The sequence below is a fragment of the Amblyomma americanum genome, chromosome 1, assembly GCF_052857255.1.
Source record: "Amblyomma americanum isolate KBUSLIRL-KWMA chromosome 1, ASM5285725v1, whole genome shotgun sequence".
Classification (NCBI taxonomy): Eukaryota; Metazoa; Arthropoda; class Arachnida; order Ixodida; family Ixodidae; genus Amblyomma; species Amblyomma americanum.
Genome location: NC_135497.1, coordinates 485,328,084 through 485,472,262, shown reverse-complemented (window position 1 = coordinate 485,472,262; position 144,179 = coordinate 485,328,084). Strand labels below are relative to the sequence as shown.

At 47.2% G+C, this 144,179-nt stretch overlaps 1 pseudogene; it reads right to left on the bottom strand.

The window, feature by feature from the left end:
• Positions 1–63,135: 63,135 nt before the first annotated feature.
• On the bottom strand, positions 63,136–127,811 carry LOC144127325 (acetylcholinesterase-like; annotated as a pseudogene).
• Between the last annotated feature and the right edge of the window lie 16,368 nt (positions 127,812–144,179).

The following is a 144,179-nucleotide window of genomic DNA, read 5'->3' as shown; positions in this document are numbered from 1 at the left end:
TAAACACTAGTGTTCTTTCCAAGGTGTTCTTTTCAACCGCTCAGTGAGTTCAATTTGTTTTTCTCTTGAATGACTTCTTCAAGGAAGCAAAGGGCAGCACCATCATTTCATGGTGATTCTCGCATCCGCGCATTGAGGAGCGCGGCTGCAGTGGTTTTTTGTTCGCATCTCCAGTTACCACGAGGGTTGACTTGATTCTTCTGCTACGCGGCCACTTAATTTTTATTTTTTTAACCGTGCCCCTGAGTAGATCTCTGTACTCCAGAAGCTGAAAGAATTCAAACCCAGCACAGCACCTGCAGCACTGCTTATACTTGCATTTGCAGTTGGCTCCAGCATGCACTGCACTGAGGAGTATGCCCGAAGCAATACCACAGTAGAACATTGGTGCTGAACTTGCAAAATTCGGCTTTTTTAGAACAAAAATTACTCGAATTAAACTTGTGGTAATAAATGCGACTGAATGGTATTGTTCAGCTTACTACCTTTTATATGTTTACCACGGGCACTTCGTTATGCAACTGACAGCTGAATATGCCACAGAAAACAAATTTTCTACAATTTGGAATTTTTTCTTGCACGGCTTAGGTTTTCTCATCGCTGAAACATTATATAGGCTGCTTCGCCATCCATACAACTTCTGTGAGACCATAAAATTTGGTAAAGAATTTCAAAATCCGTTAGGTTTGCACCTTTTCCTGTTCAAAAATAAAGGAAAATTAAACAAATTAATTTCAAATTTTTGTATGTGAAAGCACAATGTCTAGAATAAAAAAATGGTAGTCATGCGTTCTTTATTCAGGCGGATGAAAAGTGATAGTGCATGCATGTGGTACTTCATTTATTTTAGCACATTCGCCTTACCACTGTGCTGAAAACATGGAAGACCATGCACCTGCATAATGCTTCACATGTTTATGATGTGTGTGAGTGCGCGTCTGCGTAACGGCGTATTAAAAATAAAAAAAAACAGTTAGAAATTTCATAATGCCCACAGCCAGTCTAAAGTAGTTGATTCGATGGTTGAATTGAGAAAGAAGCGGCTTCACCAGCCGCATACCAAGCCCACACAGCATGAATGCAGTTGTGAGCTTTGCGGTTCTGATCTTGCTGTGTGCAATGGCTACACACAACCAGAGTGCACAGAATGTCCAGCAAAAGCTTCAGCGCTGGTGTTTGCAGCTAACCTTTTTTTCAGTCATCTCTTTTGCGCTTTTTTAAGTAAGAGACCCTTCGCACTGTTGGCTAGGCTCGCCATGCTGCCTTCTTCGCATTTCGATGGTAATGGCGCCACATGGCGAAATAGCGTTCCTCCAGAAAGCTCACGAGTACGCCGCTCGCTGTCATGATTCAAATCTTGAATGGGCGTTACGTTCCTTGCTTTTCTTACACTTATATCTATAAGTGTTATTTTCTGGTAAAATGACATATGCGCTTTCAGGTGATCCCACCCTACCAGCCTAGCCTTAGTGCCCCTTTAAGATGGAGCCACAGCAGAATTTGTTTGGCAAAAATGGCTGGGATAATGATTCTTATAGTAAGAGAATAAACTATATGTATTTTTAAAGGAAATCGAAGATGGTCGAGAAAAATCTGGGTCAGATGTCTTGGAACGACTCACTTTCAAGTTTATAAACTAAAATTTACCATCACAAAGAATATTCAGTCTTGCCACATGTCAGCTGCACAAAAAACATGCACAGAGGCCTCATCAACCGGTGTCTGTTGAGATTGCTACTTTTTGTTGTGTGCCCAGATATCTTTCATCCAATCCACTAGACACATCACAATACTTATGTGAACACAATTATTAGTTTTGGCATAGTCTGCACCTTTCCCGCAGAATGACGAATGAAGTCTTCAGCATACTCTTCTGTGAATACATCAGAGTGAAGGAATAAGGAAAGGCAGCTGCTCTACTAACACAATATTACATATATGATCATGCACCACAGGTCTTTTCTCCTCCAACTGCATCTATAAACCAAAATGTCATTAAAAAATTTAGCTTCTCTTTGGATGACACGAGAAAGTTTTACTGGCTGAAATGAAAAAAAGTTTTTAGTATTAGTGTGGCCGCACCTGAATGAGCAGGCAAGCATGTAGTCGAGGGTTCGACGGCATACCGTCTGGTCAGGAATCATGGCTTGATGAGGTTCACTGGTCACTGACCAAGTTCAACAAAAAATGACGTTTCGTAGCGCTCCCGAAACGTCATTTTTTGTTGACCTTGGTCAGTGACCAGTGAACCTCATAAAGTGCAGGTAAGCAGTCAGACCTCATGATACGGCACAGCTGTGCAACAAGCAGGCAGTGATATTCTTGCTCTCTGCAGCAAAAAAATGAGATAAGAACATCGTAATCAGAAGCATTCGAAGCAAATAAAAACTACAGACACTATAGCACATACAAAATGATTTTTCGGGTGGTTGGTTCAGCATTTTCAAAAACAGCGCTCGAAGAGACGGACAGAAGGATGAGATACACCACACATATTGCACTGAATTAACAATTCTATTTTATTCGTTAAGTATTGGAGTATTCACAGTGTGCAGATAAAAGAGTCAACAATCAGTCCCGTCACATGCTCCATCATTATTCTCACCTTTTCCCTTCTAGAAATACCCTTTCTTTCACTAGAAGCGGTAGGAATGCGCTGCTCACGCATGTGTCTTTGTAATCAAAGATTATATGTAATACTGTGATAGATGACTGAAACCGAGACAAAAAGCGCAGAAAATTATTGAGCGTAAAACAATGCTTGATTATAAAGACACATGCATAAGCAGCACCTCCCTATCACTACTAGCAGAAGAGGGAAAATGAGGGTAACGATGGAACGTGACAGGACTGATTGTTAACTTATCTGAATTTAACATATAGAAATGCTTCATGAATAAAATTTAGTTGCCGCTTCAACGCAGCGTGTGCTTGTGCGTCATTTTTCTGTCCACATCTTCCATCACTGCTCAGAATAATATATACAAAAGCTGAAGTATATCCAGCACGCAAGCTTTTCCTCTTAGGATGGCCCATGCAAAAACTGTAGCTTTTTTTTGCTTTTCATCACAACATTCGACACACTGACCGCACTTGCTACGCCAGATAGCCAGAAGACTATCTTTAACATTTTATAAGGTTCAAGCTGTATGCATGTCTCACCATGGCCGGTCTCGAGGGGAACGTGTGCCCTATTTCTTACGGCCTTTTCAAATGGGTGTGTTTCTGCCTCCTGCCACATCAAGGTGCGGTCGCCACTGCCCCAACGCTGCATCCGCCATTCACGCTCGGTCTCAGTTTGGCCCGCATTATTGGTAACCTTCAGGCCCTTTTGTTTCATCCTTTGCACTGTATGCAAAGACTGTGAATCAGGCGCACCTCCTTTGTTTTGCCATGTAAGAAATCTTAAACAAAGGATTAGTGCCTGTGCATGCTCGCCTTCAGTACGACTGCGCATGATAGCATTTATTCTTTGAGCACCAATGTAAAACATTCTACCCCTTAAATTTTACTAAAAACTAAGACTATCAGCCTTTGTAGTTCGTCTTCTGGTAGGTCTGCATCAGTGTGCAGAATCATGTGCCACGTGGAGCATTACCTTGGCAAGTTAGAAAGAGTAAATAATTCTGCAGCATTAATATAACTCCTGAAATTTCAAGCAATGCTGCTATAGCTTTGCACAACAGTGGCATTAGCAAGAGTTTATGCTGCACCCCAGCAAAGTGCATAATATAATTCGCGAATGGAATGGGCCAAAACTGGCCACAGGAGCGCGGTGCGATGACCGCACGTTCCACGCACATAACGTCTAAGAGGCATAGATCTGCTCCTCTTGGAAAGGCATTTTGAAGTTTGCCGGTGTCTCACGACCGTCCATTCCGGAACTGCGCTTTGAATAAAATCGGCCTTCACTAGCGAACAGACTTATCTCAGAGGCAATGAAAGCCAGGGTTACACAGTGTATTCTCCTGCGTTTGTACAGCCTCATCATCGATTTTGATAAACCTCCCAAGAACATGAACTTTCCTCATATCATTCAGAAAACGAAGAAACAACCCCAAAATCTTATTTTTCTCAACCTACCATAGGCAAATTAAAGTACACTGCAATGCTTTATGCTAGTTGGCTTAGTTTATTATGTAAGGAGCTGAAAATTAAGGTTTGCGATGCTGACATGTTAATAAGAGTTCCTGAATATAAAAAAAACTAGAGGGCATTGAACACTGAACCGTGCACACGGCTGGCCATAATCTGAGCCCTTCTTTTATAAAAATATTTTAATGAAATATTTTATTGGTAGCTTCTTCAGGATATGCCGCAAGGTAAATGTATACCTCGACAGCAAAAAAGGGCGCTCTTTATGATAGCTTAAGCCATTCATCGGACATAATTTCTGAAATAGGAATACTCAGTACGCATCACTGTCTGTGCCAGCACACACAACTTGTACTGTTGCTTCCTGGTGACGTTAGGCGGCAGACCAGAATGCCTACAAGCAAACTTGCGCTCAACTAGAAAACTGCTATTGGAAAAAACTCGCCCTCGAACAGCTAGCAGTTCGGCGGCTGCAATAACAGCAACATTACAGTTTTTCCTGATACCTGCTAAGACATTAGTCATTAGTAATCTTTCGAGGTATCAATATAGGCCTGTCATTTAAGGAAGTTGGAAAGTATATGAGGGGTAAAATAATTCAGGACACGTGAAAAGTTATATCAGCGTAAATGGCCCCACAATATTTATTTGACAGTCAAATGTTAGTGTATACTACAAGTATCGTCTCAAACCTGCAGCCAATAATGGCGGTAGAGGATTTACAACTTGCATGTTGCGGACACTTTTGTCCCCGATGTTACATTATTATGGGGTCAGCTCCAAACTTTCACTATCTGAGTTTTCCTTCTCTTCCCCTTAGCATTAAGTGTCGTTTAATCATGGACCATGAGACATGCAAGAAAATCATCAGAGTACTTCCTTCTGGATGAGGAATGAAAGAGTGATTCATGTTTTAAATATTTTCACCGAGCACATTTTGTGATGAATCTGTGCGCATGCGGGCTGCACTGAGGACATGCAGGCTCAGCATTTTTTGTTTTTTTTTTTAATTTTGGTGCTGCGCTCACCATAAACCAGCGGCTGACAGCGCGGACCAGGTGAATGCCACCCACCATGCAGACTGGTAGTAAGCGGTGGAGTCTTCACGCCTCTTACGGCAGCAGACGGAGTAGCTTCTGCAGAAAACTCGCATTGCTTCTGCGGTAATTGTAAAGGCCATAGGAAAGAGCGAAGCGGTCCCCTCGACACCAGCTTGGCCTGATATGCATACAAAAGGTAAAAGTGCATCCCGAATGGTTCTGGAAATCCAATGACATCATTTTCAAGCCGTTGTGACCCCACATTTTGTAGAAGAATGGTGAACAGATTTGCACCAATGACCCCGTTTGTTTAAAAAGACATCAAATGCTGTGCCTATGTTTATCGACCTACAGGAACATTATCGACTTAATAGAACAACCAATCGAGCGAGGGAAAGCTCTTTCGGACTGATCACAAAAAAACCTGTCGCGGCAGATTCGGGTCGAACTGGCATTGTTTCTAGAGTAAGTTTTTGTTGTTTGTTCTTAATTGAATGTAGTGCACCTTGCTGACATACCGAGTGTTTCAGCGAACACCTTCAATATATCCTTGAAAAACACTTGGAACAGAAAAAACGTATTGAAAGATAAGAGAAACTGCCAAATTGGGGGCAATTATAAAAACGGATTAATTTTTTACTTCAAGGAATGGTTCTCTGAGAAACCTGTCAAGCTTTGTAATGTAGTCGGATGGCTGTGTTGGGGTAAATAATAAGAATTTTTCGTTAATAAGAAAGCTAATTTCCGGTACAAACTCTCACTCTTGGCGAGTATAATTTATTCTTAAAACGTTTCTCTGGTCACATAGGCAGTAACTGAGCCTCACTAATTAGTCTATATTGGAGGGGTCAGTGGTGTGGTCAGATCAGATTTCGAAGCTACGAAAACTCATTTAGTTAGCGATAAGCTCGGTGGGAACGTGACCCCCGTTATTGCTTGTTACAGTAACAATGGCATCCATCCGAACAATATTTGCTATTTTGCAATGTCATGCGCATTATTTTAGTGCAATGAATACGACACTCATAGCTAACTACGTACTTGGTATTTTTGTGCGAACCAACAAAAGAAGATGAATGATATAATCAAACTGAGTAGATAAAATTTAGTGCTCTAGTCACCGCAACCAGGCATCAGCAGACACGGCATATCCACCTATATTTCTGTACACTTATCGCGTTAAGTTTAGGTTTTGTGCCGGAAAAAGCTTTGCGTTACTCTGCGATAGCGTATTAAGGATCACTTTTTTCTCCTTGTACACTCGTACAAACTCCCCATTGGCACCGGCCAACCTATTTTGTTGCTTTATTTGTTAACTATTCAATCTGAAGTAACTGGAAATAAATATAGTTTGAATAAAGGTTGCAGTATGTTGAACACCGCGGCTCAGAAAATGTACTAAAATAGTTTTTCTGTTTTGAATAATATTTCTAGCAATTTTCAAAAATAGTCGATGGAACATTTTCCTGAATTATAAGGGTACCGCACAACTTAATACAGAATTTAAAAATGCACTACTGCTCTGTAAGAAGCCAAAAATTAGGAAACATGGTAGAACATTTGCAGGGCAAGTGAGCGATTTTTAATCCACAACTGGTTTCAGAAATGATGAGTTAAGCAAGTTACAATGCATTGGGAAGGCAATGATGCAATATTTCTTTTTCACATTTTGCTGTCCGTCGATTCATGGTGAAAAAGCTAACCCATGTTGTGAGCTGATATAATTTACCCTGATCCTATATCTTAACCAAAATTTGCATAAGTGGCACATGCAGATGTTTCATAACTGCAACATTTCCTGTTTACTATGGCAAAGGCTAGAAAGAAGTGCCTCGTTGCTTATAACTGCCGCATTATTTTCGTCCTAGTGGACATAATCTTATTACTAGTGGGAACAAAGCTGAAATGCGCTCAATGTACAAAGCTCTTGATGATGCTGTTGAATCAAAATATTCACTTTTGTGGCATGAGCTTTTAAAAGGCTGACAGCCAACTTTGGATACAGAGAATCATACTTATGCAAGTACACTTCGACGCAGCTGATTTGTAAAGCAAGGTGAGGCTGGTTCTCAATGAGACCCACTGTTTATACTGTCATTTCATATACTAATATGCCTTCGCAATTTAGGTCTGCCTCATAGGCTCTTGATGTCAGAGGTGCTGTCTTCAATTCCAGTTGACAAATGTGAGACTGTCTGCTAGGCTCTATTTTTACTTACAGAATATTACTCCTGTACTCAACACAGAGTCAGTGATATTAGTCGCTATCATTGATATTCGCCAGTTAGTACCACATAAAATTTTCCTTCCATTAGCCAATCAACACGAATGGTCTATATACTGATATGTATTGGCTACTTGCAATTTTATTAAGGTGTTAAAAATGCATGACTGTCAAGGTTGTCGACACCTCTCTGCAGTAATAAAAAATGTGTCTATAATTCTCAAAGGCCATTCATAAGGAGGCTGTCAGTAGCGCGAAAAGTGCAGAAGCAGAGGAGGAAGAAAAATGCAGCACTAGCGGCTGATTGTATGCCTTGTCCAGCGGTCAAAAAGAGAATGCTGTTGCCGAGGTAGAGGTTAGCTTAAGTACACAATTTTGATTCCATATAATTAGGCACATGTACGTCATATTTGTTTCTTATCGTGACGTGCTTCAGGCCTTGAGATCTGTAAACCTGAGTACAGTGGCACTCGACGCAGAAAGAATACGAGGCCTGCTTCAAATAACGCCCGAGGACCATTGTAAACGCCATGATGATCCCTTGCCCCAGTATTTCTTGCTAGAAAATATTGTAAGGGAACGTTGCAAGAATACAAGAACTGAGCATCGCGTTATAGTCGAGTACTGTACTCGACCCCTTACCTCCGCTTACAGAAACATGACGAAGGTTGCTTGGCGGTTTTAATCTGCAAAATTTTCAAGAGCGCCCTGGACCTCCCAATCCCCATTTCCAAAGCCCGACTACTCGTGTTGCGGGTGGTGAACACCTATCGGGAACCTCGCGAGGCGCTTCTTGTTAACCAACACATGCGTATCGCCCACACGGTGTCCCGTTGCCGCCTCTTGGACCGGCTACATATAAACATGGCCACCATACGACGGAACTGGTTCCAGTACCCGAACTGTGGAGACGCGCCCTCTACGTTCGACCCCTTCCGACTAAGATGGACAAAAAGAACCATAATTGTCGGCGCCAGGCGCAGGCGGATGCCCTGCAACTCCACTACGGCTCAAAGAAACACGTCTTCTACATCGACATTGCAGGCCCCGACCACTCCATGGGGAAATGGTATACGGCTTCAGTCATACAAGAGGGAAAACAGGTGGACGGCCTCTGGTTTAGAGCGCCCAGGTAAACTCATGCGGAGGAGGTAGCGATCAACCTCGCAGCCTCTCATCCCGACTCTAAATTCATCCTCACAGACTCTTGCAGAGCCTGTCGTAACGTTCGGCTCGGTTGGATCACTCCACGTGCTCACAAGATTTTTCGCCACAGTACGTGCGACTGCGATAAACTCATCACTCAATCATAGGGTCCCCGGCCACCAAGGCATGCCAGGTAACGAAGCCGCCCATGAGGCAGCCCGCGCAGTCATTTACCGGGCACCAGGTGTTCCTTGAGAGGACCTTAACCCAGATCACAGCCCTCATTTTTCTTTTAACGATATTACTGAGCACAATCGTGCCAAAAGCGGGCGCTACCCGGTTCCTATGAAGGGACTGGGTAAAGCTGGCGAACGAACTCTCCTTAGGCTGTTTACAAACACCCTGCTGTGCCCTGCGGTTCTCAAGCATTTTGATTTTGTTTTGACGGCCACTGCTCATTCTGTGGGGAGGTGGCTACACCTTTCACGTGGTTTGGGCATGCAAGCAAAACCCTTCTCTCTGCCCCTCCTCTCCATCACCACTTCCTCTACCTGAGAGGACTGGGAGGCGGCTCTGCTCGGCTGCCAGAACTAGTTCGGCGAACCTGCGCAGCGGTGAGGACATACGGGGTCCCGGAATGAGCGACTCCGCCTTGTATTGTAAGGGGGCGAGACCCACTAGGGTCCTCTCCCCGAGCACCTCTGTGTATATATCGCTAAATAAATGCTTTTAACCACCACCACCGCCCTGACTACGTTTGTTGTCGAGCGACTGGCGGTCTCCACGGCAGCCGTCGCATCGACCACACCTAGCGGCAGACTCAACGCATTAAAGTGCACCGGCGTTTTATGCAGAACCCACTTTGACGCCCTGCGCATGCGATTCCTGCAGACGCTTTCCCGCTACCCCCCGGTCAAGGTGTGCCATGTCACGGAGGTAGTATGCAGCACACCTGGGATGCCTCCTTTCCTTCTATTTGCAACGCGGTGACCGAGCGCACATCTCTCTTCACGGCAGGCGTCGCATCGATCACACCTAGCGCTCAGCTGAACGCATCAAAGTGCATCTTCGCTTTATGAAGAACCCACTTTCATGAGCTGCCCGTGCGATGGCGGCAAACGCTTTCCCGCTCGACCGAAGGTTATAGACGAAAGGTCGAAGGTCAAATGTCAGAGGTCAAAGTCGAGATAGTTGGTGTAAAAGCCGCTGGTGTCGCTGCTGTTGATGACGTCATGTGTCGAACCTCACTACCACCAGTTATGCCATGGTTTGACCTCTAGCTACATTCAATGTGAACCTTGCGGCCGCGCTCACATTTAGCAACAACGAAGGTCAAACTTGCGTCCCGGCTGATGGCTCGAAAAGCTAGCGCAGTGAATTTTTTCGCTTGAAGATTTTATTTACATATACATATGTCCACATGCCAAGGTTACTGAACACATTGAGATTCACAAGCAGACATGACGGTAAGCATCTATGGCGACCGAATTAAATCTGACTGAAAAAAATATATATACATGAATACACATTCCAAGGTTACCGTAGACATGAAGCTAAGCGTGTAACGCGAGCCAATTAATGTGTTACCATAAGCATCTTTAAGCAAGTAACAGGAATTGCTTGTGAGCGATTGAAGACGGGGTAGCATACCTATTCACAGAAGAGTGAAACAGCAATAATCAGACACGGAAAAATATGAAAAACAAATACCTTAGCGCCAGTTTGGTCTAAAGTCCAGAACAAGACGATCGTTATTAATTGAAATCAATGGGCACGACCACTGTTGTTGGAACTCTTTCTCTCCAAAGAAAAAGAGCTCCTCTGACAAGAAACTGACCAGCTCCCTTCGAAGACGGCCAAGTATTGGCCGCACAGCGCGACGTCGAAAGCCACCAGCGACCGCAGTGCCTCGATTGCACCATAAACTATAAATACCCACAGCAATTAACAGGCGAGCTAAACGGCCGCTGGGGAAGCGGCCGAGGGAGACATAGCTCGAAATGCCCTGCCCACGGAATCCCGCATGAACCGCGCGCCAAAAGACATACGCTACCACGCAGGTGACTGTAGCGTGGCGATTAGATTCCGGAAGCGGGCAACTCGGACAGGTACTCGAACGTAAAACACCCCACCGCTCTAGCCGATCAGAAGTAGGGAGCACTTCCCAACCAAGTTTCCAAAAAAAGTCACACAAATGCTTTGGGAGAGGCGTCGACGCTATGCGCGCCCAATGAACGCGGCGCATCGGTGAGCGACTAGCCACCGGCACAACAGGCAACAACAGCGAGCCCATAATGTCCACCACACGGTCTGCAACGATGTTGATATCAGGTGCTACTGCGCTTACATATCTGGTAAAGGCACTGACGTAGCATAAAAAGCGATAGGCTGCTCTGATTGAGGTCCATGAGGAACAGGGGTCGAGGAATTCAAAAAGCGCAAAGAAGGGCATCTCTGCGGGCATACACGTGGCCACACAGTTTTCACACATGGGAGCCGGTCGAGGCGAGTGCTGATTCTGTCGTAGACAACTGTCGTACAGCTTGATGCTCGAGCCTTCTGCCACAAATGCTTAAAATATCCGAGAACTGTACGCATGCATCTCCTCACGTTTGGCTCATTGAAGAGATAAAAATAATTTCCCAGCGTGGATCATATCATGCCTGCACACGCGGTACGCGAGGCAACGACACACAAGGCCGGATTGTAGCGTCTTTCATTCAAGTCCCAGTCACCTGCGTTGAAGTTGTAGCATTACAGATACGATACGCAGCTAAATTTGTACAGTACACCTGCTTGTTCTAGCTAGATGAACGTTCAATCAGCTGATTGCTTTTTTGGAGATTATGCACGCATTCATTGCCGGCAGCAAAAGCTGGCGGCCGACCAACATGAGTTGAACGGACCGTATCCTGATCCGGTAAATCGAAGAGGCTCAGTGTGGGCAGTGCCTTGCTCTGCGGTGAAGAGGCGTTAAGACGCAACTTGCGGCGTGGGAGTTCAACTTCAAAAAATTTTTTCGCACTTTAAACAAAAATTACCGGGATAAAAAGTTCAGAAATGAAAGGAAATAAACTGTTGTGCACATGCAGTTATGGCTATAATTTTTTCTTGGGTCACCTCAGGGTGAAATTAATGAGCGTTATTGGCTCAAAACACACTTTTTGCAACTCAAGTATTTTTTTACTTTGATGTACGCAGTTTCATCACCTGTAACATTGATCATAGGTACTAGACATCCAGAAAAGCAAAATGGCTATTTCCGAATTTCCGAGAGCAAGTTGATATTTAAAGCAAAAAAATGGCACAAATGGTACACTTTCACATTTGCTTTCGATTTTAAAAAAAAAATATTTATATCATATAAAGCTGCATGCTTAGAATTATATCGAAATCCAGAATCTGCAAATGTGAATAAAAATATTTTGAAGTGTTGTCTAAAAAATTTGAATTTTTTATTAATTGTTCAGAAGTGTCCGATTTCTTGAAAACGCCATTACTAATTATTCAAACTACACTTACCACACGAATAAGTATTTTTCGGCAAAAATATTTTAGGCTCTGAATTCGCCCGTTAGAATAAGTTTTCGGGAATTTTTTTTACAAATTTGAGATGGTCGAGCACAGTCTCTGGGGCATTTGGCGTGGAATGACCCTAATATATTCAACCTCGGGCCTGAGTAGCATATCACGTTGTTCCCCTCGCACCTCCGGCAGGCATGACGGTGATTGTAATGTCTCCGCATGTCATTCAAGGAAGAGTGCAGTTGTGTAGTTTCGTTTTTGGAGCTTCGTCTGCCAGTGATCCGAGCCTAATTAGTGCTGTTTACAATGCTGATAAATTTGTCATATATGTTTTTGAAGGTGCCTTGCCATTCGGTTGCCAGTGCTCATTTTCTATGTGTTTGTCCCCGTGATGTTTCCATTCTTTGAGTTCGGAAGTGCGAGTTTTTCGAACGGGAATGAGGAGTTAACACATTGTACATCATAACCGAATGATGCAGCCACGGTCGTACGTTGTATCTGAGGCACAGTGTCATTGCTCTTACACGACTTATGGTTGCACCACCCTTGTTTACAATAAGCAAGTGTTTGTTTTAACTGCGGCCATTATTTATGGGCTTGACTAATTAAAATTGCTTTCATAAGCGAATATGGTGCGATGGCTTACGTGTAATAATCTCAGCAAAAAAACATGCAAGTGACATTTAGTGGCTATACTCTAATCTATATTTTTTACCAGTTACGCATTCAACAGGTTTTTTGAGACAAATGAAGAAGTATATAAATTTGTTATCTCTCTTTGAGACTACTTTTCCAAGCATGTGGCGCCGCATCCGGCCCCAGCACCACCACCGGAAGCGAGAGTCGCTGCTGTGCGGAATTATTTGTGCAGCTTCATCGTGGAAGCAGGCCGCCATGGCAAGCGCGCAAGGAAGAAGGAAATAGAGGGATCTGCAATCCCAGAATAAAGAGCAACTCAATATCGACGTTTTTTTAAGCACTTATTTGCAGTAGATACCAGCTACACACAACGTTCAGATTGCCAAAAATAATCAATTAATGCTACCATTCTAAGATTCCCGTCACTTTTCGTGGCTGTCAGCAACACCAATGTGTACAGGCTTAGCATTCGAACATCCAGCGTGGCGACACCAACCGTTTTCTCTGTCCCATATAATTTATTTACTATGCTTTTGTTCCCAACAGTGTCCGATCATCCCAACATGTCCAATCATCCCACCATGCCCGAACATGTCCAATCATCCCGCCATGCCCGATCATCCCGTATGCCCGATCATCCCAATGTGCTCAATCATCCCACCATCCAGCGTGCCCAGTGCTCCCAGCGTGTTTTCCATTACCGTAATCCACCAAGACGTTGGATGTGGTTTCCAATATTCCCATCGTTCCCTTTTTCCAATAGGAAAAGAGTGTGGCCACCCAGACCACACTGACTCGGAAGCTTTTTTTTTTTAAAACATATGCAGAAATGCAGTGTGGAAACAGCTTGCGCAGTGTAGTCGGTAAAATGAAAATTGGTTTTTGGGGAAAGGAATTGGCGCAGTACCTGTCTCACATATCGGCGGACACCTGAACCGCGCTGCAAGGGAAGGGATAAAGAGAGTGAAGAAGAAAGGAAGAAAGAGATGCCGTAGTGGAGGGCTCCTGAATAATTTCGAGCGCCTGGGTATCTTTAACGTGCATTCACATCGCACAGCACACGGACGGCTTAGCGTTTCGCCTCCATCGAAACGCAGCCGCCGCGGTCGGGTTCAAACACGGGAATTCCGGATCAGTAGCCGAGCGCCCCAACCACTGAGCCACCGGCTCAATTGTGCTTTTGAGGTACGTGGCGGTGGTGAGAGAGAGATGTGGGCTGCATGCATTAGCGCTGACAACGTTGTGGCAGACACGCAGCACTGCAACAATAGACAGCAGCGTTCATTTGGTGACCAACCTCTCGCTATCAATCAATAATGTAACTGCCACCTACAAGAGTGCCAGGGTGGGCGCACCGCCTATCCAGTGCGCGGAACGCACTCAACGTTACCGATGCCGAGCCGCGTCTAATTTCTGACGCACCACAGCTTTCGTTCCCTAACTAGGTTTAGCAGTAGTTGAACCGAAGCTAATTTTTTCTTTCTGTTCTCGTGTTTTCGTTTTGTCCAGCACTTCGCGACATTTTGCGACTGACAAATTCAGATCATAGGTTTCATTTTTGAATCAAAAAGCTTCACGGAGCCAGCTTTTCGAGCCGTCGGCGGGACCGCTAGTTTGACCTTGAATGCAGCTAGAGATCAAAGAAGGAAATGACGCCTTACGTAACTCGGTGGACACCCGAACCGCGCACGTAAGGGAAAGAAAAAGAAATGAAAATTGGTTTTAAGGAGAGTAAATTACGCCTGTCTCACATATCTCGGTGGACACCCGAACCACGCCGTAAGCGAAGGGAAATGAAAGTTCGTTTTAGGAAACGGAAATCATGCCCCACATTGGGCCATTTCTATTTCCAAAAACAATTTATTTTTCAATTTTAGCTTTCTTAAATTATTTGCATTGTTTGCGCGTGGTTTGGAACCGGATTTCGTTCCATATCTCCGCATTCAACGAGCTATAATACAGTTGTAAATATCACCGAAGCTATATTAGATATATGCTTTCTTGTGTGAGCGCCTTTAATGTCGTTTCGAAGAAAGCGAGATGTTTAATAAATAAAAAAAATCCTAAAGCCTACTACTGTGTGTGTGCCAGCATGGCTATCTATGGAAACCGCCAGTCGCTCGACCACAAACGTAGCCACAGAGATGCCGCTTTTGCTTTCTACCAGGGTTAACCACAGCTAAACCACAAGCAATTTTTTTAGCTTTCTTGCTGCAATCGACTGCGCTTCGCTGTATACATGTGTTTCCTTCTTGCCCGTGTTTTCCTTTTTTGCGGATCTAGAAGCATGCACATAAGACTCAGCAAACATTCGATACTAGATCAGTTCCTTTGCATTCCTCGTCGCAAGTAGTGCCATCGGGTGGGGTGCGTGGTCTTAAAACAAACCCGTACACGTCGAAACACCTCTCAGACACTGTCTGAACGCCTCTGTGGGGCTTAAAAGAGCTTTAAGTATAGGCGTGACAGTTTTTTATAGCGCTAATTCCTAGACGAAAGTTCCCGCGGTTTTGCGTTTTCTGCGTCTGCACTGGGGAGTCCGGAATCACCTGGCCTCCATCACAGGTGGTTGCAGCAGAGAAATGAGCTGCAGAAGAGTGCGGAAGGGAGCCGCAGTTGAAGACAGCACAGCGAATCGGACGCACATAACATGTCCTGTCGGCCGAGCACAAACGTTTGGAAGCTGCTCTGAGTCGCGCGTCGTGCGCAATTGATCGACGCCTCCGTACGAATACTCAGAGCACCGACGTGGCACATCTGTTCCAGCGACTGCAGGTACCACGGACGAGTCGGAACAGCGCCGGGAAGCAGAAGTCCATGCCCTGGGCGCGGAGCTTCAGCGACAAGAGCGCGCTCGGAAACGTGTTGCGTCTGGAGACCAAAAGGAAGAGCTTAGGTCACCAGACGTTTAAAAGCGTGTAACGGAATAACGGGAAGCTGCTCGAGAACCTCTGGCTCAACACGCAACTGAGCTGTGGCTATCTGTACTAACAGAACTAAGACGTGACCTTCAGCTGCAGGTTAGGACACGGAGCACGAACGTGTTGTGCGTGCTCGGAAAGGCGATCAGCAACCAGCACAGCTCTCCGATTCGACGCTTCAGGGGGGTGAGCCCACGGAGGTTTTTTAAAGTGATAGCTTCACTACACCTTGTGAAGCTGATTTCGCCGGCCCTGTACTCCGTTTCAGCAGTCAACGCTGCCGAAGTTACGAAATTAGTCCGCTGCAAAAACAAACAAAGTGTATTCGTCCGCCTCGCGTCGTGGCGGCGTGGTGCACACTAAACACGAATGACACGAGATGGGAGGTTTATTCGTGTTCGTCCGCTTTAAAACACCGCATCGCCAGACGAGAACACCGGTAAAACGGTGTACATGATATCATAAACACCGAAGCAACACCAGCTAGAACTGACGGTGTGCTAACGAGGTCCGCAATCGTTCATCAGCCGTCTCTAACGGAGTGGTTGTCGCCGTTCGGAACCTTCCGAACGGTGTAGAAAAAAAACACCGTACGACAACTGAGACGGAGCGAGGTCGAATTCCTGCTGCTGTTCAAAAGAACGCGCCAGTGGAACTGTGTACTTTTATCTGTTTCGCTTAGTTCCGGAACGAAGCATTCAGTTTTGGTTTCGGTCGAGATGCAATCGACAGCAGGCGGCGCAAAGGATCAGAAGACGGCGATAGAGTCGTGACTCCTGAGTGCGGACGCTGTGACCGAAGCGGCGTAGGCGCTAGCAGTGATGCCACGGCTACTGATTTATCAGTAGATCTACTGATTTTTAAAATTTTCTGCTGATTCAGTGATAAAGCGCTTCAATCTACTGATTTTCTTGCTTTTCTACTGAAACGAAAGCAAAAGCTGCTACTTTTTCAGTACAGAACTTGTATTAATGTGATGCCACCTAGCGAGCGAAAAAAAAAATGCGGTTGGCTCAGAGGTTAACATACATTCTTGCGTTTCCAGACTCTCAAACGTGGCGCTGCCTCTGTCTTTGAGCAAAGTGGGGAAAAGGTGAGGCGGTGAATTTGTGAAAGTGGGTGCACTACCGTAATCCACAACTATGAAACCAAAACTATCGGACCAGAACCAATGGCGCTTCGAGCGCCTACTCCGTTCTACAGGAGAATAGGACCCCACTCACTTACAGTTCTGAATAGTCCAGTCAAGTTGTCGGTTGCTGCTTGTGTACCGCAGTACCTACATACCGCGTGTGGCAGGTCACGCATCAAGTTCAGCGTGCGCGCTTCATTACGAGCTCACCAGGTAAGTAATATCTGTATGTCTTGAGTTCTCGATATGTTAGTACTAATAATTTAGTGATTCACCCGTCGAGGTTAGTTATTGGATTTGGCGTTGAGCTTTAAAGTGCGTGATTTCGAAACCATATCCCGGCCGCGGCGGCCGCATTTCGATGGGGGCGAAATGCAAAGGCGCTTGTGTACTGTGCATTTGGTGCACGTTAAAGAACCGCAGGTGGTCGAAATTAACCCGCAGTCCCCCACTACAGAATTCCTCATAATCATATCGTGGTTTTGACATGCAAAACTTCAGAATTGTTACTGTAGTGCTTTATTCCCGGTTGTCTCGGCGCCAGATTATGGGCCGACGCTGAAAACAAGGCGGCGCGCATTATAATTAAGCGTCGACAAGCTGCATAGGACTGGTATTGCTTGCGTATTGCTGATGACTGACATGCTGCGCTTTCAATTATCACGCTTCAACCGTAAAGAAAGCATATGTATGTAAGAATAAGAAATTGTTGCTTACTCGGCCGACATTGTTTTAGCTTCTATGAAGTGAGGTGATGCCAGTAGACATAGTGGAATGGTGCAGCCGGTGAATGAATTCGGCGATCGCGCTTGCTGTGCCGCCGAGCTCTCTTCACTTTTTACACCTAGCACAGGTTAAATTGGTTACAGTTTATTGTTCAAGTTCGTCAACCTGTCTGACTGCATGCCTTCATACCATCACAGATAGGCGACAGCGCGTTGTGACATTGCTTGTGGCAGTAGCCAGTCATACTTATGTCATTTATCTGCCCCTCATTAAGTGCATTGGTACTTGCATTACAGGTGTTTTGGAAGCTTCAGCATAATGACAAGTGGAAGTGACACTAGTTCAGAGTCTTCAGACCGGAAGAAGAGCAGTCCAAAACCGAAAAAAAGAAAATACCAGCAAAAGTACAAGCAAGCTTGGGAGCATGAGAAAGCGTTTCAAAGTTGGCTGCAACCAAGCAAGAAGAGCAACCGTTATGCGTACTGCAAAACATGCGACATGAACCTAATTGCCGGCAAGAAACTGTTGGAACGGCACATGAAATCTGCGAAACATGAAGAAAATACAAGAAAGCTTATGTCCCAGCCAACGCTGATGCAAGCAATGCCTAGCATTGCTATCTCTTCACAGGTAAAAGAAGCTGAAGTAAGATTGGCTTTGTTTGTCGCCGAGCATAACGTGCCATTTACAGTCATGGACCATCTGCCAAAGCTGGTGAAAAAAATTTGCCCGGACTCCGATATTGCAAAGCAGATTGCCTGCAGCAGAACAAAAACATCAGTGATAACAAAGGTTGTGACAGGCGAGGAGAGCAAATCGCGGCTGTGTAGGCTACTTCGAGAGAAGAAATTTTCAGTCATGGTTGACGAGTCAGCGGACGTCAGCTGCACCAAGCACTTGTGTGTTGTTACAAGGGTTTTCGAAAAAGATAGTGTGACTGATGCCTTCTTTGATCTCATCCCTGTGACGGATGTGAGTGCTAATGGCCTTTATAGTGCCCTTACAAGTACTTTTCAGAGAGCGGGTATTCCTTATAAAGAAAATTTAGTCGGCTTTGCTGCAGACGGCGCAAGTGTCATGATGGGTAGTAAACATTCTGTGATGGTACTGCTGAAGATGGAGATTCCCGGCTTGTTCATTCTTAAGTGCACGTGTCATTCTTTTCACTTGTGCGCATCGTACGCTTGTTCGAAACTTCCACGCGTTGTTGAAGATCTCGTGCGGGACGTCTACAGTTACTTCAACTCAAGTCCGAAAAGAGAGGGCACGTTGAAGAAATTTCAGGCTCTTCTTGAACTAAAGCCGCACAAACTTCTTCATCCAAGTCAAACAAGGTGGCTCTCATTGCTTGCTGCAGTCGACCGCTTTCTAGAGCAGTATGATGCCCTAGAGGCATACTTTGCATCTGCGGTTTCCACAGACAGGCTTTTGGCAACGGAAACAATCTACCGGAGGCTACAGGATCCTCTGAACAAGTTGTTTTTGATGTTCCTCAGCTTCGTTCTGCCTCTCTTTAACAATTTGAACAAACAAATGCAAAGTGATGCTCCACAGTTGCACAAGCTCTTGAGAAGTGCAGAAGCCTGCGTGAGGACAATTATGGATTGTTATCTCAAGCGATCCTGCACTCAGGGAGTTGAGGTGGCAAAAGTTGAATTCAAGAACCCCAAATGCTTTGTGTCTTTGGAAGACATGTACGTCGGCGGTCAAGCAACTGCATTCTTGTCATCCGGAGAATGTTCAGTTACCACTGAGCAACGTCAATTCTTCCGCTTAAGGTGCCTTGATTTTTACATTGAGAGTGTCGACCAAATTCTGAAGCGTATCCCTTTTCAAGATCCGGTTTTAAAACATCTCGAACTCCTAGATCCTACTGTGTCCGTGACGGGGAAGGCAGCGTCAATTGCACCACTGGCGCAAGCCTTTCCGAATTTAGTCTCCGGCAAAGGCTTGCAATCTTTGGATACCGAATGGCGATACTTAAGAAACGCTGATATCCCTACAAGCGAAGATACCTCGTTGCACGAGTTCTGGGGAGTCGTGTTTTCTCAAAAACATTGTGATGGAAGCGCCGCTTTTCCTGCATTGACCGAGTTTGTGACGGCTATACTGTGCTTACCGCATTCCAGTGCAGCAGTTGAGCGGGTATTTTCTGCTGTAAACAACCTGAAGACAAAACTCCGGAACAAGCTTTGCACGGAGACTATCTGTGGCCTTCTGCACACGAAACGCCTGATGACGTCTTCAGCATGTCACAGCTTCAACATTGACAGGCCACTGATAAGGAGAATGGACGACTGGCACAAGGTTAAGCATGAGAGTATTTAATGCGGCTTTGCTGGCACAGCCACTTGTGGAATTTCACAGCATATCTAGTCATATACATGGCCGTTTTGAAGTTGCCTGTTCACGCGCAATAAAGTTTATTTGCGTAAGCTATAAGGGACTCATGTTTTCTTATTTCTGGATCGTCGTCATCGTGATCAACCTATATTTATGTCCACTGCAGCACGGAGGCCTCGCCCAGCGATCTCCCAATCACCCCTGTCTGGAAGATACTATACTCTAAAGATTTCAGGTACTAACTACCATCTAACGCCTTTGAATATGCCATCAGAGGGCTTCACTGTTTTTCACTTCGTGCTTGACAATGGCTCTCTGGATCCCCGGGTTTTTCAAAAGTATTGCCAAGAATCTCGTGGCCAATTTTTGTACTATTTCTTAGAAGCTACAATACAACAGCAGAGTACTAATATAAGCGCTGAATTCGTGGGCTCATAAACTGAGTACAAAAATTTAAATTAAAAATCTACTGATTTCTACTGATTTTTCGCGAAAAAATCTACTACTATTTTTTTATGTGTCGTGGCAACACTGGGCGCTAGGCCTAGCAGCGACAGCGGGGCCGTCTCGAATTGCGTCGCAGAATTCAGCGCGGCGGGTTGTCTGGAGCCTCTCTTGGAACGGATACCGTGAGCGGCGACTGTGCGCTTGCCGCTGCTGCTTTTCGATGCGCGACGGAGAAAGGAAAGATGGATGCTTAACCGAGTTCACCGAAGTGGATATCGTAAACGACGGCTGAGCTTGCCCCTCGCTCTGGTTTGCGAATGGCGTTATGGCGCCGTTGTGAGCAAATTGAGACAAGCGCTGGCTTTGCCGCGCCCTTGGCCAGCGGGAGAGAAATTTCTACCTCGACACTGTTGCCCGGAAGGATATTTCTGAATACCTGCCGTCTCACATCCGTCTCGCCGTCATGGTAAGTGATTTTGCGTCTTAAATATCGTACCGCAGCGGTGGCTCAGTGGTTAGGGCGCTCGACTACTGATCCGGAGTTCCCGGGTTCGAACCCGACCGCGGCGGCTGCGTTTTTATGGAGGAAAAACGCTAAGGCGCCCGTGTGCTGAGCGATGTCAGCGCACGTTAAAGATCCCCAGGTGGTCGAAATTATTCCGGAGCCCTCCACTACGGCACCTCTCTCCCTTTGTTCTTTCACTCCCTCATTTACCCCTTCCCTTACGGCGCGGTTCAGGTGTCCAACGATATATGAGACAGATACTGCGCCATTTCCTTTCCCCCAAAAACCCATTATTATTATTAATAAATATCGTTGTACGATAAAGACGTGAGCAGGCTTGTGTGGAGCGCTGAAGCACTGTGCTCCGGAATGGAGCAAAACATTAGCGCAGTTTTCTTAACGACGCGCTGCCAGTGTATGGGTTGTTTTATATGACTATGCGCCAGCGCTTGAGCACCTGCATTGTCAGTCAATTCCACTGAGTGCGTTATAAGTTCGCCTTCATTCAGCAAAGCGCCGCACGAGCTCTCTGTAGTACAAGTCTGCTTGCGTCTGTACTGAAGTACACCTTGCAAGCGGCTATATGTTTTCGGCATTGTTATTTTAGTGCCCTTTGAAGCATTTGTGTCATTTTAGTTTGGATATGTGCGGCATTTTTGGCCACTCTTAATTTCATGCATGTTCGCAGAACGAGGTATGCGGCATCGCTATTAACATACAAAAAAATCAGGTCGCTTTTTCTAAAATGCCATGGTTCCCCACAAAAAACATAATTTTGCTTATCGTGCGCACCCCGCCGCGGTGGCTCAGTGGTTAGGGCGCTCGACTACTGAGCCGGAGTTCCCGGGTTCGAACCCGACCGCGGAGGCTGCGTTTTTATGGAGGAGAAACGCTATGGCGCCCGTGTGCTGTGCGATGTCAGTGCACGTTAAAGATCCCCAGGTGGTCGAAATTAATCCGGAGCCCTCCACTACGGCACCTATTTCTTCCTTTCTTCTTTCACTCCGCCCCGCCGCGGTGGCTCAGTGGTTAGGGCGCTCGACTACTGATCCGGAGTTCCCGGGTTCGAACCCGACCGTGGCGGCTGCGTTTTTATGAAGGAAGAACGCTAAGGCGCCCGTGTGCTGTGCGATGTCAGTGGACGTTAAAGATCCCCAGGTGGTCGAAATTATTCCGGAGCCCTCCACTACGGCACCTCTTCCTTCTTTCACTCCCTCCTTTATCCCTTCCCTTACGGCGCTGTTCAGGCGTCCAATGATATATGAGACAGATACTGCGCCATTTCCTTTCCCCCAGAACAAAATTATTATTATTATTATTTCACTCCCTCCCTTATCCCTTCCCATACGGCGCGGTTCAGGTGTCCAACTATATATGAGACAGATACTGCGCCATTTCCTTTCCCCCAAAAAACCAATTATTATTATCGTGCGCGTCGCAGCAAATTTATGAATGTGCTCAAAGCTTCTGAAGTGCATCCTTGTATTCTGCCGTCATAGATTCGCCCGCCACATTTAGAATTCCAATCTGATTATTTGTTGCTTTCAGTCAATGGCGCAATCTCTTTGTCTCTGGAACACGAGTGAAAGCGAGAAAGCAACGGCTGTCAGTTCTTGTCTTATATTCTGCGGTTCGTTGCGGCATAACTTCGATGGGTGCAGTATAAACGTGCTGTCACTATTTGTGAAAATATAACAGCTGCTTTAATTTCAAAGCATCACATACTTCATTGCCTTGCTCACCTGTCATTATTGGAGTCAGTAATTCGAACGACATATATTTTATTCATAATGATTTGTTTGGTATCAAACCTGACTGGACATTGTTCAATACAGGTTCTAATCTATGAAGAACTCCAAGGTTGCATCAGTTTATTCTACAAGCAGTACCAAACAGTTCAGATTTAAGTCGCAAAGAAAGATGCCCCCTGCAACATATGTAGGTATTTTTGTGCAAATTATTGGTGGACATAGGCAGGAACTGAAATTTTTGTACGACAATAGCAGCTCAGTATTTATCTGAGCATCTGATGACTACCTTTTAGGCACAGAATTTACTCAAATGTAGTCATTGATGTCACGAGCCTTAGCAAAGCTTGGGTTTTGTGATTATTTATTTTAGAATGGGGCTGGCACAAAGCCCTGTTGTTTCGTTATCTTGCAAAGAGTCGGGATGCAAACAATGACAGTAAGGAGCTGCTGACCCCCAAGGGATTTTCGTTAAAATTCAGGGATAGTTACTTGTGCAATTAAAAAAAGGCAATAGTAGGAATAAGGAGCCGGTGTAACTGCTGCAACTATGCTCAGTTCTGAAAATTGAGTAATTTCATGACTAAACCAGATACAGCGTACTGACAAGCTGCTATTTTGTGATTTGCATTGCTACTGTCTCATTTTCACGCGTGTTCACTACCGCTCTTTTCAACTAACCAATAATCCAATGTTGAGACGGTTGTGGTTTTTTTAGACTTGCACGAAATTATGGAGAGGCGATCACTATTATTTGCTTTTGCGACTGTGTTTTTTTTTCCATTTTATTGACAAATGCTAATGAGGTCTGGATACGGTGCAGCTATTTTTTATTTTCAGTTGGAAAAGAGTGTTTTGTGTTGTAGTCTTCGATGGCAACCATTCACTGTGGAGTGCTACTTCACAAGCTGTGTATAACTGCGATATACACTTTGAACAACACCATACCGGTTTTGTATTTTTAGGTCTTCATTATACACACGCAAATATGATTCATGGGGAGTACAGATTGTTGCATCCCGGGCTGTTATAGGTGCGAAAATGTGATTCTCTAGAGAACATTTACTTCTTTGATGCTCAGCAAAAATTCCTGTAGTCGCCATATGTATCAAATGCCACGGATAAAGCAAGAGTGGTAGATTTCGTGTGCAGCTGTACCTTTCGAATACGCACTTTGTATCACGCTCCCTTATGAGCAGTGGCTCATCATTGTTTCTTTAGCCTCTAGTTCGATTACCGTTAGGCTGTTGCTGCGCTGGTTACAATTAAATGAGATTGAGCAGCTCAGCTGTCTTATAGCTAGAATATGGTTTTCAAATCTTTGACAGGGAGGCCATCGCAGCATTTTGTTTAACTTTTGCATAGTTGTGGTGGCCCACTAAATGTTATCATTGCTCTACTGGACAAATCATATGTACAGTTGCACCTCTGCAATATGGACACTTTTGTTTCCGAGCAAAATTCTCGCAAAGTGATTCATCCATACCAACGAATCATGAATGAAAAAGTTTTGATACAAAACTTGTCACCAAGGTCTCCTGCACATAGTAGTGGGCAATGAAGTTCAAGCTAGACAGTGTTGATAGCTCCAAGTACATTAGCCTGGTTACCAATATCTTTAAAAATCGGTCAGTGACATATTTGTACCTCGCATTTCTTTGACTTTATTCTTGAAAAAATTGGGTCGAGCATGGTTTTTCTATGTAAAATTTCTCACTTTGAGGAGGGGAGACCACCCCCTCATGAATTCATCCCTAGGATAGTGTAGTCATAATGTGCATTATGCTGAAATGCGGCAGTATTTTTTGCACTTCTACATGTGTTAGAAATGTCAGTGAAATTTCGTTTTTAATTTTGCAGGACTAAGCACTTACAGCATGCCTCCTCACCTATCAAGGCGCAGTTTTCCTGTTCATTGGCCATCACCCTGTAGTGAAAACCTTATCGCTTCCGTGGGGATTCTGCTATTTGCAGCCTTCTGGGTGTTCTGTTTGGAAAATCTAAAGAAGGCACTCTGTCTGCTGACCTTTCTTGAGAGTGCTTTTAGATATTTGGCTTAAAATAAACCACAATTCGATGGTTTTGAGCTCATCAGTTTTTAAAAACCACTTCGTGTTTCCTTCACACCTGCCTCTTCTATCTGCCTGTACGTGTTTTACATGTCTAGTTTTTTAGTACTGTTTGGAATACTGGTAGTGGAACACAAACTGTGTTGCTATAACTTATCAATGTTAACATGATACAGTTGGCCAGAGTGAAGAAAAAGGAAAACAATATCAGCATGAATCTGTGAGAAAACTGATGTATAGCCTTTGTCAAAAAGTACAGAGTAAAAGGGTTCGGCTTCTAAGCCATGTAAGAAGGCCTGAGTATCCATGAATGTCCAACATTCACGGTGGTCAGGGCAAGATTTTCTGTACCTTCAAGACATCTGGAATGCTAGCGATGCACAACAAGGCTTAGAAGCGAATTCCTTGGGCTCTAAACTTCGACAAATGCTGTACTCGCATTATGTGGCAGCATGGAAAGACATGACAAATAGGAACAGCAACATTTCGTTGCCCCTAAGAATCATCACCCCACTCGTTTCTTGTCCCTGCATGGGCTAGCCATGGATTTTATCGTTTTTAATCTAGCTCGGACAGCTTCCTGGGAGCACTGTCAGCATTTTGTGATTTTTTTGTTTCTTAATAGACCCCGTTCTGCCACATGACATATTTGCTAGCATTTATACATATCCTTTAATTAGAAAAAAATAATGGTGATAATGGATTTGGTGAACAATTATGTTTTCAAGCAAATATGTGCTTAGACACAGGTCTTCAGAAATTCAGTTACTTATTTAATCACAAAGTTACTAGTCCTTAGTCTGATCAGTTGCCATGGGAACTTTTCTGGAATTTTTCTTCACTTCGTCCTAAAGTGAAGGTGATGAATGCCTTTCTCGCAATCAAAGAGAATGCCTGTGTCTTGAGCGCTTTGACCTTAGCCCATGTGTTTTTGCTTTGCTTGTAGTGCACACAGTCATGTAATACCAGGTTGATTAATTCCTTAGGTTTCAGCATTAGTCATTACTTGTTAGCTAGATTGAAAAGCATGTGTGCATGTGCTTCTGTATTCTAATTTTTTTCCATAAAAGGTATGAGGGCTGCATTTTATTTCTGACAGGCTCCTTCAAATGGGTGGCTAACATATCTTTCGGGGCACATAAACTTTCTCTAGAGCATAGGCCTCCATATACTGAGTGTAAAGTTTTGTTTTGGCGTTCTTTTTTATGTGATTGTGTTAAATTGAATGTATTGTATACGTTTTCTAATGTTATGTTCATCCCATGTGTTTCTCAAAAACAAACACAAACATTAGATGTTGGATACCTGTGATATTTTACTGTAGATTTAGTGGGCTGCTTTAGGATGTCTGTTTAGTATTTCTTTTACTGTAGTTTGTAATCTGCATCTTGAAGTTAGCCACTTGGAATTAGCCATTGGGAATTGTCTGGTGCATAACATTTTTTTAGCTAATCTTATCTGATAGCACCAGTTAGCCTAAAGTGTAGCGAAGAAGTTCAAAAGTCAATTCGGCATTGTTTTTCAAGATTTGCTATTGTATCGTTTTGATTATACTTTTAGGTGCTTATTTCAAGTTAGTCGCTATCTCTAATACCTGTCCAAAAATTGTGGTTTCAAATGTTGTTTATTGTCTTCCATTTAAAAAAATAAAATTGTAATCTACAGGTCTTTGTGACCTTTTCTTTACTTTACACAGGCTCTTCAATTTCTTTTCAATTGAATAAGGTTGACATGTTAAGCAGCCTTTTAATGCTGCTGGTGTTAATATTTCAGATATGTGTAGGTTAGTAACTGACATTTGTGATAATCCAGTGCTATTTGTAGCGGTGGTGTGTGTACTTTAGTATTTTCGAACATCCAATGGAATGAATGTAAGTCGCATGAAAAAGTTAAATTGCGAACAGTGTTTTGAGGACGTGCTAGTAACAATGTTCTGTAAAGTGCTTAAAACTGCAGTCTCGAAAAAAAAATTTCTAACAAACTTACACAGCTCCCTTGCACTATGAAGGTAAAATCCAAGGACTATATTTTTGTTCGAAAATAAGACCACGGAGCACAAGCTATATGCAATGTTTTTGTGTAATCCTTACTGCGAATCCTGCTTTTATCGACTTTGAGGACATTTAGATTGGATGAAAATAGTGCTCGAAAAATATTTTCAATGCGCGAGTGGAGCACGGAATTCAAAATTTTCTTTAAAAAGGTCCATTATGGACTGCAAAAAATAAGTAACAGTAATGAACGGATTTTAAGGATACAATATACAAATGCATTCTTTTAAAAAACTTCTAAAGGCAGAGAGATGGTAAACATTATTTGTGCAATGTGGAGCTGCCCGCAAATGGCTTGTGCACCATTCAGGTTCTTTAACTTCAGTGATTCGGTTTTGAGACCACAGTGAAGAGATGGTATACTTTTACGAGAAAAAAATGTGTTGCAGGAATTTGGCACGTAGATCCGTTACCACGGTCTTGTTTTCAGTATCATTGCCTGTCGTCTCCCCAACTCTGCATTTCTTGCCCATTGCGAACCACCCCGTCAAGATACTTTCGGCTAGCGCCGGAGCCATGGTTTGTGTATTTTTTACAGAAGTGCAGTATACTCAGCGGAGTCAGATTAAAGACGTTTCCTTGCCGCCACCGCTGGTCACGTTTTGTTTCCGCAATGTACGGCAGTAGGCTGCGACGTGACTGGGACGTCGTGCGTATGCATGGCGCCACGATCGTGCAACGCAGGCATCCAGGAGGAGGTGAAGACAGCGGTCCGATGGACTTTGTATCCAGCGTTCTTGCCCTGTTCATTTCAGTACTACTTCGTAACGGCATGGACGGAACGGGGCTGGTTATTATATCTCAAAATTGAAGTTCGATTGGGCTTTGTTCATGATTAAAAAGCGCATTCGAACCTGATTATTGGGATTAACTAACTAGCACCGTTCCGCCTATATAGTTAGCAGTTCTAGTAGCCCTGTAAGAAAAAGCAAAAATTCAATATAGAAAAATGGACCGCTGTCATCACCTCCTCCTAGATGCCGGCGTTGCAAAATCGGCGCCTGCATAAACACGACACCGCAGCCACCGCTCAGCGTATCGCCGCGGTTGAAACCTCCCATTGCAAACCGGAAGTGCATCGTATTTTTTGGTGTAAAAATCTACGGCAAATATGCTCCCATTGTCAACGGCAAGTGCTTCGTATTTTTTGGTGTCAAAATTTACACCCAATCTGCTCCCCTCGCCTCCCGTAAGTCCTCCGTATTTTTTGGTGCTGAAATTTACCCGAAGTCTAACGGTGTATATCGAACCTCGATTTGGGAGGACGCTAGAGGACAAGCCAAAAACACCCATCTGGGTTGATTTGTGTGTACTGTGTGGGAAGCGCGCGCATGTCTCTTCATTTTATTATTGCAAAATTTAGACTCCCCGCCTGGTTATTTTTTAAATTTTTTTATTTTTCATAGAAGAATTACTAGGTAGAAAGTAGAAATGCGAGCTATATATAACTGGCCATTTTTCATCAAACTGCAATGCCTACTTGGAAAAACATGGCGCTGTTTACTTGCTTCGAAGGGAAAAGGCAGTGTAGAGTATTGGCGACGGACGTGATTGCGAAGGACTGTTCTCGGGCGTTCAGTGACTTTTTTGCATGCGGCACACAATGAACCATTAATTGTGTGGATTCGGTGTGCTATGGGTGTGAGCTAGTGCGGCGAGACGGGCATTGTTGAAAGCTGTGCATTTAGGCCCTGAGCAGAGATTCCGCTGCGCAGGCCATCGAACGCAACAAATGGTGTCGCACTTGCCGCTGTGAGATACCGGCGCCGCCTGGCTACGATGCTGGATCGTTCGATGAGTACTACAATTCGCTTTCGTTTTTCTAACTTGAAGCCGATATCCTTCAGTAATTACCACAAGGTAGCCTTGCTCATGTCCGGAAAATCGGCATATACTTTCACTTCCTCCAGGATATTGTTCAAAGCAGGTATTTCGCGTTCGCATACATACGATGCAACTTTAGTCAGATGGCGTTGAGTGTATACAGGTCACACTTTGCACTGCGAGAGCTGGATATTCTCACCTTGCAAGGTCGTTTTTGCGGTGATTTTATTCCAGCAGAGAGACTGTCTTTCTTGAACCTTGAACCTCGCAACTGTCCAGAGGGCTCACCCTGGTCATCTCGCCCACAGTTGCAACCACTTCACGCACAGTCTTCAGAGGAAAGCGTTATCTTATGCTAGCGTACACGTTGACAATCACGCCCTTGCAATCTTTCGAAATCTTCGAAGACTTCAGCTTGGAAAACAGGCGAGCAAGAAATGTTTTTGAAGTCGCAGTGGGCGAAGAAAACAGGTGAGTGGGAGAGAGCGGCGTCATTTTCACAGACTCAAAAACCAAAGGACCAAAGTTACAGTGGACCAAAGCGAACCAAAGCAGGCAATTAACCGGCCGGTATAGCTCCGAAAACTTGATACAGGAGTAGCCGGAAAAAACCATAAAACTAAGGCGCTCTGCTTTGGAGAACATAAAAGAAAAGCTAATATTTTTGCAAACTAAAACATTTTTATCATTATAATACAATATCGACCAACATTTACTTTATTTCAAGTTCATTACTAATTTTACTTTCGACGCAATACATTACAATGCGGACGAGGAGCACGAACAGGCTCCGGATCCTTGGCTGCGTTGACTGCTATGCATGAAACGGAGTATAGCACAGCCCTCTACTGCGCAAGCACTGTGCCACAGTGCAGGTGCGCCGCGCCTGACGTCACAGGTGCGTTGCCGCAGGCTCCATCGCCGTGCGTGACGTCACAGCCGCGTATGCGCAGTAGAACACGCACCGCGCGCCGTTGCTCGGCTGCATACAAACAGGGGGTGTGAAGCGCTTCCTAGTCGAAGAGAGTGGCTTCCTGGCGTTGCGGGGCTGGGATCTAGGGCCTCTAACACATTAGGCGAGGGCTCCTTGAAAGGGGGGGTATCTGTTGCTAAACCAGCGCCTCCTCTATTTTTACAATGCCAGCCGCATCGACCGCTTTGCAATGGTAGCCACCGGTAGCGGCGGTACGCCTCACTTCACTTAGTTACCGTGCTGCGGCGCTACGCAGATGGTTGGATTGCTTGAGTCATGCTTTCCAAAGGTCACGCGGTGCTGCGTTATCTGTGCCACTGCTATACTGCAGAGCTACACAACGCGTCTGTCAGATTCCTGCTTCGTACCCCTTCTTGCATAGCTCTCGATTCATCCGCGGCGCAAGGCTTTTTCCAACGACAATCGGCTGGAGCAGCCGCTTTTCTCGCCGTTTGCAGAAACTGGCTGAGGCATTCGCTCCGCCTATCACTTGAGGATGCTGTTCCTTGCCAGAAGAATAAAGTGTTGTAAGTTGTTACGCTTGTTAATAACTTGGCACCATGATTAAAGAAAATTGTTTTGTGCGGGTAAATGCGGTGGTCCGCCTCGCTGATCAGGTGTCTTCGCAGCAGCACTAAAATGGCCGCAGTTAATTATGGCAAGAGCGGTTACAATAATTAGTATTTTTGAGGAAAGAAAATGGCTCAGCATCTGTATCATATATTGTTGGACACCTGAACCTTGCCGCAAGGGAAGGGATAAAGGAGGGAGTGAAATAAGACAGAAAGAGGTGCCGTAGTGGAGGGCTCCGGAGTAATTTCGACCACCTGGGGATCTTTAGCGCGTAGTGACATTCGCACAGCACACGGGCGCCTTAGCGTTTTGCCTCCATAAAAACGCAGCTGTCAAGGTCGGGTTCGAACCAGGAAACTCCGGATCAGTAGCCGAGCGCCCTAACCACTGAGCCACCGCGGCGGCTAAAGCAATTATTAAGGCGCTCGGCTACTGACCCAGAGTTCCCGGGCTGCTGCTTTCACGGCTGCTGCCTTGCAGCAGCACACTGCTGCTTTCAGTTTTGTGCTAAGTGTTGGAAATTTTAAGTTCGTTTGTAGAAAAGAAGGCGACGTTCACGTGCATTTTTTTACATATATTTAGAACTCTTTACAGCAATACCATATACAATACTTTGCATGTGTCTGCTGCTGTATACATTACAACTCAGTTTTTATAGCCATTTACATTTGTCGAATTTGTGTATTTGCTTGCATTGACACTTATTCACCGACATAAGAAATATTCATTGCAGCGCAACCACATGTGTACGCTTGAGGAGGACAAAGCATCTCGTGTGCGAGCGGAACATAACAACAGTCAACGAAACAAAACGCACCTAAAGCCCGTCTGGACAACCAGTTCGTACGCCCTGGTGTGTTTTATTGCCCTTTCCTGCGGCCTGAAGCGACAATGACGGTAGAATAAACGCTGATGCTGCGCTGAAGAAACGCTGCCTTGTGGTTCGGCCTTTACGGTGACTGCGCATGAAGACGTGCTCAAGCGGACTTGATTTCGGTTTTATCTGCCTTCTTTCCTTTAGTTTTTTAGTTTTGCAGCGTTTTATTAGCAGCTGGTTATAGTCAAGACTAAGCAGAACGTCCGAAATGCTTCGGCAACAGCTGCTGCTCCGTGCATTTGCGACACAAGTTCTTTTCGCTTCTTAAAACAGTCGTAGCTGCAGTCTGCCACACACAGAGGAAAATGTTCATCTAGTTGCCGTCAAGATGACTGCTTAGCCTGCAAAAAGTTGACCTACGACTTGAAAGCTAATGCTACTTGGCAGTTTCGAAAAATGCCTTTTCGGGAAGATATATACTTCCTTCTTTACTTCATTCTCCCATTTTCCTTATAATAAACTGCACATCTCCAACCACAACTTTTACTTTAACGCAACGTTTCGAAGCCGACTCGGCTCCTTCATCAGGGGTGACTGAGGGCAGTAGCTAGCGTCTTTTAAGTATGGAGGGAAGGGGGGGGGGGTGAAAAGAACGACAGCTGTGTCGCGAAAGGCGCGGGGGAGGGGGCGGAGGGTTTAGGCTGTTAGTCCCGCTGGCGCACTGCAGGGAGGTGCTGAATGGCGACTTTTTTTCGTTGCGTTGAAGAGCGAAGTCCCTGGGCATATACTGGGGGCTGGTTTCCTTTTGTGCGGTATATTGTTCGGGGTGGTTTGGATATGCCAGGATTCCAGAAGGAGCCTCTTGTGGTAATTTGTTTCGGTTCCGAGGTTGCGGGTTTCTTCAAAGTTGATTCTATGGTCGGAGTTCTCGTAATGTTCGGCTACTGGAATGCGCTGTCTTGCGAATTTGCGGACGTCGTTCTTATGCTGCCGAATTCTTTCTTTGAAATTTTTGGTTTCGCCGATGTAGCTTGCGTCGCAGTCGGCGCATGGAATTTGGTAGACAATGCCTTGGGCTCTTTCTCTCGGCGGCCGGTCTTTGGGAACAGGTAGACAAAGCGCAACAGTGTTTGTGGTCTTGTGCGCAACCTGGAGACCCGATTTTTTCAGGATTCCGACGATTGTTTCGCTGACACTTCTGACATAAGGTAAAGTGACGTATTTTGGTGCTAGCGTTGATCTTTGTGCGTTTATTTCTTGACGAATGTGTTGTTTTTGACGTCGAATGGTTTTTTAAATAAAGTATTTTGGGTAGCCGTTGATGATGAGTTCTTTGAATATCGTGCGTCGTTCCTTTCTTTTCTGTCAAGTTCTGTGCTGCAGTGTGTCTCAGCTCTTCTGAACAGCGTCTTCACCATTGATGCTGTTCAACATGATTGAATGGCAAATCAATAGTAAAACGTATTACTAACTACCTTTACCCTCTGATTTCATATTTCTGCGAAGCAGTTTCAGTACCTCTCCCGGAATGTTTCAGCATTCTAGCTAAAAGACACACATGATTCGATGAAGTCGCCACAGCCTTTCGTTACAATGCCAACGCCGCTGCACCGCACTCTCTGTGGCTCCTTTTAAAAACAGCGCCTGCAGCGGCTCCACGGTGAGCAGCGCCACGAACGGCGCGCTCTATGACGCGTCAATACTTGACAGGCAGCCTGATTACTATGAGGGATGCAGAGCGCCGGCTCACGAAGAAAGAGAGAACGTTTAAAAAATTATCTTCGTCCGCTTTCCGTCGTCAGGCGCTACTCAGATAGCACTCTCGCTTACAGACGTAGAGCAAGCGCGAAGGCTAGCCGACGGGGAAGAGCAGGAAAGCAGGAGAGGAGAGGGTGTTCACCGTCGCTACAGATGACGGGGTTGCTGCGACGCGCGTCCTTTCTTTCAATCTTTCCTCTCATATCGCTTTGAAACCTCCTACTGTCTGCACGCCGCAGCGATTATGGCTCAGCTTGAGCCAGTGGGCAGGCCCGTGCCCTTGATAATTGGTTGGGAAAGGAAATGGCGCACTGTCTCATATATCATTGGACACCTGAATCGCGCCGTAAGGGAAGGGATAAAGGAGGGAGTGAAAGAAGAAAGGAAGAAAGAGGTGCCGTAGTGGATGGCTCCGGAATAATTTCAACGACCAGGGGTCTTTAGCTTGCACTGACATCGCACAGCACACGGGCGACTTAGCGTTTGCCTCCATAAAAACGTAGCCGCCTGGATCGGGTTCGAACCCGGGAACTCCGGATCAGTAGCCGAGCGCCTTAACCACTGAGCCACCGCGGCAGGTTCCTTTTCATTCTTGCTGCAGTCGCAATTTTGTAGCGAGAGCTACACTGGGCTACCAGTCGAGAATTCGCTGAGAGCCAGGGAAAACAGCTGTGCGCATGCGCCGTTACCATGGCAACCGGAGAGGAGCAAGTTACGGCGTGCTCTTTGCCGTCGCCGCGGCCGTGCGCCCGTTCCACCGTCGGAGCCGCGCGTGACGTATCTCTGACGAGCAGTTGTGCTCATGCGCCTATACCACGGTAACCAGAGATACGCCAAAGGTGCGCCGCGCGCTTCGTCGCCGCCTCTCCGCACGCCGCTCTATCACCAGAATAGTGCTTGGGATGCGCAGCATTGCGTTTAAAAGGCGCAAATGTAATGGGCGGCTGTATCATTCCGGACCCCGTAGAGTATCTGTTACTGGTCCAATTGGACTTATTTTTGGAAATGTGGCGGAGAGTTTGATGAATGCTTCACTCCTGCCACCGGTTGGCCCGGTATTGCACTGCCTCCGGGATCGGCCTTGTCTTTAGCGCGTCTTTACAATCCTGTCTTACTATCCCATCTTTCAACTCTCCTACTGTCTGCACGTGGTAGCGATTGTGGCTCGGCTTGAGCCAGTGGGCAGGCCTGTGCACTTTTCTTTCTTCCTGGCAACAACTTCTCTCTCTCTCTCGGCTGTATCACAACGTTTGTCATGAATGCAGAGGAGAGTCCAGCCGCTGCTAAACGGCGGTATAGACATGGCAAGATTAACTCTTCCGATCCTGAGGTTGTCGCCTGGCACTTGGTTACTCAGCAAAGATAGTATGAGCGTAAGAAGGCGACGAAAGCAGCCGAGACGCCCGAACAGCGAGAGGAACGGCTTGCCAAACTGAGATGCAAGACTGCGCAGCGTAATAGACGGTGCACAGCCGCCGAGATGGAGCCCAATGTCACTCATTGCTGTGACCACAATAGGCTCAGCCAGGGAAACGTACATCTCGCTACGTATATCCTGGCATAGGCGAGCTAAACCACTGTCAATTTTTTTTCTCCATATTCAGATGCGCGATGAGTGAAGAGCGGAATGTCAGCGCGCGTACTCAGTATGACAGCAGTACAGGCTACGCGAAGCCACATCGATGGATCCCTAAGTTGTAGCATAGTACACGGTGAGTCAGCAGCGAGACTAAGAAGCGAGGACGGCCAGGCCCTCCACAAAAGTGAACCCGGTTCACAAAAGTGAAGCCGCGTTTAACCCGTGGATCTCTACGCGTGCACGCTTGGTTTAACCGGAGCTAGACGACCAGCAATTTTACATGCGACGTAGAGCTTGATCATATGACGAAAGAACGGATTGAGAGTGAAACAGGCAAAGAATGAACCATAGTCACCGTTTACGCCCACTCTTGCAGCGTATGCGCACTCAAAAATTAGCCGGGGTTTAATTCCGCTTAAACCGCTGTGTGGCGTGCGAAAGAGCGGCGACGTTTGGTGACGCCACAAACGACACGATAGCAACGAGACTGCGGAAAACTCACAACTGTGAACTTTTTTGAAAGTGGCATGGCAAAAAAATTTGGAAACGACACGGGAGACATTTGGAGGTCGCCATCGTGTCGATCACAGTCAATTATAGCTGTACATTGATGTTTGTTCAAATCAGCCTAAGTGAAACTTCGGTGTGACCCGGGCATAGTTTGGTAATGGCCCCAGCCAAATTTGGAGATCACCACTGTGTCGGGCACACTCAATGGCTTCACATCAATTTTGGTCTAAATCAGTCCAGGTCAAGTTTCGTGGGTGGCCCGGGCCAAATACTGAAAATGACCCCGGCCAGATTTGGAGGTCGCCGTCGTTTCGGGCATGGTCAATTATGGTTAGATATATTTGGATCGAAATCTTTTGAGGTCAAATTTCGGTGGTAACCCGTGCCAAATCTTTGGAAATTACCCGTCCGAAATTTGGAGGTCCCTATCGTATCGCGCACGCTGAATTATGGTTGGAGATCGATGTGGTCCAAATCGGCCAAGGTCTAATTTCGGGGTGATCCGAGCCAAATTCCTGCCACTTGGCGTCACAGTTGCTATGCAACGAGCGAGGCACAATTATGATGCAGAAGCACGATGCTCAAGGAAGTTGCCAGATGCTCAAGCAAGATTTTTGCTTCGCTTTGATGATCTCATAAGTGCTTTCCCAATGATATTACAGCGAATGCATTTCTTGGCTCATGAGTGGCGTGCACGGCAGTTGTAGACGGAAGTTGTCCGCACGAACTGTCAATCATAAGGTGCGTGGTAAACAAAACAAAAATATAAAAGTTGATTAAGCAACTGCTCTTAAGCAACGTATTTGAAATAAAAACCAGGAATGAAAAAAATCTGCACAAACAAAAGGTAAAAAATAAACAAAAATGAAGAGAAAAACCAAACGAAGAAAACAAAAAAAAATTGGAGAAAATAAAATAAAAATTACAGGAGACTTAAGCTTCGCCTTTAAAGAGTGGGACGCGATTGCGTGTTGCAGGGTTGCCAAGGGGTCCATAGAACGCCATCGCACGTTCGGCGCGGCCCCTTGCCCGTTGGACAATTTAAGGAAAGGAAATTGCGCCTGTCTCGCACGTCTCGGCGGACATCCGAACCGTGCAGTAAGGGAAGGAATATTTGCGACGGGCGGTGCCGACAACTACAACTACTACTATGTATTCTACTACGACGCCGACGGCTTTTCGACCGAACGATCTGAATACACTGCCGTGTAAAATGAAAAATGAAGGGAGAAAGAGAACAGAGTGAAAGGCTTTCGCATTTGCGCTCTTAAGCAGACATAAGTGCACTCCTGTAATTTTTGTTAATTTTCGTTTGCGGAGTCACCCGCCGCGGTCGCTCAGTGGTTAGGGCGCTCGGCTACCCCTTCTAGCCACCGTAGCTCGGCTACTGATCAGGAGTTACCGGGTTCTAACCCGAGCGCGGCGGCTGCGTTTCATGGAGGAGAAACGCTAAGGCGCCCGTGTGCTGTGCTATGTCAGTGCACGTTGAAGATCCCCAGGTGGTGTAAATTATTCCGGAGCCCTCCACTATGACACATCTTTCTTTCTTTCTTTCTTTCTTTCTTCTTTCACTCCCTCTTTTATCCCTTCCCTTACGGCGCGGTTCAGGTGTCCGCCGACACCTGAGGCAGATTGCGCCATTTCCTTTCCCCGAAAAAACAGTTTTAATTTTCATTTTACCGACCGTTTTGCGCAAGCTGCTTCCACACTGCATTTCTGCTTATGTTTTCAAAAAGAAAGCTTCCGAGTCAGTGTGGTCTGGGTGGCCACATTCCTTTATAAAGCATTCGTTTATAAGCAATAAAGTTCTTTTTGTAGATTTTTTCTTAGGGCAGTGACTTGGTTTAATTTATAGTTTTATGTAGCTGTTTAAGTGTAATATTACATTAAAAGGGCAAACACTTTATTTTTAACATCTCTGGAACTTAATAGTTGATTTGCTTTGAGACCTCAACCGTTTTTGAGCGCCGGTTGCAGTAGCATGCTCTACGAAACTGTTTGTAAAGTGGATTATTCAGTAGTAGACAGAGTGCTTCTTTTGAGCCTCTTTGTAGTTTTATTTAAGACATGATGGAATGCCTAGCTGTGTAGTGTGTGATTTTTAAAATTGTTTTGTTGCACACACTAAACTTCCCTTTGTCTAGGTGCATTCGCCTAACATCCCTCATTGAACCAAAAGTATCATCTTCTCCTTCCTCATCCTCCGATACCACAGCTCCTTATCTCAGCTCCTGGTTGCCAACGGCGGCGACAGCTACGCCGGGAGAGCGAGCAGATGCTCCCGACGCTGACGGCGAACGCGCATTGGACCGCGCGCCCGAATAAATATTGGTTTGTATTTTAGGCCTTCGGGTCGGCAGCAGTGAGATCGTGGCATGGGAGATTCAAAAATTAGTTAATCAAATTTTTTTCCCGACCCACATTGTACTGCTGTATCGAAGGTTTATTTACTGGGATTGCTTTCATTGTGGAGCACACGGTGGAAGTGGTGTGGGCGAGCCCGCTCGCGGCACTATAGTGAATATCCTGGGAGTGCTCTTTTTCGACTGGCTTCTTTTGCCGAATGTTATACATTGTGCTGCGATTAATGGCGCATAAGCAACTAAAGCTATCATGCGCTATTATGTTACATGACATTTAATTCCTCCAAGAAGAAGTGAAAAGATATAGGAATAGACGAGTGGCCTTGGTGTTATATGAACATTCGGCGGTGCAATGCTTCGACAACATATTCTTCTCTCAAGTGCGTGTTTGCTCTTGCAGTCGGTTGTGCTATTCAGTGCGTAGATGCCCACTCGCCACATTTTGATTCGTTATTTACTGTAGGCAAGCTTGACGATTTTTTAGAAGTTACTCTAGCTCGGACATGTACAGCTCAACGTTGAAATAATCCGACTTAAGGTATTCACATAGTCTATGTGTGTAAATAGGCGAATACGATGCCCTATTTTCGCACTGTAACATTGTCATAATAAAAAAAATTGCGATGTAGAATTATCTTGACTGTCTAATGGCAACCAAATAAGGCTTTTAACCGCTGCTTCGCGCGAAGCTGCAGCTCTGCGTGAGTCACTACAAGGCTGTTTTGCATAAGTGCTTATGATCCATGGTTACCATATGAAAAAATGGGTTGTAAGAGGGCAGTGGCTTCTGTCCTGTAATTTCCATACATAACGGGCAGCAGCCTGGACTGCAGCAGCTAATCGCTTTTGGTCAAAGTAGCATGGAAAGAAATCGACCACTAAAAAATTAAAAACATGGATTTTATGTCGAACAGTTGGAAGATTGGACAGGCTCGATCGAATGATGCCGTTCTGAAATGCTAACTTTTGTGCGCATTACAGCACTGTATCGAGGTCTTCTTTAAGATAGTAATGTAAATTATTTTCGCAACTTACGCGTCACCGTCTTCGGTGGCATACATGGGCAAAATGCAAAAGAGATTGTCTTAACAGAATGGACATTTAATTCATAAGTACTCCAGAAAGCAGAAAGACGATTGAATGTCAACTTAGGAGCTTGTGGTGGTGGTGGTAAATGTTTATATCCCACAGTAGGAATCCTGAAGTACACTCGGCTAGGCGCCAGGTGTAGAGGGCAGCTTTCACGTTGGCACAGAGAGCCCGAAGCTCTCCGCCGCCGCGCGGGCCTCCTGGACAGCCCGAAGCTGGTCGTGTAGTGAAGCACTGTTTAGCACTTTGTCCCAATGTTCCTTGTTCTTAGCGTAGGCGTCACTCGATGCGTAACCAATCAGCATATTGTTCAAGTCTACACGTTCACTGCACTGTTCACACACATGTTGTCCGTCGTTGTCTGCGTCGATGTGCTTCATGCGCCAGGGGTTGGGGTATGAGTACGTTTGGAGCAAGCGTAACGTGACCGACTGGCTGCGGGTTAATATCTTATCCGGGAAAGGAATCTCTCGTCTGCCTAAATAAAAGTGCTTAGTGAGCTCGTTGTACGTGAATACCTGATTCCTGTACTCGATATGTGGGATAGCGGAGGAAACCGGAGGGACGCGGTCGATGAGTCCTCGCGCCGCCTCGTGTGCGATCTCGTTGAGATTCCACAGACCGCCCCCTAAGCTACCCATGTGTGCGGGGAACCATACGATGGAGTGATCGGTGATGTTACTTCCGCCTAAGATTCGTAGCGGCGTCTTGTCTATTCCGCCCTTGGCGAAAGCTCGTGTGGCTGCTCTAGAGTCGCTGTAGACAGTTGTGAAGCTCGAGTCTTTGAGAGTTAGTGCTATCGCTGCTTGTTCAGCTACCTCTGGCTTCTTGATGTAAAGCGTGAGTGAGTTGCGCGTTCGCCCGTGTCCGTCGATTACTGCTACCGAGTAGGCATGCTCTCCCGGTATGTAGGCTGCATCCACGAAAGCTGTCTCGTTGGGAAACCTTGCCGCGTCCACAGCGAGGGCTTTGGCGCGGGCAAGTCTTCGTCCTTGATTGCGGACCGGGTGTACGTTTCTTGCGAAGGGGAGCACTTTAATTGCTTCTCACATGATTTTAGGTAACTGCAGGACGTTGTCCCTTTCTGCTATGGCGTTCAGGCCGAGCTTGACGAGAATCTCTCGGCCCGCTTTGGTGCTTGATAGGCGTGCGATCTATGCCGTGTGCTGAGCCTCGATGATTTCGTCAAGGGTACTGTGGACTCCTAGCTATAAGAGTAGATCATTGGACGCATTATCGGGGAGCCGCAACGCTGTCTTGAAAGCTCGGCGTATGTGTACTTCGAGTCTTTTCCTATGTTCTTTTTCCAGTTAAGCATCGCAGCCTTGTATGTGATGCGACAGAGTACAAAAGCGTAGACCATTCTAATGGCGTTGTCCTCGCTCAGTCCCCTGTGTCTATTCATGATGCGCCGAAACATTCGGATCGTGTTCGCAATCTTGATCTTGATGCTGTCCAGCATCGCCCAGTTGGAGACGTTACTTTGAATGATGAGTCCTAGAATTCGTATTTTGTCAACCGTAGGTATGCGATTTCCGTCCATGTCGTGTAACTCGATGCACGGAGTGTGGTGTTTGCGCCAGTCGTTGGACGGGCGCCCTGGTCTTGGGGCATGGTAGATGAGGAGCTCGGATTTTCTAGAAGAGCAGCGAAGTCCCATTGGGGTGAGATGGGCCTCGGTAACTGAGAGGGCTTCTTGCATGCGAGCTTCCAATTCCGCATCGCTGCCACCGGCGCTCCAGATGGTGACATCGTCTTCGTACATGGTGTGCTCCACATCGGCAATTTCACCCAGTGCGCGAGAGAGCTTTGTCATCTCCAAATTAAATAACAATGGTGAAAGTACGGAGCCTTGTGGTGTTCCCTTATCGCCCAGATCAAAGCTCTCCGAGACGTGCTCGCCTATCCGGAGAGTGGCCATTCGATCCTCCAGAAACGCCTTGACGTAGTGGTAGAAGCGTGTTCCGAGATTGTGGTCAGATATGCCTTTGAGAATGGCTTGATGGTGGATGTTGTCAAAAGCGTGCTCCACGTCGAGTCCGAGTAGCGCCTTGATGTCTCGTGTGGGGCGATCCAGCAGACTTTCTGGATTCGTAGCATGGCGTTTTGCGTTGAGAGGCCCGGCCTAAAGCCGATCATATTGTAGGGGAAGTACTCCATTTCTTCTACGTATTCCAATAGTCTATTTAGAATGACGTGTTCGGCTAGCTTTCCTAGGCAGGAAGTTAGTGAGATTGGCCTTAGGTTTGGTAGGCCCAGCGGCTTGCCCGGTTTGAGGATGAGGACCATGTTGGCATGTTTCCACTCCGCAGTTAGATGGCCAGTTTTCTAGGCTTCGTTGGTTTGTTGCGTTAGGAACGTGACCGAGTTATCCTCTAAATTTCGGAGAGCCCGATTTGTGATAACATCGGGGCCTGCCGCAGAGTTACTGTTGAGTTCGTGAAGTGCGAAGCGTACTTCGCTTTCTGTGAAGTCCTAATCTAGCTCTGAGTTTGCGGCACCGTCATATTTCGTCCTTTGTAAGTTACTAGGTTGGCCCGATTTAGGCGGTAAGTACCGTTTGCAAAGGTAATCCAGAAGTGCTTCGGCAGTACTGCTTTGCACCGCACGGTGCACTAATTTGCTTAGCCTGATCCGTTGCATAGTCTTGGACTTTGTTCCGTTTTCATCGAGGAGGTGTTTTATGAGCACCCACCCACTCCCTCAGCGTGTTTTCCCGTTGAGGGAGTTAGAGACTTCGTCCCATTGTTGTCGGGAGAGAACCACGCAGTACTCTTCAATGGTCTTGTTGAGTTCGGCAATTTTTTTTCGTAGTCTTCTGTTGAAACGTTGACGCTTCCACGTGGCTAGAATGGAATGTTTGGCTTCGAGAAGATTTGCTAGTCTACTGTCCATTCTCTCGACCTTAACATCCGTAGTAAACGTTCGTTCCGAGGCTACGGTGTCTGCTTTGAGCCGCTCGGTCCAGCTCGTTATTATCGTGTGCTTTGTGTTTGCCCCTGATGAATCGGATGGCTACGTCCGTAGCGCACGAAATTTGTCCCAGTTCAGTCGATGAGTTTGTGCTCCCTTTGCTTCTTTCCCGGTATCTCTGCATCAATTCGGAGAATATAGTGGTCACTGCCAAGGTCTATGCCCGAGTTGTGCCAGGCACATTTCTCAATGCCTCGGACGAATGTGAGGTCCGGTGTGGTGTCTCGACATGTGGAAGTGCCACATCGAGTTGGAGTTTCCGGGTCTGTGATCAGCGTGAAGTCGAGATTAGAGGTTGTCGTTTGAAGACGATCGCCCTTACAAGAGGGATACGCGTAGCCCCATGCCTTGTGTGGGGCGTTAAAATCTCCACCTACAATCAGCGGACTATCTTTGGCAATGTGCGCAATCTTGCCCAGAATGCCTCTGAACCCTTGCCTGGTATCCTTAGGGCTGCTGTACAGATTTGTGAGGAAGATGCTTTGCTTGTTCCCTACATTGTCGTTCGGTATGACCTCGATCGTGAGGTGTTTTAGATAGGAGGCTGTGTGGCGGATGTCATGCCGAATGTACGGGATCTTCTTTCCAATCAGCAAAGCAGCGACTCTGCTTTTCTCATTTCTGTGGGCTTTGGCCTTATAGCCCGTAAGGACCAGTTCGGTTGTGAGTGTTTCTTGTAGCATAATGACGTGCGGCTTCTCGGTTTCTGATTTGACCAGCTGCAGGAGGACCGCATTTTTTGAGGTGATCCCACTGCAGTTCCTTTGCCAGACGCGGAGATTTCGTGTCTTATTTGTCACTGCGATGTTGACCATTGTAGCCCCCTTCGCTTGCAGTGAGACCGTCACGAGGTGGGCCATGCGCAGCGATGTGTTGTGAACTCATCCTCACCATTGCCGGTACTTCCATGTTGTTTACATACATTTCCGTTTTCTGTACTCGTGTGCTAAATATGTCCGATTTCTAGTTCATGCGCGCCATGCTCTCGTGCGTTAGCCTCATATTATCGCTCATGACGTTCATAGCGTCCTTAACGTCTGATCACACCGCCATTCGCTTCTTAAGAGGCGGGCATTCTTCGCGTTTTTCTTCCTCTCTCTCAATCTCAACGATTTGGGGAGTTTCGATATGGGTTCGAGGCTCAGGAGTGTGCCATGGCCTACTGCTGCTCGCTTTACCTATTTCAGTCAATTCGAGTGTTAGCTTAGTATAAGTGGCTTTTAGCTCTCTCAGTTCCTGTTCTAACATACCTATCCGCTCTTTATCCGGGTTGCGGGACTCACTTTCCCTTGGAGTGGTCGTCGTAGCGCCTCTGACCTTGTCCGCCCATGTGCCATCGCCGCCGTTGTTCATTCCCCCAAAGCGCACCTGTAATGTTGAACGACTCCTGCTTGTTCTCGCATGTGGTCGGCTCCTCGATCGAGAGCAGGAGCGGCTGCGTGCCGGCGTCCTTGACGCAGATCGGCCGCGTTCCGCGTGTTGCTTTTCTTCGTCCAGCTGTGCCTTCTCTTGTTGCTCCAGTCGCGTTCGTTGTCGTCGTGCGCGTACTACGTATGGAGTGAGGTACCGTTGCCTACACACCTTGGCCGCCGTCGCGTGCAAGCCCCCGCACAGTTTGCATTTCGGATCGCACACGTGGAATGGGGTGGGGTTAGGAATTTTCTGGAAAATAAATGGAATTGAATTGAATTGAATTGAATTCCACAGCTCCTGCATTCGGTGGATCCCGGCTCGGGGCAAACGTCCGCACGATAGTCCGAGTTTGCCGCATACGAAGCATATGTCCACTTGTTTGCGATATAAGTAGCAGGGTACCAGTTTGGGTCCGTATCTGGCGAAGTTTGGGACGCGAAGTCCATCGAACACAACGATCACCGATCCTGAGTTCTTGATTATTTTCGCCGCTAGTGCCAGCGGGTTACGGTCATTGATGATGTTTCTTTCAATCGTCCTGTGATCATCGGCAGTGTCGATGTATCTGATTACCCCTTTGCAGCTGTCTTCGCTTGGGGCAGTTTCATAAGCGCTGACTGCGTACTCTTTGTCGGCTATTCGGATAGCCCTTACGGCCGTATACTTTGCATTTTCTCAAAAGGGCGTACTCGCCTTCATGAAGTTCTGCGTAATAGTGGGACATATATTGTCCTCCGTAATCTGGTCCCGATCAAGTTCTACTGCTGCCATGAGGGCTTTGCTCACTAAGGTAGGTCCGATCTTTGTAAGTTCAAGCCGCCCTTTGGGCGAAGCACTATTTTGATGCAGTCTTGCGTAGGGGTGGCATGCGTGAGGCTCTTATCACTCGGTTCATAATGTTAGGAGGCGTGCGAGAAGAGCTCACCTGCCTGCATCTTGTATGTTGTGCTTGCTGTGAAAGTTGCGCTGTGGCTTCGGCGCGTTCCTTCTTCGTTTTCCGGCTGGTCACCACTTTCCAGCGCGTCTCGTCCTCTGGTCCATTAGCTATTGCTGAAGTAGTCGGCGTTGCTGGTAAATCCTCCGCGGAGCTATCCATTCCTTCAGTAGAAGTTGCCATTCTCTTCGTGTCGCGCCCGGCGTCTCGCCGAGCTGGCGCGTTCCTGGGCCGGCGCGCAGTGGGCACGTCGGCTAAGCCTAGCGTCTGTCGTACACGCCTAGGCTCGGTTCGGCGGCGGCGTGGACGCGGTAGAAAATTGCTTGTAGATGCTACAGAAATGATGGCCCACCTCAAAATCGGGTATCCACGGATTCCTTTTAACTTCACGAAACTGCTGGTGCAAAAATTTTGGCGATATTCGATAGAAATCGCTGCGGAGTCATTTGAAGCTGACGAAGCCGATGGGAGCACGTCCCTTAGGAACTGGTATTGGTTCGACTTTTTGCGGGCACTGCAGCTGGGCATTTCGGACGCACAGGTGCTCACTTCGTTTGCACGTGCTGTGACTTTCGCAAGCTTATTCCGTGGAGACTCGAGGAGTTGGTACTTCATCTTGTAAAGCTCCAATGTTAGTTTATGCAGTTCAGTATTGTGGGTGAGCTTTGCAATTCCACAAGTTTTGCAAAACTTTGCACAAAAAAAGACAATAAACGTAAAGGTGCCATTCCAGCCAGTGCGTTTTTTTAGTGTTTTAAGCTCTGACGCACTCACACAACTTAGCAATCATTAGCAGTATCTTACCATTATTAGCAGCATCTGTAACTCCGTTCATCGCCGGCTAGTTGGGGCAGGAGATATCCGAAGGAGCGTCGGCTGCTGTGCAGGCATCAGATCTGATGCGGCGTCACTTTGCTGTTATACGAAAGCGTGGTTTGTTCTTTGTTAAACACAGTGGAAGCCCTTCGAATACCCTGGAAGTAGTAGTAGTTGTATTAGTAGTAGTAGTAATAGTAGTAGTAGTAGTAGTAGTAGTAGTAGTAGTAGTAGTAGTAGTAGTAGTAGTAGTAGTAGTAAGTAGTTTAATAAATACTAATAAAAAGAAAAGAAAGGATTTCTGCTAGCCCTGGCATCTGCCATCGATACTGAAGGACCTTAACTGGGGCAGCGGCAATAAAGGATAGCAGGCAGAATGAAGGAATGAAATGAAAGAGGTAATGGGACAGGAAGAGAGAACAGGGGAGAGGTAAAAAGTACACAATATTAAATATGTAGCACAGGTTGTGCGCGTGATTAGTGTCATGATGAAGCAACACTCAGAATAGCGTGAGGCTTCAGGTTGGGCAGCTCACGTCGGAGCGAAACAGCGCCCTCGTGCACAACGAAATCATCGTACCGAACGATCTCAGTGGTACTTAAATGTGTTTTACAAATAAGCACGTACGACGAATCATAGGAGAATCCACCAGCTTCTTTTCCGAGGATGGAGCATCTGCAGTTCCCTCGCAGTTTGACGTCATGCGGGAAAAAAAAGACATGTCGCCGTTGCGCATGCAGCCGAAGCGGCCGCGCGTCACGCGACAAGGTGAAGGCATCATTCACAGCACCGTTCGTTTCACAACTTTCACAACAACACAGTCATTGACTCTCTTCTACACTGTACCTGATAAAACGCCGGAAAAAGAAAACTATGTGATGACACATCGCAAAACGCCGTTTTCTACGCATAGGCGGCCACCCGCCCGCGCCGCAACTCGGCAAAACATGATTCTCGGTTGACTGGAGCGCCGCCGCGCGTCCGATTTTGGTACCGAACCGAGATCCCACATTAAGTTATGAAGAAGTTTCATGGCACTAGCCCTAATGAAGGACTGTGTGTGTCAGTAGAAGATAATATGTGTTGCGTGTTTTCATATTTGTAGATGATTTCTTAGTTTTTATGCATTGTACAGTTACTGAAGCAGAATTGCCTTCTGAATTCTATGAATTCCCTTCTGAAGGTACTCGAAGGTTTTTTCGATCTTTAAATGCGCTTCATTGATTGCCATGTGTGCTGGCGATACGAGCCAAGGAGCCAGGAGCGTCTGACGCCATCCCCCTCATTTCAGACTTGTCAAGCGTGGCATTGCAAAATTATGTTTCCGGAACACTTTAGAGGAATCGCGCAGGCATGCATTACAAGACAGTTTTCGATATCAGACAGAGCGGCTGGAGGGAGCAGGATGCGTAGCTTGTCTTCTAATCTTTGTCTCAGATAACCTGCTAAAAGTCGTTGTGAGTTAAGGCAGCAGTGGGGTCACTACAAATTCAAAAAGAAGAAAAAAGAAAAGTCGCTGTTATGCCGAACTTACATAGAATCTCACAGAACTACAAGAGGGTGGGTTTACGCGTTAATGTGAGTATTCTTTTTTTCTGTAACCGGTAAGCTCTCAAAGCTTTGTCATAAAGTAAACTCTTGCAGGAGAAGCAAGGCGAGCTGCAACAAGAAGCACCAAAAAAAAGATTCGTACACCGCTATATCAATGTTGTATACAGGATTGTGCTGTCTTGTGGCAAACAGTGCACGGGACAGACAGGTGATGTCAAAAAGACCGGCTACGGGAAACACAATGAAAACGTGTGCAACATCGTGGCCGGTCATCTGTGCATTCATTGCAGGAACACACGGAGAAAAGAAAAAAGGAATAGAAGAAACCATGTTACCGCATTTTCAGCCAGTGCGGAGTTTTAACAGATAACCACATCAAGATCACAAGATGGATTATTGAAACCTACAAAATTCATAGATGCCAAGACCAATGCGTAAGCGCCGCTTCATTAGGTCTGTCACATAAGAAAGTACGTTTTCTTAAAGGTCATTACGAAAATGCGCGCAGCTCGTCGTGTGTCACTGTTGCCGCCTGCAAAGGTCTTGTTGTGTCGTTCTTGTCATCTGTATATGTGTGCATTTTCGTCTGATTGTTTGCCAAAGTATGTAGTGGCAAACGATCAATATCAGTTTCGAGTGGGGCGCCTTGTCTGTGCTGATGTTATTCTCGTCTTTTGCACCGTAACGATTACCGAACGTTATGAGTCCTGATGATGGTTGGTTTAGGAAGTTCTTTGCTACAAACTAAAAATAAAATAAGTTGGTTAAGTCAACCATATTTTCTGCAACCCTGTCAACGCTGCGAGGTAAAATTTTTACAGCTTAATTACACACCTTTCAGTCTCTTTGCGGAACTAAATGTTTTGTACACGCCGCCGCGGTGGCTTAGTGGTAGTGACGATCGGCTGCTGACTCGAAAGACACAAGTTCAATCCCGGCCACGGCGGCCGAATTTCGATGCAGGCGAAATTATCGAGGCCCGTGTAATGAGCGATGACAGTGCACGTTAAATAACCCATGGTGGTCGAAATTTCGGGAGCCTTCACGCGTCGTTCCTCATAGCGTGAGTCGATTGGATGTTAAACCCCCTAAACCAAACATTTCGGACAGTTATGAGCAAGAAACGACTCTTTATTGTAGATATCACGCACAAAAAAGTCTAACTGCTGTGAAATAAATATGACCATACTCCCTCGAGGTGTTTCGGTCAGACGAAAAAAAAATCTCCACCAACACTGCTTCAGAATTCCACTTAGGAGCGTTAGCTGCGGGAGCTTCAAGTGTTTACATCAGTGTACTCAGCAAACGTGGAGGAGGCCAAATCCAAACACTCCGCAGATGTTTCCTTTCTGGAAACGTCATGGACGGAGGGAAGCTATCTTACTGCTATCTTCTCTGCTCTCGAGCGACGCCCATCCCATATCACCCTGTACCCCCTGATTTGGTGTGTTGCCATGTGCTCCCAAAGCTAGCCTGCCTACGCCGCGTTGTTTGATTTCTAACCTTGCTTCAACACCTGGTCTCAAGCATAGGACCGCATTGCCGACCTATGCCAAACCTCGTACGTATTGTAATTCCACAGTGCCCTATTTTTCATGACAGCTGCATTACTACTAGCTTTAGTCTTTACATATTTTTCATGCTGCGTCAGATACACATTACCGTTATTTATCCTCACCCCAAGATACTTGTGCTTCTCCACTACTTCTAGCGTGAACTGTATTCTATGCTCCCCGCCCTCATCATGGAACTTCATGACTGTCAATTTGTCCTTACTAGACTTGAAACCTGATCTATCTCCCTCTGCACCGCAGATGTCTCTGAACTTCTGCAAACGTTCCTTGTTGTCAGCCGTTAGCACTATATCATCCGCGCAGATTAGTCCCGGTAATGAATGTTTTACCCAGTTAGCTTGCTTGAATAAAGGAAGATAGAAGCCTAGTCCGCTCCGCTCTACTTTGGTCTCTAACCCTTGCAGGTAGAACATGAACAACAAAGGAGACAGAGGATATCCTTTCCTAAGCCCCCGCTGTATCTCTATATGGCCTTATACATTTTTCACATTTTATAAGCACTCTGTGCACTTCATAGATCTTTCAAAAGATTAATTAGTCCATCTTCAACATCCAATGTGCCCAGTATGTCCCACAAATTCTCTTGATTAACTTTGTCTTAGGCTCCCCTGATATCAAGAAATGCTAGCGAAAGGGTCTGTGTTCTCTTTCAGCAATCTCAATACACTTCGTCAATGAAAACAGATTGCCCTCCAATCTCATTGGATCCGGAACGAATTTGGTAGCTCCCCCAGTACCCCTTCGTTTTCCACACAAGCCTGAAATCTGTTTTTTTTTATATTCTGCATCACCACCCTGTAAACCACAGATTTCACTGTTATGGGACGATAGCTGTTTATGTCAGCTTTGTGCCCATTCTCTTTATATATCCCTTTCGTTCTGCTTTATCTCCATCTATAGGGGCTTTGACATCCGCTTTCATTTTGCTCACTACGTCTCCTATAGTTTGCTTGGAGCGTGTTCCTAGCTTCTTTATTAACATAATCGGAATACCATGTGGTCCTGTCGACGTGCTACTAGGAACCTCCCTCTCTGCACTTTCCGATTCTCTTTGTCCAAGCGAAACATGTCCGCGAACCGGTGTATCGTCTTTTCATAAACTACATGTGCAATATTTCTTTGTTTTTTTAATTATCAGTCATCCTGGTTCCTATATGAATCATTTCTTCATCCTTTTTTAGCCGAATGCCTTGATCTGTAATGATAAACCTTTGCTTTAGCCTAGTCTTATTACTCATGCAGTTGAGGTGTTTCCAAAATGTGTGGGCTCTTTTTCTATCCTTTCTATCTATATTGACATCCATTGGGCACCATTTCTTCCAATTTTCTCATTGATGAAAAGAATGCTTCCTTTCTAAACTTTTTGAAGGTGTCCGATATCCTGTCTACTTCAGCTTCTGGTTCCTCCTCTTCTTGGAATATCTGTGCCCATTGGATGCCTCTTGACGTTTTTCTATGACCTTCTTGACTTCCTTGTCCCCGCAAATCTTGGATTTGCGTCTTTTTTTTTCCCTGTTGACCTGCCTCACACCTTAGCTAGCTCTGTCTCAATTACTCGAGTTGATTTGGTAAAAATTCATCCTGTTTCATGATGCTCAAAAATTACATACTCAATTTGGCTGCTCCTTCCAAATGTTTTTCTGAATAAATGTTCTCCTGTGATTGGTCATCTCGCTTCAGTCCTCCATTAGTTTCTCTTCTGAGTAAACTTAATACGTTTGTGTTCACTATCTAGACTACTGAAGCCATGTTCACGTATGGTGATTGCCCCTAACCTAATATACATCCTATGTGACATAAGTGCATAATCTATCGTGTAGTGCAGAGCCCCCGCTTCCCACGTTATGAGCCCTTCACACTTCTCTGTACTGTGCAATACAACAAAATCATGCCTGTCACACATATCCAGCAGTATGCTTCCCTTCGAATCTGTGTACTCATGTGTCTTCTATATGCGCATTCATGTCGCCTAAGATGATTATCTTGCCCTGTCCTGCTAGCTTCTCAATGTCGCTTCCGATACATTCTACCATTTTTCTGTTTTCCTTTTGGCATTAGCTCCTGTACACAGGTATACAAAGACCAGGAGTGCTTGCTCTCATGCTACTTCCTTTTAGCCAAAGATGTCGCTTGTCTGCCTGTTTAGCCCTTGAAAAATTCATATTTTTATGAATGAATGCCCCAATTCCACCCCCTTTCTGCTGCCCTGTGTTATTTTAGACAATCTGGATTACAGGTTTGTTGCTCCATATCCCTAAAAAGTGTTTCAACTGATGCATCATCATGATCATCAGCCTGTCTACGCGCACTGCACGGCGAAGGCCTCTCCCAGGTCTCTCCAAATACCCCTGTCCTTCACCAGGTACGCCCACCTTATGCTTGCAAACTGCTTATTCTAATCTGCCCACCTAACTTTCTGCCGCCTCGAGCAACGGTTGCCCTCTCTTAGATTTGATACGTTACTCTTAAGGCTCAGTGGTTATCTCACCTTCGCATTAGATCCCCTGCCCAAGCCCATTTCTTCCTCTTGATTTTGACTAGGATGTCATTAACTGGCGTTTGTTCTCCCACCCACTCTGCCCGCTTCCGGTCTCTTAACATTACACCTATATTTTTCTTTCCATACCTCGCTGCGTTGTCCTTAACTTGAGCTGAAGCCTTTTGGTTAGCCTCCATGTTTCTGCCCCGTAGGTGAGTACTGGTAAGATAGCGCTGTTGTATATTTTTCTCTTGAGGGATATTGGTAAACTGCCATTCCTGACCTGAGAGAACCTGCCGTATGCGCTCTTCTACATTGTTATTCTTCTAACACAAATACCATTAATTCGCCGTGCCTGAACGCACCTTAACTATTATTACATTTCCTCCCATTTCAGCCCATTCCTGCCACTTTGGAAGTTAATGTACCCTATACCTCAAAATAACTTGGCACTAGCGCTTGATGTATTTCTTTTCTTATGGTTGCATGGTTTCTTTAATCTTGGATCTGCCCTTGGTTCATCCTTGTCTACTCTGGTGTCATCAGGGCTCTGGGTCCCCGGTAAAAGCTGTTGCCTGGCGACCTATCCTACCCCCTAGCCTCTTGCCAGTGGCACCACTGTAGTGTGTGCTATCCAGTGAAAAAGGCGGGAGCTGGCCTCGTACACGTCCATGTTAACACCCATTATCCGTATCCAAGTCACTGACTCATTAACTTAATTACATGGTTAGACTCAAAGACCCTTCTTTCCATCCCACTAGACTGCCCCTGCACCACTGAGATTGTGCATATTACACCATGCACCCACTGAGATGCCTCTCTATGCATATGCATCTCCACTTCTGTTTCTCGAGGTTCTGGCTCCTCCTGTTCAGCACATCGTTGAGACCAGCATGGATAATGAGAAGGTGTTCGTTATCAATGTTGTCCGCTTCAACCCTTGGGCTTTGGTCATCGCATCTACCAAGCACTTCCCTAACTGGGGCTTCACCTGCAGCCGCGTGTCCGCCTTCACTCTCTTTAAAACGCCTTCTTGGCGGCCGCATTTTGTGCTGGATGCGCAGTTATCTATCCAACAGATCACTAATTACGCAGATTAGGACGGACCAACATCTTCCCATTTCACTTCCCTAGGGGTCCCACAGGGTGGAGTACCTAGCCCAATGCTTTTCAATCTTGCTCTTGTCGGCCCTATCGATGTACTACCAGAGTCAGCACGAGTCTCAGTCTATACGGACGCTATTTGTTTCTGGGCATCAGGTGTTACGCGACCACACTGCTCTGAACACATGTTGTTGACAGTGTGCGGCTAGTTAGAGACACGCCAAGCAGCGCAGGCAATCGGCCCAGTATTGCAACAGGATGGTTCCATCCTGATCATTTGTAGGGCTGGCCTTTGCCAATACGGTTCGAATATTGGGCCAATTACCTGTGCTGCTTGGGCACAGTGAAGGAGCATGAAAATATGTGGACACGTACCGTACTTGTCCCTTATTCTTTCAGTCATCAGATGCCTACACTCATCTGAAAGCATCCTGTTGGCAGTGTGTGGCTAGTTGGAGAGATAGTGATGGAATGTGCAAATTTGTGGACACGAACCGTGCCTTGCAATTCGTGTTCATTCAGACGCCAGATGCCTAAACTAATATGAAAGCACCTTTCAGACAGTGTGCGGCTAGTTAGAGAGACACTGAAGAAGCATACAAATTTTTGGACACGTACCGTGCCTTGCAGCCCGTATTCGTTCAGTTATCTGTACCCTAGGCTAATCTGAAAGCACTTTGTTGACACTCTATGCATAGCTGCTAGGATACTGAAGAAACATGCAAATATGTTTACACAAACCGTGGATTGCAACCCATATTCATTCAGCAATCAAATGCGTGCACTCATCTGAAAGCATCTTATTGACAGTGTGTTGATAGCTGCAGACACAGATGGAGTATGCATTTCTGTGGACCCGAACCATGCCTTGCAAGCCATAATCATTCAGCCGTATTTAGCCTATGCTCATCTGAATATATTTTGTTAATAGTGTATAGATAATTGGAGAGGTGCTGATGGAGCATGCAAATCTGTGGACACGTAACGTGCCTTGCAAAGCCGTATTCATTCAGTCTATAGCGTACATTCATCTGAAAGAAACTTGACAATTTGTGGCTAGCTGCTGAGACACTGTTGGAGCATGAAAAACGGTATTCAAGAAGGGTTTTGAGGCGGGCTAGTTGGTGGATTACGTTCATGTTTGAACTGCGCGAAAGAAACGGGGACCAAGAAGAAGCACGTATGGTAGGAGATTTTCTAAAAAAGCACCTGGTCACAGTTGTGGGACCGGATCCGTTTTTAGTGAAGAGCTCAAAAGAACTTGCCACTCTGGATGACATCACTTCGGCCACCACGGCATTCTCGATAGATATAGAAGACTTATTCTGTTCTATTCCGCATGAAGCCTTGTTTGCAGCTGTCAAGCAGCAATAGAAGAATATGGTGAAGTTAGTTTCCGAAACGCAGTTAGCATGTCGTTGGAACAATTCCTTGAATTGTTGAAATTCTACCTTGCCTCGACCGCAATCTGCCACAAAGGACAGTTTTACATTAAAAAAAGTGGCATATGCATTGGTTCTTCTGTGGCACCCGTTTTGTGTAGTATTTTCCTTTCTTCCTTTGACCAGCGCTTGCAATGTTGTCTCCTCAACCAATATATTGTACGCATATTTAGGTACGTTGATGATTATCTTGTGATGGTAAACCTCTCTGCTAGTTCTAGTCTGCCTGAATTGGTGAGTAGCGTCCTCAATATTTTCAAGTGTGAAGGAAAAGGGCTTAATTTCACTCATGAATTGCCTAAGGGTAACCAAATCCAGTTTCTGGATATCAATTTAGAATTTACGCCTTCACATATCTGTTGGTCCTACAACCCCAGTATGAACAAGCAGTTTCTACCCTATGACAGTGCCCATTCAAAGTTGGTAAAAAGAGCGATCGTTCACCTTGCCTGCCGTTCCGCCCTAGGAAAGTCATGTAATCATAAAATGAGTTCAAGTCTTAAGCTCCACATTGACAGAATGTATAATGCTGGGTATCCCCGGCAACTGATAACCTGTGTTTGTGAGAGCTTGCAACAGAGGATAAAGAGTACGAACCGCCAAGTGACCGAACAACAAAAACCTGTGTGTGTCATGCGTTACGTGCACAGAGTGTCACACAATTTAAAAAAAGTGGTAGGAAGATACGGTGTCCAGCTTGTGTTTGCGACGCCGTGTAAGCTCGTTAAAGTCTGTGCTATCATGAACAGGGACAATAGAAAGCAAAAATGCACCTTAAATCACAGCCTTAAGTACACAGACTGTACTACAGCAGTTATCTATTAGGTTCCTTTATCCTGTGGGAAGATGTACATCGGCCAAACTGGGCGATGTTTTAACGAGAGGGCGGCTGAACACGTTCGCAACCTGTCTACCAATTCAGGAGGAAATTTAGCCTTACAGTGCAAGAAGTGCAAAAAAAGTGATTGCCACACGTTTCTAGAAAGTACTAAGTTCCTCGCTACAGCTAGAACAAAGACAGAAAGGGAAATAATTGAGGCCTTCTTAATCGCAAAGAATACGAACAATTGCGTGAGCACTCCATCCATTCTGCTTTCAAATGAAGAAATCTCGTTTTTAGAAGGTAAAACTTTAGACTGTCCTTTGTAACGCTGCACCTTTACTCTTGTTACTTGTTGTTTCCTTCCTTTTTACGTTTTAGCCCGGTTTTAGCTTTTTATTCATCATCGCGTCGCTTTTACCTTTGTTTTTTGTTGTTTCCATTTTCACTCTCGGTTTTAACCTCTTTGGTATTCTGGTTTTGTATCATACATATGGTTTCGCTTTTATGCCCTTTCGATTATTTTTTAGTGTTTGCGCCTTTATCGTTTACTGTTGTTACGGTTGGTCCCATGTCACATCGCTTTTTGCTTACTAAGTTTTTTCTTTTGCTCGAATTATATGGTTCGGCCGTGTGTCATTTAGTTTCAATGTCAGGTGTTCACATGCCTCCTCCTCTCTCCTTTTATCTAGGTAACAAGTGTGTTTAGGCATGCATGCACACGCTTACAAATTGTTTTTTAGATGGGTTCCCTAGTTCGGATCTACCCAATTGTTAAACTTATCTGCTGTGTTGGTTCCTGGCTGTGTCATGTGGTGATTAGGTGTGCATAAAAGGAATGCTCGAGGCGTTTTTCGAATTGCTAAACATATCTGCTGTGTTGGTTCCTGGCTGTGTCATGTGGTGATTAGGTGTGCATAAAAGGAATGCTCGAGGCGTTTTTTCGAATGAAAAGTTGGAAGTCTGCGCTGTGTGTGTGTACGTATTACTTCTTGGTCCCCGTTTCTTTCGCGCAGTTCAATCATGAATGAAAAACTGTGGACACGAATTGTGCCTTGCAACCCGTATTTTTTAAGCCATAAGATGCCTACACTAATCTGAATGGACCCTGTTGACAGTCTGTGGCTAGTTGAAAAGACAATAGAGCATGCAAATCTGTGGACAAGAACCGTGCCTTGCAACCCATATTCATTCAGATGTCCGATTCATTCAGCATCTGACGACTACTGATGTGAAAGCATCTTCCTGACAGTGTGTGCCTGGCTTCAGACACTAATGAAGCATGGAAATCTGTGAACGCGAAGCGTGCTTTGAAAGTCGTAATCATTCGACTGACAGATGCCTAAACTAATCTGAAAGCATGTTAGGCAGTGTGTGTCTAGCTGGAGATAACTCTGATGAAGCATACAAATATGTGGCCACGTAACGTGCATTGCAGACCACACTCATTCAGCTATCACTAGCCTGCGCTCATCTGAAAGCACTTTGTACAATGTGTGTATAGCTGCTGGGATACTGAATGAACATGCAAATCTGCGGACACAAACCGTGTCTTGCAACCCGTAATAATTCAGCCGTCAAATGCCTACACTCATCTGATAGCATCTTGTTGACAGTGTGTTGATGGTTGTAGATACAAAGCTGGAGTATGCATTTCTGTGGATGCGAACCATGCCTTGCAAGCAATATTCATTGAGCCGTATTTAGTCTATGGTGATCGGAAAGTATCTTGTTGACATTGTATGGATAATTGGAGAGACAGTGATGAAGCATGCAAATCTGTGGACACGTACCGTGCCTTACAATGCGTATACATTCGGTCTGTATCCTACTCATCTGAAAGCTTCTTGTTGACACTGTGTGGCTAGCTGGAGAGACACTGATGGAGCATGCAAATCTGCGGACACGAACTGTGCCTTGCAAACCGTATTCATTCAGCTGTCAGATGCCTACACTCATCTGAAAGCAGATTGTTGACAGTGTGTTCCTAGCTGCGGACACAGATGGAGTATGCATTTCTGGGGACACGAACCGTGCCTTGCCGCCCGTACTTACTCAGGCGTCTCTAGACTACACTCATCTGAAAGCATCTTGTTGACACTGTGCGCCTAGTTGGAAAGATACTGCTGAAACGGGCTAAATTGCGGACTGGGACCATGCCCTACAAACTGTATTCATTCAGCCGTCAGATGCCGACACTCGTCTCACAGCATCTTGTTTATAGTGTGTGGCTAGTTGGAACACTGATGAAACATACATTTCTGTGAACAGATTCCATGCCTTCCAACCCATATTCATTCAGCTTTGAGTAGTCTGCATTCATCTGAAAGCATCTTGCTGACAATGTGTGGCTAGCTGCCCAGTCAACCACGGATATCCGTGAATATCCCTTCAGAAATTTGAGCTTACATCATATATGTACATATATATTGTTTTCCTTAGAAAATGAATTTTATTTTGCACATGACAAAATTCAGCCAATCAAATTTCTATACCGGCAATTAGTTTAATATTGTGTTCATACGAAGGAACCTGGATTTAATTTCTCGCACCAGTGCTCATAATTAACAGCCCTTTGTTCTCTAGCATTCTACCGAGGTAAACAAGGCATGCAGCGATGCAGCCTTCCATCAAAGCTAAAACTCCTTCCAAGGGCCGCGGCAGAGCGATGGCGGTAATAGGCCTAAAAGTCGATCCAATTCAATCTGTCAGTCAGTAGTTCTGGCGTAGTGTTTGTTGTCTTTGCGTCGTTTTTCTTTGCGGTGTGCTTCTCTCAGTCTTTATTTTTGCTACAGTGTGCTGTTTTTTTGTCTGGTTGCTTGACGTCACTGGAAACGTGATGTGGCACCTATAGACTCGACAACACCTTCTTCTGCACCTGATTCTCTCATGAAACCGAACTGATCCCTTGCTAAGACGCCGACGCTTTGTTGCTTCGACTGAAAGAAGTGGCCTGGTGTTATCACTTGCGAGTAACTGTGCTTGAAAATTACTTTGCAGATGTTGCTGTGGGATGAGTGAAGCGCTTCAATACAATTACACTCTGTTGCACAACTTGTTTGTACTGGAGTGGAAGTTACGATTATGATGCGGTAGCTGCCGCAAACGTGTTTGCCTGCGTTCGCGAGCCTACACGAAGCTCCGGAAGCCAGATCGTCGAGCCTGTCTCTTGCCCTTCAACTGCAATAAGACAAGCATGGAAAGAATAATGTTTCTTACTGCCTTTGCGGTGTGGATTTGGCCAGAGTGTGGAGTGTACTGATGCCTAAATAACGCCATGTCATGGAAAGCACAGTCAAGTTGAAAATGATGTAAAAGTTGTCTACCTGTGCAGCTTATCGACTTGTTTCAATATTAGGCTTGTCGAGTGGAAGTTTCCAAACATCTAGTCACGGTAATTTGCTACTGAACAGTACTTCGCACTTTGCAGCAGCATTGTTTAGGAGAGCTGAAGTGTGCTGTTAAATTTGCGAACATCAGTCACACATTCTTCCCTTATCTTCCATCGCTGCGCAATGAGGGCAGTGAGATCATGCAGTGCATCGGTACAGCATTGTCAAACATGTCCATGCCCGCAGGGTTCAATGCTGAGCAAGGTAGCAGTACCATATATGGCACCCCTAGAGCTACATGTCCCTTGACTGTGAGCAGACCTTTCTCCCTTACTCCGGTGGGGCTATGGATCATCAAATAGGCTGCCAGTGCTGGATGCTTGCTTTATCAGTGAACCTTGTGGGCAGTGTAGTGTGAACAAAGATCCTGTTTTCCTATGTCAATGCATCTAACGTTATGTCGGCAAAGTGCAGTACGAGTTGCTCTCTCATATTTTATTTCCTTGGCCATGCAGTGTGGATGTGGCTGACCCATGACCTATACAATACCTGCAGTCTACAGCAGCAGCTTGCAGGTAAGTTTGAACGCCATTGCAAGTTTCCTCCCCTCATGCAATCGACACTCCCTTTTTGTTTGCTCTGTGCAGATTACTTGTACAGTGATGGATAAAACATTTCAGGTCATTAGAGGAAATGAATGCTATTTTAGTAATATGTAATAAAACATAAGTGTGGTATTATCTTTTCTAATGCAACCGGTTGAAACAACGTTGCCTGCTCGCGTTTTCCCACCCTTTTCAGACCTTGGCAACCGGAAGGTAACATACCTTTGCAAGCTGCGGTTGGCACTGTGGCATCGTAGACTAGTAACGCCAATTTGTTTTGTGTGGTATATGCATTGTAAATGCTTGTGTACCTCTTATCACGTCACTGAGTTGCATTGATATGTTGAAGCAAGGCTGGGTTAAATTATGAATTTCTCCTGGTATTGTCTTCCATAACGTTTTCACTTACAGTATTTCGCAATAAAAAAATTGGCTCAACCTTTTAGTAGCAGCATTGTGTTTGTGTTTTCATTTGTTTTTTTCTCGGAGCATCCTTTTTTGGAATACCAAGTTCAACCATGAAAGTACTGTCTGCTCAGAGTAACACTTCCTATACCATGAAACTTCTGCTGGTATGACCAGCTTGAATAATCCTTCTTGAAGATTGAAAGCAGCTTTAATATCATTAATAAAATTGCCTTCAAACTGACACATTTTGCTTTGTGGTCGTTTCTTCATAGATGCATCCATATCTGACAAATGATGGACATATGGTGATTTCAGCCTGTAATATATCTGGCAGTTCCCACTGACTTGTATAAAAAGACACAGAATGCCCGAAATCAAAGTTCACGGGAACTTCCTGATATATTACTTGCTGCAATCACCAAGGCCTGCTTCATGAAAGCGCAAAGGCATGACATGCGAATTGCCCCATTAGATCCGCGGAGGATATCCTGATCGGATGTCCGTGGGAGATCGTTCCAGTTACACATGTACCTCCGTCGGACGTTCGTGGGAAATCCGTCGGAGATGCGCGGATCTCCCACGGATACCCGGATATCCGAAAAGGGACATACATTATAAGTTCGGTGGATGTACAGTGGTTGATTGGGTGCTGAGAGACTGAGGGCCCAGGCCCAGGCGCCGGGTCTGTCCAGGCTGTTCCTTTCGGGCGCGCTGCGGACGCCGGTGCTGGGCTCAAGCTGGCTTTTGCGGGCTTGCCTGACTTCGCTGACATTACAAAGCTTCAGGAACGCCTCACGGCGTTCCTGAATTCTGATAACAAAATTTATATACAGGCCCGAACGAATATCTCTAACATGTTTGGAGAGCTCGTTTTGCGATGCCGCGGAATACCGCGCGCTGGTGTCCGACGCCAGAGGTCGGGCGGAGGTCCTCCGGGCCATGTGGTCGGCAGCGCGCCGGCAGTCCTCGGACACCAGAGCCCGGGCCTCCGTCGTGGAGGTGCGACTCGGGGTGGTGGCGCCGCCCGTTTCCAGACCCGGGTCACCTGCGGACGTCAGGCCTCCTACCTTTGCGGAGGTCCTCCGGGGCTCGGCGACGACGCAGGCTCCCGCGGCGCCGACCGACGATCCCGCCGCCACACCCCGGAAAGTGCCACCCGATCACTTCGCTTTCCTCACGTCTGCGCCTGCGGCAAACGTCTCGCCCAGGGACCTCATTACCACGTTAAAGTGGAATATAGTTCCCGAGGACGCGGGCATAGTACCCGTAGTATTGCGACCGACCACTGCTGGCGTTACCGTTATATGAAAAGCAGGACATCATTAGTAAATTTTTATACCGCTGTGCGATCGAACGAAACGACGCGTTCAGTGATGAGCGCTAGGGTGGCGGAGCGGCGCCGCCTGCACGTCAAGATCTACGGCGTCGATCCTGACGTCGCCAACGACGATGTCGTCCTGCAACTCATTGCGAGAAACCCCGGATTAGACCTGGACCCCCGATCGACAACGCGCCTGTATACTTTCGTGCAGCGCGAAGGCGCAAAAACTCATCCTCTCCCTGGCCCCGGACGCTTTCCTGTGCCTCCTTTCCAGGGAGAGGGTTGCCATCGGTTGGTCCTCGGCCGACACACTTGTGTCAGTGTGCAGTTTTTGCGTTACGTATGGGCATTCCCGGAGGGCATGCCGCCAGTCCGCCCACCCAGACAAGGCGGTGTGCACAAAGTGCGCCAGCGCCCACCTGGTCGAAACATGCACGGTTCCCGCTGGCGAAGCGGCGGTCGCCTGCGTGGAATGCCGGAGGGCGGGGCGCGATGGTTCCCCGCATCCTGCGGTTGCGGCGTCCTGCCCCATATTGCGTGAGAGAGTAAATAAACTGCGCGCTAGTACCGATTATGGCGCCTCTTGAGGCGGGGCCAGCGACGACGAGTTGGTGGGCGGCTGTGCGTCCTTTTTTCTTTTTGTGCCGCTCTTGGCGCCGCGCTTGGCGCCGCGCTTCGGCCCAGTCCCGACGCGGTGCCGTTTTGTTCAGTCTTTTTCTTCTCGGCGAAGGCATTTTTCTTTTTTCTACTCTAAACTTATATGACGTCGCTATGACTTTCCGTCTTCAAGAGCTCCCGTCTCCTTTCCTCCTTCTTTTTGTTTCTTTTCTTTTTTACTCTCTGCCTTCGGCGACTCAGTTCTTTTCATTTCTCACGTGCAGCCTGCGCGCCCACACGTTTTTTCCGTACTTTTCACCTTCTTTGCTTTTCTTTCTCCCCTCTCTTTTTTTTCCTTCCCGTTCCCATTCCCGGGTGGTGTCTGTCCCACTGAAGGGCGACCACTCAGCAATCTGCCTGTCACCCTCGCGCCTGCAGAACATTTTTGGTCCCATTTTCTTTCTTCTTTCCTTCACATTTAACCACCTCATCTTTCCCCATGACCTTTAATTTTCCTTTTTCTTTTATTCAGGCTAATTTGAACCACTGCAGGCGCCCGACGGGAGTTTTAGTCGACAGGATGGGGTGCGGAGATTTTGACTTTGCACTCCTCTCGGATCCCTATGTTCGCGACAACGCGATACCTTCCCTCCCTAGGAGGGGGCGGTGTTTGTGGTACATGCCGGCCCGCGGTGTGCGGTTGTCGTTCGGCGGCCCCTCTTTTTCACATGTTTCCTCGCGGGTGGTCGCCGTTCGATGTGCGCACCGCGGGGTCTCTTTCTTGCTGTTGAGCGTTTATGCACCGCCTCACTCGCCCATGGCTCCGTTTCTCGCGGAGGTTTCGGCTGCCCTCGCTTTGGCGGCCGATACTCCGGCGGTAGTGGCGAGCGATTGTAATGCAAAGCACGAGGTCTGGGGACCGAAGCTTTGTGACGCCCGCGGCGGGGAACTTCTGCGCTTCGCCGTGGCGGCCCACCTCCTTGCACTCCACGACCCCGATTCATCGCCCACTTACTCGACACCTTGTACATATAGTTGGATTGACGTCACCTTAGCCCCAACATGGCGCTTGCAGGCTTCACCTGGTATGTGGCGGAAGCAGAGACTCTGTCCGAGCACCGCCACATCGAGGTTCGGTTTGGGGCGGGCGACGTGCCCCGCGAAAAAAATTTTAACCCGCGGTCTGGCTCGCGGCGTTGCAAAATTACCATTATTTCCGGCGCCTGTCGGTGGCGATCTCCAATCGGGCAATGCATTAGACATGAATGCATCCAAATTTCATGAAATGCTCGATCGCGAGCGCCGGCGTTGCTCGTCCGTCCGTCGGTTGTCTTCCTCAGGAGGGGGGAGGGCGTCCCTGGTGGATGGCTGAGTTGGCCCTCGAGCGTAAAGGAGTGCGCGCGCTGCGCAGGCGGTTCCAGCGCGCGCACGACGACTTCATTCGAGCGGTTTACAAGAGCGAACTCAACGCGGCCTTGGCGCGATTTAGGAGCCGCGTCGCGGCTGCGCGGGAGGCGGCTGCGCGCGAGCTCGCCCGGGAGGCGACACTTCAAAATCTTTTCGGTCGCCCGTTTAAGAGGGCGTTCGGCCGCTTGCGCGCACCTCCCTTGCTCACTCCGGTATTGAGGCCGGAGGGAGCTCTCACAAATTCCGTATTAGAGACGACCGGCACCCTGCTCGAACATCTTGTTCCCGGTGTTCGGAGTTTGACGCGCCTGCGCACGTGGTAATGCGCGAGGCGGCGGCCCGTCCTGTCTTGGGTGGTCCAGAGGACGTTCCCTTTCGGTTTGGCGAGCTTGAGTTGGCTGTCTCCCGAGCCAAGCTGGGAACGGCCTCGGACCTTGACGGGATCAGTCCCCGCATGCTGCGTGCACTTTGGGCGGCGCGCCCAAATTTTTTCCTGTCCGTTTTTCACGCGGCGCTCGGCCTTGGTTACTTCCCTCCACTCTGGCGCAAGGGAAGAATCATCTTTTTATTGAAACCCGGTCGGCCGCCTAAGGTCCCCGCGTCTTATCGCCCCATTGCCATCAATTCTGCCGTGGGGAAGGTTTTGGAGAGGCTGCTCTTGCATCACGAGGCCCAATTCGGTTTAACGAGAGGGCGGGGGGCTCTTGAGGCCCTTTACGCTCTCGTTTCAAAATTGAGACAGATGCGAGACGCTGGCCTGCACGTACTGCTGGTTTCCTTAGACTTCCAAGGGGAATTTGACAACGTGTGGCACCCTCTGGTTCTGAGTTCTCTCGGCGACTGGGGGTGCCCGATGAACCTCTGCGCGTTGCTCCGGTCATTTCTATCTAACCGAGAGGTGGTTTTCTGCTCCTTCGAGGGAGACGCGGTCGCGCGTCCCACCCTGGGCAGCCCGCAGGGATCCCCGCTGTCTCCCTTGCTATAGAATATAGTAGTGCGTGGCCTTTTGGCGGTGCTCATGCCGGAGGGCGTGTCGCTCCAGGCGTATGCGGACGACGTCGTCGTTCTGGTGCCTGGAGCCAGCCGAAAGGAGCTTGAGCTGCTGGCGGACGATGCGCTCTGCGAGTCGCCGCGTGGGCGAATGAAGCGAGGATTACCATTTCGAGCGACAAGACGGTGTGCGTGCTCATCTCTCCTCCCAGTAGGGGGATGGGCCGCACCGTGCCCGCAGTTCACCTTGGTGGCGCCCGCCTGTCCTTCAGGCCTGCCGCCAAAGTGCTCGGCGTCGTCTTCGACCGCGCACTCTCGTTCATTCCTCACGTGCAGGGGCTCAAGGAGCGTGCCGAGACGCTGTCCTCCCGCCTGGCGACTTTCCTCCGCATCAGCGGCACGCCGGCGCCGGCCCGTTTGAGGTTGCTTTACAGCCAGGTCGTTTTTGCCAACACTTGCGTACGCATCGCCCGGTTGGTGGACTGAGGGTTCCCCACTCGGGTCTCTGCGCTCGCCTCGTGTCTGTGCAGAGGTCCCCGCTTCTGGTGTTGGCGGGAACCTATTCCACGACGAGCATGAAGGCGTTGCAAATACTCTTGCACGCTCCGCCTTTGGCGATCGACATCGACAGGCTCATTGCGGAGTTTGACTTCTCCCTTCGGCGGGACACCGCTTTCGGGACGAGGTCCTTCCGTGCTGTTGAGGTAGAGTAGCCTTTCGATGATTCCTCGCGGCAAACGTCAGAGGTTGTTGCTTTTCAGCACTGTCGGTTGGACGTGGCGTGGGCGGCTGCGACGGCGATGCTGCCCGCGCACCACGTTTATACTGACGGGGCATACACCTCTGTTTCTGCGGGAGCGGCGTTTGTCGCGTTTGCCACAGGCGCAGACGTGAGGAAAACGAAGTGATCGGGCGGCACTTGCCGGGGTTTGGCGGCGGGATCGTCGGTCGGCGCTGCGGGAGCCTACGTCGCCGAGCCCCGGAGGACCTCCGCAAAGGTAGGAGGCCTGATGTCCGCAGGTGGCCCGGGTCTGGAAACTGGCGGCGCCGCCACCTCGAGTCGCGCCTCCGCGACGGATGCCCGGGCTCTGGCGTCCGAGGACTTCCGGCGCTCCGCCGACCACATGGCCCGGAGGACCTCGTCCCGACCCCTTGCGTCGGACGCCGACGCGCGGTTCTCCGCGGATCGCAAAACGAGCTCTCCAAACATGTTAAAGATATTCTTTTGAGCCTATATAGAAATTTTTTTCTTCTCAGAATTCAGGAACACCTCACGGCGTTACGAAGCTTCGTAATGTCAGAGAAGTCAGGCATGGCCGCAAAAACCAGGTCGAGCCCGGCACCGGCGTCCGCAGCGCCCCCGGGAGGAACATCCTGTTAGGTCCAGGCCCGGCGCCGTCCGTGCCCGAGACCCGTCGTCGGTGATCGTCGCCCGTGGGCAACGCGCAGTCAGTGGAGGTACGGGAGTCGAGGTCATGTGCGGGAGGCGAGGCAGTCTCCTCCGCCAGGGAGGTCGCCTCGCTGGAAGACGCAGCAGTTGGGCGCCCGGTGGGCCGGGGCTCCGGGACAGAGGCCAAGAGGTCGTCCCCGACCTCCGAGAAAGATGAGCGGTCCGGGTCGGACCGGGTCTCCGGGGTCGCCGAGTCCGCGGTCGCTTCGGGTGAGAGGCGGTGGAGAGCGACCACCGGTTGATTCGCCCCAGTGGGCGACGCAGATGGAGATGCGCCCGGGGCGTTCCTGACCGCGCTGACGGACCAGACGGCGCCCGACCACCACCGCCACAGGAGTGGGCTCAGGCCTCGCTAAGAGGAAGCCTCAGCGCGAGGTGCAAAGTCGGGACGCCACAAAGAATGTGAAAAAATCACCTTTGGAGTCCCACACGGCGAAACCGCGGCGCAGAGAAGGCCGGTTAAAGGGCCGGCCACCGCAGGCCCGCGAGCAGGCAAAGTCCGCAAAGTGACCCGAAAATGTCAGGCCCACCGCTCAGAGCAGTCAGGGCGACCGCAGTCGGTAACGGGAAGGCGGCGACGCGTTCCCCAGACGGACGCCAGGCCCAGCCAGGCAGGTCCCCTCGCAGGTGGGAGACAGCGGGCGGCCGCAGAAGACGAAGCCGCCGAGGAACCTCCGACCGGAAAAGGTGACCGGAGGACCGCAGGCCTCGACCGCGGGCCACGCAGGAGTACGGGAGGTGAGACCCTAATCAGGGACCACGGCCAAGAAACGGGCATCAAAGGACCCCGAAGGCCCCGAGGCAGCGGCGCAGCTACGGCGCCCGAGAGGAGACACTTCTTTATCTCCCCGGGCCCGGGCCGTGGTGAAGGGCGGCGCGGCTAAGTGAAGGCCTGCAAAAAGTGGCAAAAACTGGCCGGTCTAAAGTTGCTCACGGCCTCCGTAGAGAGGCCCGCAGATGGTAGCTGAGCCGCAGGAACGACCCGTGCCCAAGGGCCTGGCACCGGCTGCAGGCAGGAGTAAGGGCTCGCACCGGGCAGTGCGCAAGCCAGAGCTTCAAGGCGGGAGCTGGGAAAAACACGTCCGCCCAGTTCGAGAGCCGGCGGTTGTCGAGTCCGGCGCGCGGCCAGGTTTAGGCAAGAAGACAATGCGGCGTCGACGCTAGGCCCTAGGGAAAAGACCCAACCGCAAGGTAGCGGAAAAGAGTAAGACACAAGAAAAATCTCGGCGTAATGCCCAGAGCGCTCACACTACGCGTGGGGTAATACCGTCCAGACCTGACGCCGTTGCGAGATTGATACGGGACAGCGCTAGCTCGGCATCGGTAAACGTGAACGGGACGTTGTCGAGCCCTCCCAAATCAAGATTCGCCTCCACAGCGCGGTGTATTTATTTATTTCGGTGTATTTATTAGTGTACGCCGGCAGGGGCATCGGGTCGTGCAAAACAACCACGCTAGTGTCCATGCTGAGGCGCAGGAGCTGCTCCCCCCGCCCCTCCCCCCCGCGCGTCGCAAACGTCGGCACACCACACCTCCCGTTTCGCGCTGAAGTGCTGGGTCACAACCGCAAGTGCTCACCTTGCGAGCAAGAAACTATGACGCACCTCGTCGAGCACCTGGGGCCATGGATAACAGGGGCGGCGCGTAAACCGCGACCGATAAGAAAGATGCAGTCGCCGACGTGCACGACACGCCGACCACCTGGCAAGCCACGAGAACTGGCAACAAATAGTACAGCGGGCAGCGATCCACGACCGCGCAAACGGCGCGACGGTGCCGCGAAGCACACTCAATTGTGAGGCTTCTTCCGTATTGCGTCGCCCCGCACATAGGGGACGCAGACGGAAGCGAAATCAGTCACCATCATTTAGTCTGTCGACTAAAACCCGCGTCGCATATTTGCAGGGGTCCAAGTTGGCCTGAATGAAAGATAGTAAAATTAACAGCCATGGGCATGGAGACAGTAAATGGAGGAACAAAATCCCATGCGACGATCGAAAGGCACCATTGCCACTGCGGAGCGGGGGTACGATGGGGTAAATAAACCACAGAAAGAGTGAGCCATCTCGTGAAAAGTGCGCGACTGACCAAAACCGACATGCAGAACGCACCTGGCCACTTGAAACTAGGATAAAAAGGAAAATAGATAAAATGGCAGGGTTTTAACATAGTTAAAGGGAGTCGGACGTGCGAAAGTACTTGGTTAGCTATGTGCATTACTTCTCTGCGTCGGTTTTTATTTTCCTTGCTCCATGTGAGTTTCGTTTCTGCGTGGTGCCTTAAGAGCTGGTTTCTTTGTCACGAGGATGCAGTGTGCTTCCGGCGCCAATGGCTCTCGCGCGTCGAGAGGGGGAACGGCGAGGGCGCCGCCGACGAAAGAGGCGAGGAATACATAGAATACATTGAAAGATACCCCCATCATAATGTGCTTTCTACCGATGCCTCCGTCAGCTGCCAAAAGGCTGCAGTTGGCATCGTTTCGCAGGTTGGCATGACGCTGTTCTGTCTGCATCTCAAATTTTATTCCTATATTCTTTGCGGAATTTTTGGATCCTGGAATGGCTCTGCACAAAATTCCATGTCATGTGTCACACGTTATCATCCTCGCCGATTGTTTGTCAGTTTTAGCCTCCCTTGAAACTTCACAAAAAGATTTTTTGAGCCGTTTCCTGCGATTTTTTGTCCCATGCACTTTGAAGGAGGTTCGTTTTGTCTGTGTCCCTGGCCATGCAGGTATTGATTCAAACTAGATGGCTGATTTCTCAGCAAGGTCGGCTCTTAACGGGTCAGTGACACATCTGGTTCCTAATTTCAGTCTGCAGGCGATTTCCAGGTTTCAGCGGTTCCAACACCTATTAGCCAGGCTAGGCGATTCCTTACTAAATACCACCGATTATCAGCACTTAGCATGTAATTGGAATGTTCGTTTGTGTAAAACCAGGCTGTGTGAGGTATCAGGGACGTGGGTGCGGTGCAGGATTCCCAGCTTCAATTTATATCTGTGCAGATGTATTGTACACCGAAAAACCCATGACTCATGCGGGGAAGTTGTATCTGTAGACCATTTTCTCCTCTACTGTACAAAGTTGGCGCTCCATAGAAAGCTTTACCTGGAGGTCCATCTCTCCTAGTTAGGGCTACCGTTATCTCTACGAGTGTTATCGTTCGGTGCGAGCTCCAAAGAATTTGCATTTGGTTCAATTTGTGGCATTCTCCAAGATTACATATTTGCAACTGGTAGGTTGATTTGTTAACTCTTCTGAAATTTTTCGGAGCTCTTCTGTATTCACCAAAATGCTACTTATTTTACTTTAAACATTCTGTCGTTCTCCATCAATATATTTTTAAAAATTCACGCTTGGCACTAATGTTTCGTCGTAATCGCCTATGGAAATTTCCTTCTTCATGACAGTACACCTTGGGAAATCCCCCATGTGGGTATGTACTATGTTTTAAGACGAAGAAGAATAGTGTTTCCCGGAGCAACAGTGGCTGGTAGACCGAGAGAAGAAATATGGGGAAAGAGGCAGCTCCACAGCCGGTGTACCGGCGCTGGCACGAGCCTCTCCCGCGGTGGGGGGAGGGGGGGGGGGCTGTTTTAAGGAGTATTTGCACAAGGCTTCCGCCGCTGGTGCTCCGGTAAAGCTCAAATGTTGAGTTGAGTGGTTGTAAACTACCGGTGGGATTAGCATTGCAGTTGCTGCCGGCAATTGCTCCACCGTAGCGCCACTTAAATAGAAATCACAGAAACATTGTCCGCAAAAACCCAAATAGACACTCCTGAGGTCACCATGTGGAGGCCAAATCCGTGTCCTGCAGGTAAAGTAGAAGGCGAGAAGCATCCCTTCTACTCGACTGGCTCCCGCGCGGGAAAACAATGTCCTGAAGAGAACTGTGAGGAACTCTTGACGGATCCGAATAACACAGCCTGTTCCGCGTTGTACAAAGTACAGCACAAGAGGTAATGTTCTATGTCACCACACACACCACACGTTGAACACAATGGTGACAACGCTAGGCCAGTCTTATACATCCACGCCGGCGTACGAGCAGAATCCGTGCGAACGCAGTGCAGCAAAGTGGCTTGGTACCTTTTCAGACCCTTGGTCACACATGGCTGATGAGGAGAGCTCCACAAAGAACTGAAGTGGCTTAACAGCACATTTCTGAACATTTGCTTGACTTCATGAGGGACTCCATGTACTGGAATTCCGGAGAGAGCTGTATGGGCGAGGTTGTCTGCTATCTCGTTGCCCAAGACACCTATGTGCGAGGGCACCCATTGAAAACGTATAGAGAAGCCTTTGCTATGTAGATTCTGCACGAAACGTAGGGATCTAAGACTCAAGGCATCAGTGGGGAACCCGTACTCTAACCTTTGAAGGGCAGATTTTGAATCCGTAATTATGACAGTAGGTTGAGGCCTGCAGCACCGTAGCTTCTTTAGAGCTGCCTCAATGGCAACGCTTTCGGCCATTGTGGAGGACACGACTTTAGTAAAACGAACAGACCAATCATACTTCAAAGACGGAATATGAAAAGCAGCTGCACTAGATCCTCTGACCGTGTCCACAGAGCCGTCCGTAAAAATTTGAAGATGACTGGCATATTCGGTCTCAAGATGTTCCAGTACGAGCGAACGCATTGCCGCTAAAGGAGAATTCCGCTTAGCGCAAACGTGGGGAATTGTCAAGGAACAATCGAGGCTCGGAAAGGACCAAGGTGGCTTCAACGTCTTAGGTCGATCTCGAAAGTCGAGACCAAGAGAACGAAGAGTATTTATAGCCAAGTACGCCCGGGACTGAGATCTCTTTCGAAGGCGCTGTAGAAGCGCTCTCCCGGCAACAGTCTCTCTGAGGCGGCCAAGTTGCAGCAAAAGTCTTTGTGAAGCGGCTAGCCGGAGAAGTTTCGATTGAGAATCATACAGTACTGCATTGTTTGGAGCAGCCTCTGGAACGCCGAGAGCCCTCCTTAGTCCCATTCTGTGCAAAACCTCAAGGCGTTCCAGCTGCGATACCGAGGGGGAAATTAAAGGGAGCTGGTACATTATGCGACTTGTCACCAGGGCATCGTGAAGCCTGATCATTGAAGCAGGATGGTTTCCCCATTGCTCACTAGCAACTCTATGAAGCACATTGAGACGCGAAGATAGTGAAGCCACAATCGAGTCCACAGCTCGTCGCCACTGTAGACGTGAGTCAATAGTGACGCCCAAAAAACGTATGTGGTTAACCTGACGAAGGCAAGACTGATCAAGGTCTATGCTCAGCCGCGCATACCGTCGTCCCCTACCTGGAAACAGGACGAGGCCAGATTTTTCCACCGAGAGAGTCAACCCAACACCTTGAAGGTAACTTTTAACTGAACGCACGGCTTGTCGCGCTAATAGAGCTAAGCGTTTGTGTTGATATCCGGTTAACCAAAGACAAATGTCGTCTGCATATATCGACATATGGACATGCCTACAATGTTTTTGCACTTTTTCGGGAAGACCAGCCATGACAACATTAAAGAGCGTTGGGGACAGGACACTACCCTGAGGTACCCCTCAAGATACCGGCCTTTCGGAGCTCATTGTACTGCCTAACCGCACTCGAAATTTACGATCACTGAGAAATGAGTGAATGAATCGCAGAAGATAGCCCTGTACGCCTACGACCTGCAGACTATTCAGTATGGAGCTCTGGAGGACGCTATCATAAGCCTTTGATACGTCTAGGAAAATAGCTAGTGTTGAAAGTCCAAAAGCACTCTGATGTTCAATGTGGCTTATCAAGTCCAGGACGCTATCTTGCGCGCTTAAACCTGTGCGGAATCCAGTCATGCATATTGGTAGTGCCCTTCTGTCCTCAGGCCACCAAGACAAACGCTTACTTGCCATCTTCTCCATGAGCTTAGCCACACACGACGTCAGCGATACAGGACGATACGAGGCCGCGTCTGTCATCTCTTTGCTGGCCTTCAGCAGTGGGACTACACAAGCCACTTTCCATGAAGGGGCAACGTCACCAGACTCCCACACTCGATTGAGATAGGTTAGAAGCATCTTCCGGTGTTCCAGAGGCAGGTTCTGTAACATTTGGTTGGTAATGCCGTCAGGACCTGGTGCACAGCGACGCCGCAGGCTGCGGAGCGCTGTCTGTAGTTATCGAAGTGTGAACGGGGCGTCCATAACAGACGGAGACGTAGCAGGCAGAGCGCAGGGATGAATGCCTGTTCTGGAATTTACAAATGCATCCGCAAATTCCTCTGCCAAGCACACGAGATGTTTCTGCGTGCGCAATGCAAGCGCCTCGAAAGGTTTACTTGGACGAGAGCCACCAGCAAGACTGCCAACGACACGCCAAATACTCGTTATCGGTGAGAAAACAGTCAAACTAGCGCAAAAGGATGCCCACCGGGACCTACAGAGCTTGTTCGCATGACGTCTAATGGCAGAGTTGAGCCTGTTGAAAGTTGTCTTCAAGGCTCTGTCGTCCTTCTTCCGCAACAGTTGTCGCTCCGCCCTTCTGCGCGCTGCGCAGAGGTTCCTGAGTTTTAAATCCGGAGTCAGAAAATGATCAGGTAGCTTGAGCGCCGTGGTAGCAGCCATCTTAGCATAAATCATTTTGTCTGTCACATCACCGGAAACACAGGCTACGTGCTCCCTGTATTTGTCCCAATTAAGAACATGACAAATTTTTGGACCACGCAGATGGAAGTCGGCAGTAAACACAAATATCGGGTAGTGATCACTTCCTATTCTGTCAGCTCTAGTTGACCACTGCACACGGACGTCAGGTGAATGTAAGGTTAGGTCTATAGATGTGGTTGAGGTTGGAGGCCGAAAGAAAGTAGGACTTCCGTCATTGGCCACGCACAGGTCCAAACTGTCGATGACTTCTACAAGTTGGCGTCCGCGAGGATCTGTGTTGCTGTCACCCCAGGCAGGGTGGTGGGCGTTGAAGTCACCGCAGATGATTCTGGGTGCTGGGCAGTGGTCACAAAGTTGCTGGAGGAACAAAGCCATATCGACCTTCTTCCGCGGGGACACGTATACTGATGCAATGGACAGAGTTCGGAAGGCGAGCCGAATCCTCACAGCCACTACCTCAATACCGTCGGTGCAAAGATCGGTGACGTTCGAAGCCACATGAGGAATCTCCCTTCGTATGTAAAGGGCGGCACTTCCTGCGGGAAAAGACTTTATGCTGCAATTCTTGTGAGCGACGTATCCCGGCAAAGACCTCCCGCTTGGCAAGCCAGCCTCCGAGAGGGCCAGTACTGGAACACAGGTCTCTTTCAAGAACAATTTTAGTTCTGCTAATCGACTTATAATCCCAGCGCAGTTCCATTGCATGATAAACGGCACTTTTCTAGGGTTTTCAGTTGCAACAGGTTGAAGAAAACTAGCCATCTAGGAGTTGAAGTTCTCTGCGAAGGCGGTGATCAAGGTCTCAAAGGAAAGCACCAGCTGTATAAAGTTCTTCAAAGTGCCAGGCTGCATCGCTTGGCTATATGAACGCAGGACATCAAACATAACGCGTAGAAGGTCGGAGAGATTCCGGCTTTTGAGCTCTTTATTTTGCTTCACGCACTTGCGCACCACTTCGACAAAAGACGGGGACTGGGACCCACCCTTGGCCACGGTAGCTGGTGTCTGCATCTCTTTTAAGGCAAAGGGATGTCCTCCATGTTGTCGAGTCTTGCTGTGATCTGGTCGCTGAGGAACATGGACACTTTTTGCAGAAGCAGATCGAACAGCCAGCTCACCCTCGGAGGCCGTTGCCGACTTGCTCGGATCAGGTCGTGCAGCGACGTCGCTTGCTACCACGTCCCGAGCTGCCGACTCGAGCGCAGGGAACTCTTCACTTCTATGTATCGGCTTCTCAGTAGGTTGTGGTTTGGGGCCACTAATGAAGGACTTGCGACAGTGTAAGGCGCTTACACGGAATGTGCAGCCACTGAAACTCTCTGGATGGTCACCTCCACAATTAGCGCAAGCAAAATCTGCCTTGCACTCTTTGTAATCATGGCCAACACCACACCGCTTGCAACGTTGATCTTTGTTGCAAACTCTCGCTACATGTCCAAAGCGTTGGCACCTGAAGCACCGGGGAGGAGTTTCAACGAACTCGTGGACTGCATGTTTGGTGAAACCAAGGTCAATTATTCCAGGGCGCTCGGTGTTGGGAGCAAACGTTAGCACAATAGGGTTTGTAGGCTTCGCTGCCCATTGTTGTTCTCCAGGCTCCACCCGGCACATTAACCGTCGCACGTGCAGAACTCCTTGCGGTTTCAAGTAGTCAAGAAGGGCACTTTCCGAATAGCACACTGGTACTCCTCTTATAACACATGTGTTAGTCATGTAGGAGTGTGGCAACCGGGCTTGAACTCGTATGCCACCGATCTGAGAGCACCGCAGAAGAATGTCTACTTGCTCTTCCGTTGAGATATCTCGATGAAGACCCCTTGCGTTGTGAAGCGACTGCGAATCGGAGCAGATCCCAGTAGTACTTTAATATCATCGAACAGCCTGATAGGGTTCCACTCTCTGAAGTCAACACCTTTCTCTTTTGGCTGAACTATCACTGGGATGCCGACTGTCCGGTGCTTCCGATGACTCACCACTTTGAAGCCATCGTTGTCCATTTCCGCCATGTCAGCCACTTCCTCGTCAGAGGCGACGATAGTTGAGTCGTCCCCAGTGAGCGATGATGACGCACTGCTCTGCTGGACGTCCCTGATGACTGGCAGATCCCCGCCATGTGATGCCATGGCCGCCTCCGCCCCACTGGGCTCCTTCGGATGGCGCTGTCCCTTTATGGATACCGGCGCCGGAGCTGCCGTACCCTTCCCGTAGGGACAGTACCGCCTTAAAGACGCGGCCGTCTTCCAAGGATGGAAATAACCTAGTTAATAACTAGAAAACAAGGCAAAATTACTGAGCTGAGGTGACAACAGATCGAGCAGCGTCGTCTTCCTCTTCTTCCCCGTCAAATGTTGAGGCTTCACACATAGCTCGGGTTTTCCAACTTTGCTTAGTGAAGTAGCGCTCTAGCGGTAAAGCAGACGCGAGGTACTCAAAGAAAAAAAACAAGACAGTATGCAGAGACAAAAGAAAGGAAACGAAAAAGAGGCCGGGAAAACCGAAACACACTATTTTTTTATTCATGTTACTGCTAAAGGCCCTCGCTGGCAGGGAGTTAATCAGTGGGGATACAATTTTTTGTTCATACGTTACATTTTAAGAATGAGTGAAATGATGAAAACAATAATTACAACACGTCATAACACAAAGAAGACAAAAGCAGGAAAAACAAAAAATTCTGGGCGAACTTCAGTCTGCTTAGGTGGAGAAATTCGAAACATTTCTTTGGTCGTGATTTTTTTTCCTGTCTTATTACATAGAGTGTGGCTTTTCGTAATTTCCGGTTATGACTTACTATATTAGTTCATTTCCGGTTGCGACATACTACACTTCGCCTTTTCTGGTTACGGCATACTACACAACTTTGACATTCCAGTTATGACATACTACACCACTCTGTTAATTTTGGTTACGTCGCAATTTTAATATAAAAATTTGTTTTTGAGGAACCGGCGCAGTAGCTCTCAAATCTCGACACCTAGGTGGGCACCTCAACCGCGCCCTAAAGCATGCAACTGAAGGTGCGTATGTCATCGGTCCGAACCTCTGTCGGAAGCTAACCTCCAACTTGATTAAAACATGCACGCTATATGCAAAGATAACTGCTGTGACAGCACCGGGAACGCTGTACGATGAACGCTTGGTCAAAATTTAGTTCGAATGTAGCTGTAATAGTGCCACCACATTTTGAGACTGGCCAGTGATGCCAACGCTGGAATTTCATCGACAGCATGGATTTGGAGGTGGGAATTGGGGTATGTTCTGAAGACCGGCATGTAGCTTACTTGTCATGTGGCATGAGCTCTTTGCATTATTCTCTCACGTGACTTCGAATGACCTTACATTAAATCGTGGCTATGTGAATCGGTATGACGTCACATTACGCCGTTGCCACGTGACTTGGAATGGCTTCAGATTACAACGTTGTCACGTGATTTGGTATGACGTCACATTACATCGTTGCTACGTAATATAGCATGACGTTGACGCGTGATTTCATGGTGCCTTTTTCTGCGGACACGTTTTGCTTTAACTGAGCCATATAATGCTTCCGCAATATTAATCACAACGAAGAAACAGCGCGTCTACGTAGAGAAAGAACAAGAGGAAAGCAGAAATAGGGTGCTCAAAAGCAAGAAAGTTAACGATGAAGAAAAAAGGCGCTCCGCACAGCAACAACAGGCATACGGCAGAAAATAGCAGAGGTAAGCAAGAATTGGACTGAAGAAGAAAAGCAAACGCGGGAAAAACACAGTGAAAAAACAAAACAAAAGAGCAGAGAGGGAAGGGGAGCAGCCAATAGCACAGGAGCACCAAAATGAAAGGATGGAGAACTTAAAAGGAAAGCAGCCAGGCAACGATTGACCGCCTGTGTCTTGGCCACTCTTGCACAGTGGGTATGCGCCAGCATTACCTGAGGCTCACAACAAGAACAACGAACACACGCGAGCAATAGGTGGTGTTCAAACTGCGGCGAACATTGTGTCACAGCGAAGCTTGGTCATGTGAATTCCGACTTCCGGGTAGTTCAGGTAATTTCGCTTGTGTAGCCGTTGCTTGTAGGCAAGCGATTTCGAGCTTTTTCTTTCTTAATAGTAACGCTCACATTGCTAGAAAAAGAGTGTTCAGCAATGCCTCAAACTGCAGAAACTTCAAATTAACGGGTTGCAACATGTTCCAACTGCCGTCAAGCAGTGAGCGGCGAAAACAGGACGGCATTGCGATCCGCTGACAGACTGCCTGCGACATGCTCTACTGAAGTGTATACTTTGCTTCGAGCAATTTGTTAGCGTTAAATGTTTTATAGCGTTGTGGAAGTTAGAGAATTGTTTCATATAGGTTGTTTTCTTTCTTGGGCACGAAGTGTTTGCTCGGACAACTTTATTTACGTGCCCTTAGCTGTTCTCGCTTGACGACGCCAGCAGCGCGCGGTCACAGGTTGCAAATATGTGTATCCGCCCCTCGTCACTACAGCGTGACTAGACGTAACGGATTGAACAATTCATTGTACCGCATTCGAGTTGCTCGAATCCAGAGCTAACACAAAAGGCTTATGTGATCACTATCGTCAGCTGCCGAAACGGCGACACCACCCAAGCCTTGTCTCGTCTGATCTAGGTGGTGTTGGCCTCGCCAATGTTCGTGACATTATTTGAAGTTGTCCTTGAGCAGCTGGGAAGGCTCTTCCTATCTCCAGAGCAGCCTGCATCTGTTTCCATCGCGGCAGCTGTTCGGGAAGAACTGCGACACGCACTTGCACCAGACTTCGTCCCAACTGTGGTTGCAGATGAACAACCAGCTGTGAGCTAAGCCACCGGCGTCCGTTGTCAGCCTCCCGTCCATCCAGTACCAGTGCACTGCCGACTCCGGCTCTCCACGCCGCGAGTTCTTGCTGCAGTATTAGGCCCGTCCGGAGCCGCTGGGACGCAGGAAGACAGACATCTGGAGGACTACAGACAGGAGGCCATTATGTCTGCACTGTGGTGGGCCTGACCGACTACATGCATCGCTGGTGTACGTACATATAAATTCGGCCTCGGAGGTTTAAATCGAACTGATCCGTACAACCGCTGTACCGAATAGCCCCGAGATATGCAGGAGATATCCACTGGGTTTTCGCCGTGAAATTGGCGCAGGAATCAATGTAGGATGAAAAAAAATGAACCTTTCTGTACGTTCTTCATCGCCACGACCTCCCAGGGCGATCCGTGCGGCGCTGAGAGTTGCTGGCGAAAGTGTGCACTTGCCGCCGCTGTCGGTAGTTTTCCTGCCGTAGCCGCCGCGGTGGATCAGTGGTTATGGCACTCGGCTGCTGACCTAAAAGAGGCGGGTTCGGTCAAAGCCGAGGCTATCGCGTATCGATGGAGGCGAAATGTTGGAGGCCCTTGTAGTGTGCGATGTTAGTGCATGTTGAAGAATCCCAGGTGGTCATAATTATGGTGTCCTACATTATGGTTCCCCTCATAGCCTCTGTCGCTTTGGGACGTAAACCCATATAAGCTAAGCTAAGCACTACCTCATATTGACTACCCCTTCTACCGGTTCCGTCACGTCCGCTATTTTTGTCTGTCGATTTGGAGAGTGGAAACTGACAGATTAGGATGCAGCGATGGCGTAGAGGTAGAACATCCGCCTCGCGTGCAAGAGGACCGGGGTTCAAATCCTGGTGCCGCGCAATTCTCCACCGGGTTTAAAAAAAAAGAAAAAAAAATCCGCGTGTCGATGGAATTGCATAACCAGGCCTGGAGTGCGGCCTTATCTCGGTGACCAGAACCGACAACGCACTCTCTCACCAGAGCAGGATTTGGCCACCCTGGTGTAGTACTTGGCCACAACCTTCTATGATCAAACCAATTAACCCTCGGCCCTCAGTCCCCAGCGGCTGCAGAGCAACTGACCACGGCGGCGGTCAGACCTGTGACGCAGCGGAGGGTGCTAAGAATCTCTGGCTCCGGACAGGCCGCCATTGGAATCTGAACCTGGCAACGTTTAACGCTAGAACTTTAGCTAGTGAGGCTAGCCTAGCAGTGCTGTTCGAGGAACTAGCGGGAATGAAATGGGATGTGATAGGGCTTAGCGAAGTTAGGAGGACAGGTGAGGCGTATACAGTACTAAAGGACGGACACATACTGTGCTATCGCGGGTTAGAGGGTAGACGAGAACTAGGTGTGGGTTTCCTCATTAATAAGGATATAGCTGGCAACGTAGAGGAGTTCTACAGTATTAACGAGAGGGTAGCAGCTATAGTAATTAGGCTGAATAGGAGGTACAAGCTGAAAGTGGTGCAGGCCTACGCACCCACATCCAGCCATGATGACCAGACCGTTGAAAGCTTCTATGAGGACGTAGAATCAGCAATGAATAGAGTAAAATCGCAGTACACTGTACTGATGGGCGACTTCAATGCGAAGGTGGGCAAGAAGCAGGCTGACGACCACGCGGTAGGTGACTATGGGATAGGCTCTAGAAATAGCAGGGGAGAATTTATTAGTCGAATTCGCGGATAGAAATAATTTACGGATCATGAATACCTTCTTCCGCAAACGAGAAAACAGGAAGTGGACCTGGAAGAGCCCCAATGGTGAGATTAAAAATGAAATAGACTTCATACTATGCGCTAAACCTGGCATCATTCAGGATGTGGCCGTCCTCGGAAGGGTGCGTTGCAGTGACCATAGAATGGTAAGGTCTAGAATTAGCCTAGACTTGAAGAGGGAACGGAAAAAGCTAGCGAAGAAGAAGACCATTAACGAGTTAGCCGTAAGAGGGAAAGCACAGGAGTTTAGGATAGCGCTGCAAAACAGATACTCGGCTTTAACTGAGGAAGAGGATCTTGATGTTCATTCAATGCACGATAACCTGACATCAATAATTACGGAGTGCGCAGTAGAAGTAGGCGGTAGGACAGTTCGAAAAGATACCGGGAAGCTATCTCAGGTGACGAAAGATCTGATTAAGAAGCGCCAAAACATGAAGGCATCTAACACTACCGATAGAATAGAACTAACGGAGCTATCAAAGTTAATAAATAAGCGCAAGGTAGCCGACATAAGGAAGTTTAATATGGAGAGAATCGAGCATGCTCTAAAGAACGGAGGTAGCCTAAAAACACTGAAGAGGAAACTAGGCATAGGTTAAAACCAGATGTATGCATTAAGAGACAAGCAGGGCAATGTCATTAGCAATATGGATAAGATAGTTAACGTAGCCGAAGAGTTCTACACAGACCTGTACAGTAGCCAATGTAATCAGAACGCTAATGAGAAAGACAGCAGTGCACAGCAATGCGTCATCCCGCCAGTAACGAAAGATGAAGTAAAGAAAGCCTTAGAAGCAATGAAAAGGGGAAAAGCAGCTGGGGAGGATCAGGTAACAGCAGATCTGTTGAAGGATGGAGGGGACATCGTGCTAGAAAAACTAGCCACCCTGTATACGCAATGCCTTATGACCTCGACGTTACCAGAAGCTTAGAAGAATGCAAACATTATCTTAATTCATAAGAAGGGAGACGCCAAGGACTTGAAAAATTACAGGCCGATCAGCTTACTATCCGTTGCCTACAAAGTATTTACTAAGGTAATCGCTAATAGAGTCAGGGCAACGTTATACTTTAATCAACCAAGTGATCAGGCAGGCTTTCGTAAAGGATATTCTACAATAGATCATATTCACACCATCAATCAGGTGATAGAGAAATGCGCAGAATATAAACAACCTCTATATATAGCTTTCATTGATAACGAGAAAGCATTCGACTCAGTGGAAACCTCAGCAGTCATACAGGCATTGCGTAATCAGGGGGTAGAAGAGCCTTAAGTCAAAATACTGGAAGATATATATAGCAACTGCACAGCTACTATAGTCCTCCATAAAGTCAGCAATAAAATTCCAATAAGGAAGGGCGTCAGGCAAGGAGACACGATCTCGCCAATGCTGTTCACCGCATGTTTGCAGGAGGTATTTCGAGGCCTGAATTGGGAACAGTTGGGAATAAGAATAAATGGAGAATACCTAAATAATCTGAGATTTGCTGATGACATTGCCTTGCTGAGTCACTCGGGAGGTGAACTGCAAATCATGATCAACGAGTTAGACAGGCAGAGCAGATCGATGGGCCTAAAAATTAACATGCAGAAAACCAAAGTAATGTTCAACAGCCTAGCAAGGGAACAAGAGTTCACAATTGGCAGCGAGAGCCTAGAAATTGTGCCGGAATACGTCTACTTAGGGCAGGTAGTGACAGCTGATCCGGATCATGAGAGGGAGATAACTAGAAGGATAAGAATGGGGTGGAGCGCATATGGCAAATTCTCGCAGATCATGAGTGGCAGTTTACCAATTTCCCTAAAGAGGAAAGTGTACAACAGCATAATCTTACCGGTACTCACCTACGGGGCAGAAACGTGGAGGCTAACGAAAAGAGTTCAGCTTAAGTTAAGGACAACGCAGCGAGCCATGGAAAGAAAAATGATAGGTGTAACGTTAAGAGATCGGAAGCGGGCAGAGTGGGTGAGGGAACAAACACGGGTTAATGACATCCTAGTCGAAATCAAGAGAAAGAAATGGGCTTGGGCAGGGCATGTAATGCGAAGGCAAGATAACCGCTGGTCTTTAAGGGTAACGGAGTGGGTTCCAAGAGAAAGTAAGCGTAGCAGGGGGCGGCAGAAGGTTAGATGGGCGGATGAGATTAAGAAGTTTGCAGGCAAAGGGTGGATGCAGCTGGCAAAGGATAGGGTTAATTGGAGAGACATGGGAGAGGCCTTTGCCCTGCAGTGGGTGTAGTAGGGCTGATGATGATGATGATGAACTGACAGATTGAACTGGATGAGCGAGACCTAGAGGAGACCGCTTTTATAACATCAGATGGCCTATTTGAGGCGATGTCGTTTGGCCTATATACAGCGTCCGCGATATTTGAACGTTTCATGGGCACCACGCTCACCGGTCTGAAATGGCAGATGTGTCTCGTGAATCTTGGTGACGTTGTAATCTCCTCAACACTTTCGCCAACCATCTTGAGCACCTTTAAGGGGTTCTGCAAGTTCTATTTAACCCCGGGCTTCCCGCTCAAGCTTTCGAAGTGCCGGTGCGCATACGGTGAGCATATCGTCATTCACGTTAGTGTGAAGTCAGATCCTGAGAATATGGTGGCCGTTGCGTCCTTTCATCACAGTCGGAAAAGAAGGCTGTCAGAAGCTTTCTCTTTCTCTGCGTGTATTTCAGATGTTTCGTTCAGAACTTCGCCCAGATCGCGGCGCCGCTTTTCCAGCTTACGAAACGCTGCGTCGCATTTGAGTAGAGAGAGGGGCAACAGTAAGCATTCGCCAATAAAAATATGCCCTGAAGCACCACCCACACTCGGCCATTTTGATCAAGATGCCGAAGCGAAACTCCGCACGGACGCCGGCCACAATAGACCAAGGGCAGTGCTTGTGCATTTCCAGGACGGCGCTGAGAGGGTTATTGCTTACTCTAGCCGAGCTCTTTCGAAGGCGGGGGGAAATTAGTCAACTAATAAAAAGGAGTGCCTGGCCGTCATCTGAATCGTCGCAAAGTTCAGGCCTACCTGCACGATCGCCCTTTTCGTGTGGGTCACTGGCCACTATTTGCAGTGCTGGCTCGCCAATCTCAAAGATCATGCAGCCCGACTTGCTCGATGCAGCCTTCTGCTACAGGAGTACGACGTCAGGACCATATATAAGTCCGGCAGCGAACTTCATGATGCTGACAACTCTTCTCGAGTCCCCCTTGGAGCCGGCACGAGGACGCGAAGATGAGCACGGCTTTTTTGGGGTAAGCAACACAGGGGGTATGGCTCCTTAGCAACGCCATGTTCCTAAAATTTGTCAGCTGATGGGGCACCTGGGAGGCCATGACGATGCGGTAGACCGTGTTTTCCTGCGTATTCTTCCGACGTTCAGGGTTAGGCACGGTTGCTTGTACAGGCAGAACTTCAATAGCAGCCAGAGGTCATGGCTCCTTTTTGTGCTGCAAATCCTGCGCAGCGAGGTCGGCGAAACTTGTCGCTGCGATCCTACAGCTGGCCACCTTGGTTCCAGTCGAACACTCACGAGTTCGGGAACGATACTCCCGGCGGCCTAAATTTGCGTGTACGTGCGTCTTAATAGAAGAACTTGTCGATAGTGCCAAAGGTGGACGCACAGGTCTTGCGTGCCGTGAAATTTTGGTTAGTTCAAGTGTACATATGCGCAATATATCTCTAAATGTTGTGAAAGGCTTTGGAGTAATCTGTAGCCGTATCTCCGGGAACGAGAACTCAACGCTTCCTTGAACGTTTACGCGCTACTTCAATGCTAATGAGTTCTGAAAACTGCCATTGAATGGTTTTTGTACTCTGTAACTTGTAGGTATTGTTGATGTTCTACTGCCCTTTTCAACTGCCTCATTATCGTAGACCAAGGAAGAGTGTTTTGTTGTCACTTGTTATGGTCTGTTGCTTTTTGCCGAAACTCAATGCTCAGATGCTATTTTTATTTGTGCGTCACTTACAAAGCAGCCCTTAATGAGCCCAGTTGTTTGATTAAAACCTCTTGGGTGATCTCGTGGAGGAAGCACTTGCGTGATTGTTTCTGCGAATAAATGATCCCTGTTCGAATATCGTTGCTCTGCTGCACCTTCCTGCCTCATTGTGTGAATATTTGGTTAGATGTTTCAGCTGGTCTGCGTAGCTTCTCATCGTATTAATGAAAATGTCTGCTTCCTATATGTACTCAAAGGCAGCCCTAATTCCACTGAGAAAGAGCACCGATATTTGCAGTGCTCTTATGCTATTGCTCTATTTTTATACTCTGCTCATAGAGATTTTATTGTCTGGAGAATTAGTTCAGCAACCGCTTGTGTTACTATTCCAAATCTCAGTTGTGTGCTGTGGTTTTCAACAAATAAATCGTGACTTCTATTTAAAATTTGCAACATTGTGCTGCTCAATGTGGGAAAAACTAGGACGACTCAGTTCTGTCACAAACCGGTGCGCGCACATGCAGGTGCTCAATAGCAGCTCCCAAGAAGGAGCTGTAACTGCACCTATTACTGCACCTCTTGGGCATTTACACAAATACTTGGGCCTGATGTTATGTTAACACCTTCCAATTCAACGCGACACTCGAGGCGCAGACAGATTGATAGAAAACAACTCTTTGAAATCACAAAATTATTAATGAGAAAGCAGACTTGGGTCTTTAGTCCAGGACACCATTGTCGCTTGCAGCCTTCTCGACCACTTTGAACAATTCGAGAAATGCATAAAAGAAACTAAGGATGACCCAAAGAGGACTCTCTAAAAAAACTACAGGGGTGCACTTAAGTCTGCATAAGTGAAGTACAGGCCGGACAGGCCGCCATTGGAATCTGAACCTGGCAACGTTTAACGCTAGAACTTTAGCTAGTGAGGCTAGCCTAGCAGTGCTGTTTGAGGACCTAGCGGGAATTAAATGGGATGTGATAGGGCTTAGCGAAGTTAGGAGGACAGGTGAGGCGTATACAGTACTAAAGTACGGACACATACTGTGCTATCGCGGGTTAGAGGATAGACGAGAACTAGGTGTGGGTTTCCTCATTAATAAGGATATAGGTGGCAACGTAGAGGAGTTCTACAGTATTAACGAAAGGGTAGCAGCTATAGTAATTAGGCTGAATAGGAGGTACAAGCTGAAAGTGGTGCAGGCCTACGCACCCACATCCAGCCATGATGACCGGACCGTTGAAAGCTTCTATGAGGACGTAGAATCAGCAATGAATAAAGCAAAATCGCAGTACACTGTACTGATGGGCGACTTCAATGCGAAGGTGGGCAAGAAGCAGGCTGACGACCACGCGGTAGGTGACTATGGGATAGGCTCTAGAAATAGCAGGGGAGAGTTATTAGTCGAATTCGCGGATAGAAATAATTTACAGATCATGAATACCTTCTTCCGCAAACGAGAAAACAGGAAGTGGACCTGGAAGAGCCCCAATGGTGAGATTAAAAATGAAATCGACTTCATACTATGCGCTAAACCTGGCACCATTCAGGATGTGGCCGTCCTCGGAAGGGTGCGTTGCAGCGACCATAGAATGGTAAGGTCTAGAATTAGCTTAGACTTGAAGAGGGAACGGAAGAAGCTAGCGAAGAAGAAGACCATTAACGAGTTAGCCGTAAGAGGGAAAGCATAGGAGTTTAGGATAGCGCTGCAAAACAGATATTCGGCTTTAACTGAGGAAGATGATCTTGATGTTCCTTCAATGCACGATAACCTGACATCAATAATTACGGAGTGCGCAGCAGAAGTAGGCGGTAGGACAGTTCGAAAAGATACCGGGAAGCTATCTCAGGTGACGAAAGATCTGATTAAGAAGCGCCAAAACATGAAGGCATCTAACACTACCGATAGAATAGAACTAACGGAGCTATCAAAGTTAATAAATAAGCGCAAGGTAGCCGACATAAGGAAGTTTAATATGGAGAGAATCGAGCTTGCTATAAAGAACGGAGGTAGCCTAAAAACAGTGAAGAGGAAACTAGGCATAGGTAAAAACCAGATGTATGCATTAAGAGACAAGCAGGGCAATGTCATTAGCAATATGGATAAGATAGTTAACGTAGCCGAAGAGTTCTACACAGACCTGTACAGTAGCCAATATAATCAGAGCGCTAATGAGAAAGACAGCAGTGCACAGCAATGCGCCATCCCGCCAGTAACGAAAGATGAAGTAAAGAAAGCCTTAGAAGCAATGAAAAGGGGAAAAGCAGCTGGGGAGGATTAGTTAACAGCAGATCTGTTGAAGGATGGAGGGGACATCGTGCTAGAAAAACTAGCCACCCTGTATACGCAATGCCTTATGACCTCAACTGTACCAGAAGCTTGGAAGAATGCAAACATTATCTTAATTCATAAGAAGGGAGACGCCAAGGACTTGAAAAATTACAGGCCGATCAGCTTACTATCCGTTGCCTACAAAGTATTTACTAAAGTAATCGCTAATAGAGTCAGGGCAACGTTAGACTTTAATCAATCAAATGATCAGGCGGGCTTTCGTAAAGGATATTCCACAATAGATCATATTCACACTATCAATCAGGTGATAGAGAAATGCGCAGAATATAACCAACCTCTATATATTGCTTTCATTGACTACGAGATAGCATTCGACTCAGTGGAAACCTCAGCAGTCATACAGGCATTGCGGAATCAGGGGGTAGAAGAGCCTTATGTCAAAATACTGGAAGATATATATAGCAACTGCACAGCTACTATAGTCCTCCATAAAGTCAGCAATAAAATTCCAATAAGGAAGGGCGTCAGGCAAGGAGACACGATCTCGCCAATGCTGTTCACCGCATGTTTGCAGGAGGTATTTCGAAGCCTGAATTGGGAACAGTTGGGAATAAGAATAAATGGAGAATACCTAAATAATCTGCGATTTGCTGATGACATTGCCTTGCTGAGTCACTCAGGAGGTGAACTGCAAATCATGATCAACGAGTTAGACAGGCAGAGCAGATCGATGGGTCTAAAAATTAACATGCAGAAAACCAAGGTAATGTTCAACAGCCTAGCAAGGGAACAACAGGTCACAATTGGCAGCGAGAGCCTAGAAATTGTGCCGGAATACGTCTACTTAGGGCAGGTAGTGACAGCTGATCCAGATCATGAGAGGGAGATAACTAGAAGGATAAGAATAGGCTGGAGCGCATATGGCAAATTCTCGCAGATCATGAGTGGCAGTTTACCAATTTCCCTCAAGAGGAAAGTGTACAACAGCATAATCTTACCGGTACTCACCTACGGGGCAGAAACGTGGAGGCTAACGAAAAGAGTTCAGCTTAGGTTAAGGACAACGCAGCGAGCCATGGAAAGAAAAATGATAGGTGTAACGTTAAAAGATCGGAAGCGGGCAGAGTGGGTGAGGGAACAAACACGGGTTAATGACATCCTAGTCGAAACCAAGAGAAAGAAATGGGCTTGGGCAGGGCATGTAATGCGAAGGCAAGATAACCGCTGGTCCTTAAGGGTAACGGAGTGGGTTCCAAGAGAAAGTAAGCGTAGCAGGGGGCGGCAGAAGGTTAGGTGGGCGGATGAGATTAAGAAGTTTGCAGGCAAAGGGTGGATGCAGCTGGCAAAGGATAGGGTTAATTGGAGAGACATGGGAGAGGCCTTTGCCCTGCAGTGGGTGTAGTAAGGCTGATGATGATGATGATGAAGTCAAGTAATACGAAAACATTTCTCTTGCTGCTGCCCATTATGTTCCTGCCTACGCGCTTAGTCCTTTCTGACACATCTGTGCATTCCCTAGACTAGTTTGTTTTGTGGGTTTAACGTCCCAATACGGCTAAGCCCATGAGGACGCCGTATTGAAGGGCTCCAAAAGTTTCGACACCTGGGGTTCTTTAAGGACCACTGACACTGCACAGGACACGAACCTCAAGAATTTCGCCTACATCTAAATCCGAGCACCGCGGGCGGGATCGCACCTGCGCATTTCGGGTCAGCAGCCGAGCTCCACAACCCCTGAGCCACCGCGGCGGGATTTCCTTGACTGCCCTTTATCCAATTACCTTGTTTCCAGTTGTAGTTGCTTAGGTGTGTCGTATTATGACGTAATAGTAATGTGCCCGGTGTCGAGTCTTTTCTATTGCTTGGTTTTTAGGTGTGTCATACTATGCATTGTGTTGATTTGCGATTGTTTTCTTCGTAGTTTGTACATAGTTCATGTACATAGAACATTTGTTCACTGTAATAAAGATCATGTTAAAGGAAATATGGGAGCACTTTGCCAATATAAAGTGTGGCAAGGCGAAAGCCTTTGACCCTGCCGACTGCAATTCTAGCTTCGCAGGTTCCCATAACACTGGCACTCTCAAAGGTTTCTACCTTGCCACACTTTTCTATCTAGACGTCGTTGTTGGCACTTGCGGTCTGCTTCTTCTTCTTCTTCTTCTCCTTAGTAAGCATGGCACATACCCCCGCAGCGGGATTGGCCAAGGTTCATTAGATAATCCCAATGAGGTATTTGCGCGGGGAAAAATAGGCGTGAGAAGACTAAATCTATATAAAATTTGGAACAGTAAAATGAATTAAAGAAATATGAATTACCAGGAATAGAACTGACCATTTCTTGACATGAGACAATTTTTGTATACAGCTAACAAGGTAATCGATCAGTTTCACTTTAGTAATCATGAAGGTAGCCGCAGACACTGCTTAACGGGAATCCCTTCGCGCTCGCACCGAACGAAAGAATAACTGGAAGAGACAGTGGGGGTCCCAACCTCGAAAGAGGGACTTCCAAATACTGTTTTCTGTGAACTGCGAACCGCCGGAAAGAGAGGAGAAAATGATCTATTGTTTCAACTTGCCCACATGATACACAAAGGTTTGTCGCATCCAACCCACATCTGCATAAGTACCAATTTAAGCGAGGGATTCTGCATCGCAGAAGCGTCATTGACACATCACAAAGCCTTGATTTACACCACCGGATATTCCATGGGAAGTTTAAGGGGCTAAATCTGCGGCATTGAGCAATGGATCACTCAGGTTGGCTGAAATATGTCGGAAGCGCTGAAAACGTGAAGTTTCTAACAGAATGAGGTGAGGGACGGGATAGATTACAGGAGCACTGAGAGCTCACCTTGCCAATAAATCAGCCACCTCGTTAAATAGACTCCCGAATGCCCAGGTACCCTGACAAAGCGGATCTCACGCACTGTGCGCGGAACAAAAAACCTAAGCGAACAATGCAATAAAGATTTTCCCGAATTCTGGAGAGAGACTAGAACTGAAAGGCAGTCTGCAAGAATAAGAACCCGTGCTACATGCCTAGGAATTTCAGAAGAGCCAAACCAATGGCCAGAAACTCGGCAAAGACTATAGGAGTATAATCTGGGATACGAACGGAATAGCTCCAAGCCAGCTCCTGCGAATATATCCCAACCGCCGCCTTCTCACAGCTGCCGCAGGCATCAGTAGAACAGTATGAAGAGGAAAAATCTGTAGGTGTTCAGAAAGGAGACCATTTAGGATATTTGCGGGCATATGTTTCGCATGGGACGGGAAAATACGGTCATAATAGAAGACGGGGTCAGCCTGCGTATCTGCGGTCTGTTTTTCTGGCCTTCTTTTCTTCTGTGGCTTCTGGCTTCTCTGGTGGTGGCGCGCAGGTTGCGCGACCAGTGCGCGCGCCGTTACCATGACGACCTTGGGTGTGACGTCACCCTCTCCCGTCGCTAATCGACGTCCGTGTTTAATCGTCGCATTTGTTTGTTTTATTTGTTTTTTTCGCTATAATTGGCTATGAATAATTAACTAGTCAATCTGCAGTCATCGAACTTGGCGTGGGGGTTACATTTTCTATGCGATGCTACCATTCGTTTTCTGCTACCCTGATTAGTTGCCGCGTTATTCCTGGAAGACAGCGTTACACCGGACACACGAGTATGATCCATTAAAGACTTTGGCCTCAAAAAATCGTCGTGGCGGAGGGGAAGCGTTCTCATCCGGCGCGGCGGACGGCCGGGTTGGATTCCACCTACGCCACCGTTTTCTTTTTGTTTAGTTCCTGGGGACGCTCTCTGTGCACAGCTTCTGTTCACAACTTCCGTCGACAGTTTCCGGTGACGCCACTCATGAGACAAAAATAGCAAAGGCGGTATACGCTCGTCATGTGTTCTTTGTCCTTGCTTCGCGTGCTGCGCTGAACATCGAGGCGTTCGAGAACATTTCCGCCCAAAACAACGCGGCTATGTCACATTTTTGTTTTTTTACGACATCATAGTTTCGCTGTCCGAGCATTTCGAAGTGGGCTCCCGCTCCGTGCCATAAGCCGCCATGTTTGAACGCATGGTACTCTATGCACGCTATTCTGGTTGCGTCCCTCCGTCTAGAAACGCACTTTCCACTTACCATCCTGCTCATTATAAGTTAAGAGCAGGATTCTAAACTTATGCTGTACGAATGCTGCCAGGAAAAGTATTCCGCACGTTATGCAGCAAAACCTTGTCGATCAGGTGGACCGGCTAAGAGATTCTAGCTTTACTGGCTCGGTTCTTCTCGTCATCATCAACCTAACTACGTCAACTGCAGGGCGAAGGCCTCTCCGTGGTCTTTCCTACTTACCCTGTCCTTTGCCAGCTGCGGCCACCGTATCGCCGCAAACTTCTTAATCTCAATCGCCCACCTAACTTTCTGCCTCCCTCTACTACGCTTGCCTTCTCTTAGAATCCATTCCGTTACCCTTAAGGACCAGTGGTTATCTTGCTTTCGCATTCGTGCCCTGCCCAAGCCAAATTCTTCCACTGGATTTTGACTAGGATGTCGTTAACCTGTGTTTGTTCTCTCACCCACTGCCTGCTCCCGGTCGTCTAACGTTAAACCTATCATTTTTCTCTCCATGTGTTGTCTTTAAATAAAGCTGAACGCTTTTTGTTAATCTCTACATTTATGCCCCTTAGGTCAGTACCGGTAAGATACAACTGTTCTACAGTTTCTTTTGGAGCGATATTACGCTTTCATTATAGACCGGGAAAGGACAAGACCTTAGCGCGAGCTGCTTGAGGCGTTTTTAATCAATGAGTTAGCAGTACTGCATAAGTGACCCTTCAGGAATTATACTCAAGAAAGAATGCTTTTTGTTACTGGCGCCTGAATAACAACTTGTTGCATAAAGTTATCGCCTTGTTTACGCTAATTACCCTTGAAACGTGACAGCGTTAAAGAACGAGTGACGCAGCGTTTGCGAAGTCGGCATCGTCGCCGTTGTCGGCGTTGTGCGCGACAAATAGGGTGGCGTAGTGCGACACAGGAGCCAACCCCGGAGAAGTAACCTAGGTGGGCAACCTTGGTCACGTCGTCTTGTGTGGTTCTGATTATGAGAAAATTAACCACGGTCTTTGCAGGCATTTACACTAAAGGTTGATCGCGAGCGGTTGCTTGGGAATAGCCACTTTAGCCGCCCTTGACCCACCAGTGGCAGCACCTGCCATCGCAGAGCAGTAGCGCATCCCTTAACCGCTGCACCATTGTGGGAGGAGTTGTATGAGGACTCCCAGGGATATATAAATGTAAAGTTGAAAATTACCAATTCTACGTATATGGGCATGAACTCAGGAACGATATCGCGTCTTATCTTTAAGGCATATCCTTAAGTGTCGCCTCGAATTTTTGATAGTTTTATTCCTTTTTGCCTAGTTCAGTTGCAACTATGAATATCATTTGCGCTTCTGCAAAACCATATCTTTAAGACCTTGAAATCCGGTGAAATAAAACCGTTGCATTTCTGGCGGTGGTGTCTGTGTGCGTGAGCGCGCGCCTAGGTAGAATTTAGAAATACGGCTTTAGTTACTGGGCAACTATCGTATGTGAAACGAGGTAGGCTACCTGTCATGAAATTAAACTCTTCTTACTCTTCTGCATCTGGCGTCCAGTCTAGGCACTTTAGTGGAGAAAGAAAATGGCTGACGAAAAATTCACGTCATCCTTTCAACATTTATTTTCTGTAGTTGCATCTGCCACGAAATTTAAACTAATAAATCAAAAGTCTCAATCTGGCAGTGCAGAATCATTTTCAAAGGTTTTTTACACTTCCTAGATGTACTGAGGATGCATCGCACTTGTGCACACTTTTGTCGCTGGTGGCCGCGTTTGCCCTGGCGAAAATAATATCATAATTGATGAAATGGGCTCTTGATTTGTTGCCTTTTTCGATGCGCTAAACGTGGCACAGTCACATATTGCGTGCAAAAGTTTGGAGATTTTGACAGCGCGAAATGTTTGTGGCTGGGCAAACGTGCCGACAGTTGATTTTTTAGAAATCTTCTTTGTTTCTCTCAAAAGTGCTTCTTGTACTCAATACGTGTGCTTTAAGTTATAGCCGCCCTGTCAGAAGCTTTGACTACAATCGGAGTCTGTTACATTCCTTGAAACATTTGTACATCTTTCACGGCTTAAAATATTCACTGCGGAAGGTTGGCGAACAATAGGTTCTGTTTGGAGAAAAAGAGAGACTTTTTGATTCGGAGGCGCCCGCCGAGACTTTTTTCTTAGCCAGATCTTAGCTAAAGAAGAAAAAGTGCGGCAGAATTCTCGATCTAGTTTGGGTCCCTAGGTATGCCCTGAGGAAAAATGGGTTGTAATGATGTGTGGAGAAAGAGAGAGACTGCCTGCCGCGCCGTCTCTGGCGCAGGAAAATAATTCGAAAGGATCAGGAACGATGTCACATTGACCCAAATCATAAGAGAAGCAAAAATTGGGCTAAACAATATATTAGATGTAGTGCTCACAAATCAGCCAGGATGGCCTTTGTGCACTCTAGTACTTCCAAGAATAAGGGACCATGAAACAGATCGGTGCCAAATGCAGATATCGTACGAAAAGGTGAAGTCGAATTTAATGAGGATGTAAAACTACCCGTGAGCTCATATTGCATGAATAGATGTAACAATAGAAACCCACTTTCCAATTTTCGAGGCTCTGTAAGAAATAGGCGAGTGTATGAGCTACGGCTTCTGTTAAAAAAACAATAATAGAATTGCATCATGATTTGTTCCGTTATGCGTGCAGCCGACGAAGTGCTGCAAGAATAAGCCATGACTTCAATGAAGATTTATTGCGCCTTCATAAAAAAACGTGAATGGGTTTTTAAATACAATAAAAAATGCACATTTTTTAATGAAACAAAACGTGGATGCTGCTAACAGCCTGATGACGCCACTGAGCAAACTAAAAAAAGAGCTTGTCTCATTCCCGGCAACGTTCTAAAAGAATCCAAAGAAATTTCAGCAATAGATCAAACGGAAAGACAAAGATAATGTCGGTATTTCATTTGTCACGTACGATATGACCAATTGATTGGTATAGGCCTCGAAAAAACGCACTACATCCTCGAAAAAACGCACTACATCATGATTTATTCAGTTCGGTATTTATGCCCAGCATACTCCGCGATATTATCATCCAGTTCAGCGTAATCCTATGGCGGACATAGAAATATATTAAAATGGAATTATCGCATTTCTTCGGCGGAATTCGGGGGCCCTGAGGGTTTGTCTAATGAGCTACTAAAGATATGTGCGTTGTGTGCATTGCAATTTTAACTGTCTTATTCAGGAAATTTTCGCTCACCCATTTCCTTCCTAGCCAATGGGAGGTTGCCCGCGTGCTTCCGATTCTTAAGAACGGGCCTCAAGAATTACTTCTTAGTTCCTACTAAGCCATGCTCGTAAAATTGTAGAGCGCATCTTGACCACAAATATTAGTAACCATCTCCGTGCTAATTCTCTACTAAATAGAAACAAGCAAGTCTCCCGTCAAAGCGCATCCTTCATTACACAACTACTCGTGTTTCTTCACTAGGTATGTGAAACCCTACTTTTGATGTAGTAGTGCATGGTATATTGGTCCAAACGATACGTTGCTTCAATGTGAATTAGAAGGTTGTGTGCTGATCAGAGAATAATTTATTTTAAGGTCTCAGTATTTAACTAAATATGGAGCCAATTTCAAGGCAATTCTGTGGCACGCAAGGCGTCCTCCAAAGGTAAGATTTGGGACCTATACTTTTGCTTTTGTTTATGGATGATATATCGCAGAATGTTCGTTCCATCATGACACTGTTCGCCGGTGATTTCGCGGTTTATAGGGAAGTAAAATGCTTTTGATTCACATGCTTCACAGTAATACCTGGATATAGTGCACTAGTGGTGCAAGCAGTGGCACATGAAATTAAACTTGCAGAAAACAGTGCGCATGTTTTAGCAGAACAAAAGAATCTACATAATTGAGTCTACTATACAAACGGGCGCCTAATGCAAACTCTTACCGAATAAAATTATTTAGGCGTATTTCTTACCAGAACACTGAATTGACATTGGCATTTTGATTATGTTTCCTGGAAAGTTTGCAGAAAGTTGAATTTCCTGCACTCTGACGCAAGGACGTTTCCGGAAAGTTCTGGAGATTTACAGTTTAGAACTCACATTAGTCTTAGCTAAAATATGCTTGCACTCTGTGGAAGTCGCCGATAAATGTTCACAGATTTAAATTCGAAAGAGTGAGACCTCGACGACGCGCTAAAATCCTGGAAATTATAGTAAACAAATCAGTATGTCTGGCATGAAATACGAATTGGAAGGGAACCTATTGAATTAAAGAGAAAATCGGGGCGTACATTTTTCGTAGCATTTAATACAATAGGGTAGTTATTGCAAGAAAAAATAAATTTTCCATCCGCACTACCGATTGGGTTGATCATGGTCATACAGTGGGCCAATTCAGAGCTGGAACCATTTTGTTTGAAATCAGCGTTAACTTCTCCCATGCTATTCTAGAGGGGAATGTACAGACTTCTTTATCTGTTACATTTACTGCCAATGAATTGCTTGCAACTTTATTGTAATTTGCTTCTCATAATTGTGTTTCGTATAATAGTACCCCGCACAGTAATTACACAAGTGGCGCTGTGGATAAGCTAATAACCGTGCACTGTCTGCAGCTTGGAGGGATGGGTTAATCCATTTATGATCAGGAGTGTGATTTTGCCTGCAGAGCTGGAGGCACTGTTAATGCTTATTTCGCCGCATATAAGGCAAGCGATTGCTTCGTGACATTTCTGACAATTGCTTATTGCCAAAAGGCAGGAAAGAAAATTCGAGTGCAGTACAAGTGCCAAATGGGCAACCTTGAGAAGAGCTGTACGCCATGGGCACTCTCACATGGGTCAAAGTGCTTTGAAAGCGCGAAAATTGATCAACGCGCGCCACGCTATTCTGTTAAAAAACAAGTTTAGCTGTGAAGGACGGTTCTGTATGTTTTTTCCCTATGAACGCCTCATCCTTTTTATGCCAGTTCATAATCGCTGCCGAATATAATGTTGAAGGGCAACTCTGCGCCTTTCTTTCATTTTAACACTCAGTTGATGATCGCATTATATTTCATAGAACGCTTCTTTCTATGAAAGGAATTAAATGCTACACGGCTGCCAAACTCACCCCTCAAAAACTGAGGCCGCACTTACGGCAACGATCATAAGGGTGTCTGCATACTCGCTGCAAATGCTCTAGGTCCTACAAAGCAACCTGCTGTTAAGAAGAGCGAGGTGCTGGAAACTTCCACTAATGCACGTTTCCCCGCCTGTACATTACCAGGAATTCGGGTAGCGCCCAGCAGCGCCGCTTAGCCTAGCGGCCTATAGCGCTATATATCGCAGGCTTCAGATATTAATGTGGAAGCATTGTACATCCCATCAGCACAAAAGCCGGTGTCAGTCAACGTCCATGGCACGAAACTCGGATGTTGCAGTACGCTGGTGTACGATATCACAACAAATGTAAGCGAACGTTTACAGCCAGGAATGACAAAACGTAGCGTACTATGAAGCCGCGTTCAGACTACATTTGGAACCGCCATAAACGTCGTACGTGTCACATTCTGCGTTAGTTCTGTAACTTCCGTTTACGCCGCTAAAAACCGCCTATGCCCACATAAGCCCTTCGGTAAGATACGTTCTTTACGACCGGCCGATCAGCGCTCTCGGAGAAATGCGCTCTGCATTTTTCAACATGGCGCACGTTGGCGAGCGGTTTTTAGCCGAGGTCGAAACACTTAAAGCTCAAAATGAGCTCATCAGCGTCTATGCGGTTAACCGACGGAGACGGAGGTATCGTGGAAGAATGTGGGTGCGCCAAATATTCCTCGATAGAGGCGTTGACGAAGATTTCCACAATCTTTTTGCGAACCTCAAGACTGGCGGCGCTGCACTGTTCTACAACTTCGTGCGAATGTCACCGCAGCATTTAGACTTCCACGAAAGCCTTGTGAGACCACTTATTCCAGGGTAGGACACGCCACTACGAGAATCTCTATTATCTATGGAGCGTTTGGCTATGACGCTGAGGTAAACTAACAACCTAGAGGTTTCTGCGTCATTTTCTCTCCTTCAGATGGTAGACGGGGATGCAAGCGAGCTGCTTAGCTGCGCCGGAGGCCTGTTGGCCAAACCGGTTTTTTAGAGACAGAAAGCTGCTGTATCATATATAATAAGAGGTTTCGTCTTCTAATCACAGCGCTGCGCATATTTTAAAGACATAGTCAAGAGCTCCATAACGAATGCATATTTGGAGTATCCGGGGGTGCAATACGCTTTTCATGTAGTGAATTAACACTGCTTTCTACTTTCTTAAGTTGTTATGTATAGCGTTTTGATTTCGCAACGAGAACTAGTGCGCAAATCAAGGCGTTTGCAAAGGTAGGGAATAATTTTCTTTCCTAAGTAACATTGCTGTTTATCATTCCATCTGCTCACAGCCTAGTCCATAAAAATGAACTGGCGCCACTTGATAAAAACACATTTTGCAGAGCAGCTGTGAACTGTTGTTTGCAATCGATGTTTTATACAAAAGGCAGTAAATACATATATTTTCATTTATATTCCAGGTCCTTGACAAGCGGAAACAGCTACCAGCCTCTGGCATATAGCTTCAGGGTTGGAAAATTGAATATCTCGCAACTGGTTCCTGAAGAGTCCATTGCTATATAGAAGGTTCTGCAACCAAGAGTACTGAGGCAGCCAGCTCACAGGCAACTGAAGGCTATTCCTGATGAGTTGGTGTGGAAATAAAACTTTCCAAATTATGCTGCGGCTATCGATGAAGCACATTCAATTGGATGCGCCGCCAAACTCTAGTTCTGTGAATTTTAACTATAAGCGCAGGTTAATTATGAACCTCAAGGCATCCTGCGACGCGGGCTAGAGGTTTACAACTGTTTACATAGGGGTTTTGGTAGTGAAAGCAATGGTGGTGTTTTTTTCAACATGCGGGCTTGGAAAAATCGTTGACAATGCACAGAAACACATTCCCATCCCCTGCGGCCCTGCCCAATGATGGCCCAGTGCTCCGATTTGTGATGGTCGGAGCCGATGCATTTCCCCTAAAAGTGGACCTGGTAAAGCCGTACTGTGGTGTCCAGCCAGGAAACACACTAAAAAGAATCTACAACGACAGTCTCTCTCGAGCACGACGATGCGTCGAGAATGCCTTTGGAATTTTCCGACCCCAATGGAGGGTGCTGCGGAACCGCATGAGCCTGCTGCCAAAGGATGCGGTTGCCGTTTCAGGCGCTTGCGTTCGTCTGCACAATTACTTGATCCAGGAGGGGCAGCTGCAAGGTGGCTATTTATGTCCACCGCAGTTTGGAGGCAGTACACACAGTGCAGGTGTACTTTTACCAGGCGAATGAAGGAACAGCGCGGAGTCCTTGGAAAAGATGAATAGGGAAGGCTCTATTGCTTACTCTAGGAAAGCATCTGAAGTGAGAGACTACTTTGCGACCTATTTTCATGGTCCGGGTTTTGTGAGCTGGAAGTGGGTTTAAGCTTATAATTTAAGTCGAAACTAATATTTTTTCTGTGTCATTCTCTTCAAATGATAGACGTCTTGACATCATGATTTGCATAACTGTGTGCTTTACTTTTGCTGCGACTGGATTGCATAAGTGCTGAGAGATAAGCAATAAATGTTTTGCAAACACAAGCGTTGTTGTCATAATGATTTCTTTCGTTGGCAAATCACCGTTGCAGTGCATAAAAGTTTCGTAACATGGTTGTTCAGTAGCGGTAAAATAATAATAAACAGAGAATTTCTATTTTATTTCTTTATATTTTTATTACGGGTCCGAGGCCATTACATAACGAGAGGGAGAGTGAACACTCCTTGAATATAGTAGAAAAAAGCGTAAAACGATGCAAAGAAGCAAGAGCAAAACAAATTACAGAAAGATGAAGATATACATTAAGCAAAAGAATTGCAAACACGCGGCAAATTCTTTATAGCTAAATGTTTCCTCAGGCTGTTTGGGTTATGGTTTCAACCGCGGAAGAACGGCTGTGACATCAATGACGCATTCAGGTCACGTCAGGAGCGAAAAAAGCTGCGCTATTGTCGCTGCTTTCATCGTTTTAATTTGCACCGACTCGTACGCAAGCCTGCCGAAGAGTTGGAATAAAAAAATGAACAAGCAGCAATTATATCGAAGTTTTTGCACATTTCACATGACCTGAACACGTATCTGACATCACAAAGGATGATTGTTCTGTTGAAACTGAAACCAGAACGACATGAGAAAAAATTCATTACAAATTATTTACCTCGAATAGCTGTATTTTACGTGGCGACCCTTGTATAGCACTGTCTAGCGCGTCACTACAAAGAAAAAAACTTGCATCCAAACTGCATCCAAGCCTGTACTCTTTAAAGCTGTCTAGCATACTGAGAGTATGCTGCCTCAACTAATAGGGCGTGAATTTGGAGTTCAAGCTGCTCTTTTTTTTGCGACGACCTACCGTACCAAGAAGGCCTTTTAAACTCGAGAGGGAGTGTTCATCTTCTTCTATTGACATAGCAGCCATTGTCAAGTCATTTAACCTCTGGCAGATCACCTGCAAAGTCGACATCATTCTATCGTCCAGGTCACTCTTTCTGCTTTTTGTGCGCTTGCTGAAGTTTTTGGCTGGCGCAACCATTTGACCTGAGCACGAAGGCCAACTTGCGGTAGGCCGAGTGTTTGGCTCGCTACTTGGCTCCCTCAGCGCTTCTGAAGGGGAGAACCCTTGTATCGTGTCGTGCGCCAGTGAGGTCTTGTCCTCAGTGCTATTCGTGTAGAATGTGCGGCATATGCCCTCGACAGATGCAGCTCAGTCACTCAATTGCCCAAGCGACTGTGTAAGTGCAACTGCAGCTGCAGTCTCGTCTCTTCTCGCAAAATTGTCGACGGTATAGGAATAAAACTTTTTAGACACTTATATCCATACATAAACTCAAGCATATTAACAACACGAAGAGAATAGCGCATGCAAAGTTGTGTCACATGGGGCTGTTTATAAACTTCCTGTTCACACGTGACAATTAATTATGCCCCATTGTATTGGCTGGTTTCAGCTTCTAAGTATTTTATGCTCCTACAGGTTTTTTGTCTCAACAGAATGAAACATAAACACTAGCCATGTGCTCTGAAATGAACTAGGTTGCGGTGAAAAAATAAATCTTCATCAGCACTGCACATAACTGGGCACTGGTTTTATTATTGAAGGAAAATTCGAATGTAGGCAACAGGAGAGTAATATATCAGAAGCATGGAGTAACCGGGAAGAGGGGGCCTAAGTCTTGTCCGAATATATTACCGATTCCTAAAAAAGACACTTTAATGTTGTAGTAGTTCATTTTATGCGTGGCTTGCTGGTACTTGCGTCACACTAATTGTTCCTACTTCAGGAAGTGAACAAGTCAACTACTTCGTACATACCAATCATGCCATTAAAACAGACCACCTGTAAAGTCCCGACGACCAAATTTAGACTACAAAGAATGTCGTTCTGTGGGCTACAGATTATTTTTTTTTCACCAGGTGGCAAGATATTGTACGCAAAAATGTATGTACACGAGTGTGGTTGTGTTTCATTATTCATCGAAATAAGGCGGCTGCAGCCAAAAATATCAACCCATGCTTAGCAGCTAACCCCCCCCCCCCCCTCTCCCGCCACTAAGTAGCAAAGTAGCTAACAATTGCCTTTTACCTTCGACGTTGTACACCGTCGGCCAGGAAAATTAGGTCTGGCATAAGGGTCCATGCCTTCTCAATGTGTGCTGCGCCACTGCCGGACTTAGCATGCACTTTACGGAGGCGGAGAAACTCTGGCGACAGATAGCGCCACCGATGCTGCAACTCTAACACTGCACTGATCGTAAGAAAAGAACGTGTTTACACATTACAAACAGCACATTGCACATAAGAAAAATGCGTTAGTCTAAACAGAGCTCACTCCTACCGTATTATGGTGATCTCTTTTTATTGCCCAACATGAGGTTTCTAAAAATTTGTGCGCACTGCCGTACAAGTGAGCTATGAACGTTTATTACTGCCTACCAGATGGAGTTCGGCAGGATAGCATCAAAAACAAAGGGGGTCACTTTATCGCTGATTACTTGTGACAAAGCGGTAGCACTGTCTGTCCCAATAGCCACTCGTGTCATAGACACCCATAGAGTGAACCATTCCCATAGACACCCTTGCATGGGTTGGTTTACGGTTCGACTCCCACCCGACTGCTGGTGCCAGCTGCGACTAGCAATTCTGTGCTATAACTCACACAGATTTGAACGCAATCAGTCACGCCTTGTGCGCTAATTTCGGGCCCGCAAACTTTGAACTAGAAATTGCCGCTTCACTGAGTGTGACAGCGAAACAACAACAACACCGGGAAAACGCATCGACGGGCTCCTTATCCTGTCGCATAAAAGCACCATTGTAGACACATCGCTTAACTGTACGCAGGCGTAGCCGATGGGCTGCAAGAACGCACTAGAACGAAACGGGCAAAGCACCGCCATCAACTTTGTCAACACGATCCCGGCGCATAATAGCATATTTCTAGACGAGGTAGAGTCTTTTTAGAGACCACTGCAATCATCCTTGACGAGGCGGTAGGAATCGTTTTAGATCATTTTATGCATACCTTATCTCCACTTGTCGTTACGTATGAACTTTCTGAGAACAGTATCATACGCTTTCTCGATATCATGTTAACTTTTTTAGAAGACCATATTTGCTGGATTAATCATCTCAGGTGTGAAAAAATGACCTTATTTTTTAGTTCCACGCATTCCAAACTGAAGAAAAGGAACATAGCTCTTTTAGGGCTTGTCAACGGTATAAAACAGTCATGCGAACATCCAATTGAAGAAAGCCTTCTCCTGCGGCCCAACATGTTGCAAAATGTGAGTTATCCGTGGCACTTGTTTGTTTCAGTGGCAGAAGGAGTTGTCAAAAAGAAAAAGATGGAAATCAAGATACAGGTAGAGTCAGAAAAGACAAAAGGGAAAAAGAAATTTTCAGTCATTCCTTATAAACATAAGCTTTCGCACAATCCTAAAAAAATTGGCAACAGGGTAAACGTTGACGTGTTGTTTTCTGCCCCAAATAAGCTGAGTCCATTATGCAAGCAAAGCACTTCAGAAAACCCGGGAAAAACTGGTTGCACAATCAGGCATCAAAAGCCGTTCGCGAGATGCACAGAAGGTGTTGTGTACAAAGTGCCGTTAACCTGTGGTAAATATTATATAGGCAACCGGGAAGATGCCTAAATGAGCGATTGGGTGAGCATGAATTCGTTGTAAACAACAATAAAGGGGGGCACATGAGTATTCATTGGCTCAAGTGCAAAAGCAAAAGGAAAAAGAGTTGTCCTCTGTTTCACAAGTGCAAAGTCCTTTATAAAAAATGTCAAATTAGGCGAGAAATTGTTGAGGCTTTGGAGTTAGCGCGAGCTGGTGATGACTGCAAAGTGCTCCGTCAAATCTGTTGTCAAAAAAAGAGATGGCATATCTTACATCGTTCAAGTGTGTCGCTCGATAACTGGTGTCAATCACCACTCTGTGGTAATGCCTTGTAAGCACGCGCACGCAATATCGGGAGTATAAAATTCCGCTTCTTGCATGGACTGAAATCAGTTGGAAGTAAGCGCTCTTGTTGTCGGTCCTTTTCTGTGTCCTTGTCTTTTTGCGCTTTTACGTACAGCATCGAGGGGAAGCCTTTGTCTATTGCGAGTTTGTCCGAACATGAAAAAGCGAAAAGCACTAACCGCTTTCATTTAGTGTACTCGCTATATCCAGCCAGGCGTCATTTTGCAGCTGTTTGTCTCTATGTTTTCTGCCGCTGGTTGTAAAGACGCGGCCTCTGCCGCACTTGTTCAAAGCGCAGATCATCACTACATAGCGAAGGAGCTTCCGGCCACCGCCTTGTTCAAGGGAACAATGCCCTTTTCTGTGTACAGAATAATGCCTCTCTGAAGAACTTTGCAGTAAACAAAACAGCCTACCTCTTTGTGGTACGTGCAAGTCTGCGCGAAGATGTTGTTCAGGCTTCGCACGATGAGCAGACAGCACGACAACTCGGGCATTCTCGAACCCTCCATCGTATTCAAGACTGGCCCCGACTGCCTGCCGATGTCGCACATTATATGAGAACGTGCCGACATTGTCAGCGACGAAAAACCCCTCTCACCCGATCAGCAGGATTTCTGAACTCCATGGAACCTCCCTCAAGGCCCTTTCAGCAGATCGGCGTAGTCTTGATTGGCCCTTTCGCGAAGTCAATGTCTAGAAATAAGCGGACCGTCATAGCGACCGACTACCTGGCCCGCTACGCCGAGGCAAGAGCCGTACCGAATGGAAGTCGAAATTTTTCGTGGAGCGCATTCTTATACGACACGGCGCTTCTGATCTGCTGGTCACGGACAGAGGAACAGCATTCACGGCGGAACTGACGCAAGCCATCCAGCGTTAGAGCGAAATCAGCCACCGGAGGACAACTGCATACCATTCGCAGACCAAAGCACTAACCGAGCGCCTGAAAAAAAAAACATCGCCGATATGCTTACCATGTGTGTCGGTGCCATACACAAGGCTTGCGTCGTCATCCTGCCTTCCGTCGTCTTTGCCCAGAACACCACAGTGCCGGAGACCACCCAGATGACGCCATTTAGGCTCGTCCATGGCAGGCAGGCCGTGATCCTGCTAGACGCCATGGTGCCCAACGTTACTGACGACGATAACGTCGACGTCGCCACCTACCTTCAACGAGCAGAAGGGCGAAGGCTTGCCCGATTACAGATCACAGACGAGCAGCGGACCGATGCCAGCTACTGCAACTTACGAAGACGCAACGTAGGATACAAGCCATTAGACCTTGTCTGGGTATGGACGCCCATTCGCCGCCGCGGATTGAGTGAAAAACTTTTGCGGCGCTATTTTGGCGCGTACAATGTTCTTAGTAGACAAAGTGAACTAGACTACGAAGTCGTCCCTGAGTAAATGACTGCATCCTAACGACGCCGCGTGCGACCAGAATTTGCCCATGTCGTGCGACTAAAGCCTTATTATGCGCGCTACAAGACATGTTTCTATTCTCGGCGTTTATTGGGCACTGACAGTTTTATTTTTATCTAGTACCTTATTTGTTCTACGGTTTCGGGTCCATGCTTCTTAAAGAGGGGACTAACGCCGAGAATCTCCTTACTGTTTGTTTTTTCATTCCTCAAAGCTGCCGGCGCGTTGCTTCATAGCTTTGTTTGCAGACGCGTCCAGCCAGTGCTGTCCCCACGCAAGATGGTGAAGACGGGCCGCGTCGAATGGAGGGGTGAAACAGGTTCTTCACATCCCTTTCCCTTTAAATGTTGACCGACGGTTGAACTGATCCATGGATGCCAAAAACGAAGTGTACACAAGCGCTGCTGTGACGACTGCAAGCGAGCTCGTACAGGCGAGGTGCCGGGGTCATCTGATGAGCAGCAAGGTCACACCGGGCACCCGTCCTTGTCCCGCGGCGAGCCGGGATGGTGTTCTTCGCGCTGACACGCCGTTTTTGGAAGGTAGGAGGGGCTGAAAACTGCTTGCCGGAGTTGTGCATATTTATTTTCCGCAGCCTCAACCTGTTGCACGGGGGTAAGAATATTCCTCCTATAATTCTGCGGCCGTCAGCACCTATCAACTTCAGACAGAGCGGAGTAACATACAAGTTGAGAGCCTTTAAAAAGCAGGCTTCCCTTACCCCCTTTGCAAGCAGTGGCAAAAACAGAGCTGAAGGAGTGGTAGAAAGTTCCCAACAATGTGACAGAGACTGAGCACATAACAAGATCAAGTATGTGGCACTGCCAAAAATACTATACAAAATTTCTCTTACACCCCCAAAAATGTGGTGGCAAAAAATGTCGAGCCAGTGTTTTCTTCAGCACCCCTCCACCCATCCACTTATTAAAGTTTAATTTAATTGTTTTTAATTCTCTCACCCCCCTTGCATTTTAGTTTAGGTTGTGATTACTTAAGGTGATGTACCTTCAGGTCATTGCTTGCCAATTGACAGACCTAAGTGTTCAGCCATCTTCGCATTCCTTAAAAAACATCATAGTTTATTACATTACTAAGGCAAACCTTATGCCAGCTTGTATTTTACGAAAAAAAAAATTTCTATGCCACAGCCGCCAGCTCAAGTTTCGAAACTCGTGTAACAATAAATAAATAATAAACTCTAAAAATAACAAAACTGCGATTTTTGAATTTTTGATCTAATTTTATGTTCTCACAGTAGTCATTACAACTACTTCTTAAGTTGTCTGGCAAAGAAGCCAAAAAATATTTCAGCGATTAGAAACCATAAGCAGAGTAAAAAAAATTCTGAATTTGAGTAAAGTTGCTTTTTGTGGCATATTCAGCTGTGAATTCATTGTGAGGTGATACTAGTAAAATATGAAAGGTAATAAGCTGCACACTACCATTGAATGCAATTTATTCTGGAGAGTGATTGAAGTAATTTTTGTATTAAGCGAGAAAAACGTGAGAAAGTTGAGCACCGATGGCAAACTCTAACGTTTCTCTGCCCCTGTTCTTTACTGCAGTGTACACTAGAGCCGGTTGCAAACCATATATAAGCAGCGCTGCAAGGTGCTCCAAATGGATGTTCCTATGTTTGTGGTTTGGAAGGCCTGCTGACGTGTTCATTCTTGTTTCAGCACTTGGAACAATTGTGCCACTAATTACGATGCAATTCTACTATGTACAGTTGAAGTACTACTGGCTGTTTCACACGTAGAGAGAAACTGGGAGTGCGACACCGCCATGCTTTGAGAACCGCTGCTGCTGAGAGCCGGCTAGAATGGGCGCATGTTTATTGTGCATGCACCTTTGCCATCAATTCTCCCCGGCTGTCGGCAGCAGTGCTTTGCGAAGTGCGGCAGCCATCCACTCCCAGTTTTCCCTTAAGTGTGAAAGAGGCTGCAAATGAAGACGATGTGATAAACACTAGTGTTCTTTCCAAGGTGTTCTTTTCAACCGCTCAGTGAGTTCAATTTGTTTTTCTCTTGAATGACTTCTTCAAGGAAGCAAAGGGCAGCACCATCATTTCATGGTGATTCTCGCATCCGCGCATTGAGGAGCGCGGCTGCAGTGGTTTTTTGTTCGCATCTCCAGTTACCACGAGGGTTGACTTGATTCTTCTGCTACGCGGCCACTTAATTTTTATTTTTTTAACTGTGCCCCTGAGTAGATCTCTGTACTCCAGAAGCTGAAAGAATTCAAACCCAGCACAGCACCTGCAGCACTGCTTATAGTTGCACTTGCAGTTGGCTCCAGCATGTACTGCACTGAGGAGTAGGCACGGAGCAATACCACAGTAGAACATTGGTGCTGAACTTGCAAAATTCGGCTTTTTTAGAACAAAAATTACTCGAATTAAACTTGTGGTAATAAATGCGACTGAATGGTATTGTTCAGCTTACTACCTTTTATATGTTTACCACGGGCACTTCGTTATGCAACTGACAGCTGAATATGCCGCAGAAAACAAATTTTCGACAATTTGGAATTTTTTCTTGCACGGCTTAGGTTTTCTCATCGCTGAAACATTATATAGGCTGCTTCGCCATCCATACAACTTCTGTGAGACCATAAAATTTGGTAAAGAATTTCAAAATCCGTTAGGTTTGCACCTTTTTCAGTTCAAAAATAAAGAAAAATTAAACAAATTAATTTCAAATTTTTGTATGTGAAAGCACAATGTCTAGAATAAAAAAATGGTAGTCATGCGTTCTTTATTCAGGCGGATGAAAAGTGATAGTGCATGCATGTGGTGCTTCAGATATTTTAGCAAATTCGCCTTACCACTGTGCTGAAAACATGGAAGACCATGCACCTGCATAGTGCTTCACATGTTTATGATGTGTGTGAGTGCGCGTCTGCGTAACCGCGTATTAAAAATAAAAAAAAACAGTTCGAAATTTCATAATGCCCACAGCCAGTCTAAAGTAGTTGATTCGATGGTTGAATTGAGAAAGAAGCGGCTTCACCAGCCGCATACCAAGCCCACACAGCATGACTGCAGTTGTGAGCTTTGCGGTTCTGATCTTGCTGTGTGCAATGGCTACACACAACCAGAGTGCACAGAATGCCCAGCAAAAGCTTCAGCGCTGGTGTTTGCAGCTAACCTTTTTTTCAGTCATCTCTTTTGCGCTGTTTTAAGTAAGAGACCCTTCGCACTGTTGGCTAGGCTCGCCATGCTGCCTTCTTCGCATTTCGATGGTAATGGCGCCACATGGCGAAATAGCATTCCTCCAGAAAGCTCACGAGTACGTCGCTCGCTATCATGACTCAAATCTTGAATGGGTGTTACCACTTGTTGCTTGGTTTTCTTACACTTATATCTATAAGTGTTATTTTCTGGTAAAATGACATATGCGCTTTCAGGTGATCCCACCCTACCAGCCTAGCCTTATGCCCCTTTAAGATGGAGCCACAGCAGAATTTGTTTGGCAAAAATGGCTGGGATAATGATTCTTATAGTAAGAGAATAAACTATATGTATTTTTAAAGGAAATCGAAGATGGTCGAGAAAAATCTGGGTCAGATCTCTTGGAACGACTCACTTTCAAGTTTATAAACTAAAATTTACCATCACAAAGAATATTCAGTCTTGCCACATGTCAGCTGCACAAAAAACATGCACAGAGGCCTCATCAACCGGTGTCTGTTGAGATTGCTACTTTTTGCTGTGTGCCCAGATATCTTTCATCCAATCCACTAGACACATCACAATACTTATGTGAACACAATTATTAGTTTTGGTATAGTCTGCACCTTTCCCGCAGAATGACGTATGAAGTCTTCAGCATACTCTTCTGTGAATACATCAGAGTGAAGGAATAAGGGAAGGCAGCTGCTCTACTAACACAAGAATACATATATGATCATGCACCACAGGTCTTTTCTCCTCCAACTGCATCTATAAACCAAAATGTCATTAAAAAATTTAGCTTCTCTTTGGATGACACGAGAAAGTTTTACTGGCTGAAATGAAAAAAAGTTTTTAGTATTAGTGTGGCCGCACCTGAATGAGCAGGTAAGCATGTAGTCAAGGGTTCGACGGCATACCGTCTGGTCAGGAATCATGGCTTGATGAGGTTCACTGGTCACTGACCAAGTTCAACAAAAAATGACGTTTCGTAGCGCTCCCGAAACGTCATTTTTTGTTGACCTTGGTCAGTGACCAGTGAACCTCATAAAGTGCAGGTAAGCAGTCAGACCTCATGATACGGCACAGCTGTGCAACAAGCAGGCAGTGATATTCTTGCTCTCTGCAGCAAAAAAATGAGATAAGAACATCGTAATCAGAAGCATTCGAGGCAAATAAAAACTATAGACACTATAGCACATACAAAATGATTTTTCGGGTGGTTGGTTCAGCATTTTCAAAAACAGCGCTCGAAGAGACGGACAGAAGGATGAGATACACCACACATATTGCACTGAATTAACAATTCTATTTTATTCGTTAAGTATTGGAGTATACACAGTGTGCAGATAAAAGAGTCAACAATCAGTCCCGTCACATGCTCCATCATTATTCTCACCTTTTCCCTTCTAGAAATACCCTTTCTTTCACTAGAAGCGGTAGGAATGCGCTGCTCACGCATGTGTCTTTGTAATCAAAGATTATATGTAATACTGTGATAGATGACTGAAACCGAGACAAAAAGCGCAGAAAAATATTGAGCGTAAAACAATGCTTGATTATAAAGACACATGCATAAGCTGCACCTCCCTATCACTACTAGCAGAAGAGGGAAAATGAGGGTAACGATGGAACGTGACAGGACTGATTGTTAACTTATCTGAATTTAACATATAGAAATGCTTCATGAATAAAATTTAGTTGCCGCTTCAACGCAGCGTGTGCTTGTGCGTCATTTTTCTGTCCACATCTTCCATCACTGCTCAGAATAATATATACAAAAGCTGAAGTATATCCAGCACGCAAGCTTTTCCTCTTAGGATGGCCCATGCAAAAACTGTAGCTTTTTTTTGCTTTTCATCACAACATTTGACACACTGACCGCACTTGCTACGCCAGATAGCCAGAAGACTATCTTTAACATTTTATAAGGTGCAAGCTGTATGCATGTCTCACCATGGCCGGTCTCGAGGGGAACGTGTGCCCTATTTCTTACGGCCTTTTCAAAGGGGTGTGTTTCTGCCTCCTGCCACATCAAGGTGCGGTCGCCACTGCCCCACCGCTGCATCCGCCATTCACGCTCGGTCTCAGTTTGGCCCGCATTATTGGTAACCTTCAGGCCCTTTTGTTTCATCCTTTGCACTGTATGCAAAGACTGTGAATCAGGCGCACCTCCTTTGTTTTGCCATGTAAGAAATCTTAAACAAAGGATTAGTGCCTGTGCATGCTCGCCTTCAGTACGACTGCGCATGATAGCATTTATTCTTTGAGCACCAATGTAAACCATTCTACCCCTTAAATTTCACTAAAAACTAAGACTATCAGCCTTTGTAGTTCGTCTTCTGGTAGGTCTGCATCAGTGTGCAGAATCATGTGCCACGTGGAGCATTACCTTGGCAAGTTAGAAAGAGTAAATAATTCTGCAGCATTAATATAACTCCTGAAATTTCAAGCAATGCTGCTATAGCTTTGCACAACAGTGGCATTAGCAAGAGTTTATGCTGCACCCCAGCAAAGTGCATAATATAATTCGCGAATGGAATGGGCCAAAACTGGCCACAGGAGCGCGGTGCGATGACCGCACGTTCCACGCACATAACGTCTAAGAGGCATAGATCTGCTCCTCTTGGAAAGGCATTTTGAAGTTTGCCGGTGTCTCACGACCGTCCATTCCACCAGATGACAGTGCAAAAATTACTTGTTTAAAATAACTGCCACCACGAGCTAACTGCCAGCAAGGGAAAGTTCGGAACTGCGCTTTGAATAAAATCGGCCTTCACTAGCGAACAGACTTATCTCAGAGGCAATGAAAGCCAGGGTTAGACAGTGTATTCTCCTGCGTTTGTACAGCCTCATCATCGATTTTGATAAACCTCCCAAGAACATGAACTTTCCTCATATCATTCAGAAAACGAAGAAACACCCCCAAAATCTTATTTTTCTCAACCTACCATAGGCAAATTAAAGTACACTGCAATGCTTTATGCTAGTTGGCTTAGTTTATTATGTAAGGAGCTGAAAATTAAGGTTTGCGATGCTGACATGTTAATAAGAGTTCCTGAATATAAAAAAACTAGAGGGCATTGAACACTGAACCGTGCACACGGCTGGCCATAATCTGAGCCCTTCTTTTATAAAAATATTTTAATGAAATATTTTATTGGTAGCTTGTTCAGGATATGCCGCAAGGTAAATGTATACCTCGACAGCAAAAAAGGGCGCTCTTTATGATAGCTTAAGCCATTCATCGGACATAATTTCTGAAATTGGAATACTCAGTACGCATCACTATCTGTGCCAGCACACACAACTTGTACTGTTGCTTCCTGGTGACGTTAGGCGGCAGACGAGAATGCCTACAAGCAAACTTGCGCTCAACTAGAAAACTGCTATTGGAAAAAACTCGCCCTCGAACAGCTAGCAGTTCGGCGGCTGCAATAACAGCAACATTACAGTTTTTCCTGATACCTGCTAAGACATTAGTCATTAGTAATCTTTCGAGGTATCAATATAGGCCTGTCATTTAAGGAAGTTGGAAAGTATATGAGGGGTAAAATAATTCAGGACACGTGAAAAGTTATATCAGCGTAAATGGCCCCGCAATATTTATTTGACAGTCAAATGTTAGTGTATACTACAAGTATCGTCTCAAACCTGCAGCCAATAATGGCGGTAGAGGATTTACAACTTGCATGTTGCGGACACTTTTGTCCCCGATGTTACATTATTATGAGGTCAGCTCCAAACTTTCCCTATCTGAGTTTTCCTTCTCTTCCCCTTAGCATTAAGTGTCGTTTAATCATGGACCATGAGACATGCAAGAAAATCATCAGAGTACTTCCTTCTGGATGAGGAATGAAAGAGTGATTCATGTTTTAAATATTTTCACCGAGCACATTTTGTGATGAATCTGTGCGCATGCGGGCTGCACTGAGGACATGCAGGCTCAGCATTTTTTGTTTTTTTTTAAATTTTGGTGCTGCGCTCACCATAAACCAGCGGCTGGCAGCGCGGACCAGGTGAATGCCACCCACCATGCAGACTGGTAGTAAGCGGTGGAGTCTTCACGCCTCTAACGGCAGCAGACGGAGTAGCTTCTGCAGAAAACTCGCATTGCTTCTGCGGTAATTGTAAAGGCCATAGGAAAGAGCCAAGTGGTCCCTCGACACCAGCTTGGCCTGATATGCATACAAAAGGTAAAAGTGCATCCCGAATGGTTCTGGAAATCCAATGACATCATTTTCAAGCCGTTGTGACCCCACATTTTGTAGAAGAATGGTGAACAGATTTGCACCAATGACTTCGTTTGTTTAGAAAGACGTCAAATGCTGTACCTATGTTTATCGACCTACAGGAACATTTTTGACTGATAAGAACAACCAATCCTGCGAGGGAAAGCTCTTTCGGACAGATCACAAAAAAAAGCTGTCGCGGCAGATTCGGGTCCAACTGGCATTGTTTCTGGAGTAAGTTTTTCTTGGTTGTTCTTAATTGAATGTAGTACACCTTGCTGACATACCGAGTGTTTCAGCGAACACCTTCAATATATCCTTGAAAAACACTTGGAACAGAAAAAACGTATTGAAAGATAAGAGAAACTGCCAAATTGGGGGCAATTATAATAACGGATTAATTCTTTACTTCAATGAATGGTTCTCTGAGAAACCTGGCAAGCTTCGTAATGTAGTCGGATGACTGTGTTGGGGTAAATAATAAGAATTTTTCGTTAATAAGAAAGCTAATTTCCGGTACAACCTCTCACTCTTGGCAAGTATAATTTATTCTTAAAACGTTTCTCTGGTCACATACGCAATAATTTAGCCTCACTAATTAGTGTATATTGGAGGGGTCAGTGGTGTTGTCAGATTAGATTTTGAAGCTACGAAAACTCATTTAGTTAGCGATAAGCTCGGTGGGAACGTGACCCCCGTTATTGCTTGTTACAGTAACAATGGCATCCATCCGAACAATATTTGCTTTTTTGCAATGTCATGCGCATTCTTTTTAGTGCAATGAATACGATACTCATAGCTAACTACGTGCCTGGTATTTTTGTGCGAACCAGCAAAAGGAGATGAATGATATAATCAAACTGAGTAGATGAAATTTAGTGCTGTAGTCACCGCAACCGGCATCAGGAGACACTGCATATCCACCTATTTTTCTGTACATTTATCGCGTTAAGTTTAGGTTTTGTGCCAGAAAAAGCTCTGCGTAACTTTGCGATAGCGTATTAAGGATCAGTTTTTTCACCTTGTCCACTCGTACAAGCTCCCCATTGGCACCAGCCACCCTATTTTGTTGATTTATTTGTTAACTAGCCAATGTGAAGTAACTGGAAATAAATATAGTTTGAAGAAAGGTTACAGCATGTTGAACACACCGTGGCTCAGAAAATGATCCTAAAGTAGTTTTTCTGTTTTAAATAATATTTCTAGCAATTTTCAAAACTAGTCGATGGAACATTTTCCTGAATTATAAGGGGACCGAACAACTTAATACAGGATTTAAAAATGCACTACTGCTCTGTAAGAAGCCAAAAATGAGGAAACATGGTAGAACATTTGCAGGGCAAGTGGGCGATTTTGAATCCACAACTGGTTTCAGAAATGATGAGTTAAGCAAGTTACAATGCATTGGGAAGGCAATCATGCAATATTTCCTTTTCACATTTTGCTGTCCGTCTATTCATGGTAAAAAAGCTAACCCATGTTGTGAGCTTATATAATTTAACCTGATCCTATATCTTAACCAAAATTTGCATAAGTGGCCCATGCAGATATTCCATAACTGAAACATTAACTGTTTCCTATGGCAAAGGCTAGAAAGAAGCACCTCGTTGCTCATAACTGCCGCATTATTTTCGTCCTACTGGACATAATCTTATTACTAGTGTGAACAAAGCTTAAGGCGCTCAATGTACAAAGCTCTTGATGATGCTGTTGCCTCAAAATATTCACTTTTGTGGCATGAGAAAAAGGCTGACAGCCAACTTTGGATACAGAGAATCATGCTTATGCAAGTACACTTCGACGCAGCTGATTTGTAAAGCAAGGTGATGCTGGCTCTCAATGAGACCCACTGTTTATACTGTCATTTCATGTACTAATATGCCTTCGCAATTTAGGTCTGCTTCATAGGCTCTTGATGTCAGAGGTGCTGTCTTCAATTCCAGTTGACCAATGTGAGACTGTCTGCTAGGCTCTGTTTTTACTTACGGATAATATTACTCCTGTATTCAACACAGAGTCAGTGATAATAGTCGCTATCATTGATAGTCGCCAGTTAGTACCACATAAATTTTCCTTCCATTAGCCAATCAACATCAATGGTCTATATACTGATATGTATTGGCTACTTGCAAATTTATTAAGGTGTTTAAAATGCATGACTGTCAAGGTTGTCGACACTTCTCTGCAGTCATAAAAATGTATCTCTATAATTTTCAGAGCCCGTTCATAAGGAGGCTGTCAGTAGCGCGAAAAGTGCAGAAGCACAGGAGGAAGAAAAATGCAGCACTAGCGGCTGATTCTATGCCTTGTCCAGCGGTCACAAAAGAGAATGCTGTTGCCGAGGTAGAGGTTAGCTTTAGTACACAATTCTGATTCCATATAATTAGGCACATGTACGTCATATTTGCTTCTTATCGTGACGTGCTTCAGGCCTTGAGATCTGTTGACCTGAGTACAGTGGCACTCGACGCAGAAAGAATACGAGGCCTGCTTCAAATAACGCCCGAGGACCATTGTAAACGTCATGATGATCCCTTGCCCCAGTATTTCTTGCTAGAAAATTATGTAAGTTAACGTTGCAAGAATACAAGAATTGAGCATCGCCTTATAGTCGAGTACTGTACTTGACCCCTTACCTCCGCTTACGGAAACATGACGAAGGTTGCTTGGCGGTTTTAATCTGCAAAATTTTCAAGAGCGCCCTGGACCTCCCAATACCCATTTCCAAAGCCCGACTACTCGTGTTGGGGGTGGTGAACACCTATCGGGAACCTCGCGAGGCGCTTCTTGTTAACCAATACATGCGTCTCGCCCAGACCGTGTCCCGTCGCCGCCTCTTGGACCGGCTACATATAAACATGGCCACCATACGACGGAACTGGTTCCAGTATCCGAACTGTGGAGACGCGCCCTCTACGTTCGGCCCCTTCCGACTAAGATGGACAAAAAGAACCATAATTGCCGGCGCCAGGAGCAGGCGGATGCCCAGCAAATCCACTACGGCTCAAAGAAACAAGTCTTCTACATCGACATTGCAGGCCCCTACCACTCCAGGGGGAAATGGTATACGGCTTCAGTCATACAAGAGGGAAAACAGGTGGACGGCCTTTGGTTTAGAGCGCCCAGGTAAAGTCATGCGGAGGAGGTAGCGATCAACCTCGCAGCCTCTCATCCCGACTCTAAATTCATCCTCACAGACTCCTGCAGAGCCTGTCGTAAAGTTCGGCTCGGTTGGATCACTCCACGTGCTCACAAAATTATTCGCCACAGTACGTGCGACTGCGATCAAACTCATCGCTCAATCATAGGGTCCCCGGCCACCAAGGCATGCCAGGTAACGAAGCCGCCCATGAAACCACCACCCTGACTACGTTTGTTGTCGAGCGACTGGCGGTCTCCACGGCAGCCGTCGCATCGACCACACCTAGCGGCGGACTCAACGCATTAAAGTGCACCGGCGTTTTATGCAGAACACACTTTGACGCCCTGCGGATGCGATTCCTGCAGACGCTTTCCCGCTACTCCCCGGTCAAGGTGTGCCATGTCACGGAGGTAGTATGCAGCACACCTGGGATGCCTCCTTTCCTTCTATTTGCAACGCGGTGACGGAGCGCACATCTCTCTTCACGGCAGGCGTCGCATCGATCACACATAGCGCTCAGCTGAACGCATCAAAGTGCACCTTCGCTTTATGAAGAACCCACTTTCATGACCTGCCCGTGCGATGGCGGCAAACGCTTTCCCGCTCGACCGAAGGTTATAGACGAAAGGTCGAAGGTCAAATGTCAGAGGTCAAAGTCGAGATAGTTGGTGTAAAAGCCGCTGGTGTCGCTGCTGTTGATGGCGTAATGTGTCGAACCTCACTACCACCAGTTATGCTATGGTTTGACCTCTAGCTACATTAAATGTGAACTTTGCGGCCGCGCTCACATTTAGCAACAACGAAGGTCAAACTTGCGTCCCCGCTGACGGCTCGAAAAGCTAGCGCAGTGAATGTTTTCGCTTGAAGATTTTATTTACATATACATATGTACACATGCCAAGGTTACTGAACACATTGAGATTCATAAGCAGACATGACGCTAAGCATCTAAGGCGACCCAATTAAAGCTGATTGAAAAAAAATATATACATCAGTACACAAGCCAAGGTTACCGTAGACATGAAGCTAAGCGTGTAACGCGAGCCAATTAATTTGTTGCCATAAGCATCTTTGAGCAAGTAACAGGAATTGCTTGTGAACGATTGAAGACGGGTAAGCATACCTATTCACAGAAGAGTGAAACAGCAATATTCAGACACGAAAAAAATATGAAAAACAAATACCTTAGCGCCAGTTTGGTCTAAAGTCCAGAACAAGACGATTGTTGTTAATTGAAATCAATGGGCACCACCACTGTTGGAAGAACTCTTTCTCTCCAAAGAAAAAGAGCTCCTCTGACAAGAAACTGACCAGCTCCCTTCGAAGACGGCCAATTATTCGCCACACAGCGCGACGTCGAAAGCCACCAGCGACCGCAGTGCCTCGATTGCGCCATAAACTATAAATACCCGCAGCAATTCACAGGCGAGCTAAACGGCCGCTGGGGAAGCGGCCTCGGGAGACTTAGCTCGAAATGCCCTGCCCACGGAATCCCGCATGAACCGCGCGCCAAAATACACGCGCTACCACGCAGGTGACTGTAGCGTGGCGATTAGATTCCGGAAGCGGGCAACTCGGACAGGTACTCGAACATAAAACACCCCACCGCTCTAGCCGATCAAAAGTAGGCAGCACTTCCCAACCAAGTTTCCAAAAAAAGTCACACAAATGCTTTGGGAGAGGCGTCGACGCTATGCGCGCCCATTGAACGCGGCGCATCGGTAAGCGGCTAGCCACTGGCATAACAGGCAACAACGGCGAGCCCATAATGTCCACCACACGGTCTGCAACGATGTTAATATCAGGTGCTACGGCGCTTACATATCTGAAAAAGGCACTGACGTAGCATAAAAAGCGGTAGGCTGCTCTGATTGCGGTCCATGAGGAAAAGGGTTTGAGGGATTCAAAAAGCGCAAAGAAGGGCCCAAAAAGTACCGCACTGGGGTTCGCACCGGAGACGCGTCCCCCAGCAAGGTACGCAAAATGCACTTCAAAGCTAACAACGAGGACGTTATGGAAAAAGTTCGAAAGGCAAAACCACGTCTCTCCCGTAGTTTTACAAGAACGGCACGAGCCACAAGCTCGGTTCCGCCTGACCAAAAAAAAAAACTAGTCTGCACCCGCCTTATGACGCCCAGGGGTGGTTTAACAATGTGGCAAAGGTACCAGAAGGCACCCAGCACGACCGACTGAACCAGGTAGCGCCTCTCAAGTAGAGGCAGGTCAAGTGTCTGCGCCCTCCGCACACGACCACATACCACATACAAGACCACATACCATCCCATATTCCAGCACAGTCGTAAGTCACGCCTAAAATGCGCATATGCGCACACCACTGCAAATGTTTTGCACATGTAATACGTCTCTGAGGAGACCCCACAAAAAGTAATGACTCTTCGAATAATTAAGAGCAGCCCCCGACAAGGAGGCGTACCCACGAAAAACGTTTAAAGCTTCGAGCAGGCTGCGTTCATCAGGTAAGTAGAGTGTGATGTCATCTGTATAAGCAGTGACGCGTACTGCCTCACTGCTTGGCAACGCCAGACCTATAATAAGAAAGTGGTGATTGACTGCCAGGAGGAAAGGCTCTAATGCTAAGACAAACAAAACGAGGGAGAGCGGACAACCTTGATGGACGCCGCGGCCAACATCAAATGCGGTACTTTCCCAGCCATCGAGGAACAGTGCTTGAAATGTATCTGTACATCTCTTTAATGAGAAGCACGAAAGAAGGTGGGAAACCAGAAGCATCTAGTATACCGTAAATACGCTCTAAAAAGTCGAACGCCTTCTCTTGATCGAGAGAAACAAGAAGACCCTGTGCGCGCCGCTGTATAGTATACTCTAGAATATCTCGCGTTACTGAAGATAAACTATGTATTTCACGACCCGGGATGGAGCAAACCTGGTCGCAGGAAATGAGAGACGGGAGAAGAGACCACAGACGGTGAACGAGTAATTTTGCTAACACTCTATAATCTGAATTTAGTAAGGTGATAGGGCGCCAATCTGCCGGAGATGTGGAGAAAGGAGACGTTTTAGGAATCAGGACAATGCGGTCCCCAATAAATGAATCGGGAAAGACATGCCGAGTGAAACAGAGTTTTAACACGCTTGAAAATGGGGCCTACGATATGCCAGAATTGTCAATAGAACTCCACAGGAAGACCATCCTGCCCAGGCGCTGAGCCTCGTTTTATAGAATCTAACGCCCCCTTGATTTCACCTGGTGCTGGCGGAGCCATAAGGTCATCATGAAGTTCAGCGGCAACCTGCGGCAAGCCTTCAAAAAATGGATGTGCGGAAACGTCATCGCTATCAACCAGAAGGGGCGACTGCCTAATATCACGGAAATGGACGAAAAACGCATTGAAATTCCTGCCAACTGGATGGGCCACAGCCCTGGCGGAAGATGTAAAAGCAGGGGTACCTTTAGGGTACAACAGCTCCTGGCGTGCAAACCAAAGAACCTCAGGATGAGCAGTTGGACTGCGTCGACAACGCCATGCCGCCGCTGTCAAAGAGGATGACCGTAAAAGACGCTGGAGAGGTTCCGAAATTTCCTCTTTCCATGCGCGCATAAGCGCCGATGGCGACGGGGTGCTCTGAGCTATCAGGTTATTACACAAACGTTTTAATAAAAATGGCCGAGTTTAGCATTGGTGACCATGAAATATTGTGCGGAAGCAGGTTTTTGCTGTTGGTCACCAACATCAACTACCTGAATTCGCGTTTCCTTTCTTTTCGTGACTTGCCAAATGATGGAAGTTGATGGAGCCGATGACATGATATGCACTGCGCGAGACTGCGTTGCTGTTTCACACGACACGTGGTGGGCTGCGGCGGTAGCATTAAATGTGTTCAATGCTACACAGGGATGTTCTCCGAACGACTCTAAAGAGACTTTTAAATTTGTACACTGTACATTACCTTGTGGCCACACAACCTATCACATGTTTTTCTTCATTGGACATCATAGCCTATGAAAAAAGTGCGTGTCAGACCGCCACGCTAAACCTCTTATTGCACCCAGAAGCCATTTTAGCCGAATGATGCTCAAATTCCGGGACATTTATGATGAAAGTGGCTTTCTACCAGACTGGTTTCCGCTGTTGCTACGGTGTCTATCGTTGCCACCCTATTGTGTTGTCTTCTGTCAAGCTAATTCAGTGCAGCTATGATCTGAGTGCTTTGTAAAGAATCTGTAGCCTTTTCTGTACATACATAACGTCGTGTAGTGAATACCATTTTAGAAAAAAATGGATTTAACACTTAAACACCGCATTAAAGGTATGACGCGATAGCCAAATGGGTGAATTCCCATGTCTGCAGCAAGTCGTTCTCTACACTTTGATCTTAGCAGTGGCCTAGTCGTTTGGGCATCCGCCTCGCATGCGGGAGGTGCAGGTTCGATCCTCCGTGCCGCCGCGTACCCACCAGTGATACAGTGGGCACAAGCTTCCTCCTGCCTGGTGCTCGGCTCTTTTAGGGTGAAACCCTTATTATATGGGTCCTTGACTCCACCTTGTGCAATGAAAACTACCTTTTGCCATGGCGCTCTTTGGCGGCATATGCCTTTCCGCCATAAAAGTGCATCATCTTCAGGTCAGTCTCTACATTCATAGATTGGTGACAGTCCTCAAGCCCCACCTGGCGCAGTGGTGCGGCGGTTAAGCGGTGCGCCACTGCCCTGCGATGGCAGGTGCTCCCAGCGGTTGACCTTGTGCCGGTCAGGTTGCTCTGCCCGAGAAACCAATCAATAACTTAACTCTGTGGCTGTGCGTGATGTAAGGTCGGAAGCATGACGCACGTCTACCCTACACTCCTGCCAACGCCCGTACCTCCACCTCCATCCCGTTTGAGACGTTCCAAATGAGTCGCTCGTATGGAACTATGGGAAAATGGAGTGCATAAGATGTGGCAAAATCTATCGAAATCTATATCTTGTCTGTGTGGTTTCCATATGCATTCAAAGTAATTTCCATCTGATTACCATAGACTGTATATTACGTCATATGGAATCCGTAAGCGGGCCGATGTGATGTCTCAGTGGTTATGCCGCTCGGCTGCGGACACGAAAGACACTTTTCCGATCGCGGCCGCGGCGGTCGAATTCCAATGGAGGTGCAATTCTAGAGGCATGTGTACTGTGCGACGTCAGAACATTTATATAACCCCAGGTGGTCGAAATTATTCTGAAGCCCTTCACAACGACGTCCCTCATTGCCTGAGTCGCTTTGGGACGTTAAACCACCACAAAACCATAAATCAGTCTATCAGTTTCCAAACGTCCTCACATACAGTCCGTACCGACTCTAAATGTCCATACTTAATCCATAAAAAACGTAAGGAATTATGTAACTCATCATATGGAATCTTTGATGGAGGAATGCTCATCAAGGGATGTTCATGGTCATGGAGAGTTCCATGACCGGTAACATCTGCCGGCTACTCCAACGCTTCCTGAAAAAAAAATCATTCACCAGAGCTTACCAGTTAGGCTAATGCGAGTGCAGCAGCATACACAACAAACATCTCACATCCATACCCTCATTTACCAAGCACTCCGACCGGAATCAGCGTTTCTCACAACTCCAGTTGTGGCTGAAATTCTCATGATCACAAAGGTTAACGTCCAACGAATCCTTTTTGTAATTTTCATTATTATGCGGAAACTAAGCCGCACACAGTCATTCGATGTCCAATATCAAGAGGATGGGGTCGGACGGGTCCAGTTATGCCGAATACTCTGCAGAACTCGCAGTAGATTGCTCGATGAGCGCAACCGACGGCTTCATTAACGCCAACACGAGGAGTTTTTTTTTTTTTATTCGAGAAGTGTGCCATGAGGCATAAGTTGAAAAAGGAAAGGGGCGGAAGGAATGCACGGGATTGAAAGTTAAAAAAAGGAGTGAAGAACCGTTGCGCTGAGGTAGTCGCAGAGGTTGTTAATGAAACGGTTGTCCATTGTCCACTTCACGAAGTCACTTTCGCGGTTCCACCGCAGGCCCACCTCCCTGAGGAGCCGTTTTCTGATAGCAGCCGTCGCTGGGCACGTCCACAACAAGTGCCGCACATCACATATGTCCGGTGCAGCGCCAGAGTGAGGGCACCTGTCAGGTAGTGGCAGATCTTTGGCACGCCACCGGGGACGGACAGATGGTGTCAGAGCTGCCCCTGCCCGAATCCGGCGCACGGATGCCTCCTCCTGCCGAGTACGACTACAGGGGAGAGGGTGCGAACACGGAGGAATTAGAGCGCGTATTCGCTGGCGCAGAACTTCGGAATCGGAAACGTGGGACAGGAACGGATCTGGGGGAAGAGGGGAAGGTGGCGGATCGTCTAATGTATGAAGATGAGTCATAGCATCCGCTTGAATGTTATGTGGATCCTGGGCATGGCCGCGAATCCAGTGTATGCGCACAGGACATGGATACTTTGCGCAGAGCACATGAATAGATTGTGAAATCTGGAACGTTCGTCGAACAGCCTTCAGCTGTTTAAGGGCGGCGCGGGAGTCGGTGTAAATCTGAACTGTATTGAATGTTGGAACGAGCGGAAGGTAAGCAATGGCATTGTAAATGGCTTGAAGTTCCAATGCCAGGGGAGTGCACGTATCCGCAGTATACGTCGCGCGAGAGTTGAGATGCGGATGAGATGGACTATACACAGCAGTAACTCCCCTCTCTGCAGAATGAGATGCATCCGTGTATAATATGCACCCTTGAGGCAGATACGCTGCTGATACCGACGGGGAAACAGTGGGGCGATTGTCAGTGAGCTGGCAATAGGACCACGGTGGAAGTGTCTTTAAACGGTGAAGTTTGAGACTGTTTTCGAGCTCTATTTGCCACCCGTTGGTCGATGATTTCACTGAGTGTATTAAGTTGGGCGAACTCCTGTAGCACAGGTATGGGTGTTAAACGAGGCAGATATGTTATGACGCGTATAGCCTCACGATTGATAGCTTCTAGGGTGTCCCACTGTCTGCGGGTGAGACGTTGAAATTGAGCCTGATATACTATCCGTGGCTGAAGGATAGAGCGCACAAGCTGGCGGGCCGTATGAGCACGTGCGCCACCAGAGCGCATAGCTATGCGACGAATCAGACCTAGAGTAGCGTGAGCCGATTTACGGGTGGCTGTCAGCCACGGGGTGCCAGTTCCAGATGTATGGAGGAGAAGACCAAGAATACGAACAGTTTCTACCTGAGGAATCAGAGAAATATGTACTGTGAAATTTAAAGGGGGAGGTTTCCTTAAGGCGGCTTTATTTCCAATTCGAATGAAACATGATTTAGTAGGAGATAGTGTTAGACCCAGAGGTGGGAGGCGAGATGTCAATACATCCAGCGCGTGTTGAAGGACCGACTGATGAATAGACGCATCTGGATGACAGCACCACCAACACGAGGAGTTCCCGGGTGGGTTTCGTGCGACGAGTCCAGGCGGAGTTGTGCCACGTTCCATTTTCAGGAAGGTTGGGGCCCCTACGTAGAATAGAGCAAGATCAACACCGTCGACAGAACAGCTGCTTTTTTTTGTTCACAGCAGGACGGCGAAATTTCTCATTTTCTATCCCAACCTGCCCCTATCCTACTTAAAAGCCATCCTTCGTCATGCAATATTCCTCCCTCATCTTTCCATCTACTTCTGTACGCTCCGCTTCATTTCCCCCTCTCTCCTTGTCACCAAATAAGTTAAGCATGTCCGTATTCTCTCGTCTCACCAAGGTCCAAGCCAACTCAAACAAGTTCAGGCTCTTTACATGCTTTAAAATAACGCACGAACCACGCTTGACGTTCTAGCACCCTACTTCCATCTTTACTCCCCAATCCCCACCCCTACGCAGAGTAGCATATCAGAGAATATTCACGCAAGCTAAAATATGCCTTTTATTAAACAGCTCACTCTCTTTTTCTTTTCACATGACGATGTCACCGCTGAGCTCATAGTGCAGTTGCGCAGTGCCCCGTAAGAAGTTTACATTGAGTTGCAGCATAGCAGTTTACGATTAGCAACAGAAACCAAGTACAGCAACTGCGCAGATTTTACCGTGGCTTTAGAGCTGAAAACACATTGTGCCGGTTTGCAGCATAGTTGCACTACACATATAAAGCACTGAGCCCCAGCCAACCAGCCACATCAGTTACTAATGTCAAGTGCCAGTCACCAATTCGTGTATATCGATAAATTTTGTTGCTGCTAGTCTCAGTCTGCATATTCATAAGTTTTAGCAACTGGACGAGCACAAAAGAAGCAATGATCACAGCGGGCAGCCGTTCGAGTTTCGTGTTCTGTACATGTGAAGAGTGAGTAATAAGTTAATTGTCCACTTAGTTGTTTTTGCTTCCTTCAACGGACAAGAAAGTGATATATGGGTTAGCTGATAATTAAATGATGAAAGAAAGGGTGAAGGGCTGCGCCGTTTTAGTGTTATGGTGTGGCTGCAGCTGAGATGAGCAGTTGGATAGCGGATGTTGGCCTTAATAACGCCTCGACAGCTGTGAGGCCGTGGACACTCCCAGTCCTGCTCCACCCAGCACATAGTTTTGACGTCAGAGGTCGGCTCGGTGAAGATGCATATAAAGGACAAATCTTGCCTAATATGCCCTATCAAACTCATTAATTTCTTTTCGCCCCACTCCACAGACACTTTTTCTCAAACTACGATGTCTAAAGTGCATATATATTTATGGAGTAAATATTTCGTTAACTATTATTTTCATCCGTCAACGTAACCCTGTGGGCTATGGAAAAGGCCATAGAAGAGGGCTCTGAATTACGTAGGTCACTTGCAGGCTTCTTTACGTGCCACAGATATTTCACTGCATGGGGGATCCGGCATTTCGCCCCGATTCAAATGTCGCTGCTAAGACCAGTCTCGAACCCGCGACGCCTGAATCAGCAGCTGAATGCTACATCCCTTGCGCCACCGCAGCGGCTCATAGTGACGTACTAACGGCATACAGTTGAGAGCTATTAATATGCTTCTACGTGAGAAAAAAGCGCAAAACACTTATTTCCAAGCTTTCTGCTGTTCGGAAGAACATGGCGGTGCACCGATGAATACTGAAGAAAATTGATAAACCTTATACACCGAATGCCAGCAGGAAGACCTGCAAATTTCATCTTCACAATGAGGCACTTACAATGCAATTGTTCACATCGTCCGTATAAAAGGAAATTATCGCAAGCTTCGTCAGATCAATTCACCGCTCCCGCAAAGCCTTAGGGCGCCTCGAAAAAATACAGCGCAAAGAGCGAAATAACACAGACAAAACGAGCGATTTGACACACGTGAATGCTTCCTATGACCGTTCGTTGCGTCAAGCTATTTCGAAGACTAAGGAACTGACCTTCTGCAGTAGAGCAGTGCCACGTGCCACTAACCATAGGTAAATCCTTCGGGCACCGTGTTTTTCAAACACAACCGCACATCGAGAGGTTGCAGCCCCCCCCCCCCCCCCCTAAGCGGCAAGAACGTGGCAATTAATGCTACGATTATGGACGTTAACACCGTTAGATAGACCACTGCAGAGCAGTTTTTTTTTAACTGAAAGTCAAAGGCATCGTAATGATGCAAGTCGTCTCTGCATCTGTGGTACCATTTAGCTCAACTCCTTAGGTTCATGTGATCCTGTGTCTCAAGTCAATTGAATGCACTGAATGCATTTTCAAAATATGCCTTTCATAACAAAGGTGGGGATCTTAAACTCCCAGATCAGGAAGTCTCTGTGGCACCGTCAGTGTAGGCTTATACAGGTCGAAACTGGTGAAACTTGACCCAGGTCCGAGAGGTGGTGGTCGGTACCTTTTGTGTGCTGAAGGCAGCTCTGCTGTTAGCCAGTATTTCAAGGCTTCTAGCTTTCAAATGGAAAACACAATTAAATTTATTGAGAGAGAGAGAAAAACTTTTTGTTGGAGAGGAAGTCGGGGCACGCCCCTGGGTCTCCGCACGACCCCACTGCACTCAAGTGTTTATGTCCCTAAGGTCTATAACACTGGCAGCCCGGCCGGTGGCGATTGTCTGCACGGCCGGGTCCTCCGAGCGCAGCAGGGTCTCCCAGTCCTCCCAGGTCTTGAGGTCCTCTAGGCCGTGCGGGGGAGGGTCCGCCGGGCAGAGGGAAAGGATGTGGAGGGAAGAGGCGAATGGTTCTGGGCACAAGGTGCAGGCAGGAGTGGGGAAGGAGGGGTGATAGTGGGCTAGGGTCAGGGGTGAGGGTAGCGTGTGTGTCTGTAGTTTGCGCCAGAGTGTTGCGTGTTTGTTATCTAGGGAGGGGTGGGGCGGGGGGTAGAACTGGTGCGAGGCTCTGTAGGCCTGCGTCATCTCGCTGAACGAGTGCATTCGCTCCCTCGCGAATCCCCGATCCGAGGCCACCTGAACCCGGCTTAAATAACCTCGGGCTAAAAGGTTGGCGGCCTCGCTTCCGGGATTCCCGGAGTGCGCAGGCACCCACATAAGCTCTACATGGCGTGGGGGGGTGCATCGGGCGAGCCCAGTATGCCAAAAGCAGGGACGTGGACTCGGCCTCGTGCAAAATTTAGAATTGCAGTTTTAGAGTCTGTTAAAATGTACTGGGCTTCCGAGCGGGTGATGGCAATTGCGATGGCGGCTTCTCTGCAGCCTCTGGGCTGGTGTCAGGGGGGAGAGGTAGTGTGAGGAGGGCGGATGAAGAGCAGTCCACCACGGCCGCGGTTGCTTCGTCACCCGTGCAGGCGGCGTCCACCCATACGGCGTTCGGCTCGGAGCCGTACACTCGGTGGAATGCCTTCGCACAGGCTCTGCGGCGCGCTCATGGTGGGAGGGGCGCATAATTTTTGGCAGTGGCTTGATGGCCAGCTCTCGGTGAAGGGATCGAGGAATGGGGAGGAGGGTTGGGTCGTTGGCCGGTATTCTGATTCCGAGGGAGTCCAGGATATACCGGCCTGTGGAGGTTTGTGTAACCCTTATGTATTTGGCCTGTCGATGGGTCTCCACCAGTTCCCCGATCGTGTTGCGGAGGTCCAGACCTAGTAATCTGTCTGTGGGGGTGTTGAGGGGAAGATGAAGTGCGACTTTGAATGCCTTGCAGATCAAGGCATCCAAAGTATTTATGTCATGTTTCGATAGTTCTAGGTATGGAGTAGTGTAGAGCACACGGCTGAGGACAAAGGCATGAATGAGGCGACAGAGGTCGCGCTCCTTCATGCCTCTATGATGGCCCGAGACTCTGCGGATAAGATGCGATATCGCGCCTGCAACCTGCTTGAGTTTCTTGAGGGTGGTGGTGTTTTTGCCATCGTTCTGGATATGCAGGCCCAATACACGCAGGGTGTCAACCTCCGGTACCGGGTCCCCATTGAGTTCGATGGCAATGGGGGAGCGGAGAGCGTTGGTTCTTAGGCCGGATGAGGAGCAGTTCGGACTTCTCTGGGGAACAAGACAGTCCGATGTTGTGTGCATCAGTTTTTGTGAGGGTGGCTGCTTCCTGTAAGGTGTTCTCTATGTCGCCGTCACTGCCGTGGGTGGTCCACAGTGTGATGTCATCGGCATAAAGAGTGTGCTTAAGGTGGGGAATAGTTGCCAATTTTCGGGCGAGGGGGATAAGGGTGATGTTAAAGAGGAAGCGGGAGAGGACGGACCCTTGAGGGGTTCCGATACTCTGAAGCGTGTAGGAGGGGGAAGAGAGGTCCAAAATGTATCTAAGCCATGCGGTCAGTGAGGAATGCTTGAATATATGCGTACATGCGCGCACCCACATTCAATGGAGATAGGTCAGTCATAATCGCCTGATGTTCGATGCGATCAACAGCTTTGGAGAGATCCAAAGCTAAGACTGCCTTTGTGTGACCAGGCAGAAGCGGGTCGAAAATGTCATGTGTGAGTTGCAGCATGGCGCCCTGTGCGGACAGATGGGGGCAGAATCCCACCATGCTATGCGGGTATAGATTGTTGTCCGCCATGTCCGTTGTGACTCTTGCTAACACAACATGCTCGAAGAGCTTTCCGAGGCATGAGGTTAGCGAAATCGGGCGAAGGTTTTGAAGTGTAAGTGTTTTGTTGGGTTAGGGTATGAATATTACCTTCGCGTGGCGCCAGGACTGCGGGAGGATACCCTCCCTCCAGCACTGGTTGAAGTATTGCGTAATTTTGGTGATCCATTGGTCGTCCAGATTACGGAGCATGGAGTTTGTGATTTGGTCAGCACCAGGTGCGGAGTTGGTTCGGAGAGTAAGGAGGGCCGCTCTGACTTCCGTTTCAGTGATGTCTGTGTCGAGTGTTGGATTGGCTGTTCCTGTGTAGGTGGGTAGAGGTGTGGGGGCATCCGGAGAGGTGTATGTGTTCTGAAGTGTGTTTATGAGGGCCTATGAAGCGTCAATATATTGATGTGTGAGGCGTGTCACGTGGTGTTGTGTTGATGATTTGGTGTTTCTGGGGTCGATGAGGTGTCGGAGGAGTTGCCATGCGCGTTTGCTGGACAGGTTTCCGGCGATGCCGTCACATATCTGTCCCCAGTTGGATTGGCAGAGCTCCTCCGAGTGTTATTGGATTTGTGTCTGCAGCGCTGCCAGCCGCTTTTTAAGTGTCTTGTTATATTTACTGCTTTTCCAGCGTTCCAGGAGGCTGTGATAAGCCTCCCAGAGGTGGGCTAGGTGTGTGTCCAGGGTAGGGGTTTCGGTGGTCGTTTCAATGTGTTGCGTGTTGTGGTGAACGTCATGCTTGAATGATTGCACCCAGGCGTGGAACTCTGTGTTAGGAGTGTCTGGGTGGGCGCTGCGTGCAGCGCGAAGTGCGTCCCAGTTAACCAGTTTATGTGTTGTATAGGAGTGACGGGGTGGTTTGTACGGGATAGTGATTTGTATAATGTAATGATCACTGCCCAATGTATGTTCAGTTCTGTTCCAGGTAACACCGCAGATGTAGCGGCTCAGCGTCAGGTCCGGACTGGTGTCCATGCTGACACTGTTGCCGATCCGCGTGGGCAATTGAAACGTGTTGTGAATAGTGAGCTGGAGGTTTTGCAGGAGCAGCCACAGCCTGCGACCTCGATGTGTCGTGGTTGTGTATCCCTACTCAGTATGCTGACTGTTGAAGTCGCCATTAATTAGTAGAGGATGTTTCCCTGCTAGGTGGTGTAGCTCTCGCAGAAGTGATTCTAACGAGGCCATCGGCTGGGACGGGGGGTGGTATATATTTGTTATAAAGATTGAAGGAAGTGTATGTGTGTTATGTATAAGTTCAGTGATCACGCAGGGTGTCTCAGACGTGATGTGATGAGTTTTATAGGTGAGGCTAAGGTGGATGAGTGCGGACGCCCTGGGTTTGCTAGTGGTGTCTGAGTGTGTAGATGTGTAGTTGGGGAGGGTTGCCCGCTGTGCAGTCTCCTGGAGCAGTAATATATGGGGAGTGGGCGTGAAGGTGGGAAGAAGTTGCAGAGGTGCGCGCTTGGCCCGGAAACCGCGGCAGTTCCAAGTTAAAATAGGGAGAGAATTAGTGTTCCGCCCCACCATATTGGAGAGTCGGGGTTTGAGGTGGTGAGTGAGACGGGTGTCAATTGGTATGTGTTCAGCAATGGGGGTTTGTACTTGCGGATGTAAGGGGGAGGAGTGGAGGTGGTCTGAATTTGGGTGAAGCGATGGGTAAGGTTATTTTCTATGAGCTCCATCATCTCGGTAAGCATAGCATCCATGCGCTGCTCAAGTTTTTTGGTGAGGGTGGCGGCAAGGTGATTGAATCTGGCCTCAAAGCGGGCGTCTAGCTCTTTTAGTTTGTGGTCAAATTTAGCATCCAGTGCAGCAAATTTAGCGTCTATTTCTAGGGGTATGGGAGGCGGTGTGGCGTCTGAGGTGCGCAGCTTCTTTGCAGGAGGGGTTCTCGAAGTGTCTGTGGTTGGGGAGGTCGGGTTAACGAGAGAGGGTGCGGGTTGAGTAGGCAGAGAAGGGGTGGGGCTGCTTAAAAGGAGGAGAGACGGCTTACCTCGTCGCGCAAGGCCCGGAGTTCCTGATCTCTCGAATCTTCTTGGAAGGACTGGGGTGGCGGGCAATGACGGGTGTCGTTGCCGGAAACGCGGTCTGCCCAAGTGAGACGTGAGGAGATTTTGCTGCTGTTCTGTCGGTTTCTGGAACTTGAACGGGAAGCCGTCGAGACTGCGTCCGTTGGCTGTGCTTTGTTGATCACGGCGAGACAGCCGCGATTTAGACGGAGGAGAGAGCGCTCCTCGGGGACGCTAGTTTACGGCCCCGTGCATTGCAGTTCCCAGTTCCGGTCATATGTGGGCCCCCACAGAGGATGCAGCGGGGGGTACATGATGGCACATCTTCTTTGGGATGGGATTTCCCGCAGCGGGGACATTTATAAGATCTTGGGTGGACACACACATCCACCCGGTGGCCTGGGACGCGGCAGTTCGTGCAGGCGTCTATATGTCCTCGATACGGTGTACACCTGTAAAGGGCTCCTCCATAAAGAATGGCGCGTGGCACAGGTCCAGCACGAAAGGTGACTAGAATGGAAGGCGTGGCCCCATTCGGTGGGCGTCCACGATGGGGGCTTCCGGGTTGCCGGTGATGAGGTCCTGGAGAAGAGCTGTCGGGGTCTCATTCCGGAATGCATTGGAGATTACTCCGCGTACCGCTCCGTCCGGTGGCGCTATATAAGCTGCGACTGGGAAGTCCTTTGCTTGGTGTTGGATTTGGGTTACGCGAACCAGCGCGAGTGCGTCAGCTTGTAGGGGCGTGCTTACTGTGCACGTGTTGTTGACAGGGTGAACCCTGATTTGGGTACGCGTTGGTTCTTGAAGCTAGGACGCCGCTCGAGGATGGTTTCCCGTAGTAATCGGGGCGGGAGCAGGTTCAGCTGCAGCCCGCATCGAGACCTGAAGATGATCTTGTAGTCAGCAGCCGGGAGCGGCGGCTGCTGCCGCGAACTCTGCGCAGCTACGCGTGTTGCTTGCAGGTGCGACTTGTCAGGGCCTGCAGTAGGTGAGATGGCGGCACCGCTTGCAGACGCTGCGGTTTCCTGGCTTGTTGACGTACAGCGGTCCCTGGAGCGGGCAGGCACACTAAGGATGTGAGTCCAGTCCCTTGGGTCGTAGTCGCGGGGGTGAAGAATCTCTCCCTGCACCTGCACCTCCATGGTGGTGTGTTCACGGGGCGCGACCGCGAGCGAGCGCGGACACAGGAAGAGGAGTCGTTGGCGCAGCGCGCTTGTAATCCAGGAAACGGCGCGCGCGAATATGCTGATTGATCTCATCTAATTAGTTACCCATTCTTCTAAAAATAAAAGAGTCAGTGGCCCTGCAAACTTACACAAATACGCGATTTTTTTTCGGTCAGTATGTATTATTTATTTAATCGAATTTGGTTCAAATTAGTTTCAAGTTAGAGCCTTATATATGCACGCCTTAACCGGGATTTGTACGTTGGCTGGTACGTTGTACTGCAAGCGCCTGATCAGTCCTGTCCAGCCGTGAGCTGAACTTAGGCTATACCATATTTTACATTGCGCGTATACATGCGCTATAAAGATAGAAAATAAAATAAAATAAACCAAAAATTGGTTTCTTGCCCGCACTGCCTGTGTCGCAGCAGGTTACACTGCACGTACAGCAAAAAGCTTGTGGTGCTGTTAATGCAGAGGCTCTTTCCGAAACTATTCCTACCACAAAAGCACATGCGCTGCAAAATTAGGCTACATAGCGTGAGAAGATCGTGCAAACGCTGAAACTATAGTTTTGTGGCTATGATTCACAGTTAAATTCTTTTAAAGCGCAGTATGCTGACCGGCATCAAGAATCCGGAAATAACATCACGCCGCTGAACATTCTTTCCCTCGATCCTGGAGATGAGATCTGCTTCCAGCACGGTATAACCTGAGCACAGCGATACATATATATGCGAACCCGGTCTTAGCAAAGTTTGCCCAGTCCCGCATCATGCGACTGCTCAAAGTCTTGTCCTCGTCATTGTATTCGAGCGTGTCGTTGAAGGGTTCGCCGAACACAGAGGCCACCTCCGCGCTGTGCATCATGCCGATCCACCGGGGCCACGGGTCGCGGGGAGACCTCCGCGCGAACGCGTACTAGTACACGACCACTCCTGCTTGCATAAAGATGTTTGTCCACTCCCCTACTGGGCAGGTGAAGTGATAGTCACATGTGATCAAGTCCAGAGCTGCTAATTTATACTTTGATGTCGATGGCACCACACCGTTAGTGTACTGCTTGAAGACCTCGTCCATGGGGAGCTTTCCTAGTAAAGGATACAAAGCTTCCACGGCAGCCGTGAAATTGTTTTCAGAGACATTGGGGTTTGGTTCCTCCTCAGAGAATCCGAAAAAGTACTGCAGGAAATAAGATCCTTCGTTTAGGCTCGAACAAAGCATAACGCTGATGTTGGTTTTGAACGCCTTCTCTGCGAACGACGCTTGCGGCGATTTTCAAAGGAAATGACCATCTTCGACAGGGACAAACACGAAACCTACAACACCACTATTGTGCGTTTCATCGTACACACTTTCCTTTGGGTCTGTATTGCGCAGACAGCTCAGTGCATCATTGTCCAGTTATTTCGGAAAACCCAAACATGGGCAAGTCTTCTATCTGCTGTTCTAGCCGTTTCGTTGGTTTTGAAGCCCCAGGGTGCTACTGTCGAAGCACTTTGAAGGATAACCCTCTCGAACAGTCCTCTCGACAGAGATGACTGATATGCATGGCGGTGCTGACGGCGCTGGCGCTTTCGCCAAACAAAGTCACGTGGTTTGGGTCACCCCCCGTAGGCTGCGATGTTGTCTCGCACCCGTTCCAACGCCATGTGTTGATTGTACAAACCGATGTTTCCTGGCACGAGATCGTTCCCAAACGAGAGGAAACCGAGCGACGCGACACGGTAGTTCATCGAAACCACGATCACATCTTCCTCCGAGACAAAATTCCGTTGGTCGTACGCTTCTAACGTCGACGTGCCGCTGTAGAAACCACCTCTAAAGATCCACACAAGAACTTCCAGATGTTTCTTGCTCGATGGCACGGTCGTCCAGACGTTCAGCTTGTTGCAAACCTCACTCATATTGGTGTTGGCGTTCCACGTGACGCTGCCACTAAAGTTGCCGTAAGTTTCGCCTATAGTCTGGACACACGAGTTCGTCTTGACTGTGGCGTTGAATACGACTGTCCACGGGTCGTTTGGCACAGGACGACTGAAACGCAGCATTCCAAATGGAGGCCTGGGGTAAGGTAAACCATACAACACGCCCACTGGCTTTGCTAGCGATGAGTTCGTGATGGATTCCTTGACTCTACCTTTGGTAGTACGTATTCACCGCAACTTCCAGCTCCTCGTTTTGGCTTTCTACAAAGGTATAAGCATTTTCTTCCCGGTGAGCTGACAGGCACCCAAGAATGGCGCCACTAGAAGCCAGCAGGGCGAAGATGGTCGGTTGTAGGGGTTGTGATTGTTTTGGCTGCATCGCTGGTTCCTGCGAATGCAATGAACAGAAATCAGTAGGCGCCACAGTTATGCAGCCTTTCCTTCGCCATATTCCGCTCATGTGGTGCTGTTTAGCATTAAACGAGCGGAATATGGGAGACTTCTATTGCTACACACAATTGCGCATCGCCAGAGGAATGAACATGTGTTGTCTTCGTTACATAATGCCCGCGCAGTTAGAAATTGCAGGGCATTGGTAGGTTGGTTACCTATTATTCCTCATGCGTATGCGTAAATCTTGTGTACAAAGCGCTGGAACTAAAAATAACCAAACCGCAAGCCACTTTCAAGCGTAGCGTTTTTCACGAAGCATTCCGGCGCACTGGCTACTCCAGTACACTGCTTCGGCGGTGCGCGTATTATAATATTTCTATTATGTTACGTAAACAAAAAAATCGCGCCTTTGCCGCGCCGTTTTCCGACGAGGTTCAGGACACGCCGCCTCTCCCCGGCACTTTCGTGCTCCCCGAAGCCCCAACCATCCGTCGCGCGGCCAGCCACCTCGCCCTCGGCTGTCTGCTGGTACCACCGTATTTTCGGCACCTCTGCCCACAAGTGCACACACCCGTGCTCCTGGTCGGGAAACGCTGCGGCCGGCCACTGACAGCGGTAAGTGATGCTGGTGGACGGACATGCCGCTTCTTTTACGTCTCGGACAAAACTACTGGCACTCGTTTCGTAGCATTCGTGGCCACGGCTGTTTGGATGATGCCTTATTGGATTTAAAAAACAACCTCACACTGTATCCTTCCAGCCCTCGCACCTTTCCTATACCAATGCACCCACGCTTGTGCTTTGAATTGTTTCGTTTTCTTTTCAGTACTTTCGGTCCTACATCACTGACGTTGTCCGACATACACAGATGCTCATATACTTGTGTATATTATATGTATACATTGCTATACACATACAATTGTATCTAGCCGGTGTTTACCTATGGGGCAGAAACTTGAGGGCTAAGGAAAAGGCTCCAAAAATATTGAGCACATCGCAGTGAGCTATGGAAAGGAATTGATAGGTGTAACGGTATGAGAAGGGAAGAGAGCTAAGTGGGTAAGAGAACAAGCGGGAGCTAATGATAACCCTGTCGAAATCAAGAAGAAATGGGCAAGGGCAGGGCATGACGATCGAAGGAAAGATAACCAAAGGTCTCTTAAAGTGATATCGTGGATTCCGGAGCCCTACAGTACGGATCCTTTTTCTATCTTCTTTCACTCCAACCTTCCTCCCTTGCCTCACGGCACCACTTCCTTTATCCAAGACCAATTTTCATATTTTCATTGTCAAATGAACTCTGGGGACAACACAGTCCAATTATTGTTATCAGAAAAAATTGTTTAATTTTACTGGGTACGCTGAGGTTTGTCTGGAAGCAAAAGACGCATTTATGACAGAAAATTCAGCTTGAAAATAACCCTGCCACGCTTTTGAAGCTCATGAAGTCAGCGCCCAAAAGGACTTGTTGCCGTCGTTTTGAATTAACTGGCAGTGTAGCCTACTTTAGAATCTGGGCTAAAAATTTGCATCGACGCTAATTAAATTGGTTTTGTGGAAAGGAAATGGCACAGTTTCTGTGTCACATATCTCAGCCGGCACCTGAACCGCGCCGTATGGGAAGGGATAAATGAGGGAGTGAAAGAAGAAAGGAAGAAAGGGGCGCCGGAGTGGAAGGCTTCGGAATAATTTCGACCACCTGGGGATCTTTGCGCCGACATCGTACAGCATACGGGCGCCTTAGCGCCTCTATCGAAATGCAGCCGCCGCGGCCGGGTGGCGTCAATGCTTGCATTTCATTAGGAAAATGGGCCGGTGATGGCTACACCTGCATGTAGTTTCGTGTTTGACTCATGAAGGCTCCGTTTTCAGCACGTGTGGTCTCTTTGTGATTTGATCGCGGTACCCTATCGATACACCACCTCTTCTATTTGTCGATGCAAGGATTGAGTTACACTGTTTAGCTTCCATACGAGAGAAAGCCAAGACGGCTACAAAGAAAAAATGCAGTCTTTTTCAAACATCCGCAGCTCGAAGGGGAAGAATCGACCCGCAGTCTGTTCCTTCCCAGCCCTGCCATATTTGTTCTGAACAATCCTGTTTGGTCCTGGACCCTCTTCAAAAGCATCTCCCCCTACAAGAGCCGAGCACCAGGCCTGGGGAAATCTTGTACCCATTAAAAAATTGGTGGGTACTCGGCGGCACTGGCGATCGAACCCAGTACCTCCGGAATGCGAGGCGGATGATCTACCACAAGGCCACGCTTCTGGGATCCAGTCTGCCAATTAATAGTAATTAATCTGTAGCTCAGTCTGAACTGCACGAGGTCTGCAGAAAGGACCCGGAACCTCTTAATTCTCTAACAGAATTGCCTAAAGGTAACGGAGTGCATTCCAGGAGAGGGTACGCTTAACAACTGGGTGGGGGGGACTGCAAAGCATTAAAGGGGCCCCGAAACACATTTTCAGTGTACTGTTTTGCGTGTTGGTTGCATAGAATGAGTTATAGTGATGCTATTAGCATCAGCCGTACCGCGTATACTGTCGTGTTTAATATTGTATTTAGCTCGTAAAAACAAATTCGTGGCGCCGACGGTGTCACTATAACGTGGCGATTTTTAGCAGCGGATATGACATCACTTAGTGGGAGCTTGAATATTGGAAAAAGAGTAAATATACTGCAAATTGTGTTAGTAACTAGAGATACATTTTGTGAAGTTTTTGTGTTTTCTATTACATTAACAAAACCATCTTGTTTGCCTTAGATAAAAGTACTGTAAAGCGAGTAAAACAAACACACCACCAGAGGATCTGGCTACTTATTGCATCGAATGACTGTGCGCCTCTCTGTAAACATCCTACGACCTATGACTCCAAACTTATGGCTATTCTCTCTGTATCTTAGAGTGGCTTTGCGGAATCGATCCGATCGAGCCATTGCACTCTATAAGCATTCGTTTCGGTCCCAAGGAAGGATGCGTTCGTTTCACATTTAGCAGGCAGTGCGCATCGTCAGCTTGTCGAGGATCACCGGGCGGCGGCTCCAGATGGCGCCACGTTCTCGTCAACAGCGCGCGCTCCTTGCTGCCGTGATCAACCAGCGCGCTAGGAGCGACGGGCGATGTTAGGCGGTAAACAGTAGCGGTACGCGCTATGCTAAACGTGTCTGATATCTTGCGGAAGCTGTCACACCGTCGCAGTACCTCGCGCTCGAGTTTGGATCCAAAAGTAAGGGAACGTCACTGATCAGTGTTCCCTTCTGCGCCTTTGACGTGACGATGAAGCATCACTGGGTCAGCTGGGCGTTCACATGGTTTTTGTAGCCATGCAAACGGCGATGCCAGCCTTGGCATGAACGAGTTACAGAGAACAGGCAAGCATGAAGTGCAAACTTCCGCCACGTGCTCAGATAGGCTCCTTTGATCGGTCGCACTAAGTGTCGTCATTGGGAGAGTGAAATGGGAATGGGAAGCGGCGCGGAAATCGAGTTGAGGGCTGCATTTTGTTTGCTTGTGTTTTGAAATTTCTTCATTGAATAACTCCCGTTCCCATGCATCGATTCTCGTAATTCTTTTTGAGTCAGCATCTGTGTGACATAAAGAATCCATTTATGTGTAACCGGAATCCGTTCAAGCAGTGTTTCGCAGCCCCTCTAATTCGGCGTATAAAAAAATGCCGATGTCGCCCGCCGCAGAGGCTCGCTGGTTAAGGAGTTTATCTACTGAGCCGGAGAACCAGGGCTGGAACCCGATCGCGGCGGCCGCGTTTCGATGCGGGCGAAACGCAAAAGGCGCCCGTGGGCTGTGCGATGTCACTGCAGTTAAAGATCCCCAGGTGGTCGAAATTGTTGCGGAGAACACCACTACGGCACCTCTTCGTTCCTTTCTTCTCTCACTCCCTCCTTTATCCCTTCCCTTGTGGCGCTGCTCGGGTGCACACCGAGATGTGAGAAATTTACTGCGCCATTTCCTCTCCTCAAAACAAATTTGAATTGTAATTTCTTTTTATAAGATTTGGAAAGTTGCGGGGATAACTGACTGAAAACCTTAAGGTTCAAAATATGTAGAGGCAGCGAGTGGAGCGGTCCTTAACGGGCCACAGAAAGAGGTGTTTCAGCTTGGCTTTGAAATGCTTGCACTATGTAGAAGTACAGGCCACCGAGCATCCATGCCGCATACGAGACCTCAAAAGTGAGCGGGATATTTACAATACATGTTTAAAAATTCCACCTTTCGCACCTCGCGGCGACGCGCGGTGCCGGGCTTTCGCTCGAGAGCCTGGCAGACGACGTCACGTCTTGCAAATGACGCCAGCAGCGGGGGGTTATCATTGGTTTGCAGCGCCGAACTCTTTCAGATGGCACGCGCTACAGCCGCCGCAGCCACTTCGCGCGCGCCGCAGCCGGCGGAGGTAGGGGAGCGGCCGAGTGAGTGGGGCCGGCGAACGAGGCGCCGCTTTGGAGTGCGGGAGGAGAGGGAGAGGCGCGAAGACGCGGAAGGTCAAATGTTCTCTGGCTATAACTCAGCTTTCACAAGACGCCATAAAATAATTGCTGCTCTGCGATAATAGATAGTTTTAGGAGAGCGGGTTTACGTTTCGCTCAGCTCCCAGACCCAAGCGGAACGCTAGCGGAGCGCCGCGCAAGATATGAGTTTTAGCGCCGCCTGTTTTTCCGCTCGCACAAGCTAGGACTCCGGCGGCGCCGCCTAGTATCCGTATTCGGACCTACCAGAAAAAGACAATGCATAAATCCTACTGTTTTTACGTTTGAATATATAAATATCTTGTAATATCAAATATGTATTGCTTGATAAAAACCACGCACTGATTTTATCATTTAGGACTTTGCTTTAAAAAAATATGTGCCAGTGCGAGTCAAGCCTAGGCTTTGCTCGCAAGCCCTTTCTTGTGCGATCGTCGTGAATGCCGCCCGTGAGTTTTTTAAAACGTTGGTTTTTCGTGAGCTTCGTGCTCTGACACCGTCTCTGGCACCGTCTGCCGCGTCTCCACTATGCCCAAGAGCATTCTTCAAGACCCACTTCTGCTTTCTCAGCTGAAGTGGTCCGAGATTGAAGACTTTTTATGCTCAGAAGTACTCAGAGAAAAGCGCCGGGATCCTCTCTCCGTGCATGGCCTACTGAATATTGACGCTATGGACAGTGGCGTATTCCGGACTTGCTTCCGATTAAAAAAAAAGCAATATAAACAGGCTGCAAAGAGCGTTGCTCATTCCTGAGGCTGTGACAATTCCTCTAAGGGTTACAGTGCCTGGGACGAGGCACAGCTCCACAATTTAATCGGTGACAAGTGCCGTTCTGCAACACATCATTGAAAGGTTCTTTCATCTGTTGGACGACGTGAACAACCACGCGTGGCTTGATCTTAACACTTTGTAGAAGTTCTCGCAAGTAAGTGAAAAAATCTAGGGGATTCTTGTGGTCCTGCAAATTTCTTACATACTCGCCCTTTCGTTTTCAGGCTATCCACGCAAAAGGAGCCCTGCTTAGGAACATCTGGGGGTTTATTGACGGCACGGCGCGTGCTATATGCCGGCCGTCCAGAGACCAGGAGTTGTATTTCAGTGGCCACAAACGCTTTCATGCCCTGAAGTACCATGCCATTATGTGCCCAAATGGCATAATCTGCCAGTTGGATGGCTCTTATCCCGGCAGCTAACATGACGCCGGTAAGTGTGCAATTAGCAGAAGCAAAACACTAACTTGCTCAACAAGCTGGTCTAACTGTACCTGCAGTTTAAAGCTAGGTGTCAATTAAGCTTGTCTGAATGTAGCATTTTTTATGCCCTTGCAGGTAACTTCTGGAGGAGCAATGTGTATGCTAAGGTACAAAAACTTGTGCGAGGACGTAGCTATTGCATATATGGAGACCCCGCATATCCACTGCGGCCCTTCCTGCTGAAGCCATAATGTGGTACCCACTTAACAGCACAGCAGTATGATTTTAATGAGTCAATGAGCGCTGTGACACAGGCTGTAGAATGGGGCTTCGGAAAAATAGTTGCAGTGTTTGCTTTCGTGGATTTTAAAAAATCAGAAGCTCTTTCTCCAAAATGTGCCACGCATATTTAAGGCAAGTGCTTTGCTGGCTAACTGGCACACATGCCTATACAGTGCCAAGTGTCGCAATATTTTGGCCTGGAACCAGCGTCACTTGGAGTGTACTTGACACCCCGCTAGTGCTCCACACGAGCGTGTACTGTGAGTGGCTTCTTCATTGCAAGCTTTGTTTTTGCAGTTTCCACTGCTGCAGGTCCTTTGTGGCTCTTAAGGAAACACTACAGTACGTATCTATATTTGAGTATGTGATACTTGTCTGTCTGTCTGCCACCAGTGAGCAGTCAATCAACGCTCCTCAAAATTTCCTTCAAGTAGTGTCTTACGCACGTTGTTTCCTAACTGCAGGCCGGTGACAAGGACACGCAGGCAAGAATTACACACTCAAATGATGTGGTACCTACTGTCGTGTTTGCACAATAAACACAAAAGGCCTGGTGCAGTGTACGCTTGAAAAACAAAGCATGAAATGGAAAACCACCTATGAGAGCTACATGGTGAAACGTGCACCGTGTCAAATCAACACAATTTTATTTTTCATATTTAAAAATCGGGCTCCTCAGCATTTACAAAACAATTTCTGGTCTTTCAAGCCGGTCAAGCAGGTGACTGTGCTGGTCTTTTCGGCTTTTCATGCTGCACTTCGGCACGTCACTTGGGTGGCAATGACAAGGCTGCCTATTTAACTCTTGCTCACTGTTCTGTGCCCTTTGTAATCATATAACCTCAACTTCTTTCAGCTGAGTTTTTCTGCAGTTTTGTTTCGTTTGTTTTTACGTCGCATAAGAGCCCGAAATGTATATGTGAATTTCTGTTATTGAGCAGTTTATTGTATACATATTCTTGCTATTTTTCATGACGTTTATCTCCTTTGTATTTTTGATATGAATGAATTTACTGGACATATGTGTGTTATCTGTTCCTGTTGGGTATGCTTCTAATGCTTTTAAAGTATTTAATGACGTGTGCAAATATTTCTGCCTGTGTGTGTGAAGTCATGCCTAGTAACGGTTGCTTGGGCCATGTCAAGCTAATCTTCTGGAAAATAAAGTTGAATTGAAACTCAGAATGTAAAAACAGTGCTGAAGGCATTGCATTGCTTTAAGTAGTGTACATATACTACGTGTCTGCACATCATTGCCACTTAAAAGGGCTAAATGAGCCTTCCTTCAAGATTTACTCTGAGTGATGGCTTCCACTATCGCTGCTGCTCTTGACAGCTACGTGAAAATTAAGCATGACAACCCATTCATTTTTGATAATCATTGCTCAAGCACCCCAGGTGTTCTTTTTCTCGAGAAGTCTCTCAAGCCTGTCCAGGCGGGCAAGCACATGATCATGTTGTTCTGCATGGCGTTGCACTTCAAGGCGGTGTCGTTCTTCCTCGAGAGCTAGTTTCCTTTCTTCGAGGGCCAGCCGCTGTCGTCCTAGTGCCAGTTCTTCCTGCCTCAGCCGAAATTCATAATCCTCACGGCGAGCCAGGAGCTCCAAGCCCATTGCCTGAAGACTTCGCACTCCTGTTGGGACAACAAAAGGAAAATTTGAGCAATGTCGCCTGAAAGAACACTAGCATGAGGACAGGCAGTTTCATTATATATTGCTGCAACGGAACATAAAATAATATTCAAAAGCCTCTTAACCTGTAATGCACTTGCCTTCTCCAAATGAAAGATAAATGTACAGCAAGCAACTGTTAACACGTTAAAAAAGCTGCGGACACGCATAGTGGCTTTTCACCATCACCTTAGATAACTTGCCCAGCACCGAGTGTTCTCAGGCAACTTTGTCGCTATTTAATCCCCCCCCCCCGCCCAAAAGCCGTTATGACTTATTGCCACCTAATCGCCAGTAAGCAGATTAAAAGAGCACACGTATATGGCTAGAAGTTCACTTTCGATCTACAGTGGAATACAGCCATAGCTAATGCATGCACTCACGCATGCTGTGAAAGACTAAGGTAGAATCTCCACAGTGCAGCTCCAGATGCAGTAACCCCTCTCTTAATTTACCCTCGTAATACCAATCATATGGCAGGCACAAATCAGGCGAGATACTTGCAAAATACCTAGGAAAAAATCATTGAATACTTTAGATACCCACTTCCTACTGTATTTCCCATAAATTATTCCGCACATTTTCTGTAGTGAATTATGCAAACTGGCAAGGTACAAAACTTTAACCTAGAACAAAGGTTTAAAGGATCATGCTTCCTTTCCTGATGAAACGTGGTACCATCAAAATTAATATGTCACAGTACCTTATTATTCACCGCGATGTACACCGGGACATCGCGTTAGATTGTGTAGCGCTCATTCTAAGTATACAGCCAAAGGAGTTTGCTTCTAAGCTATTTAGTATGGATCCCTAGCACATCTAGCAGTGTAATGCATGGGAGGATTGGAGACGCAAAACCATTCCTCTTTTCGAGAGGTTTCTGTCGCCGAGGATGCATAACTAAGCATGCTGTAGGCCTCACAAGCAAACCCCTTCAACTGTATACTTTTGACTGAGCGGAGGGGCAGAGTACAGTCTTTGACAAGGTTATTTGTACATGCTCAAATCATTTTGAAATGCCTAAAATCATTTTTATTTAAACATATAGTAAACGTAAACATTACTGAAAACAATGCTTCAGCTTATGTGCCTTGTATTTTTGCTGTGTTTTTAATGTGCTAGAACAATGACTTCTACTCAGCTTAAAAGCAGTTTTTTGTTTTCCTGTATGGTAGCTGGTCTAGCCCATGGCAGACTGGTGAAGAAGAATGAGAAGACGCCAACAGATTGCAGAAGAAGACAAGAATGACCCTCGGAACCAACTGTCAGAGGCGGAACGCCAAGCTTGGCAGAATGAACAGACACTGCAATGTCAGTGTTTCTGCATTTTCATACAGAAGGCGTAACTGCACTTAGTACAAAAATTTTGAGCTTCATTTACTTATGTCCGCACCTGTACATGCTGAATTGTTTTCCTTGTTGAAATTTTGCAATAAAATTAAAAATGAATGTGACCAGTTGTGCATTAATGTTTTGCTTGATTAAATCTGTGGAAGCTATTTTATGTGCACTCCTAGATTTTTCTGATTGCATTTTGTCTACATGGAAGAGTACTTATACAGGCAAGAACTACTTCCAAATGTTTCAGGTGCAAGACTCAGGTGTGACCTGTGCCCCACTGTCTAGGCTCACGTTCCAAATATACAACATACAGCTTTCCTACAGTCAAAAGCGCTCCCTGCAAGGGATAATATATGCAGGTTTGCTTGACGCTACTGTCTGAACATAATGGTTACAAGCTGCTTTAGGGCACCACTCAAAGCCCTGTCTTACCTGTTGTAACATTCCTTCTGCACGGCAGCTTTCGTTGGGGCTGTTGCTCGTCTACCTGCGCACTAGGCACAATACCGCTTTCAAAGTGGACAGCGGCAATATTTTCTGCAGTGGCATCCTGCTCGCTTTGCAGTGACTGCGGGCTGTCTGGGGAACATGGCTGCCGGCACTCGGGCTCGCACAAGGTCACCAGCAGCTGTCAGGCTGCTGACTCATTGTCAGCAAGAAAAAGGCAATGCAGAAAGTAATAATGCGTGAGTCAATGAAATAACAAAACTGCAAACATAATAAACTGGGACAGTCAAGGAATCAAAAGGTTTCACAACTTTTGGTAAATGCACAGATTTGATGTACGTTTTATGCGTATACACCATCAAGCAGACCATTTACCCCAAACCAAAATTTGTCGCATTTTATATGCCCTTACTAATCATTGCAGTCATGCAAACACCGATGCCAGACATCTCAACAAGGAGAACGAAGTGCAAACGAGGGTTACCGCAGAAATACTCGTGAACAAGACCACAACACTTGCCGCTCATTTGGCTGTCCTCATCCTGGCTCGCCTGCACATTAGATGTTCCCGCCAAAGCAGCGTCCCTTCGTTGTTGGGTCATACGCATTTCTGCAGCGGCCGATGTCTTTGCTGGCAGCGTTTGCCGCTTCGCTGGCGCCGATCCATTCCCCTTTCTAGGAACAGTTCTGAGTATATGCGCAAACTCCCGCGCTATGTCGGAAGCCTCCTGCAGCAACTGCTCTAGCTCATTATAATCCTCTTCTGTGCCGGATCTGAGAAGCAAATACGAGAAGCTCAGGCTTGATTATGTAAGTGAACACGAATGCCAATTAGTGGTAGTAAAAGCAGCAAGAGGAAAGATAACGAACCTGTCGAGTACAAACAACAGGGCCGCTATAAATGCTGCATGCGAATAGAAGGGAATAAAGAGGAAAAACAAATTCAAGGAAGGGCGGAAATACACGAGCGTCGCAGCCACCTCGTGAACCGAAGTGACAGGGACGGCTGCGGAAACGCTGGACAACTAACACAGTACAGGATTCCCCCCACACAACACAAAGCCAAAAGCGCAAACACACCAAGATAAAAAGCACACAATCACTTACTTTCGCAGATTAGCTCGGTCCTGTTGCCGGAAATAACCAATGAACAAGTCCACCCTGTCACGCACGGCAGCAAGAATGAGCTTGCGCTGGATGGCAGCCGCAACATTTTTCAAAACATGGCGCCACCTGAGCGCGTCTTCAAAGGGATTCACCGACACCACCTCGCGCAAGAGACACAGGTCCTCGCTGATACGAAACCTCCTTCGAGGCGTTCGAATCGAAGAGGGGTCTGTGCATTCTGCGAAGGTAGCGGAGGTGGCAGAAGCGCTGACGGCAGCCATGTTGAATGTGTTCGTTTGGTTCGGCTAGCGCGAGCCCAGAAGGCTTTGCGCGAGGCCCGCTCTTTACGCCGCTCCGGGCTCCGCTTAGCTCGCGCGCTCCCGCCTGAGCGTTTTGCGCATGCGCAGTAGCACTCCCGCTAGCTCGCTGAGCGGAGCGGGCGCACATACCCGCTCAGCTAAAACTCTAAATATGAACTGTCGTCTTTTAACACACCAGATATGTCGCACCTCAATTGAGACACCCTTTCTGGGTCCCTTTAAGGGAACATTCTTTACAAACGCTAGGTGGGCTGCTCATTACAGGAGCCCATTGGATGCTTCTTCTCGGGTGCACCCGACCAGGGCCTTTTGGCTCGCCAGGTCAGTGCAGCAGAGCATTGCCGCCTCCCAGCCAGCGCGGGAAGCGTTGGGATAGGGCGAAGGTGCAGGGTTGATTAGCATGCCCACACCATGTGGTAAGTATTCGAAGACTTCTCCCCACAGTGCAGGCACTCCCCTGTGCACGCAAGGTCGAAATGGTTCATGACTGCCGGGCACAGCTGTGTTTTAGTATAAAATTAAGGCGAAGGAGTAAGCGTTCCTCCGCCTTCATGAAGCCCTTGCAGGGCTTAGGAGAGATTGCATGGCGGAATTGGTAATATGGGATGATTTCCTTGAAGTTTACGTAAAAGCCGGATTTGGGTCGGAGTCCACATCGTGGGGGAAGACTGAGCGCACGGTCAGCGGCGTCGGCCGCTTCAATGCCCTCGATACCCATGTGCGCGGGAGTCCATACTATTGTGTGGGACGCGAGAGCCCCGAGATAATTGGTATGCTGACGTATTTGGTATGCCAAATCAGGAATAAAGCCCTGTTCGACGTTCCTTCAGGCCCCTCGCGAGTTGGTAATGATGACCCGCTTGTCCTGATAGGCTGCAGCGAGCGCGATTGCCACCTCTTCCGCATGAGTAATGTCTTGTGCTTTGAACATAAGGCTGTTCACTGCGGTGTTTTGGTGGACGACTGCGGCTGTGTGCCAACCCCGCGGGAATAAGGTGGCTGCAGCTGACACAGTCCAAGGTTCAACTGGAGTAGGATGGAACTGTGCGTCGTGCTGCATTTCACGCAGTTAGGCTGTTGTTCTTGACGATGATGATTCAGCTCTTTTTTGAAGCGAAAAGCTTCACTACATGAGCTTTTCGAGCCGTCAGCGGGGCCGGAAGTTCGACCTTGAATATAGCTAGAGGTCTCAGTGGCCGCAAAGTTCCATTTTGAATGTAGGCAGAGGTCAAACCATTAGCGTACCTGGTGGTAGTTAGGATCGACACATGACGTCAGCTACAGCAGCGATACCAGCGGCTGTTACACAAACTATCTCGACCTTTGACCTTCGATCAAGCGGGAAAGCGTCTGCCGGAATCGCATGCGCAGGTCATGAAAGTGGGTTCTCCATATAACGCCGATGCACTTTGATGCGCTCAGCAGAACGCTAGGTGTGATGGATGCGGCGTCTGCTGTGGAGACCGCGCTGCTACCAACATGGCGAGCACCGCGCTAAGAAACGTTAACGTGGCCGGTCTCGTATATCTCGGAAGACGCCCGAATCGTGCCGTAAGTCAAAGAAAGCAGCAGCAGTAGTAGCAGCAGCAGTATTAGTAGTAGTAGTAGTAGGAGTGGTTTATTAAAATAATAATAAAACGGAAGTATAACATATTTGCTAACCCCGGCAACTGCCATCGATACTTAAGCACCTGAGTTGGGGCATATAAAAATAAAGGATAGTAGGCAGAATGGTGAAATGAAATGAAATGAAAGAGGTGAGGGGAGAGGTAGAGAGGATTGGGGGAGAGTGATATACACACACTATTTACACATTAAGAAATGTGTACCGGTTGCGCGTGTGATAGGAACCGAGGTTCGCGCCCCGAATTCATTTCTAATAAAACCGTGTTTCGCTCTCTTTCTCGTGATTAGGATTTTACTCCAAGCGCACTATACATTGATGCAGAGCTGACATACTGCCTGAAGTCAGATTATGAATGTACGCGACGACAACCACTGAGGACAGCTGACGGACCCGAACCTTACAATAAACGAAGTGCATAAACTATCGAATTCAACCCAGCGCAACGCATTAGGTGAATATAAAAACAATCTTAAACAGTCGAATATTGTTAACTGTAAACCGACAAACCCTTGCTGCTTCTGACCTGGTTGAACATATTACGCGATCTTTTAAGGAAAGCTCTTCAGAAAACCTGCAATATTGGCGTCCACAAGCGCGGCTGTTATTTCCAAAATTTGGACATCCAGCCAGGCACTGGAAGCCAAGCACTTTAGCTACTGCACCTTCGTGCCTGCAAGACCGACTCCATCTCGATGTGCGTTACCCTCCGAGAGGGTGCTGTCCGCGATTTGGACAGTCTTGGGTTTACACATTCATCGCTGGCTAAAAGCCGTCACCACCATCTCCAAAATCAAGTGCGTGGGAGAAATGGTAGACCGTGAACTACGACGCGTGTCTAAATGTTGAGGTGGCTTGGTCTGACGCGATGCCCTCCGTCTCGCTCAAGCTTATATCACTAGTCTTATCCTGTGCTCGGCCACATACATCCGCCTGAATGCCGCGAACATAAATCAGTTGAACATCATTATTCTCAAGTCGTCAAATGAGCTCTGGACTTCCCGATTACCACCTTCATGGTAATTCATTGGATTACCATGGAAGTGGTAAACAATCCATGGTAATCGATTGTATTACCATGGATGACCATGGGTTGAGCCTTGGGGGTGCTCTACCTAGTCGGAATAGCCGGATGCTCATCTCATGAGTCAACACAGGAGGAGACGGTGGCTGCAGCTGGCACAGGTATAAGCTCATGATGAAGTAAAGTTGGTTTTTCGGAAAAGAAATGACGCCTGTCTTACATACCTCGGAGGACACACGAACCGTGCCGTAAGAGAAGAAAAGTGAAATGGCATAAAAATTGGTTTTGGGGGAAAAGAAATGGAGCAGTATCTATCTGACATCTCGGGGGACACCTGAACCACGCCATAAGGGAAGGGATAAATGAGGGAGTGAAAGAAGAAAGAGGTGCCGTAGTGGAGGGCTTCGGAATAATTTTGACCAGCTGGGGATCATTATCGGCGCATTTTCGCTTCGCCTCCATCGAAACGCTGCCGCCGCGGTCGGGTTCGAACCCGGGTACACCGGATCAGTAACCGAGCGCCGTAACCGCTGAGCTACCGTGTCGGGTAGAAAGTTGAATGAAAGTTGCTTTTTCAGGAAATGAAATTATGCTTATTTTGGTGGACACCCGAACCACGCCATAAGCGAAGGAAAATGAAAGTTGGTTTTAAGAGGAAATGATGCCTGTCTCACATTGGGCCATTTCCTTTCCCCCAAATCAATATATTTTTCAATTGCGCTTTCGAAAATTATCTTCAGGGTTTGCAGTCCGGTCAGAGGCGACCACCAGGGGCGGGACGTGTGGCACGTCGGCTCCATGGAATGGACATCTTTTCTTTCGGAAAATGAAATGGACGGTTGAAAAAGTGTTGTGTATGTCGCGGACATAATAAGGATCCTGTAGATATTATTATCAAGACTGTAATTGAAGTTCGAAGGATTTTATCGCGCCTTGTGTTGTCGACCACACCGAACGCCTCGCTCAGCGAAACGTTAGGCCTAGTGTCGAGGCGGCCTGAGCGGTAGCCGAGGGCCCCCGGCGTCAGGTCGTAGAGACTGCGGTGTCATTATGACGATGGAAGTGAGGACTGACGGTACGTATGCCGATGCGGCAGAACTACAAAGCTCGGACTGGGTGTCTAATCGTGTAGCGGAGCTTCAGGAGCGCCAACGAGAACGCCAAAATGGCGCCGCTAAGAAAGCGACGCTCAACGGTGGAGGAGGGTGGTGGTGGTAGTGGTTTTATTAAAAATAATAGTAAAAAGGAAGGAAAAGATTTTTGCTATCCCCGGCATCTGCCATCGATACTGAAGCACCTGAGCTGGGGCAGCGGAAATAAAGGATAGAAGCAGAATGGAGAAATGAAATGAAAGAGGTGAGGGGACAGGAAGAGAGGATAGGTGAGCGTTCTGTTCCAGATTGACAGCGTTTCAATGCAATCATTGTCGGCAGCGTTCAAAATTCGATAGTGTCTGTTTCAGGAGATAGCGTTTCACTTTAAGTCAGTGGCGTTCCATTCTCAACCCCCGTCTCCGTCTCAATTGACATTGCATGCTCACCCCCGCCGCGGTGGCTCAGTGGTTAGGGCGCTCAGCCGCTGATCCGGAGTATCCGGCATCGAACCCAACCGCGGCGGCAGCGTTTCGGTGGAGGCAATATTTACGTACATTGTAAGATTTAACTATATAACCATCAATACATCCGCAGAACTCGCATTGGCAAGCTTAAATTTTAGTAGAGTTGAAATCTGGGTCAGTTGGTACACGTTCACGAACAAAAAACAGTAAAAAAACGAACACAGCGAAAAGACGCACAAACACGACGACTGGACGATTTGTTAGCTATTAAACGTTTTTGCTGTCGTCAAAAAGGTTCCCCCATCTGTTTTCTATGGCAGTTATATGTGCTTGATGTGAGCGACGGAAACATAATGGTTTTGATACCTATAGGAAGAATGGACGAATACCCAAAATATGTCTATATCAGTACCTTAAAGTTTCCTGTATTAAAAATTTCTGCCCAAGAATGTTGGACATGCGTCCCTATCATTTGCGGCGACGGCGAGCCAACCAATACAGGGAACAGATCATATCGAGATGCCCGCGAACTTAGCCGTCTGCTCACTTTGCAGTGTAATGGGAACGGCCGCGGAGAACGGGATCCATCCAGCACCAGTCACTCCCCGGCACGCTGCTATGAAACGCCTGAGACGTATTAGTCGTCTACACGGGCACAGCAGTGCACTGAACTACTTAATGGCCTCGTTGGAACAGCCGCCGCTGTTCACAAACCGCGGTGATGGAAACGGCTCATGCAACGGCCGAGGCAACAGCGTCGTACGCCTTCCATGCATCGGCGTCGCCGTCTTCCCGACCGGACGACGGGCGTTTTAGCCGTTATCTCATATTAAATGCACTTACACTCTTCTTCCTGACAGTGCATATAATGAAGGTCGTATTTAAGGAGCGAACTATAGAGGAGCAGGACGCAGTCGTAAAAATCTCGCACAATCTGAACCACTCGGCCCACGGAACGGTCGGGGGACCCAGCGTCCAGGAAAAGGCCTGGCCAGCGGCTGCCGCGTCCGAAACACATATATTCCATCCCATTGCTATGTTTAAACACGACGTTCTACAGACGCACACCGACGGGCAGCGTTTCTGGCGTCTCACTTGAACGCGGCGGTTCTCGACGCTAGGCCTATAGAGGCTAATAGCCTACCCGACCATGCGGGAAAGTGAATCGCCACCATCTCTCAACGCTTTAAGCCGTTAGGCTTAACGAAAGCCTCGAACCCCCGTTAAAATAGCTCGCAGCTGAAGCACGCATTCCAGAACCAGGTCGCACACGCAAATTCCGGCTACATTTTCTTACCGGCCATAG